At 54.8% G+C, this 131,186-nt stretch overlaps 17 protein-coding genes across 18 annotated transcripts; 9 read left to right on the plus strand and 8 right to left on the minus strand.

Annotated features, from left to right (window-relative positions):
* Positions 1-36,493: 36,493 nt before the first annotated feature.
* On the plus strand, positions 36,494-38,224 carry IUM83_06246 (HSP90 co-chaperone CPR7/Cyclophilin; the record flags this gene model as incomplete). The annotated part of the gene is made up of 5 exons (XM_067930434.1): positions 36,494-36,917; positions 36,986-37,079; positions 37,159-37,432; positions 37,521-37,693; positions 37,759-38,224. The coding sequence occupies 5 exons, from the start codon at positions 36,494-36,496 to the stop codon at positions 38,222-38,224; spliced, it is 1,431 nt and encodes a 476-aa protein (XP_067800445.1).
* A 471-nt stretch (positions 38,225-38,695) lies between these two features.
* IUM83_06247 (AGC/AKT protein kinase) lies at positions 38,696-41,511 on the minus strand (the record flags this gene model as incomplete). Its single annotated transcript, XM_067930435.1, has 5 exons — positions 38,696-38,700; positions 38,901-39,404; positions 39,552-40,656; positions 40,780-40,973; positions 41,058-41,511. The coding sequence occupies 5 exons, from the start codon at positions 41,509-41,511 to the stop codon at positions 38,696-38,698; spliced, it is 2,262 nt and encodes a 753-aa protein (XP_067800446.1).
* A 4,553-nt stretch (positions 41,512-46,064) lies between these two features.
* Positions 46,065-48,561, plus strand: IUM83_06248 (Lysosomal beta glucosidase; the record flags this gene model as incomplete). Its single annotated transcript, XM_067930436.1, has 2 exons — positions 46,065-46,274; positions 46,348-48,561. The coding sequence occupies 2 exons, from the start codon at positions 46,065-46,067 to the stop codon at positions 48,559-48,561; spliced, it is 2,424 nt and encodes an 807-aa protein (XP_067800437.1).
* A 142-nt stretch (positions 48,562-48,703) lies between these two features.
* IUM83_06249 (putative phospholipase) lies at positions 48,704-52,285 on the minus strand (the record flags this gene model as incomplete). 2 transcript variants are annotated; one of them, XM_067930437.1, is made up of 7 exons in its annotated part: positions 48,704-50,245; positions 50,317-50,509; positions 50,580-50,727; positions 50,810-50,943; positions 51,024-51,301; positions 51,366-51,418; positions 51,496-52,285. In XM_067930437.1, 7 exons carry the CDS (start codon positions 52,283-52,285, stop codon positions 48,704-48,706), a joined length of 3,138 nt encoding a protein of 1,045 aa, XP_067800438.1. The 2 variants fall into 2 exon arrangements, with proteins under 2 accessions (XP_067800438.1, XP_067800439.1); XM_067930438.1 differs by lacking the exon at positions 48,704-50,245 and having other exon boundaries at positions 50,342-50,351.
* A 202-nt stretch (positions 52,286-52,487) lies between these two features.
* IUM83_06250 (uncharacterized protein) lies at positions 52,488-53,624 on the minus strand (the record flags this gene model as incomplete). Its single annotated transcript, XM_067930439.1, has 5 exons — positions 52,488-53,035; positions 53,112-53,167; positions 53,245-53,343; positions 53,446-53,510; positions 53,622-53,624. 5 exons carry the CDS (start codon positions 53,622-53,624, stop codon positions 52,488-52,490), a joined length of 771 nt encoding a protein of 256 aa, XP_067800287.1.
* A 378-nt stretch (positions 53,625-54,002) lies between these two features.
* On the minus strand, positions 54,003-54,875 carry IUM83_06251 (CCT domain; the record flags this gene model as incomplete). Its single annotated transcript, XM_067930440.1, has 1 exon — positions 54,003-54,875. The coding sequence occupies one exon, from the start codon at positions 54,873-54,875 to the stop codon at positions 54,003-54,005; it is 873 nt and encodes a 290-aa protein (XP_067800286.1).
* A 990-nt stretch (positions 54,876-55,865) lies between these two features.
* Positions 55,866-57,060, plus strand: IUM83_06252 (CMGC/CDK/CDC2 protein kinase; the record flags this gene model as incomplete). The annotated part of the gene is made up of 5 exons (XM_067930441.1): positions 55,866-56,186; positions 56,264-56,325; positions 56,409-56,681; positions 56,756-56,897; positions 56,968-57,060. The coding sequence occupies 5 exons, from the start codon at positions 55,866-55,868 to the stop codon at positions 57,058-57,060; spliced, it is 891 nt and encodes a 296-aa protein (XP_067800289.1).
* A 187-nt stretch (positions 57,061-57,247) lies between these two features.
* On the minus strand, positions 57,248-57,837 carry IUM83_06253 (uncharacterized protein; the record flags this gene model as incomplete). Its single annotated transcript, XM_067930442.1, has 4 exons — positions 57,248-57,253; positions 57,320-57,387; positions 57,448-57,669; positions 57,735-57,837. 4 exons carry the CDS (start codon positions 57,835-57,837, stop codon positions 57,248-57,250), a joined length of 399 nt encoding a protein of 132 aa, XP_067800288.1.
* Positions 57,838-64,152: 6,315 nt separating this feature from the next.
* On the plus strand, positions 64,153-64,736 carry IUM83_06254 (Mitochondrial fission process protein 1; the record flags this gene model as incomplete). The annotated part of the gene is made up of 2 exons (XM_067930443.1): positions 64,153-64,458; positions 64,545-64,736. 2 exons carry the CDS (start codon positions 64,153-64,155, stop codon positions 64,734-64,736), a joined length of 498 nt encoding a protein of 165 aa, XP_067800283.1.
* A 68-nt stretch (positions 64,737-64,804) lies between these two features.
* Positions 64,805-65,719, minus strand: IUM83_06255 (Phosphoglycerate mutase family; the record flags this gene model as incomplete). The annotated part of the gene is made up of 1 exon (XM_067930444.1): positions 64,805-65,719. The coding sequence occupies one exon, from the start codon at positions 65,717-65,719 to the stop codon at positions 64,805-64,807; it is 915 nt and encodes a 304-aa protein (XP_067800282.1).
* A 113-nt stretch (positions 65,720-65,832) lies between these two features.
* Positions 65,833-66,295, minus strand: IUM83_06256 (uncharacterized protein; the record flags this gene model as incomplete). The annotated part of the gene is made up of 2 exons (XM_067930445.1): positions 65,833-66,178; positions 66,252-66,295. 2 exons carry the CDS (start codon positions 66,293-66,295, stop codon positions 65,833-65,835), a joined length of 390 nt encoding a protein of 129 aa, XP_067800285.1.
* Positions 66,296-70,410: 4,115 nt separating this feature from the next.
* On the plus strand, positions 70,411-71,232 carry IUM83_06257 (Phosphoglycerate mutase; the record flags this gene model as incomplete). Its single annotated transcript, XM_067930446.1, has 1 exon — positions 70,411-71,232. One exon carries the CDS (start codon positions 70,411-70,413, stop codon positions 71,230-71,232), a length of 822 nt encoding a protein of 273 aa, XP_067800284.1.
* A 413-nt stretch (positions 71,233-71,645) lies between these two features.
* IUM83_06258 (Phosphoglycerate mutase family) lies at positions 71,646-72,469 on the plus strand (the record flags this gene model as incomplete). The annotated part of the gene is made up of 3 exons (XM_067930447.1): positions 71,646-72,244; positions 72,334-72,345; positions 72,463-72,469. 3 exons carry the CDS (start codon positions 71,646-71,648, stop codon positions 72,467-72,469), a joined length of 618 nt encoding a protein of 205 aa, XP_067800291.1.
* A 396-nt stretch (positions 72,470-72,865) lies between these two features.
* On the plus strand, positions 72,866-74,407 carry IUM83_06259 (Alkaline phosphatase; the record flags this gene model as incomplete). Its single annotated transcript, XM_067930448.1, has 1 exon — positions 72,866-74,407. The coding sequence occupies one exon, from the start codon at positions 72,866-72,868 to the stop codon at positions 74,405-74,407; it is 1,542 nt and encodes a 513-aa protein (XP_067800290.1).
* A 988-nt stretch (positions 74,408-75,395) lies between these two features.
* On the plus strand, positions 75,396-76,931 carry IUM83_06260 (Alkaline phosphatase; the record flags this gene model as incomplete). Its single annotated transcript, XM_067930449.1, has 1 exon — positions 75,396-76,931. One exon carries the CDS (start codon positions 75,396-75,398, stop codon positions 76,929-76,931), a length of 1,536 nt encoding a protein of 511 aa, XP_067800428.1.
* A 1,144-nt stretch (positions 76,932-78,075) lies between these two features.
* Positions 78,076-78,366, plus strand: IUM83_06261 (trimeric autotransporter adhesin Hada; the record flags this gene model as incomplete). The annotated part of the gene is made up of 1 exon (XM_067930450.1): positions 78,076-78,366. One exon carries the CDS (start codon positions 78,076-78,078, stop codon positions 78,364-78,366), a length of 291 nt encoding a protein of 96 aa, XP_067800429.1.
* Positions 78,367-97,121: 18,755 nt separating this feature from the next.
* On the minus strand, positions 97,122-97,630 carry IUM83_06262 (Pol Polyprotein; the record flags this gene model as incomplete). The annotated part of the gene is made up of 2 exons (XM_067930451.1): positions 97,122-97,364; positions 97,448-97,630. The coding sequence occupies 2 exons, from the start codon at positions 97,628-97,630 to the stop codon at positions 97,122-97,124; spliced, it is 426 nt and encodes a 141-aa protein (XP_067800430.1).
* Positions 97,631-131,186: the final 33,556 nt, after the last annotated feature.

A 131,186-nucleotide genomic window follows, 5' to 3' on the forward strand; every position in this document is an offset into this window, starting at 1 on the left:
GATGGATCGCCAGCTCTGGAATTTGACAGCAATTGCGAAAGGGATAGGCATTGTGTTAGCGTTGATTTGTCAGTTTTCCTCCATCCATTCATTTCATATGTAGCAAGAATTGTGTGACAGTTTTGTGATCGCCCTTAATCGAGTGGTTTGCGACTTTTGGGGCCCAAGTTGGACACCATGCCTGCGCGCTTATTCGCACGCTGAAGGCCTTAGCCAGGTGCAGACAGCCAAATACGGCGTCATAGGCCAAAGGAATGTGGAGGTGTATAGATATATCGTCGGTGCTCACATAACTGAAGTAGTTGAAGCTGCCGAAATCATTTACCCAGCAACCAGAACGCAACGAGCATGATAGATGGCATGGTCATCCCACTAGTGGACACCAAGACGGACTTCACCTTGCAGCTTAAATATATATATATTACAAACGCACGATTTTTATCATAACCTCTAGCTTACGGTGTTCCAGCATGTAGCACTGGTGCAGTGGCGTGAATTAGTCCGCATTGCTTCTTGCGAATAGCAAGTTACGATCACAGGACCTTTCCACCAGTAGGAAGTGAAAATACTATCGAAATACCGTTGTACGATGATAAGATATAAGACAAACTCATAGAAGCAACCGCTGTGTCCAGCAGGCGTGCAAGATGCGTCAAAATATGGGGACAAGGCTTTCTATCAACGACGCCACGCCAAAACCATGTCAATGACGCAGGAATCAACCCCAATGGTTGAATGACCTTAATGAAATCCGAGAAAACCGTTGCAGATCACGCCAAGGCATGGTCAGTAGTAACACCAGTACATACGCAAGCAAATGTAGACTCAAGTGCACAATTAAAAACCGTGCTATTTCCACTGTAGTGTCGTTCGGTGAATGTATTAGAAGCCGTACATGCAGTCCTACTTTGGAATATTGCGATGTCGTGCAGTTTAGCGACACCGACTGGGCGCTGATGCAGCTGGTCTATTGTCCCCGCTTTAAACTCCTGCGGATAACGTACACAGTGGCCGCTAACCACCCACCTTCCTTCTGCAGCTGTGGTGGAGGTAGCCACGTACAACGAGACGCTGTCCGTGGTCCCGAATTTGGGGGGGGGGGGGGGGGGGGGTAAGTGTCTCCGCCACGCGTGGTCTCATTCCCTCTCGCGGTAGATATCTTGCTGCCCACCACCACACACACATACCACCACCACCACGTTTGTGTTGCGTTTGTAGTACTGGGTGGCATTGAGTTTCGTGTATTACGGTGGCTATCTGACGCCAACAAATTCGTGAGAAGTGGTCGGTTAAGTACGAGCTGGGCGAGTGGCTGAACCGTGGGTTTTCGAACCGAGCCAGCACGAAATCTCTACCATTCGCAGATTGGCACGCCAGAGCTCAGAGCTCCAACGACCAGGCCAAGAAGCAAAGAACATCGACCGAGACCAGGGCTCCACGAAGACGCAGCCAGGCTGCCAGTGAAGAATTTTATGGCTGTCATTTCCTCTAGTCCGTCTCCGCCAGGGCGGACCAATCCCTCTGCGGCCTCGGTTCGTCGCTACCACAGTCGCACCGTGAGGCACGAATGCCCCGACGAACTCGCAGGTGTCTGGGACGGCCCTGTGTACGCAACTTTGGGTCGTGACCCTGTCAACAAGCGTCCGGCCATCGACACGCCGTTTCTCGACCCGGACGACAGCATCCAGCGGCCAGCGATGGCAGGCCACTTTGACGATCCTCCGACATGACCAGCGACTGCAAGACTTACCTGCCCCGTTACGAGATCATGTCGACGCCGTACACTTCATCCCGCACTGGCGGTTGACCGAGCCCCAGCGCGACCTCAAGGCCGAGCTCCTGGAGCGGCCCCTGCTATCTGTCTTCCGGTTCGTCCGGTTCTCCACGTACTTCCTCGCGTCGCCGCGTTGCGACACCAAGTTCGTTCGAGTGACGTCAGACGTCTATCTCTGTGGCCAGTTATTGCCTACTCCGCCGCCTCGCGCATGAGTCTCGTGGACGACACGGACTTACTCATTGAGCCTAGCTCCGGATTCGTATGCCACGTGGCCATTCGCCACTACGCCGACGAGCTCCGCCGCGTTGTGGCAATTCCGCTTGAGGACGTGCGAGTCTGTCGTATCAGCCAGGCTGAATATCTGTTGGGATACTACCACCTACTACCCGTAGGCATGGCCCCTTCTGGTTTCGATGCTGCTTGGGCGGCAATCGACCAGCCACTCGGACAACCCGCCTCTGAGGCGGTTAAGCGCATTACGTCAGACTTGGTCGTGCCAGCCACGCCTTCCTTATCCACTGTGGACTCGAGCCCCCGGTCGGTTGCGTGTATCACCCCTCGGGGCGAGAAGACGGCATCAACGATTGTGGCTTATGTCCAGGACAAAACGCTTCCGCCGCCTATGGCTGAGGACGGCGCCGTCACCGGGATCGACTCGCCCCCTCCGGTTCTTCCGCTCCTCAGCCGCGAAGACGCCATACTTACTCCGTCAGACGTGTTTGGGGTGCTGACCAGGTCGCATCCAACTGGGCCTGCATCCCCGGCTGCGGATGCTGTTAACCTGGCGCCACCGGTTTCGGACCCTGGGTCCTTACCAGCGTCTTCTCCCACGACTTCGAGGATTCGGGCTGACGATCCTGTGATCCTGCGATTATTCGCCCAACAGGCACAGCTGCTGCAGCAAGTGAACATATTGTCAGCTTCCGTCATTCAACGTTCCAGCCAGGCTGGAAGCGCGCTACCCCTACCGCCTTGCCGGGGTACCGAGCACGTATCCGCTGCTATTCCTTCCGGCCATCCTCGTCCAAGTTCCCGGTCGCGCGACCAGTCCCGACGCTCTCGCAGTCGATCTCGTTCGGTGCGCCAGACGCACCGCTATCAATACTACGGATCTCCCCCTACGCGCCAGGCGCGCTCTCCGAGTCCATACGACCGCTTCATCCCACGCCAGGCGTGGCAGCGTTCGCGTTCTCGATCCCGTGGTCGTCGTCGCCGTTCTCGTTCTCGGAGCTCGCGTCGTCGCAACCGGTCTGGCAGCCCGCCACGTCGGTCTCGCTCGCGAAGTCCGCGCCGTCATTCCCGGTCTCGCGATAGGTCCCCACGGACCTCACGACCGACCGGCAATGCCTTGTTTCGTCCTACTGATCGTGGAACCCAAGTTCATGCCATTGCTCGCGTCGGCCCGCGGTCTGGGGGCCACCATCCAGGTAACGATGATTCCTTTGATCGGTTCGAAGCCATGAGTCCACACGACAGGGTCTGTTTCATGCTACAACATGAGCGTTCTCGGGATCGATACCGGGTGACCAAAGTCACCATCAAGATGCTGTTCGCCGTCGACTTTGCCAGTCGCCCCTTCGATCACTTCCTGTCCTCTGACGACCCGACGTCCTACCGGCAAGACCGTACCGTCCTGCATGACGACGGTAAGTGGGGTGGGCCTGAGCCTCCCCCACGCTTCCAGATCCGCCAGGCGGCTCAACTCCATTCTGTGCTGTGGTCCATCCAGGATGCCGCCACAGAGTGGTACCCTCCCGATGTCGTTGCGGTGTTTCGGGCCGTACACACCCATGCTATCTACGACGTGCCAGGCACTGCACCGCTGCAGGAAGTTCATGCCATGTGCAACTTGTACCAAGCTGTCTTCCGCCAGCTCTTTGAGGACATCCTCCACGGGACCCCGAGCCGGGACTTGGAGGACCGTGCGCGTCGCATGCTCAGCCGCGATTCCTCGGAGTATCTTCGCTTTGTTGCGCGTGTGCTCAGCGATGCAGTCCACCGCGCCCTACTTCGGCAGCCGGGGCAGGGCACGGCGACCCAGCGGACCCAGCGCCAGGCGCTACCCCGCAACCGACCGTCCACCATTCGAGCCCCAAGGAGCCAACGTGCACAGCCGTCGGTGATCCCTCTCGCGACCCGGAATCTGATTCCACTGGAGGGCGGAACCCAAGTTTGTCTGCGTTTTCAAGTCGTGAAGGGCTGCACCTTCTCTCGGTGCCCACATGTTCACCAGCTTCGGACGCTTCCTCCCGAAGTTCTGCAGTGGGTAACGGCTCATCACGGCGAACTCAAGTCGGGCCACCCCCAACATTCGTGACGGCACGGGGGCGGTCACCGAGTCGGTCTTAGTTTATCCAGTGATAATCTGAACTGCGACCTTCCGTTTTCGCCCCTGGTTGCCGACGCGTCAGACGCGTGGCTTACTGCCCCACGATCACTTACCCTGGGTGCGCCTGGCGCAATACCCCATCTGGCGTCGGACGACTCCGTTCCTGACCCTGCCGCTTTGGCCTCGCCTGCGTCTGACGCACCGCCAGTCCTTATCGGCAAGCCAAGCGTGTGTACGACGATTGCCGCAGGTGCTATTGTCTTGTCATCTGCGCCAGGCGCCTTTCCCGCGAGGTCACCGCCGTCCGACGTCTTGCGTTCTGGCACAGTCCCAATGGATGTGTGTGCGTCTGACGCACATACACCAGCCTCCCGTACGCCTGGCGTTCCTCTCATTCCGGTGCTGACGCCGGATGGTCCAAGTCCTGTAGTGCCAGAGGCACCTGGTGCTCTTCCTGTGATGTCGTCGACGTCTGACGTCCTTCGTTCTGGCACAGTCCCAATGGATGTGTGTGCGTCTGACGCACATACAGCAGCCTCCCGTACGCCTGGCGTTCCTCTCATTCCGGTGCTGACGCCGGATGGTCCAAGTCCTGTAGTGCCAGAGGCACCTGGTGCTCTTCCTGTGATGTCGTCGACGTCTGACGTCCTTCGTTCTGGCACAGTCCCAATGGATGTGTGTGCGTCTGACGCACATACACCAGCCTCCCGTACGCCTGGCGTTCCTCTCATTCCGGTGCTGACGCCGGATGGTCCAAGTCCTGTAGTGCCAGAGGCACCTGGTGCTCTTCCTGTGATGTCGTCGACGTCTGACGTCCTTCGTTCTGGCACAGTCCCAATGGATGTGTGCGTCTGACGCACATACAGCGGCCTCCCGTACGCCTGGCGTTCCTCTCATTCCGGTGCTGACGCCGGATGGTCCAAGTCCTGTAGTGCCAGAGGCACCTGGTGCTCTTCCTGTGATGTCGTCGACGTCTGACGTCCTTCGTTCTGGCACAGTCCCAATGGATGTGTGTGCGTCTGACGCACATACACCAGCCTCCCGTACGCCTGGCGTTCCTCTCATTCCGGTGCTGACGCCGGATGGTCCAAGTCCTGTAGTGCCAGAGGCACCTGGTGCTCTTCCTGTGATGTCGTCGACGTCTGACGTCCTTCGTTCTGGCACAGTCCCAATGGATGTGTGTGCGTCTGACGCACATACAGCAGCCTCCCGTACGCCTGGCGTTCCTCTCATTCCGGTGCTGACGCCGGATGGTCCGAGTCCTGTAGTGCCAGAGGCACCTGGTGCTCTTCCTGTGATGTCGTCGACGTCTGACGTCCTTCGTTCTGGCACAGTCCCAATGGATGTGTGCGTCTGACGCACATACAGCAGCCTCCCGTACGCCTGGCGTTCCTCTCATTCCGGTGCTGACGCCGGATGGTCCAAGTCCTGTAGTGCCAGAGGCACCTGGTGCTCTTCCTGTGATGTCGTCGACGTCTGACGTCCTTCGTTCTGGCACAGTCCCAATGGATGTGTGTGCGTCTGACGCACATACAGCGGCCTCCCGTACGCCTGGCGTTCCTCTCATTCCGGTGCTGACGCCGGATGGTCCAAGTCCTGTAGTGCCAGAGGCACCTGGTGCTCTTCCTGTGATGTCGTCGACGTCTGACGTCCTTCGTTCTGGCACAGTCCCAATGGATGTGTGTGCGTCTGACGCACATACAGCGGCCTCCCGTACGCCTGGCGTTCCTCTCATTCCGGTGCTGACGCCGGATGGTCCAAGTCCTGTAGTGCCAGAGGCACCTGGTGCTCTTCCTGTGATGTCGTCGACGTCTGACGTCCTTCGTTCTGGCACAGTCCCAATGGATGTGTGTGCGTCTGACGCACATACAGCGGCCTCCCGTACGCCTGGCGTTCCTCTCATTCCGGTGCTGACGCCGGATGGTCCAAGTCCTGTAGTGCCAGAGGCACCTGGTGCTCTTCCTGTGATGTCGTCGACGTCTGACGTCCTTCGTTCTGGCACAGTCCCAATGGATGTGTGTGCGTCTGACGCACATACAGCAGCCTCCCGTACGCCTGGCGTTCCTCTCATTCCGGTGCTGACGCCGGATGGTCCGAGTCCTGTAGTGCCAGAGGCACCTGGTGCTCTTCCTGTGATGTCGTCGACGTCTGACGTCCTTCGTTCTGGCACAGTCCCAATGGATGTGTGTGCGTCTGACGCACATACAGCAGCCTCCCGTACGCCTGGCGTTCCTCTCATTCCGGTGCTGACGCCGGATGGTCCGAGTCCTGTAGTGCCAGAGGCACCTGGTGCTCTTCCTGTGATGTCGTCGACGTCTGACGTCCTTCGTTCTGGCACAGTCCCAATGGATGTGTGTGCGTCTGACGCACATACAGCAGCCTCCCGTACGCCTGGCGTTCCTCTCATTCCGGTGCTGACGCCGGATGGTCCGAGTCCTGTAGTGCCAGAGGCACCTGGTGCTCTTCCTGTGATGTCGTCGACGTCTGACGTCCTTCGTTCTGGCACAGTCCCAATGGATGTGTGTGCGTCTGACGCACATACAGCGGCCTCCCGTACGCCTGGCGTTCCTCTCATTCCGGTGCTGACGCCGGATGGTCCAAGTCCTGTAGTGCCAGAGGCACCTGGTGCTCTTCCTGTGATGTCGTCGACGTCTGACGTCCTTCGTTCTGGCACAGTCCCAATGGATGTGTGTGCGTCTGACGCACATACAGCGGCCTCCCGTACGCCTGGCGTTCCTCTCATTCCGGTGCTGACGCCGGATGGTCCAAGTCCTGTAGTGCCAGAGGCACCTGGTGCTCTTCCTGTGATGTCGTCGACGTCTGACGTCCTTCGTTCTGGCACAGTCCCAATGGATGTGTGTGCGTCTGACGCACATACAGCAGCCTCCCGTACGCCTGGCGTTCCTCTCATTCCGGTGCTGACGCCGGATGGTCCAAGTCCTGTAGTGCCAGAGGCACCTGGTGCTCTTCCTGTGATGTCGTCGACGTCTGACGTCCTTCGTTCTGGCACAGTCCCAATGGATGTGTGTGCGTCTGACGCACATACAGCGGCCTCCCGTACGCCTGGCGTTCCTCTCATTCCGGTGCTGACGCCGGATGGTCCAAGTCCTGTAGTGCCAGAGGCACCTGGTGCTCTTCCTGTGATGTCGTCGACGTCTGACGTCCTTCGTTCTGGCACAGTCCCAATGGATGTGTGCGTCTGACGCACATACAGCAGCCTCCCGTACGCCTGGCGTTCCTCTCATTCCGGTGCTGACGCCGGATGGTCCAAGTCCTGTAGTGCCAGAGGCACCTGGTGCTCTTCCTGTGATGTCGTCGACGTCTGACGTCCTTCGTTCTGGCACAGTCCCAATGGATGTGTGTGCGTCTGACGCACATACAGCGGCCTCCCGTACGCCTGGCGTTCCTCTCATTCCGGTGCTGACGCCGGATGGTCCAAGTCCTGTAGTGCCAGAGGCACCTGGTGCTCTTCCTGTGATGTCGTCGACGTCTGACGTCCTTCGTTCTGGCACAGTCCCAATGGATGTGTGCGTCTGACGCACATACAGCAGCCTCCCGTACGCCTGGCGTTCCTCTCATTCCGGTGCTGACGCCGGATGGTCCGAGTCCTGTAGTGCCAGAGGCACCTGGTGCTCTTCCTGTGATGTCGTCGACGTCTGACGTCCTTCGTTCTGGCACAGTCCCAATGGATGTGTGCGTCTGACGCACATACAGCGGCCTCCCGTACGCCTGGCGTTCCTCTCATTCCGGTGCTGACGCCGGATGGTCCAAGTCCTGTAGTGCCAGAGGCACCTGGTGCTCTTCCTGTGATGTCGTCGACGTCTGACGTCCTTCGTTCTGGCACAGTCCCAATGGATGTGTGTGCGTCTGACGCACATACAGCAGCCTCCCGTACGCCTGGCGTTCCTCTCATTCCGGTGCTGACGCCGGATGGTCCGAGTCCTGTAGTGCCAGAGGCACCTGGTGCTCTTCCTGTGATGTCGTCGACGTCTGACGTCCTTCGTTCTGGCACAGTCCCAATGGATGTGTGTGCGTCTGACGCACATACAGCAGCCTCCCGTACGCCTGGCGTTCCTCTCATTCCGGTGCTGACGCCGGATGGTCCAAGTCCTGTAGTGCCAGAGGCACCTGGTGCTCTTCCTGTGATGTCGTCGACGTCTGACGTCCTTCGTTCTGGCACAGTCCCAATGGATGTGTGTGCGTCTGACGCACATACAGCGGCCTCCCGTACGCCTGGCGTTCCTCTCATTCCGGTGCTGACGCCGGATGGTCCAAGTCCTGTAGTGCCAGAGGCACCTGGTGCTCTTCCTGTGATGTCGTCGACGTCTGACGTCCTTCGTTCTGGCACAGTCCCAATGGATGTGTGCGTCTGACGCACATACAGCGGCCTCCCGTACGCCTGGCGTTCCTCTCATTCCGGTGCTGACGCCGGATGGTCCAAGTCCTGTAGTGCCAGAGGCACCTGGTGCTCTTCCTGTGATGTCGTCGACGTCTGACGTCCTTCGTTCTGGCACAGTCCCAATGGATGTGTGTGCGTCTGACGCACATACAGCGGCCTCCCGTACGCCTGGCGTTCCTCTCATTCCGGTGCTGACGCCGGATGGTCCAAGTCCTGTAGTGCCAGAGGCACCTGGTGCTCTTCCTGTGATGTCGTCGACGTCTGACGTCCTTCGTTCTGGCACAGTCCCAATGGATGTGTGTGCGTCTGACGCACATACAGCGGCCTCCCGTACGCCTGGCGTTCCTCTCATTCCGGTGCTGACGCCGGATGGTCCAAGTCCTGTAGTGCCAGAGGCACCTGGTGCTCTTCCTGTGATGTCGTCGACGTCTGACGTCCTTCGTTCTGGCACAGTCCCAATGGATGTGTGTGCGTCTGACGCACATACAGCGGCCTCCCGTACGCCTGGCGTTCCTCTCATTCCGGTGCTGACGCCGGATGGTCCAAGTCCTGTAGTGCCAGAGGCACCTGGTGCTCTTCCTGTGATGTCGTCGACGTCTGACGTCCTTCGTTCTGGCACAGTCCCAATGGATGTGTGCGTCTGACGCACATACAGCGGCCTCCCGTACGCCTGGCGTTCCTCTCATTCCGGTGCTGACGCCGGATGGTCCAAGTCCTGTAGTGCCAGAGGCACCTGGTGCTCTTCCTGTGATGTCGTCGACGTCTGACGTCCTTCGTTCTGGCACAGTCCCAATGGATGTGTGCGTCTGACGCACATACAGCGGCCTCCCGTACGCCTGGCGTTCCTCTCATTCCGGTGCTGACGCCGGATGGTCCAAGTCCTGTAGTGCCAGAGGCACCTGGTGCTCTTCCTGTGATGTCGTCGACGTCTGACGTCCTTCGTTCTGGCACAGTCCCAATGGATGTGTGCGTCTGACGCACATACAGCGGCCTCCCGTACGCCTGGCGTTCCTCTCATTCCGGTGCTGACGCCGGATGGTCCAAGTCCTGTAGTGCCAGAGGCACCTGGTGCTCTTCCTGTGATGTCGTCGACGTCTGACGTCCTTCGTTCTGGCACAGTCCCAATGGATGTGTGCGTCTGACGCACATACAGCGGCCTCCCGTACGCCTGGCGTTCCTCTCATTCCGGTGCTGACGCCGGATGGTCCAAGTCCTGTAGTGCCAGAGGCACCTGGTGCTCTTCCTGTGATGTCGTCGACGTCTGACGTCCTTCGTTCTGGCACAGTCCCAATGGATGTGTGTGCGTCTGACGCACATACAGCGGCCTCCCGTACGCCTGGCGTTCCTCTCATTCCGGTGCTGACGCCGGATGGTCCAAGTCCTGTAGTGCCAGAGGCACCTGGTGCTCTTCCTGTGATGTCGTCGACGTCTGACGTCCTTCGTTCTGGCACAGTCCCAATGGATGTGTGTGCGTCTGACGCACATACAGCGGCCTCCCGTACGCCTGGCGTTCCTCTCATTCCGGTGCTGACGCCGGATGGTCCAAGTCCTGTAGTGCCAGAGGCACCTGGTGCTCTTCCTGTGATGTCGTCGACGTCTGACGTCCTTCGTTCTGGCACAGTCCCAATGGATGTGTGTGCGTCTGACGCACATACAGCGGCCTCCCGTACGCCTGGCGTTCCTCTCATTCCGGTGCTGACGCCGGATGGTCCAAGTCCTGTAGTGCCAGAGGCACCTGGTGCTCTTCCTGTGATGTCGTCGACGTCTGACGTCCTTCGTTCTGGCACAGTCCCAATGGATGTGTGTGCGTCTGACGCACATACAGCGGCCTCCCGTACGCCTGGCGTTCCTCTCATTCCGGTGCTGACGCCGGATGGTCCAAGTCCTGTAGTGCCAGAGGCACCTGGTGCTCTTCCTGTGATGTCGTCGACGTCTGACGTCCTTCGTTCTGGCACAGTCCCAATGGATGTGTGTGCGTCTGACGCACATACAGCGGCCTCCCGTACGCCTGGCGTTCCTCTCATTCCGGTGCTGACGCCGGATGGTCCAAGTCCTGTAGTGCCAGAGGCACCTGGTGCTCTTCCTGTGATGTCGTCGACGTCTGACGTCCTTCGTTCTGGCACAGTCCCAATGGATGTGTGTGCGTCTGACGCACATACAGCGGCCTCCCGTACGCCTGGCGTTCCTCTCATTCCGGTGCTGACGCCGGATGGTCCAAGTCCTGTAGTGCCAGAGGCACCTGGTGCTCTTCCTGTGATGTCGTCGACGTCTGACGTCCTTCGTTCTGGCACAGTCCCAATGGATGTGTGTGCGTCTGACGCACATACAGCGGCCTCCCGTACGCCTGGCGTTCCTCTCATTCCGGTGCTGACGCCGGATGGTCCAAGTCCTGTAGTGCCAGAGGCACCTGGTGCTCTTCCTGTGATGTCGTCGACGTCTGACGTCCTTCGTTCTGGCACAGTCCCAATGGATGTGTGTGCGTCTGACGCACATACAGCGGCCTCCCGTACGCCTGGCGTTCCTCTCATTCCGGTGCTGACGCCGGATGGTCCAAGTCCTGTAGTGCCAGAGGCACCTGGTGCTCTTCCTGTGATGTCGTCGACGTCTGACGTCCTTCGTTCTGGCACAGTCCCAATGGATGTGTGTGCGTCTGACGCACATACAGCGGCCTCCCGTACGCCTGGCGTTCCTCTCATTCCGGTGCTGACGCCGGATGGTCCAAGTCCTGTAGTGCCAGAGGCACCTGGTGCTCTTCCTGTGATGTCGTCGACGTCTGACGTCCTTCGTTCTGGCACAGTCCCAATGGATGTGTGTGCGTCTGACGCACATACAGCGGCCTCCCGTACGCCTGGCGTTCCTCTCATTCCGGTGCTGACGCCGGATGGTCCAAGTCCTGTAGTGCCAGAGGCACCTGGTGCTCTTCCTGTGATGTCGTCGACGTCTGACGTCCTTCGTTCTGGCACAGTCCCAATGGATGTGTGTGCGTCTGACGCACATACAGCGGCCTCCCGTACGCCTGGCGTTCCTCTCATTCCGGTGCTGACGCCGGATGGTCCAAGTCCTGTAGTGCCAGAGGCACCTGGTGCTCTTCCTGTGATGTCGTCGACGTCTGACGTCCTTCGTTCTGGCACAGTCCCAATGGATGTGTGTGCGTCTGACGCACATACAGCGGCCTCCCGTACGCCTGGCGTTCCTCTCATTCCGGTGCTGACGCCGGATGGTCCAAGTCCTGTAGTGCCAGAGGCACCTGGTGCTCTTCCTGTGATGTCGTCGACGTCTGACGTCCTTCGTTCTGGCACAGTCCCAATGGATGTGTGCGTCTGACGCACATACAGCGGCCTCCCGTACGCCTGGCGTTCCTCTCATTCCGGTGCTGACGCCGGATGGTCCAAGTCCTGTAGTGCCAGAGGCACCTGGTGCTCTTCCTGTGATGTCGTCGACGTCTGACGTCCTTCGTTCTGGCACAGTCCCAATGGATGTGTGTGCGTCTGACGCACATACAGCGGCCTCCCGTACGCCTGGCGTTCCTCTCATTCCGGTGCTGACGCCGGATGGTCCAAGTCCTGTAGTGCCAGAGGCACCTGGTGCTCTTCCTGTGATGTCGTCGACGTCTGACGTCCTTCGTTCTGGCACAGTCCCAATGGATGTGTGTGCGTCTGACGCACATACAGCGGCCTCCCGTACGCCTGGCGTTCCTCTCATTCCGGTGCTGACGCCGGATGGTCCAAGTCCTGTAGTGCCAGAGGCACCTGGTGCTCTTCCTGTGATGTCGTCGACGTCTGACGTCCTTCGTTCTGGCACAGTCCCAATGGATGTGTGTGCGTCTGACGCACATACAGCGGCCTCCCGTACGCCTGGCGTTCCTCTCATTCCGGTGCTGACGCCGGATGGTCCAAGTCCTGTAGTGCCAGAGGCACCTGGTGCTCTTCCTGTGATGTCGTCGACGTCTGACGTCCTTCGTTCTGGCACAGTCCCAATGGATGTGTGTGCGTCTGACGCACATACAGCGGCCTCCCGTACGCCTGGCGTTCCTCTCATTCCGGTGCTGACGCCGGATGGTCCAAGTCCTGTAGTGCCAGAGGCACCTGGTGCTCTTCCTGTGATGTCGTCGACGTCTGACGTCCTTCGTTCTGGCACAGTCCCAATGGATGTGTGTGCGTCTGACGCACATACAGCGGCCTCCCGTACGCCTGGCGTTCCTCTCATTCCGGTGCTGACGCCGGATGGTCCAAGTCCTGTAGTGCCAGAGGCACCTGGTGCTCTTCCTGTGATGTCGTCGACGTCTGACGTCCTTCGTTCTGGCACAGTCCCAATGGATGTGTGTGCGTCTGACGCACATACAGCGGCCTCCCGTACGCCTGGCGTTCCTCTCATTCCGGTGCTGACGCCGGATGGTCCAAGTCCTGTAGTGCCAGAGGCACCTGGTGCTCTTCCTGTGATGTCGTCGACGTCTGACGTCCTTCGTTCTGGCACAGTCCCAATGGATGTGTGTGCGTCTGACGCACATACAGCAGCCTCCCGTACGCCTGGCGTTCCTCTCATTCCGGTGCTGACGCCGGATGGTCCAAGTCCTGTAGTGCCAGAGGCACCTGGTGCTCTTCCTGTGATGTCGTCGACGTCTGACGTCCTTCGTTCTGGCACAGTCCCAATGGATGTGTGTGCGTCTGACGCACATACAGCGGCCTCCCGTACGCCTGGCGTTCCTCTCATTCCGGTGCTGACGCCGGATGGTCCAAGTCCTGTAGTGCCAGAGGCACCTGGTGCTCTTCCTGTGATGTCGTCGACGTCTGACGTCCTTCGTTCAGGCACAGTCCCAATAGATGTGTGTGCGTCTGGCGCACATACAGGGTCCTCCAGTGGGTGATGCACGCTCCCTCTGAGGTTTTCGGCGTTCGACACCTCCCTGCCCAGTACGCCCACGGTAATCACGGGTGGCCACCTCGTTGCGGCCTTCGATGGGGGCTGTCGCCCACGGACGGGCAGCAGCGCCTACGCTTGGTGTGTGTGATCGGCTTCCCTTGAGCTTCTCCAGTGGGAGGCTCATACATTCGGCGACGTCCAGACCAACATCGCAATGGAGGCCCAGGGCCTCCTTTCGTGTCTCCGGTGGCTGCGACTGCACGGTCACACCGCCAACTTCCATGTGTTCGGTGATTCGGATCTCATCGTGGGCCAGGCCCTCATGCAGTCTGACTGCAAGGCTTTGCACCTCCGGCCGTACATCGCTGCTATCCGATCCTTGGGGGCGGTATTGCCCCTCACTTACCTGCGGCACGTACGGCGGGAGTTCAACGCCGCGGCTGACGCTCTGTGTAACTGGATCATGGATACCGTCCCCCCTGGGGTGGACGACCACATCCGCGGCGAGGTCTGGCCTGACCAGCTTCAGCCCATCCTGGCTCAGAGCCCGGCTACCCTCTGCTCCCTTACGGTTGGGACCGTGACCGACTGTCGTGCTCACTCGCTCGCGGGCGACCTGGTCGCTGGTGAATTTCGAGCTCCATTCGCTCAGACACCTCATTCGAAGACGATTTGTCCCACGGTGGCCTGATCGTCCAGTACACGACCCAGGGTGTGATCGACCAGCGCCGAGCCACATCTACACCTCCGCCCGGGACCTGAAGTCCGTGTTCGATGTGAGATTGGGTTTTGACTGCGGAGTGGAGTCACCGGACCGAGGTCTAACGGCATCGAGGCTTTGAGAGGAGAAGACCGAGGTCTCCTATTGGCTACTCACATTTACCGCGCCAGAGTGACAGAAAGCTACTTAGTGACTGTGGGGCACGGCGGGTCCTAATAAATTCCCGCCGAGCCCTCCAGGTAGTCATAGTGGATACCCTTTTTGCCTCCTATTAGGAATCCGGACTTAAGACGAAGGCTCGTCCGGTTGTAGGATTAGACGAAGGCTCGGTCCATATTAGATATTTGTATAGACATTAGGGATTAGTTATAGTCGAGGCCTCACCGCCTCTAACTATTAAATCAGAGCAGAATATTCCCCCCAAGCCATCAGGGTCAAGTCCGTCTACGGTAAGTCTAGCTAGCTTCGCTGTAGGGTCAGGATACGCTCGGCCGACGCGGGGTATGTCTGCCGGTGAGCTTAAGGTACATTGACCGAGAGTTCGCCCTGGTAAGGCCAAGAGTGGATAGTGGCCGAGTGTTGGGAGGTAGAGAGTCCTCCCTGTACGTTTATACGTTGTCCTGGGGGCGTGGCGTGGCTCCCCAGTGTATTTGACTCCTTGGTCGAGGTTTCACCTCGGCGCCCCTGTCAAAGGCCTTGACCGGCCCGGTACCCTTCCTTTCTAAGGGACCACAGTGGGTTTAGCGCGAAAGCGTTTATATTTACGCACCCCAGCCGTTGCTCGTGGCTGGCGGTGCCTGTGTGTGGGCTCTACCTTCCTGACCGATACTTCAACACAAGGCATATTTCCAGCCCGGTGTAAGGGATCGGACCTGGTCTTCAGGTTTAATCCCAACAATCTTCGCCGACCTTTCGAGGGAAGCGTGTGTTGTTGGTAGGACTCGTCCCATTTGTCGAGGCTGAGGGACGAGGACTCGTAAAATCGTGAATTCCTACACGACAACTGGTGCCGCGACCCGGGAGTGGTGTGACCGAGTGTTTGTTGTTACGGTCTGTGTAGGTATTGCCCCTTAACGAGCATTGAGGAGAGAAGGAAGAAGAAGAGAGAAGAGAACAAGAACAAGAAGAACAAGATGGCGAACGGATCCAAGTCAGCGGTACCAGCAACGCCGGCAAAGTCGACGCGCGGACCCACCGAGTACTCGTCAACCCTCGCTAGCGACTTGACGTCTCGGTTGTCGGTGATCACCGAACGGGCGGTCAGCTTCGAAGAGTCGGTGGATGAAGATTCCGACGCCAAAGATGAAATGATGGACTATGATGACCTGGAAGAGAAGTCATCTGCAGCGATGCAGGAGACGGACGACCAGGAAGACGCGATGTTGTCCGCGGGACACAGCGGGGTTACCCGCTCGCTCTCGCGAAACCTCGTCGAAGAATTTGATGAAGTGGCGGAGCCGGACCACGCCTACGACGACTATGAGGACGGCACCGAGGGCTCGAAAGCCCTGGTGCAGGTTACTAAGGGTCCTCAAGTTGCCCAAGGCAACCGACCGCCGATGAATGGCAGCACTCCAGCTGCAAACAAGGTGCTTGGATGAGTGTTCAAGCAAATGATGGAAGAAAGCGAGTGGATGCAGCAATTCTCGCCCAAGTCAATCCGACAAACCATCTGGGTGGAGTTGAAGGGCGAGCTGGCCTGGCCAGTAAACTCTATCAATACCACTCAGGTGGCTGATGACACGGTCTCGCTCATTCGGGCTATGGGGTGTGAGCCGCAAACTCACCCCTCGGATGCTGCAATCCGTAACTGGCCCCCTGCCATAGCTGGCCGTGAGCTCCAGAAGTGGAAGCGCAAGCTCCGTCTGAGCTTTGGCACCACAGACATCGGCCTGGCTGGCCAAACCAAGGCCTCGGCGGAGCAGGAGGAGGACGACCCGTCGAAAGTCCCACTCCCACAGACACCTCAGAAGAAACCAGAGAGCTCGACCAGACGGCAGACTACTGATGGTGTGTTTTCGGTCCGTACCGAGGGTACGCCGTACTTCCAAGATTCGCACATGGTGACTCCCCGGTCGACGAGCCGCGCGGAACGCATTACGCGCACCGAGGGGTCGAAGCCCACTCGCAGTACACAACGCGGGAAAACAGACCGACGGTTCACCCCTCGATCGGCCTCCTCTGACGAGGATGATGACGAGGATGATTACCTGGACCACGTTGACGGCCGCGACAGTCCTAGTGACAAATTGGCCCGCCAGGTCCGGGAGGTGAGCGAGATGGAGCGCTTGAGCTCGACGCCGAGACTTGAGCTCGCGACCCACCGACCCCTCGCTCAGATCAAATATTTTTGCGGAGCCCGCAACAAGAGTGAAAACTCGATGCAGTGGCTCCGAGCTTTCGTATACGAGATGAAAGGCACTCACACATCGCCCAACGAGTGGTGCATGGCGTTTGAGTTAAGCCTTCGGGATGGTGCCCTTCACTGGTACCGTCAACTTCCGAGGAAAACCAAACGTCAGTGGAAGTTGCTCAGCGACGCCTTCATTAAGTACTACTGCTCGCAATTCAAGCAGTCTGCTAAGGCTCGGTACTACTCGGCGAAGAGGGATGGTGCCGAGCACATTTGCGACTACCTAAATCGACTGAATGGCTACGCTCGCAACGCTGGCCTCCAGTTCGAGAAGGGTGGTCTCGATGCAAAAGACCATGTGCACCGATTCCTCGAGTCGTGTGGGGACCGAGGGCTCGAACGGCGACTCTGCCACGTTCGAGTGAAGGACATTCACGAGTTGGAAGACATGATTAATGACATCTTGAAGTTGGAAGAGCGTGGACAGTCCCGCGAGACTTCGGCTTACCCACCGAGAAGCCGTGAGAGTACTCGCAGACGCGATGACAAACGCCCCGAGGCTTCGCGGGACAGTTACCGACGCGATGACCGACGCACCGACTCTTCGCGTGACGGTTACCGTCGCGACCGATACGATCGTCGGGGCCGAGACTTTGACCGCCGTCGCGATGACTCGAGCCATGTGCCGTGAATCTCGTTGGCAGAGGCTTCGCTCGCCGACATGATGACCGAACTCCAAGTCCGAGGGTCTAGGGGTGGCCGTACCGAGCGTTCGTCACCACGCCGACACTCGTACAGCAGTAGCGAGAGCGAAGCTGGCAACGGCCTCTACTCTGAGGACGATCAAAGTGGCGGCGACTATAGTGATGACTACGACTCCGAAGGTGAAGGTGGGCACGTAGTCGCTGCGAATGACCATGAAAGACGTGCAGCGGCAGACGGGACCTATGCCCGCTCCGACCACCATCAGCGCAAGAATGGCGACTTCGGTCGAAACGTCGACCGAGGAAATCGAAACCTCGGCCGCGATAACCGAGAGGGTCGCCCCCGTCAATATGGACCGTGCGCTGCATGCGGAGGGCTAGGTCACTCGACCACTACTGCTACCGTCGCTGCAAGCTATGTCAGCAAGTGCATGATGTCGGAAAATGTGAAGCTCTGCAAGCGCTCACTTCTCTCCTTCGAACGAAGGTTGAGAAGAAGGACCTCACCCCCGAGCTCCAAGGCCTAGTCTTCGGTGGCCATTTAAACTAGGCAGCCCGCCAACTGAAACTGTGTTGGTCCCAATCGGGCTGCCACAGTTAGCCGAACCCGCGATCGACGCAGACTGTGTCTACGCGTTCGTGTGGAAGTGCAAATGGCCGAACCATGACAAGGAATGTATGAACCCGATGGAAAATGAAAAGGAGAGAGGTGGAAACCTCGGTGGAGGTGAAATGAGCGACGCGAATGATGAAGATGAAGATGAAAGTGGCACAGAGGCTTGGGTTTCAAGCGCGGTGCCGGTAGGACGCACCAGCCCAAAGCTCGGTGGAGTGCTGAAGCTACTCCCGGGCGAGAGGCTGGGGTGGTGGTCCGCGTGGAAATTCGACCAGAGGGCTCGGATGAGAGATCTGGCCCGAGGCGCGGTAAATGATGTGCGCACCCGAGTCCTTTTGGACACAGGAGCGAATGTGAGTGTGATCTCGGAGAGATTTGCAAAGAAGTTGCGGCTGCGTGAAATTCAGGGTCACGGCCGCTGTATGGAAATACAAGGGTTTACCAAAGGAACGATGGCTACAGAGCGCCGAGCCTTGGTCAAAGTGACGCTCGGCTGGGAACGAGTGTACGAGTTTGAATTGTGGATTATGGATCATGGCGCCGGTGTGGACGTAGTCCTAGGCACCGACTTTATGATTCCGGCTGGAGTGCGCCTGGACATGTTCCACGCGACTGCCAAACTGCCGGGCGAGGTGAGCATTCCGCCCATCAATACGAAGAACATGCTCGATGAATGAAGTCTCGGTCCGCACATCAACAGCGGACCCGCCGAGGATTTACTTATCCCCGGTCACGAGTGGGTTGACTATCGACCACCGAAGCGCCAACCCTCGGAGGAGACCCACGAGCTGTGGATACGCCGGACCGAGACGTTGGTGTCCACGGTGAAAGCGTTTAGACGGGGCAAGGTCTCTCGAGTACGAGTGACAAATGTGAGCGACCGGCTGTTGTCTTGCCGAGCTCACACGCCCCTGCTCCTGTGGGTCCCAATTGGGGACCTCCCGTATGATGAGGGGTACACTCGGCTGGAGTCGACCAAGTACCGAGAGTGGCAGGTGGCCGCATTTGAGGAATCTAGCGACGAGGATTTGCTCCAGCGCGAGTACGAACTCTACCAGAAGTGGCTAGCCGCGAAACCACCGGCGGTTGATCGGCCGAGTTATCCAACCCCGGCCGGAATAAAACCTCGGCCGCTTGATGACTCGCCGGGCCAGGCATGCCGTTTAAGCTGCGCCAAGCTTTGGGAACGGGAACTCGCGAGGCGCGAGGAGATGGAGCAACTTGCCGCCGACGGCTCACCAGTGGGTGATGATCCGGCGGCGCTCCCTACTCAGCGCGCCGAGCTTGAGTACACTAGTACCGAGACCTCGGCGAAAGTTACGAACGAGGTCACGTTCGACCAGCCCAGCGACGATGGCTCCGACGTGAGCTCGGAACTAAGCGTGTCTACCGATGAGGCCCCAGAGGCGGCGGAATCCACTTATTACCAGCGTAAGCCTGGGCTGTCTGAAGACTCGGCCGAGGAGTCGGCGGGGGAAGACTCGACGGATACCCTAGAAGCGACGTACCTGGCTGTAGCTACTGCGTTGGCGACGGAAGAGGGCGCAGATGACGGGGGTGATCAACCCTCGTCGGAGCATATGCCCAATAAAATCAACTTAGAGGACTACGCTCACGAACTGGCGTTCCTTCCCGACCTAACGGAGATCTCGGTGACAGACCTCGACTACTCGGCGCCGAATGTGCGTCTCCCAGGAGTGAGTGCGGAACGCCAGGATCGCGTTGTGGAAGTGCTCAAGAAGCACGAGAAGATCATGATCTCTAGTGGAAATTGTTTGCCTCCACCCGCTTATGGGGTGGTGTGTGATATCGATGTGAACGAACACTCGCCCATCAAACAGAGAGCTCGGCGAGTGCCCCTTCGGCACCTACGGAAGTTGTACGAACTACTACGAGGCCTGCTTAAGGAGGGCCTGATAGCGTTTTCGAACAGCCCGTGGGCTTCGCCAATCGTGATTGTGTTGAAAAAGAACGGCGAGGACATCCGGCTATGCATTGATTACAAGATGGTGAATGCTATCACCGCAACCATGGAATATGCAATGCCTCTGGTCGATGACCTTCTCACAGACCTCGAGAAGTATCTGTGGTACAGCTCGTTGGATGCGGCAAGTGGATTTTGGGCGATTATGATGACAACGAGGGCTCGCCAAATCTCGGCTTTCGTGTGTGCCCTCGGTCATTTTGAGTGGCTCAGGATGCCTTTTGGACTAAAGAATGCACCGATGATTTACCAACGCATGCTCGATAATGCACTGTGGGGGTTTGTACAACCGAAAGGTGGATGGAAACACTACGCAGAGTTAATGCGGTGTGCGGAGGAGAGTGACCGAGACCTTGGTCGAACCCTCGGACGGACCCTGGCTGAACCCTCGGACGATCCGTCACCTGATCCAAACCAAACACCCACGAAGTTTGAAGCAAGCTGCGACAGCACTCGGGCCGAAGACTCGGTCGCGGAACTCATTAATAGCCGGGAAGCCGACATGTTCGCAACTGGAGAACCCGATGAGTCCTCGCTAGTCCCGGTGTTTGAGCGTCGATCATTTGTGGACGATATTTGCTTCGGGGGTGAGTCGTTTGATGACTGCCTCGAGACTTTGGACCGACTGCTCGCCCGCTTCGAAGAGTGCCGTATTAGTGTGAGCTTCACTAAGAGCATCTTTGTGCAGCCCAAGGTTGATTTTTTTGTCGCATGAGGTGACGCGAGAAGGCATTAGAGCTGACCCCAAAAAGCTCAAGGCCGTAGCCGAGCTTTCATTTCCCCGGTCGAAAAAAGGGGTACGAGCATTCCTCGGTGCGCTAAATTACTACAGCCGGTTCATCCAAGACTTTGCAGTATATGGAGCGACACTATACCAGCTGAAGGACGAAGATTTCACAGACGGGGGTGACCTCAGTGCCGCCAAGCGAAGCTTTGCTGCGTTACAACGAAAGGTCGGTGAGGCACCGATCCTCCGACACTTCGACCGTGACCGAGCAGTCTACGTAACACTCTTTGCCAATGAGTGGGCGCTCAGTACAACGCTGATGCAAGAACACGGTGGCAAAATGCACCCAGTACGATTCTGCGGCCGAGTCCTCAAGGACGCAGAGATGAATTATCACCCGGCCGAAAAGGAGGTCCTGGCCCTGCTCCAAATGTTGAAGGTGGGTTACACCCAACTCGCAGGCCGGACCATCCATGTCTACACGCGATTTTCAACACTCGACTGGGTTCACAAGTCGAAGACTCTGTTTGGACGAGCTACCCAATTTGCGGTATTACTGTCGCCGTAGCACCTGGTGGTGCAGCGAGTTAAGGAGAAAGATTGCGCTTTTGCGCAACTTTTGCAGTCGACCATTACTAGTTTCGTCGACCTCGAAGACTCGCTGGTCCCGGTAGCCCCACCGACATGTGGTTCTTCCATTGTTCGTATGGACCCCCAGTTGCTATATGCGCGACTACCCCGTGCACACCGAGGTTTTGTACTCTCGTTCGATGGATCAGCCAAACCGAAAAACACGGTGGCTATGGCAGTTGTGCCTGGATTTTGTGGAAACTCCCGGAATGGAATATAGTGATCGCTGCGAGTGCTTTTCTCGGGACCACGACGGTAAACCTCGCCGAGTACACCGGCATGAATAACGGCGTCTCGGCGGCCCTAGAACATGGGGCCGAGGACTTAGTTATCGTGGGAGACTCGAGACTCGCAAACCAGCAATCCCTAGGGGTGATCGCTTGTCGTAAGGAGTCGTTAATGGCACAACTGAACAAGCACAAGGAACTCACGGCGAGACTTCGCTCGGTGAAATACTTGCATGCAATACGTGAATTCAATGTGGCCGCTGATTCGCTCGCGAGCGAAACATTGGAAAAGAAAGCCTCGGTGGTAGTGGACAGTGACGAAAGGGAGCAAGAATTGATGGAGTTGAATCGAATCCGAGAAGTTATCTACGAAGGCTCGGCGGACGCTTCGGAAAACTCGGCGGAAGAGACTACAGTTCTGTCAACTCAGTCCAAGTACTGACACCGCACGACCAAAACCGTGGTCGAACTTTTTTCGATTTTGTACGGGAATCGGGATATGTAGCCGCGGTGACCAGACGCCAAGCAAAAGAGCGGCGGAAACACGTCCGCTTTGCGAAGGAAGTCTCGGTTATCGATCCAGGCCGCGTAGAACACGCGTCAGGCCCAACTAGGGCCAACACCGAGGGTTTAAACGACGAACAGGCCCAACCGAGGCTTGATGCAACAGCGGTGCACGAACCGAGTGCTGACGACATCGACCCCACGGTGGTGCAGGAAGAGCGCCGCCGACGCATAAGCGACGCCCAAGATGAAGAATTACGCTGGTCGAACCTAAAGATGGTGCTGAAAGGAGAAGAGGCAAATCTGAGTTACAAAGCCGCTCGCGAAGCCTGGAAAATGGCCGACAAGTTTGCACTGAGTGAAGATGGATTGCTTTATTTCCTTGGAGTGAACCGTCGGTGGGGAAAGGAACGGACCGACGAGACTACATTTAGGATGGTGGTGCCGACAACGATGGTCCAGGAGGTCCTACAGAGCTGCCATGACTCACTGGAGGCGGACATCAAGGTATCGTCCGCACCTACCACCGAGTTAAGGCGGACTATTACTGGATCGGCCTGTTCGCTGATGTGGAGCGGCACGTGCTCTCGTGCCCGGACTGTAGCTCAAGTAAAAGCGTCCCACTATTCCGTGGGTACTCACCAGGGAACATCCTAGCCGAGCGACCGATGCAAATAGTATCGATGGACTTCGTTATACCTCTGCCGAGGTCTCGGCGAGGGAACACCGCACTGTTGCTATTTCAGTGCGCATTCACGGGTTTTGTCATGGGCAAAGCCATGGCCGACACTTCAGCCCTCTGTGTGGCACAAGCGTTCGAGGAATGCGTCTACCGAAGGTTCGGTGCGTCGTCGTTGATACGTCACGACCGAGATCCTCGTTTCATGAGCGAGGTCTTCCAAGCATTCACCGAGATGATGCAATCGAGGTCTCGGGCTACACTAAGCTATCGTCCACAAGCAAATGGCCAGCAGGAACGCTCGGTTAAGACCGTAATGCAGTCTGTGCGAGTGTATGCGGAGGACCCGCTCCAGCAAGATTGGGATGAGATTGTGGAAAAGCTCATCTTCGCTATCAACAATTCGCATGATGCTACAAGGAAGGACACCCCATTCTATCTCGTACATGGTTGGGACGCTTGATCGAGTCTTCGAGCGATGTCTTCGTCTCTTAAGCGAGGGCTCGGCCGGCAGTCCAACGCCTTAGTGTGGCGACGTGAAGTCAACCGACAACAAGAGATCGCCCTGGCTATGGCTAAAGAGTATCAGGCGACCGAGAAGCCCCGGCGTGCTGAGAAGCATAACGCCACGTTGAGCGGACTGGAGAGGCAGCCATGCCTGGGTCAGTACAACCCGACGTTTCCGACGGTGAACGAGGAGTCGGCAGAACCGATGGAACCGACGAAGAGTCGGTGGCGAACTCTCTGTTCAAACCTGGAGATCGAGTGTGGTTATACATGGAGCGCGTGAAACCTGGGCTGACAAAGAAACTTGCACATCGCTGGCATGGACCTTTCCGTGTCAAGAAAAAGATCGACGAGTATGCATATGAGTTGGAGCTGCCTGATCGAAGTGGATACCGGTTCTACCCGGTGGTACATGTGTCGCGATTAAAAGCTGTGAGCGAATTCGGCGATCGACTGAGAACTCGGCTGACCCCAGAGGTCACCGAGGGATCGAGACTTGACTTTGACGAGGAGCCGCTGCCCGAGGACAGCTGGGAGCCAGACCAGCTCGCTGGCGAGTACGAGGTGGAGGCGATCTTAGACGATCGAGTTCCACTCTCGAAAAGCACCGAGCGCTCGGTCAGAGAGTTCCTGGTGAAGTGGGCCGGTTACGACGAGCCCTCGTGGGAGCCAGCCGCCAACTTGTCTTGCGGCGGCCTGCTGTATGACTACTTGCGCGAGAAACGCGCGACCGACGGTTGCAAATGGTCTAAGTCGCTGACGAGGACTAGCTGCAACCTGTCGCGAATGATGAACTGCCGGTGGGGCGATGCAGCCCACCCAAGCAGACGAAAACGACTACTGCACCAAAAAATGATTGTATATTTGCATGTAATTGGAACGAGCTTACGAGTGGAGATTACGATTGGAGAAAGGTGATGAGATACGCAAAGATGATGAAAAGACGATTAGCGGAAACCTGAGAGCTAGCTACCCTTACGCTACAATCACTGAGTGACCCTGAGCTAACTACAGCTGCAAACATGAAAGCGGAAACAAGAGACCGAGGGTTCAAGAGTCCGAGTTAGAAGCGACCCGAGCCAGTACTGTGAGGCGCGCCTCTTGGGGCTCCCTGGTTCTGGGTCGAGCCTCCGACCCTCCAGCTTCCGGAGCAGAGCCACCGACCGCGCGCTCGTCGTCGAAGTCTTCGTCGCTCGAGTGATCGGCCGGAGGAACTGCACGTGCTCCCGAGCGAGGAGTGGCAGTTTGAGCCTCATCCACGTGACCGTCGTGAGCGTCCGCAGCCTCTTCAACCGAGCCTTGGGCCGACCGCTCTGTCGACACTCCGCCGCGGGAACGCGCAGACTTCCCCTCCTCAGCCTCCGAGCCCTCGGCTGCCGAGTCTCCAGCCTCAGCAGGGGTCCTAGTATCCGGCGAAGCGTGGAAGCGGGTGAACTTGCGAACCCACGGCGCGGTGACCAGCTTGGGGTCCAGCGAGGGATCGACAGTGATAGCCGACGCAACTTGCTGTAGGGTCATCCCACGAGGAACGAAGACCGGGACCGCTGGGTTGCAGGGGGCGAAGATGGTGTTGTAAGGATGCGCCGCAGGCACATCCACCCAACAGTTCCGCCAGGGCTCGTGACCATCCAGCTCCGTCACCTCGGTGCACCAGTCCGCAGTCATAGGGGTCCACAGCAAATTATCCACGGAGTAAATGGGAACCGAGGGCTCGAACATGACTTCCGGGGTGCAGTGGATGCGCCCGTGCGAATCCGGGTAACACCGAGGCCACAGACGGTAGGGGGTCCGGAGGCGGAGACGATCGGCACGCCCATTCCGGTTGGAATGGTAGTCTGTCCAAGCCTCGAGCGCCTCGACGTAAGCGGGAGAACCCTCACCGAGCTCTTCGGCAAGTTGCTGGAGCCATCGCTCGACAGCAGCCGGGGAAATCCAATGCGAGCGCTCGTACAAGGCGAAACCCAAGTCGTTCTTCTCGGTGGGGCCGACCGCTCGGCCGTTGAACTGTCGCCAGAACTTGACCACCAACGGGAGACCATCTGCCCGTATCGAGATGCGCTCGTCCGGCATGAATTCGGCGGCGCTGAACAAACAAGGATCAGCAGGGAGGCTCGCCAAGAATTGCTGGTATGGATGGGCCGACCTTTCCCAATCCGCGAAGGCAGCAATGCCCTCGGCCGAGTACTCCACCGCGACTTCCCTGTCAGCAGACCGAGGCACCCGAACTTCCAATATTCTCTGCCAGCAGGCTCGAGCACTCGGGGCCGTGAAAGGAGGCTCGAGAAGATCCAACGCGTCGTCCGGCGAGGTTTTCGTGGAGCGACCAGAGGTTTTCTTGGACGAAGCCAAGGTGTCGGTCCTCCGAGCTGGCCCAGTCGTGGCATCCTTAGAAGTAGTTTGCCGGCTTTTCGTAGGCTCGCCACGTTCACGCCGGAGACTCGGTGGCGGCGATGTCTTGCGCTGCCGACGTTTCTTGGAAGGAGCTTTTGAGGGAGGAGCAGCAGGCTTCTTCGCCTTGCCCGGCTTCTGCTGCTGGGGAAACCTCTTTGACAGACTCTCCCTCCAGAAGTTCTCGGACGGCTTCCCAAACTGAAACCCATCTCCAGCATCACGTCCAGTAAGGTCCATGACCTCGGGCTCCGCCTCCGAGGGTCCATCGAGGCCCAAGACGAAGTCATCGGGAGCATTTTCCTGCTCGACCGATGATTTCGACTGGAGTGAGGCCACGGTAGAAGCAGGACGAACCGGACGGCCGTCCCGACGAGGCTTGATCACCACCCACTCCTTGAATGGAGAATCCCGGTCGACAGGGGCCGGCGCCTTCTCTTCGAGATCTCGGCCAGCTTCCGACTCGTCGTCCGGAGGCTCCGGTGGGGCCGGAGTCGAAGTCGGAACCTCTGCGTCCTCAGGCCTAGCTGGCGAGTCGGGCAGTGAGTTTGTCGAAGAATCGGACGGATGCGGCGATGGAGGCGCGTGGACCGAAGTGTCGGCGTCGACCTCCAAGATTTCCAGTGGTGACTGAGAAAGAGAACCACTACTCGCCGTTGAAGGCCTGTCGGCCGGCCGAGTCCTCGTGCTGCCAGTCCCGCCTCCACGCGGAGGAGACGACCCGTGCGGTGGCGATGACGAGTCCTGGGCCATGGGTCGCGGAATAGCACCAGAATCTGGCCGAGACTTGGCTGCTTTCGCTGCTTCTTTGGCCCTTAGATCCACCGACGGCTTACCAAGGCGAGAGGTACGTCTGACTTGAACTTGGGACTTCGTTGCCGCAAGCGTCGGCGAAAGTTTGGTATGATACGACGGCTTTGCCGAGACCTTGGCTGAACGCTTCAGACGCTTGGCTGGCGGGGCAGTAATGGTCTCGTCGTCCGACAGCTCGTCCGAGGAGTCAGGTGGAATGCTGATGCGAGCCGCCTGTGATGGTCCGGAGACCTTTTGGGAGCTGGTCGTCGAGGCCGAGGAGATCGGGTGAGGACGCTTGGAGCCCACCGCGACCTCGGACAATCGCAAGCCCAGCTCGTCGAGCTCTCCGAGCAACGAGGAAACCACAGGCGGAAGCGACGGGTCATCGGGGAGGTCGAGGCCACACAAACTGGATCGTTGAGCATCTTGCTGGCGGAGGAAGGTGTTAAACCTCTCCACTGCCTTCGTGTACGAAATTAGCCCCGACTTGAACCCCTCTCGGTCCTTCTTGATGACCGCCCGAAGTTCCCTGATCGAGCTCTCATACTTGGAGCATCGAACCTTCAAGTTGTCAGACATCTCAGCGCTCTGCCGGAGTGCATTCACCGCGATGTCCATCTTGCGAGAAAGGAAGTCTCGCTCCTCCCGAGTGACTCGAAACTTTTCAGCGAGCTGGTTGCGCTCGAACGAGGCTTGGTTGCAGAGGACCTCGAACTTGCGACGCTCATCAACTTCTCGGCGTAGCAACGCATCACTGTACGTGAGCTGATCTTGGTAGTAACGAACCTCCGCCCGAAGGTAAGCCATCTCTGCGTCCCAGCCGGGGGCAGGCGACGGCGCATCTGGAGCCAATGCACGGATCACCGCGCCGAGAGTTTGGGCGTCCTCCAGGCGCTGGTCGAGATCAGAGTCGAGGCGGAGCGGAGGATGACGCACCAAGCCGACCATGAGGTGACCGAGGTCTGCGAAACGCTGCTCGGTGTGATCCTGCAGCTCTCGGACCATATCCTCGGCGGCGTCCCGGACAGCGTCTTCAAGAACATCACGACGAGGGTTCGGAGGGCGCCGAGAAGGTGCCTCCGAGACCTCACCCTCCTCGAGCCGGCAGTACTGAGTCGGGTTGGATGAAGTGCCGCCAGGCTCGTCCAACCGAGGGCTCCGCGGAGAGCAGGGAGGCGAACCGTTGACGCGGCCCGAATCCGCGGCCTCAGAGCTCGTTACCACCCCGCTGTGCGAATCAGAGGTGGGAGTTGGTGGCGAACGAGCCGAGGCACTGGGGTTGGACACAGCGTCACCTCTCGGTGGAAGGTCGCGCGCAGGAAATGACGGGAGACCTCGGGGTGCCCCGCTGTCCGAGTCAGAGGCGGAAGTTGGCCCCGCCGAGGCCTCGACCAACCTAGCCGTGAACTCAGGAGGGAAGGGCACGATGAAGGCATTTGGATCATACTGTGGCATGCAAAGAAGACATGGAGGATTAGCATGAGGAAACCAGCGAAGCTTCGAAGACACTACATAGCTTACCCTGAGAGCGCGGCCGAGAGCTTCCGACGTGAAGACCCGCAGCCCTTGCCGAGGGCTCGGGGGAGCAGACATGCTGGCAGCAATGACGTGCACCACGACGCTCACCACCTGGCAGGTTCGCGTCGAGGTGGGGGCCGTTGTGAGATTGGGTTTTGACTGCGGAGTGGAGTCACCGGACCGAGGTCTAACGGCATCGAGGCTTTGAGAGGAGAAGACCGAGGTCTCCTATTGGCTACTCATATTTACCGCGCCAGAGTGACAGAAAGCTACTTAGTGACTGTGGGGCACGGCGGGTCCTAATAAATTCCCGCCGAGCCCTCCAGGTAGTCATAGTGGATACCCTTTTTGCCTCCTATTAGGAATCCGGACTTAAGACGAAGGCTCGTCCGGTTGTAGGATTAGACCGAAGGCTCGGTCCATATTAGATATTTGTATAGACATTAGGGATTAGTTATAGTCGAGGTCTCACCGCCTCTAACTATTAAATCAGAGCAGAATATTCCCCCCAAGCCATCAGGGTCAAGTCCGTCTACGGTAAGTCTAGCTAGCTTCGCTGTAGGGTCAGGATACGCTCGGCCGACGCGGGGTATGTCTGCCGGTGAGCTTAAGGTACATTGACCGAGAGTTCGCCCTGGTAAGGCCAAGAGTGGATAGTGGCCGAGTGTTGGGAGGTAGAGAGTCCTCCCTGTACGTTTGTACGTTGACCTGGGTGCGTGGCGTGACCCCCCAGTGTGTTTGACTCTTTGGCCGAGGTTTCACCTCGGCGCCCCTGTTAAAGGCCTTGACCGGCCCGGTACCCTTCCTTTCTAAGGGACCACAGTGGGTTTAGCGCGAAAGCGTTTATATTTACGCACCCCAGCCGTTGCTCGTGGCTGGTGGTGCCTGTGTGTGGGTTCTACCTTCCTGACCGATACTTCAACACAAGGCATATTTCCAGCCCGGTGTAAGGGATCGGACCTGGTCTTCAGGTTTAATCCCAACAATCTTCGCCGACCTTTCGAGGGAAGCGTGTGTTGTTGGTAGGACTCGTCCCATTTGTCGAGGCTGAGGGACGAGGACTCGTAAAATCGTGAATTCCTACACGACATCGATCTCGACATCTCTCGCTCTTGTGTCGTGAACGGAGTGCCCCGATGCGTCCCAGCGGATGTTTTCGACACATTGCGATCTACCGCCAGGCGGTTTAACATCCCGTTTCCTATGGATTCGGCGTTCTTGGCAGCTGGTTCTTCGCCGTTGTCTATCCCTCTCGCTGATGCCGGTATCCTGGATGCCCTCATCGCGGTTCCCCAGTTGGGAATTACTGGGACATTGCGCGTATTTAGAGGTCAGACCTCCGACGACCCTCGACCGAACAAAGCGCTCCGCCCATGGCTCTATCAAGTCCACTTGGCCACGTATCCTCAGCTCCGGTTCCTATGTGCCATCGCCACCGATGGCGTCGTTCCTCCATGGACCAACTCCACTGCACGGCGTGGGGTGCGACCCCTTCCGGATAACTATAGAGGTACCGAGGCCGGTGCGGAAGTGGTCGTCGACAAGCTCCTCGCTGACTACTACAAGGGACGTTGCTTGGTCACCACTCTATCGGCGATTCAGTTGGACCCAGGGTTCCATTCCATCTCGTTTGCTCTCGTGCCCAAGAAGGACATACCTCTCCACCTCGACGGTCGTATCATCCATGACTTATCGGCGCCGCCTGGCGGCTCGGTCAATGACCAGACCAATTCCGCAGCATCCCCTGGATCCATTTGATTCTATCGCTCAACGTGTGCGCGATCTTCATCGCCGGTACCCTGGGTACGCTATCTACGCCATGGTCGCGGATATCGCCGACGCATTCCACCATGTCCCCGTTCATGCTGATCACGCGTCCGCCTTTGGGGGAAGAATGCCGCGTTCCAACCATGGCATAGTATCGGGCATGGCCGTCTTCGGATGGACGTCATCCCCGGGCTTCTTCGCGGTGTTTGGCAAAGCTGTCAGACACTACCAGCGCACTGGCACATCAAGCGTTCTCGGTTACTCGGAACCGTTTTGGATATTCCAGTGCGTGGACGACATCGTCCTCATCGAAGTCGACATCGGCAACCGCCTTCAGAAGGCAGAACAACGTCTCCGAGACGGTGTCAAACTCGTGTTCGGATCAGCAGGCTGGCATGAAAGGAAGTTCACGACCTGGTCGCGATGCTTCCACGCAGTCGGCATTGACTGGGACATTCCCAACGAGCTCATCTCGGTTCCTCAGAGGAAGATCCAGAAAATGCGCAGGACATTGGACGACATCGCCAGGCGAAAGTTCGTGACAATGAAACAACTGGACAGCCTGGTTGGAGTCCTGCGGCATGTCATCAGTTTCATCCCGATCACAAAGCCTTTCATCCAGCGTTTGGTGGCCATCCAAACAAGATGCCGGAGACGCCACAAGGCCGGAGTACCAATGCTGGAGACCCTTCAGAAGGACATCCAGTGGTGGAGAGAGCTAGCCTTCCAAAACGAGTTCGCCGGGATCCCCATGGAACTGTTCGAACGCAGAGCGCACATCAACGACGTCTGGCTGGTGCAGGTACATCAAAACGGCCTAGCGATCTCAAGTATGGTTCTCAGAGAACGTCTCCTGATCACCTGTACCGATACCGTAGTGGACGACGTTGAAGTATCCCGTGCGATCACAAGGGTAACCAAGGAATGGGGACCAGGTCTCACCACCAAGGACGCCTGGCGGCATGTTACTATCCACAGCGAGTCCCGCTGGGTCACACGACTCATCGACAGGATGAACTGTCGTTCACCTGAAGGGCAGAAACATTTGCGCCAGTGCGCCCTGAGCCAGGCTCGTTATCGGATTCACCTTTCGACTCACACGTTCTGCAGAACCATGGAGCAGACCCCAAAGTGTGATGTACATACTAGTACTAACCAATGTTACTACGATGAACAGATCGCGAGCGCCGGCGAAGGATCGAGGACAAGACAACACAGCTCAAGGAGGCTGCAATTGCCAAAGACCCTCGGACGATACAGCAAGAACTTCAAGTTTTGGGAGTCGTTCTGCAACGACTTCGGTTTTCCTGTGTGGATCGACGAGCTGCCCAGGGCACAACAAGCCAGGATGGTCGGACTGTTCGCCGGGTTGTGCGCCTCAGAGGGGCACAACAAGTCCAGGACAGGCAACAAGTACCAGACCTTCGACGGAAAAATGGCAGCGGTGGCATTCGCGCACAAGGCAGTCCGGAACGCTAGACTCGATTACCGTGATCCGGCATTTGAGCTCATCGCTCAAGGGTACAAACGCTCAAACAGTCAAGTGGAGCGGAAGCAGCCAGTTACTACACCAATGCTGCTCGAGATGCGAAATCGACTAGGGTCTTTGGACGAACAAGGGCGCCTCCTGTGGGGATCAATCGTGCTAGCGTTCTTCTTCCTCGATAGAAGCTCAGAGCTTTGGGGACCAGTATCAGTGGACAACTCAACAGGCAACAACAGAACACACTGCGTCAAGGCTGACAACGTGATCCTTCGAAACAGACAAGGTGACCAAGTAAGCCCCAGGGGCGACGACATCCATTCGGTGGAGGTTCTCTTCGAATCTCACAAAGGCGACCGGGCTGCTCAAGGAGTGGTCGTACGACATTACCGCTCAGAGCACCAGGTGCTGTGCCTAGTGGTAGCGGCGCAAGCGTGCCTCCAGATACGAGAGAACCGGATTGCAGCAAGCGTGGCCCTGGGCCCATATCTCACATCCACCTCACGGCGAGGGACCATCAAGAAGACGACCGTGGCGAACCTCATCAAGGAAGCGGCAAGAGGCTTAGGCTTATCACCTCAAGACTACACATGTCATTCATTGCGAATAGGAGGTGCATGCGCACTTCTGGCGGCAGGGAAGAGTGATCTGGCCATTCGACTAATGTGAAGGTGGTCCAGCTGGTGCTTCAGTGTACACCCGTTTACAACCTGGCATGCTCCGAGATGCGGCAAGAAGCATGATCACGGCCTCGACATGGGAACACAACGAGACCAATCACGATGCGCTCGAGGGGGAACTCCAGCGAGCCTAACTCTCCAAGCTAATCAAGTCTACTTGCCCCATGAAGTGATGATCGAAGGAGGAAACTCTGGATTGTCGTTCAGAATAACAGTGGTTGTATCGAAAAGTCGCCAGGGGAAAACGAATTCGTGTGCGCACAAACGCACAAGAAACGCAAAAGTTTTCATACAAAATGGAAGTCAGACGCCAACGAATTCAAGAGAATCAACGAAAGCCGTCACAACACTCTTCGAGTAAGGCAGCTACTCGAAGTTTCTCGAAGTAAGACCCAGGCAAATCAACGAATGTTAAGCTTCGTGATTAGCTAAAACAACGAGTTACGACCTGGTCTAGCCACAATACACGCAAAGCACAACACAAGAGAACAAGTATCATGTGCAACATGGGGTCTACTAGTTTGCTCCTTGAAAAAGCAGGCGATTCGTCTATACCAAAATTAAAAATATAAAGTATTGTGAAAACCGGCGATTTTGTCATTCCGTATAGCTCTGTAAATCAGGGCTGTGAGCAAAAACGATACGTGGTAATTTGTACTGAATAGGAAGTTAATGTGGGTACTAATCTGAGTAAGTCGGCTTAAATAGGAGTTGGGAACTGGGCTCTAAAGCCATCTTATCAGAACAGTGGTGAGGGAGAGAGACAGCGGAGACACGATGTATGCCGCAGAATTTCAATGGAGAGCTGTGGTTTAATCCACCCAGCCCTGCTGAGTGGCGCCTTGACTTGGCTTAGCGTAGAGATTAGTATCAGGGCGCAACGTTCTAATATCGAAAGCAACTAGCGCGGCCACGATGCGCTCTTCCGCTCTCGCGTAAAGGTCATCAAAGCTGCCCTCTGGATCGAAGCGAAACTCCGCGTCCTCGACACGGACGCTGGTTCTGCTCGTCCTGTTTATTCCTCCTATTTTGACTGATATATTGGCTAGTGTTTGCATAGCCGCTTGCTCGGTGGATTTATTTGTGCGGACTTCCTCGGAATGCCGAGGTTGGAGCTGACATTTCAGCCTATTTAGAGACCAAATCGATTCCGACTCTAAAATAGCTTTGACGCGATGCTGCATAAGACCGATTATAATTAGGGATACCCAATTCTAAATAAGGGATGGATAGAAATAAATAAGGGTTCCTGTTTCAAAATAAGACACTAAATCAGCCGATTTACTATCCGATTAGACATTCTGAGTGCTTTTCACAATAAATCATACACTTCCTGCACACTCACGTCAGAAGATATTTATTGAAGCAGTGTGCATGTAGTTATGGTAGCCGTACTATTACGAAGTTGGCTGTTTGATAACTTTTGAGCGATTCCTACCAACTAGTCAGTTTCAATGTTATAGAGACGATCGAACAGTTCGGCGGGGAAACCGGCCACAGTACTTCCTGAATCAAAACATTCCACCGGTGGGCTGGCTGAATTTGTTTTCGACGCTCTGCAAAATGGAGTATCAAACGCCCATACGACACTCGTCTGAGACTGCACCCACGCCGGAAAACTCGAAAGCTCTGTATCTTGGACGTCAAGCGACACAATGAACGAGTTCGATGCCTTCAATTCGGCAGGGAGCTCTTGAAGTGGGTTGCCCGTCAGTCGCACTACGGGGATGACAGTACCTGGAGGCATATTCGCCAGCGCTGGAATTGCTTTAATCTGGTTCCCTGCGATCGAAATTATGTAAGGATTTAGGGAGAAGAAGCTTTCCGGGATCTCCGTTAAAGCCCCATCATCGAAAGTCACCACTTCGAGTGCATTCCATCGTGTGCTCAAGTCCTCGGGTAGCGCAGATAAGTTCGTTTCTGACATCCGAATGCTTTTCAAAGAGACGGGCAACGGTTGCATCATCCCTGCCGGAAGCTCGACCATCTGTGCCTTCCTCATAAAAACTGCCATCAAGCGTGTGTGCTTAGACGCCGAGATAGAACTATCGACATCCCAGTTCACTATTGTCGAGTTGTAGACGTGGATCATCATGAGACTGGTGAAAACTTGAAAATTGGTGGGCATGCTCAATGCAGGACAGTGGACAATTGCCAATCCCACAAGCGTTTTGGGATCCAAAGAATTGAGCGATTCGTCGTCCAGTGACGTAGTGTTTCTGGCGTAGCAATCGTATACCAAGCTGGAGCATGGTACCTTCCCATTCGAGAACCAGGGTCGAGTGACGGTTCGACAGCCCGCAACATCATAGCTTGTAGCCCGCTGGGCCGCAGCAATGTGCAGTGCTAGGATCATGAGCCCCCACAAGAAAAATACTACTCCTGCAATCACGTGCTCCCATTGGTAGAGCGTACGTAACCTTCTTAAGCATCCGTGCATTTTTGAACATGTTGGTGGTCCGTCTACGATTGTGCTCGATGCCTTCAGGAGTGTCTTGATTCCGTCATTTTCGAGTTTTGCAGTTAGTTCGACTGCTTCGTCGACGCTATCTTCGCATGGAGACACTTTTGGTTCGTTGATACCGATCAGCTCAGTTACTGCGGCAAGGGACAAGAAGATACCCATGTGCGGAATAATCTTTGACACGAAATCACCCAAACTTGCTACAAAGATCAACTGATTCTCTTGTGAAAATAATGCCAGTGAAGTTGTGTCATCCAGAACGTTCTGGTTCTTGAATTCAGAATGCTGGAAACTGAACGAGTTCACAAATGGAATGAAGATGTTCAGCGGTATAAGAACCACCATGAAGAAGCTGATGAGCGCGTCAGAAAGAAGTGTTATAACCCGTTGTAGTGCTGGCGACTTCCGGAGAAAATATTGGATCACTGCAGTCGACCAGCAGTCCACGACCAGCAAGGCGACGTTGAAATCGTTTAACTTAACGCTCGGTAGCAGATTACTTGTTCGGAACGCTTGATAAGTTTGCGAGCTGACGTCCAGCACCTCACGCAGTGCAAATACCGAGGAGAAATGTTCGCTCTCGACGCCAAAAAGCCCTTGACGAGAAAAAAACATGTTCCAGTAGTGTACCAAAGCCTCTTGCAGCCGTGATGAAGGTACAACTAACCCCGAGATCCCATCAAGGTAGCGGTTCATGCGGTTTGTCCTCGCTAGGGGAAAGGATTGAAGCATTTTGGTGCCCGACGAGAGTACTAGCCGTCGAGATCGGATTGACAAGAAGATGATGCGTAGGATTTGAACACCATGCACACCGCCGATCATACCGAATACGAACCCGTAAAGATGATAGTGCTCGGTGCCCGACCGTGACCAAATTGAAGCGTAAAACTGCATTGTATCCGTCGAAATGAACCAGTAGGTCATGGCGACACAGATGAGGTAGGTTCCACAAACCGCGTGCAATGCCATGATAAAAAGCCATGCGGCTCCGAACGCGACGCGCGAGATGTCAAGCTTCAGAGGTGGAGGACCCCGAAGAATGGAACTTTTCTGCCGGAGAACCATTGCTTCGTGGTTCATTTTGCTGCTAATCGAGGAAATACTCTACGTGAAGCCTACGGGCGCAAAGAACAGATATCAAAGTGCGAGCAACGAAAGCCTAGGCCCGAGTTGTTCTTACCACCCGCCAAGTCACACGGTAGTCATCTTAGGACCACAAATACTACTAGCCGAACTAGTGTAGCCAACACCCCACCGGATGCATCATAAGAAGGTGTTGTCCTTGGAAGTATTTTTGTGTGGTTTCATGGGAACGGTACGATGTTATTTCACCAGTCGCTGGCGCGACTCTGCATGGAACTAACCGTAAGCTTACAAGAAGTACGGGAACGCACCGACAATCATCCAGGCAATACTGCGGCCCTGGGCCAAGTGGTCAATCTGTGCGATCATGTACATCAGTTATTATAGCGAGAATGCGGATCATCGGGGTCAACGGCACCAGCGGAGCGGCGAACAGACCTGGTGAATTAGCGGTCTGCGGGCATTTGACATACAGCACCACTGCGATACCCACGGTGATGGCTAAGAAAATAACGGCAAGAACCAGGCACGCCGTGGACGAACTCTTCTCGTAGCCGTCCTGGTACAGGAAACAGGAAGGCGGTGCATCTGGCCGCCAGAAACCGCGTATAGGGGCCAAGCTGGGCGACTGCGGCTTCATGCGCGCCAACGTCAGCGAAATATTGGCAATACTGAACGACATCATGACGCCAAAGTTCACGATATCCCACAGCGTGTCGAAGGGCACCACGATGGCGATCGCTATGAAGAAGAGACCCGCGATGTTCACACGACTAAATAAAGCGTTTCGGCTGAGATTTTCTATTCGTACACTACTGAAAATGAATTTATCGAGGGTTTGTCAATAGAAATCATACCTGAATAGATAATTTATTGAGCGCACTTGCCACTGCCCAAGGTCCCATTGCAGAACATCCCGGGGCTGGCAATCAAACACAAAGATCACACGCGCAAGACGGAGCACATTACAGTATCCAGTATTTTTAGCAGCCATATTGGAGAAATTGTTGTGTATCCCCACGAACATTGATGTGGGAAACTTTCTTTTGCATCAGGGAGAGATAAGAGTGAAACGACGTACCCCTTGGATTTAAGGCCCTCGTTAACGCTCTGATACAGTATTGGTGTGGTCGTGAACATGCAATTTAATATATACTTTTCAATAAAACTACTAACGCACTCCTTTAGCATACCGTGGCCGACCGTTTGGGGCTCGAGCATTCTCGAACTTGCGCCCCTTCACTTACAAACGACAACGGAAGCGGAGTGCTACGTAGCGGTGTTAGTCGATCATCAAGATGGACATGTCGGCCGAGAACCCGTTCGCGGACCTCATGACCAAAGCCGTGAAGCTGAAAGGCGCCCAGCAGGCTCAGCTTCGCACCCAGTTCGATTCGTGGCCGCAGTACTTCCAGCACTCGCTGTTCATGCAGGAATCCGTGGTGACCGTTCGCACCCAGCCTTTTCCTGAACGGATCGCCGCTGCGGAGGACATGAAGGCGGTGGGGAATGCGCATTTCAATGGCGAAGCGTACGAAGAAGCCGTCGCAGAATACGAGAAAGCGTTGGCGGTGTTCAAGTACCTGGAAAACAAGGACCCTGGCTGGAAGAAGAAGGGAATCGAGGATGGGGACATGTTGATCACCGATTTTAAGTGCGACGACCCCGAAGAGCAAAAGAGACTCGATGCGCTCAAGATATCGTGCTACTTGAACATTGCAGGTTGGTCGTATTATCCTGACGGTGACTTTGGGTATTCTCTTATATTCGTTGGATCTGGATCTGTGTAGTGGCCAAGTTCAAATTGAAGGAGTACTCAGTCTGCATCAGAGCATGCGATGACACACTCGAATTGGATCCGAAGAACGTGAAAGCGTACTACAGGTGCCGAAGACCAAAACAAAAAATATCAATGTTGTATTTGGATGTGTTGGTTCTGATGCATTTTGCGATGTTTTTGCAGACGAGCACAGGCATTGATCACCCCTGCATCATCTGGAGCTCTCGAGTTTGACCGAGCTATCACTGATCTCCAGAAGGCGTACGCGGTAGACCCCGAGAGTCGAGAAGTGCGGAAGATGCTCCGCGAACTCATGGAGCAGCGCACGAAACAGCGAGCTCTTGATAAAGAGACTTTTAGCGGGATGTTTAACAGAGGCCAAGTATACGACGAGGCTTCGCTAGCGAAGGACCCCCAGCTCGATGAAGAGTCTCGCGAAGAAAAATTCCAGCAGGAGGTACGTACTATCTAGCACACTGTTCACTCAACCCGTAATGTTGGAGCTCGTCCTTCTCATAACTCGTCAATACTGAACCGAACATTAGGTGGAAGAAGCTGAAGCTCTCGCTCGGGGATTCGAGGCTAAAGGGAAGGCCGAGTACGCCTCTGAAATCAGAGAGAAGATCGCTCAAGCACAAGATATTCGCAACCGCCGGCTGAAATGCGTCGACTTTTTCAACCCTACGCCCGAAATGATCAAGAACGCGAAGGAAAGCGGGTAAGACGCTGCAAGTGCATTTGGGCGTTGAACTTTTTGTCTGATATTTGTTGTGCGTACGGTAGGATTGATCTGACCGATCGGAATGTCCAGCAAATGCTGCATGATCTTCAAGAGGACGAGCGGAACAAGAAATCATCGTCATCAGGGAAGCAGGACAGTGCAAAAGATTCCTCGCCAAGTGCTGTGGACTCTGTGGATTCTTTGCTCAAATCGATGACCAACACTGAGATCGCTCAGCTGCTAAGTCGTGAGGGTATCGACTATCACAAAATCTCGGATCGCGAGGAGTTTCTCGAGACTGCACGGCAGGTGCTGCTGTCCAAGCTCGACGACAAGAAGGAGCCCCCTAAATCCTCGTACGCCCGAACAATTGTTTTGCTTGCGATTGCGTGGACCTTGTTACGGCTGTACACCTCTGGAGGCCTCTCAATTCTCCGCCGCGTAGTCTCAAATGCTATCACTGGCGGCTCCGATAACACTGATGTAAGCCAAGCAACTAAAGTCATGGACATCTTTGATGAGGACTAACGCCGCAGCACCGGGGAGTTGGACGGTAAATTTGCACATCGCTCAGTAAAGACGACACGAATTCTTGGCTTCTTTGATTATTTTCTTCTTGTTTGTCAGTCTAACATGCACAGCATCGCGAAAGGAAACATTGAGACGCTATATCCATAACACGCACCTCATTTTCGTGCATGTTTGTCTTCCTCCCGCTGGACACCATCCCTGAATATATGGCCACGGCTTTGCTAAAATTCCGCCTCCACTATAGGCCGATGGTCAGCCGCTGCAGCAGACTGACCTCGGCTTGAGGCCGAGTGGCCACGCGAATTTGTCTCTTGGCTTCCAAAATCGCTCGAACCTGATAAACCCCGCGAATTGGCTACCGGACTGATGCTCTGGCTCGCAGTCGACCCTGCCGAATACACCGTTGTGCCTGTGGCATCAATAGGAATAGGTGGGTGTGAAATCACCAACTTCTCGACGTGAACACGGTCACGCTCCTGCTCATCGCTGCTAGAGCTCGAGCTTTCAGTGGGTTTCTTCACCGGCGGTCGCTCACGGGAGATGGTTACCTCCACGCGTTCGAACTGCTCTGTCATCGTGGCTTCCAACTTTTTCAGGCCCTCGTGGAACTGCTTGGGTGAGATTGGCATCGGGTTCAAGTGTCCATTCTCCACAAACGATGAGAGGGGCGTACCCTCGCATTCGGAGGGCATCGAGTTGTCATGCTCCACCAGGCGATCAGATTCGTCCGAGTCTTCTCCGTCCCTGCTAGGACTAGGCGGTGGAGGCGGAGGCCGCAACTCGGACACCAAATTGGTCACTTCCACCAACGCATCCGGGTCCTCGCAAAAGTAGGTAAAATCCTTGAAGGTCGGATCCTGAACTGGGGGAGCTGCCTTTTCGCGGCTGCCGCGGCTGGACACGAGCGACAGGAACCCCTTCGACTTGGCTGCTGACTTGTCCGTGGGCGACTGCACCTCGTTGTGCACGTCCAGGTCGGTGAACTCAGTGTCCACATAATCGACATCCAAAGGTGATGCAAGCTTGGGCTTCCATGGAGGCGTGATCTGCTTTTTCAGCAACAAGTCCCAATCGATTCCGCGGAAGAACGGGTGCTCAAGAATGTCGCTGATGTTGGTACCAAGGCGCTTCGTGGGGTCTTTCTGAAGGAAGCCTCGGAGAATTGATTTAAGCTCGTCTGTAAGCACCGGCTTGGATGGGAAAACCAGTGGGTCGTTCTGGATTTTGTGGTACATCTTTTCAATGTTGTTGTCGTAAAAGGGAGACTTGCCAACGCTCATCTCGTAAAGCAAAATGCCCAGGCTCCACCAATCAGCAGCCTTACCGTAAGACCGCTTTGCCTTGGGAAGTAGCAGTTCTGGCGCTGTGTACTGAGGAGAACCAGCCATGGTCTTCGCACCCTTGTATTCCGAGACGTGCAGCTTCGCGAGACCGAAATCCACAAGGGCAACGTGACCATCAGCGTCAATCATCACGTTTTCGGGCTTAATATCGCGGTAGAGAATATCATGTTGGTGCAAATGATGGATACCCAGCACCAGCTCGGCGGTGTAAAAGTGTGCACGGTCCGACGGTATCCGGCAGCTAGAGCCCTTGCTCATGTGGTGGAAAAGGTCACCGCCAGCATAGTAGTTCATACCTAGGAACAACTTCGTCCTGCTCTGGAATGCGATGCGAAGTCCCGCAATAAACGGGTGGTGAATGTTCTGCGCTACACGCATCTCCGTAAACGAGCTCTCCACGTCGTACTTTGTCATCTTGCCCTTCTCGAGAATTTTAAGGGCGTAAATCTGTCCGTCGCTCTTCTTTACAGCGTTCACCACCGTTCCGAAACCGCCCTTGCCAATCACGTTGTACACTGTAAAATCCTTCATCGAGATACTCAGCGACCGGTTGGATCGGATGGACGCATCCGACATTTCCGAGTACGGATTCTTCACGCCGAACGACTTCCAGTTACCTGTGGCGCTTTTCAGATCCACATCCATGCGCAGGCGTAAAATCCGTCCGTTCGGACCGAATCGCACGCGGTGTGACCACGACTGCGTAATAACCGCGCCCGAGTGCTTGCTCTTGAGTGTCTCCGAGCCCTTAACGGTCAGACTCCTGCCACCGGCATCCAGCTCGCAGTCCTCCACCTTCATCTCGATCAGGTCCACGTTGCTCTGGAACGCGCCCAGGAAGTGCAGCAGCCCCTCGCGTCCGAAGTAGTCGCCGCTGAAGGGCGTGCTCTTCGGGTACGAGGACGAGAACACGAGGTCCTTGTTGAAGTACGACAGCAGCTCCGTCACGACGGCCGGCTCGCCGCCCAGCATGCGTCTGTAGGCCTCGTAGGCCTTCTCCGTGTGCATGTCGGGCAGCGCGCCGTGGCGGTACGTGTTGTACACGGGGCGGTTGTTCTGCCGCATGCTGATGCAGTCCACGCCGGCCTGAACGTAAAAAAAATCACATCACGAAAAAAAAATATAAACACGCGCCGTCAGAAATCCACCAGCTCAACTCCAACTGCAACGTTCTCCTCTCCTCTCTTCTCTCTCAACCCACCCACCCACCTCGAGGAAGTAGACCCAGGCCAGCTGGTCGAAGTGCGTGGGCACGCTGCAGTAGAAGACCTTGCCCTCCGTCGTCTCGAAGGAGAAGTCGAAGCCGTGGCCGTTCTTGGCCACCTTGTCCATCTTGACGGACGCCACATTCACGCGGCCCTTCAGGTGGCTGCGGTTGCGCGCGTCCACCTTGTTCTCGTAGTCTGCAGCAGAGCATACCCCATCACATCCAATAAAATAAATAAAATAAAATAAAATAAAAAAAAACAATCAAAAGCAGGACGTACACGAGACGAGGTTCCCCTCGAGCGTGAAGAAGCGCATCTTCCAGTTGCGCACGAGGTGGCCGCGCTTGGTGACGTAGCCCTCCCACTCGACGATGGGCAGGTCCAGGCTCTCCACGGCGTGGTCGCCGCCCGCGCTCATGGCGTCCAGCGACGGGTTGGAGCCACTTCCGCCGCCGCTGCTCGGGTGCGCGCCGGCGCGGCTGTTGTTGCGGCTGCGGCGGATGCTGGAGAAGAGGCCGCTCTCCAGCAGCTTGGACTTGGCGTTGGCGCTGCTGCTGCGGCTGCTGCCGCCCATGGAGGACAGCGACGTGGTGCTGGCGGACGTGGGGAAGCCCGAGGACGCCGCGCGCCGCTGGCTGTCCAGCGCGCTGCTGCTGCCCACGCGGCGGCGCGCCGCGTCCTCCATGAGGTTGGTGATGTCCGAGCCCGCGGGGCGGCTCAGCTCTGCGCCCATGACGAGGGGGGAGGCGGTCGTGCAGTCGCTGGACGCGAGGGCCGCAGGGAGTGCGTGAGGAAATGGAACGGATGATCCGGCCTGCCGAAAATCAGCGAGGTCGTACCGTGCCGTGAGGAAGATGCAACGACGGTCAAACTTGATACCCTGTGGAAGATGATTAAGGAGAGGATCGAGTTTGGGTACTGAGACTGAGGACTTATGCCGTCTGATGCGGACGTATTGATTGATGTGTGGCGCTGCGATTTGACAGGGGGACAGTACTGCGCGAGAGCGGGGTTGTGCTTTTGAGAGAGGGTTCAGGATGACCATGGCCGGGCCAGACTCGAGCCCGCTGAAATACTGCGACGCTGCTTCTGATGGACGAACACTGGTGACGAGAGGTCTGTTGGTCAGGGCGGGCCGCCGTTGCTGCGATCGACCGTAGGTTCAGTGTGCACTGTACCAGCCGTGAGCGCCATTGTACCATTGCGGGCTTGCAATGCCGCGAAGGCTTCAGTCGCCACGGCGCAGAGCCGTGCGACGACGCCTTTTCCGCCAATTGCGCGCGTCCGCGAAGATGGAATAAGCAAGCGTCGGAACTTGGAGCAAGTTGCCTTTTCACCTTGTTGTTTTGCATCTTGGTGCGGCGCGCCTTTGCTGTTCTCCTTAGCTTACGGCAGTGTGCGCGACAACAAGGGTATGCCTCAATTTTTGATAATCGGCGTGCGACACGCTTGTCCAGAAAGGCACTGCAACCCGCAACAGCCTGTCGCTAGAAAGAGCTGGCCGCGAATTGACAGTGATGTCTTATTATCAATGCTTAGATATATCTGTACGTCGAACGTGGCGTCGTGGGGAAGCTAACTTATTAACAGGGAGTCTCTCTAAGAACTGGGCACGCCTTGGGGGCTTTTGCAAAATGAGAAAATCCGGAAAATGCCCAATCGATGCCAAACCTTCACCACACACTCTCTCATACGTTTTAAGCATCTTCGCAAAATGAATTCTCCCAAACATGTTTTGTTCATCTTCGTATCGCCTTCCACATAGACTATAGTGTTTTCCATATTAAGCGCAGCGATTCCAAAGGCCTTGTCCAAATTGGTGTGTCGTTCGTGTGGTAGAAAAAGACAATTTCCAAATTAGTGTTTATTTGGAGTGGCACGCAAGAGTGAGCTCAACATCAGCACAGGCAACAAGAGGGACCTCGTTGCTTATATGAACAATTCAACGCGAGCATCATGACCAACCGTTCCTCCTCAGCTCATGAAAGAACTAGGCGGTGGCAAAACACGGTATGCAGAGAAAATTTGATTCCTACGTCGCGCAGTACGTTCAACACCCGAAAATAATCTAATAGCTCATGCAAAACGTAGCCTCCTTGATATGAAGCTTGCTGGGGAACTGGCTGTTATCGAAGTTTCAGCTGTGCCGACGAAAATGATTGAGCTTCTATTTCGTCTTTGACTTCTTGTTGGCGTTTTCCTATTACGCACTATAACTATTTTTAGATCGAACTCCATCACGCCCTGACACTCAATCTGAAGTCGATAAGTGATTTTGCTGCTGCAGCAGCGTGAAGGCTAGTTATCGCGCGAGGATGCAACCTTCGTTATGTCATCATAAGTGCCAAATAAGGCATATGTGGCAATTTGACTGCTATAATGTTTTTTCCGGATTTAATGAGATTTGGCTCATGCTTTTCCCCAAAATCGGCGGTTTCAGCCCAGTTCTTACAGAGACTCCCTGTTAAAAGTTACTATAAGCTATTTATACAGTATCTTAAAACATTAAAGGCTCTCTAATATTTGCACTTTTCGTTGTGCTTGGCCCGGTCCAAATGTCTGAACGCTAAGAAAAAGTACCGTTGACGGACAAGAGCAACAGTTGAAAGTGTTAGTAGTTTTATATTAATGGAGGCTGCCAGTCTAGATTTACACTCGAGGCGCGAATTTTATTCCTTGAGCAGAGGGGGATCGACATGCTCCCATTTTGGGCCCAGCCTAGAGCAATCTAAAAGGAGGCTGAAGCACAACACCGTGATTTCCTTAGTGTCCAATTTGGCAACCCACCGGCGAGCTTCAACGCCAGCGCCACCATTATCGAGTACTGTGAGGATAACCCGACCATTTCCGTGAAGAATGAGCTCCACAGCAGTTCTCCAGCAGAAGAGCGCCACCCCGCGTCAACGCGCACCACAGCTCACGCTGGAGCTTTCGCCAGCGTCCTACTCCGCAGCATGGTTCTTCATCGTGATAACCCACGCAGCCTGTGGAACCTTCCTCATCTGCGTCGCCATAACGTACTGGTTCCTCACCACCTCGATCATGCCGTCCTTCGTCTCGATGTGGTCGCTCAGGGGGGTCCAGAACTACCGGCTCTACGGCGTCGTGTTCGGCATCGTCGGCGCGGTGCACGGCATCCGGGTGCTAAATCTTGTGCTGATGTCGATCAGAGCCAGACAACTTACTTTGCGGTCGAGCATGATTCGGACACTCATGTCGAGTCGGATACTGTCGAATCGCTTGGGCTGGTTGGGCAAGAACATGGCAAAAGACCCACAATCGGCCAGTCAACTGAGGTCTCGACCAGCACTGCTACGTCGTTTGGTGACGGGTCCCCTTGCTCAAGTGTGGAACAGTGTTTTCTCTCGTCGTGGCATCTTCGGCGTCGAGAGTGAACATTTCTCCACTGTGTTTGCGCTCCAAAAGTTTCTCGAAGCAAGTTCGCAGACATACCAAGCATACCGAGGTAGCAACTTGCTCCCTCGATCCGAGCTCAACATCGTGATGGTTGCGCTTCTGGTTACAAACTGCTGGACTACTGCTGTCATCGAGCTTTTCCTCCGAAAATCACCAGCCGTCGAACGAGTGCTTACTTTAACATACGACGCAACGATCAGTTTCGCCATGGTCATTATCGTACCGCTGACCATTTTCCTCCCGTACATTGAGGAATTCAACATCCAGTACAAGAGCTTCACCAACCCCAACTTCCTGTTTGACCCCGTTCCAATCGTCACCATGGTTCTGGAGAATCGATTAATTTTTACAGCGAGCCTGTTCGACTTTACCACAAAACTCATACCGCAACTCAGCATAATGTTATCGCTGTTCACCGTGAGCGAGTTGCTGGGGCGTGGTGACGTGAAGGTGATCCCAATGGCTGAGGGTCCGAGCACGAATTACATCGAGGTAAAGCCACAAACAAGCGGCGCTAACGCCAGCAAGCCTACCGAGTCACATCCCCCAACCAGAGACTCCCAGAATCCGAGCCGATGGGGGGACTTTCGTGCCCTCCAGGGGTGGAAACATGTGACAACAGTCGTCGGGTTTGTTCTGTGGGGGATAATCGTCTTGACCCTGCACTCTCTCGCAGCACAGCGTGCAGCAACGCACGAGATTCTCGGCTGCTGGGCTGTAACAAGACCGTGGTTTTCAAACGGCAAAGAGCCATGTGCAAGTTTGGTTTACGATTGTCAAGCTCAAAACACCACGTCGCCAGATCAGATGTCCTTCGACAAACTGGACCACGTTGTACTCGCTACGCTTACAATTGCTCACTGCCCTGGCTTCAAGATGCCAACTGACTTTCAACGTCTTGAGAATTTGTTGTCGCTTCATATTTACAACTCGACCATCGTGAACTGGGATGCCGACAGTTCCGTCTCCGCCTCCGTTCATACGCGGTTACTCTCGGTGATTGTGGCGAGGTCGCAAACGGATGCAGTTCCTGAAGGTATTTTGCAGCCTTTGCCAGCATCAGTCATGGGGGTAATATTCTCACACACCACCCTGAAGACGCTCCCCAATGATCTGTATCAGCGATGGCACCCAATAGGAGCGATAGCCTTCGAGTACAGTGAGTTGACAGAAATCCCGTATCAAATGTTCTTCTCGCCGGTGTTCACCCTGTCATTGGCGGGGAATGAGATCAAAACAATCCCGACTTTAGAAATGCTGCCCGCTGGAATGATGATTTCAGAGCTGAAGCTAACAGACAACCCTTTGAAAGAGTTGCCATCTACACTCACGGAACCCAGCGCGTTCATCATGTCGATAGATGTACAAAACACGTCGCTGACGGAAATGCCAGCATGGGTGAAGACCAATACGAAAGTCGTCTGGGCCTACGACACTCCTTTCTGTGCTACACCGATGGCCGATCCAACACTTGCGTACCAAGTCATGTGCTTCAAGCGCCCCGCAGGACAAGATGTATCCTTTCCGATGTATTTGTTTGACGCACTCTACGCGTATAAGGAATAGCTACAGACCGGTATATGTATTTGATTTTGAAATGACAAGTTAGGTTTTGCTGGTTTTGAGTCCCTTTGAAACGAGAACGCACACAAGTGCTTGCATCCTCATGCTGAGTCAGCTTGTTGTCTAGTTAAACCACCCGTGCTTTGTTCAAATTCTCAGAGCAAGCGTGTGTTGAAGTAAATAGCATCAGATTTTGCTAGCAGCGTGCAATTAGCGCTTTCGGTGGTGGCGAAGTCAATATGTGTCACGCGGACATACATCTGCGCCTCAGATCGGTCAGACAAAAAGCGAGCGGCGTTCCCGACGATGGCGTCTGAAGACGCGCAGCTCAACTCATTTTCAAACTCACTTCGCAACCGCAAGGAACGGCGCAAGGAGCCTTACAAAGGGAGGATGCCAAGGCTCGGGCTCTTCATGCTGGCTACGTTCGCTTCGGTTGCTGTGTTTTCAGCTGCGAACGAAACGATGACCGACCAACACGTCCAGGATCGCGTTGAAGAGCTGATGTCGTCAATGGTACGTACTCTGACAAAATGTTTGTCTTCCGGCCGAGTGTTTCTCAACATTCCCAATCGATTTTGCTGTACAGGACTTGGACACTATGCTCGGTCAAATGACGCAGTTAGATATCAGCACGATTATGCATCCGAATCGCACGCTAAACCGGGCCATCGTGCACGAACACGCGAGACTCAGCGTCGGGTCGTACCTCAACACCCCTGGGGCCGCGCTGAACGATTCTAACTCCAACTCCACCCACAACTTCTCTCCGAAAGAATGGCGTGACCTGGTCAGAGATATCCAAGACATCTATGCTTCCCACGGCAGTCACCCGGTCCTGTATGGACTCGACTCGGTGCATGGTGCCGATTACGTTCGTGGAGCGGTACTCTTCGGTCAGCAGCTCAATGCTGCTGCAACATTCAACCCCAACTTGGTGTACGATATGGGCAGAATCACAGCGCGAGACACTGCCGCGGCCGGGATCCCTTGGCTGTTTGCTCCAATCCTCGAGATCTCGCAGAATCCACTTTGGGCGAGAACGTTCGAGACCTTCGGCGAAGACCCTCACTTGGTATCCGTCATGGCCGATGCTATCGTACGTGGTATCCAGAGTAATGGCACCACGGCAGCATGCATGAAGCACATCATCGGCTACTCGAAGACGCCAACGGGGCACGACCGCGCTGGTGTCACTGTTTCCGACTTCGATCTCCTCAACCATTTCGCGCCTTCGTTCCTGGCTGCCATTAAGGCAGGAGCCATGACCGCCATGGAGAGCTACATCTCCATCAACGGTGTCCCAGTCGTCGCCAACACGAAAATTCTTCGGGACTTGGTACGCCACGACATGGGTTTCCAAGGCCTCATCGTCACCGACTACTCCGAGATCCACAATCTCCACGTGTGGCACCGAGTTGCCTCCACCGACCAGGACGCGGTTCGAATGGCATTGACAAATGCCCCGCTGGACATGAGCATGGTGTCGTACAACACCACCTTCATCGACATGGCTCGCTTGACCGTCCAAGAGAACCCGGAGCTGCTGGATCGAGTGAAGGCCTCCGCCCGTCGGATTATCACGACCAAAGTGAAGCTTGATCTCTACGAGAACGCTCTCCCTGGAACCGCAAGTGACATCTCTCTGGTCGGGCAAAACGAGAGTCGCCAGGCTGCACTGGAGCTTGCTCGTGAGTCCATCGTTCTCCTTAAAAACGAAGATGGACTTCTTCCCCTCAGCCCAGACAGCGACATCTTTCTGACAGGGCATGCCGCAGACAACGTGGGTCTTCTGTGCGGCGGTTGGTCTCTTCGTTGGCAGGGTGTTTCCGGCAACAGCCTCTTCCCGAACGGAATCTCGCTCCGTCAAGGCATCGCAAACGTGCTGAATACGAGCTCGGGATCATTCCAATACGCTAACGATCTCCATCCGAACGGCTCCTACTCATCCGTTGCTCTCCAGTTCATCACGAACAGAGCAGCACAGTCCAAGTACACGGTCATTGCCATTGGAGAAGGAGCGTACGCAGAGAAACCCGGTGATCTGGATGACTTAAATCTGCCGCGTGGTCAAGTCGACTATGTTCGCGAAGTCGCTGCCACTGGGACGAAGGTGATCCTCGTTCTGGCTCAAGGTCGCCCCCGCCTACTTCAGGGTCTCGCCGAACTCGCTCACGCTGTGGTTTACGCAATGCTTCCTGGTGAGCTTGGCGGCCAGGCCCTCGCTGAAATTCTCTTCGGTCGAGTCAACCCGAGTGGGCGACTTCCCATCACCTACCCGAAGACACCTGCAAACATCGCAATCCCTTACAACCATCTTGTGAGTACGCGCTGCCGTGACGAAGGACCGTGCGAGATGGAGTGGCATTTCGGCCATGGTTTGAGCTATTCCGTGTTTGAGTACGGGAGCGTATCGCTCAGCAAGAATTCCATCTGCGGTAGCGATGATGCCTCGCTTGAGGTGAGCGTCACCGTCACGAACGCTGGATCGATGACAGGCAAGGAGACGGTGATGCTGTTCCTCATCCAGCCTTTCCGCGCAATCTCAGTTCCGGAAGTCAAACAACTGAAGAAGTTCGCCAAGATCCACCTTCAGCCAGGAGAGACCCAAGTCGTCTCATTCACGCTCACACGTGAGGACTGGGGAGTATTTGACCCGCAGATTGGTTCCGGATTCCGCCGTATCGTTGAACCTGGCAGGTACTTCGTCGCTGTGAAGCCCGAGACGGACTGCAACGTCTACAACGAAGGCGACGCGAAGTCTAGCGGTCTGTGTGCGCAGTTCACGATCCAAGACAACTAGCAAAGAGTTTGATTGATCATGTTGATCTGGTGCTTTACGGAGCCGATTCAAAAAGTCTGAATACAATCACTGCGTTGATTCTACATGTATTCGCCACCCCGCTTTGTGCCATGATCACCAACAAGTCTCTATCAGTCTCCCATTAACTGTTTTCGCTCTTTTCCTCCTCTGGCGACTTCTTCGGCTCTGTTGGGGTCGGTGGTGCGAGCACTAGGAACTCCAGTAGTATAGGCTGAGCACGCGTGTTGGCACAGCGTTTGCACACTTCATTTAGGTAGCCGTGAAGCCCGATAGCCTTTTGTTTCAAATAATTCGGCTCGAACTTGTTCCACATCCGAGTACCAGGCAGCGCTGGAATCTGCTCGTGTTGGAACATCTTACGCAACTGGCGATGGAGCTGTGCGAACTCCGAGTAGCGGCGTTGAACGATGGTTGTGCCTGCTGTTGAGGACGCCACCTGGATAACAAAAGCGACATACTCTTGGTCGTTCTCATCCAGCTTAATCTGGTGACCTTCGATCTTCGTTTGAAGCCATTCACCAGCCTCATTGGCCTTATTAGCCGCACCAAAACTTCCCCTTGAGCTCTCTGTCATGATCAGTACCGACGAGGGACTGTTCTCTAATAAATCCTCGTGACGGAAGATCTCGACTGAAGGAATCCTTTCGAAAACTTCCACCCAGCGGTTAAAGGATTCCTGATTCTGCACTCGCATCTCGCAAGCTGCACCACGGCGTGCTACCACTCGGATGAGATACTCTCGTTCGAAGCAAAACGCTTTCGTTCTGTGGAGTGGGAACTGCCCCACAAAATCGAGCCGCGGCGAATTTTCGTAGCAAGAAAGGTGATCGTCTTGAAGAACGAGCCATCGGTCGTTCCACGAATCGTACCACCCGTTAGCGGTTTTCTCCTTGAGGAAACCCGCCTTGATGGCATTGAAATAATCAATACTCTTTCCAGTCGGGAGATCGACGAGATTCGCAGTGTCTCTAGGGACCTCGTCAGCGGGTAATTCCTCTGCATAAGTACTGCTGAGCTTGAAAATGGCCTGGTTGATGGCCTTCATCCACGCATTGCGAATTGGTGTCGATGGGGCCTTAAAAATATGCACCCCTGGCTGAATGGCATTGTTTGACGTTGGGGGTGCACCAGGTTCTCCTGCGGCAGCTTCACTTGGCACGATTTTCATCATAAAGGAGTCGTCACCGTACACAGCTTTTGTAGTCGCAGTCAGTTTAATTCGCCATTTTCGGCGGCAAGCCACTTCGCTTAGTCGTGACAAGAAATAAAGGCGGTCCTTGTCAATGAGTACGATCTGCTCTCGCGAAAGGCCTGTGCATCGGTCGCGAACCAGTGCTGTCGCAGACAACAGCACCTTTGTATGCGGCGTGAGTTCTACAATGCTTCTCATGAGCTTCGGTAAAGGGACTCGAGCACTCATGTATCGGTGCAGCGTATCAACCACGGGTTGGCACAACTGCATAACAGTAAACAGGACAACGTCGTCGCTCATCCAGTACGACGAGTGGGAGGCGGCAGCAAATGCCACTTCCATCATGCCTTGTTCGCGTTTTCGACGCCGCATAACGTAGTCATGGCGATACTGGAACCCGTGCACTGGACCAGTCAAGCCTTCCCATGCCTCCTGCAATTGACCGAAGGTTTGTTCCTTGACGGCGCTGAACTGTGTGCACCAAATATGCACAATCCACTTAGTAAACGATAGGTTTCTTCACCACAGGAAACAACCCATACCTGCATCAACTGTACTGGTTCCTTGTCATGCATTTCTTGCTTGATCAAGGGTTCAATGCGGTACGCAATGGGGTCGATTGGATGGTAAACATTGAAATACCGGCGGCACTTCGGGATTTTGATGCCCGGAGTGAACTCGCCGTCGTCGATATTGAGGTCTCCTCTTGCCAAAATCATCACTCCGACCGGGGAACTATCGCAATACCACAATTATGTGAGCCACCACATGCAACACTTTCAAAACTTATAGACAAGCAACGTACCCGACACCAAAAAAGTTGTCGATCTCAAAATCAAGACCGGGAAAACGGACGCCATTGCTGGCTACCTCGCCCGGCTTATGCGTCAGGATATCGTAGGAAATCATCGAGCCCAGCGAGTGAGCGAAAATGGATACCTTGCCGTCCCAGCCTGAGCACGATAATTATTAGTAAGCGGGTATCATAGAAGGAGAAACTTCCAACGCTGTAGCCGCCTGCCATCGCTAACGCACCTGGGTGCTCATTCATGAAGACGCGATACTTATCATTGAGCTGCTGAGTGACCGAATCCACGATCAGCTGACCGTATCGCGGCGATAGATAATAGAGAACGTCCATGAAGGTCTCCTTGTTGAACTCGCGGATTCTATCCAAACGCAGGTGCAACCATATTAGTTTCGGACTCCCCCCAGAAGCAAGAAAAAAAGAGAGAAAAACTCCACATACGCTGAGGATCCTTCCGGAGAGATCAGGTCGAAGATGTTGTCCACGCCAGTCGGTTCGTGGAGGTCTTCGTGCCACTCGATGGACTGCATTTCCAGCGCCAGCGGGATGTCTTGGAAGGTTGTCTCCAACATGGAGCGGAACATGTCTCGGAAGGCGTGGTTGCCGCCCTCAACCCCCGTCTCTCCGTTCCACGACTTGAACTCACCATCGCGGAAGTCGATGTGCTGCCCGATGCCATGAATGACAAAGACAAGGTGGTTGAACGCACGCAGCCGGATCTAACAGCACCCTTCAGTGTTAGTCCAGTATCCACACACCAGGCACCATCCCCACAAGCCTTACCGTCGACGGGTACTCCTCGTCCTCCTCATCGCTGCTGCCAGCTTCGTCAATGCCTGCAGCAACACCAACAACCAAGCAAGAATCAGGACCAACGCCCACTTCCCATCTCTCCATTCAGCCGCAGACGCACTGGACGACGTGGACGAGCGCGACGTGATGGCCGTGCTGTAGCTCTTGTTCCGGAACTGCGCCATGCTGGGTCTCTCCAGCTCGTCCCGCATGTGCTCGTAGTGCGCCTTGAGCAGCGGCACGCGCAGCGCCGCCTGCGGCAGCAGCCTGGCGAAGTCCACGACGATCGAGTCCAGCACGGGCGCCGGGATGTGCTGCGCCAGGTAGTCGTAGAAGCGCTCGGCCGCCTCGTTGCCCATGCCGAACTGCAGCGCGTTGGCCTTGAAGCGCTCGAACTCGGCCTCGTCGCGCAGCGCCCGCTGCACGCGCGCGGTCACGTCGTTGTTGAGCGCCACGGCGGCCTTGCGGCCCCTCACGGGCTCCACGTCCTGGAACTCGTCGAACTCGTCGTCCTCCAGCGCGTCGTCCGAACTGTCCTCGGACGCGGGCATGGACGTGCTGCTGTGCGTGCGCTCGAGCGCCAGCTGCGGCTCGGCGGCCACGAGCGCGGCGCTCTCGCGGATCTGGTGCGCGAACTGCGCCGCCGCGTCGTCCAGCAGCACGCGGCAGTCCTGCAGCGCGCGCAGGTTGTGCCAGACCGTCAGGCCGGGCAGCGCCGCCAGCTGCGCGCCGTTCCACTCGAGCTCGGCGGCGTCCGAGTCCGTCTCCAGGTTGTCTTCCTCCTCGACCAGGCGCTGCATGCGCTTGATGAGCTCGTGCAGCTGCCGCCGGTACTGCTGCAGGTACGCGCGCGGGAAGAAGGCACGCTCGGGCAGCGCCTCGGGCGACGGGAAGTCCTCGGGCTCCGTCATGGCCACGCTGGGACGCCGAGAGGTGATGACGACACGGCTACAGCTATATGGATGGGGTGCCTAGATGCGCAGGAGATGATAATGGCAGTGATTGGTGTGTGCCACACCACGCATGCATCTCAGGGCGCGTTTTGTCTTGGCGTTTGTATGGCTCAAGTTGCAGTGATAGGGACAAAGCTTAGCTGGTACTATATGTAGCTAGCTACTGCTTCTTGCTGTCTATCCAGACCATGTAGTCGTCGATGAGCACGGGCCAGGCCTCGTTCTCGTCGTAGTTGTCGTACGACTCGCGCACCTTGACGAAGAAGTCGAAGAGTAGGTCCCAGGTGTCGCGCGTCACGCCCTTGACGGGCTTCTTCTCGGCCAGGAAGGCCAGCCAGCTCGCCGTCAGCGCCTCGAAGCGCGCCGGCAGCAGCAGCTCCCACATGGCCACGGCGATGTCTATGCTCAGGCTCTTCTGGCCGGGCTCCTTGGAGAAGCCGAAGCAGAAGCAGTAGAACTTCTTGAAATCGGCCTCGTCGGCGATGGCCTCGCGCAGCTGCGGGATCTTGGCCTCCAGCTTGTCGGCAGAGTCGCAGTCCATCTCCTTCATGCCCTTCTGCCACTCCTTGCGCGTGAACGCGCACATGTAGGCCGCCCCCATCTTCCACGCGATCACGAGCACCACGACGTCTTGCGGGTCCACGCCGATGTCCTCGCAGAACTTGAGGATGCCCTCCTCGTTGATGGCCTCCTCGTCGTCATCAGGGTCTGCGGCAGCAGGAGCAGCGACCAGTATCAGTAAACACTCACTGTAGCAGCCCAAACCAGTGCAGCCCCTCCACACCTATGTAGCTGTCGAACCACGCGTTCACCGCGTCCATGGAGATCGTCGACTTTTTGCTATTACCGCAAGCAACACAGCATTAGCCACAACAACTCAAAGATGACCAGACTGCTCGCTTGGGGTCGGAACTCACACGGGCGTCAGGCTCTCGCCCCCGTTGGCGTAGAACTCGTCGACCGCGCGCATCAGGTCCCAGCTGAACTTCTCAAGGTACGACTTGGCCATCGAGTCACTGCGCCACCACACCAGCAGCAAGGCAGAGTCAGTGCCGCCACCCTCTAGTAGAGGGCCTCTACACCTCTATCAGCAACAGACGCAACTTCGGGGAACGTACTTGGCGTTGGTCGTGTTCTTGAACGCCTGCAGCTTCTTCTTCTTGTCGTTCAGGAATTTGCTCGACTGCATGCGGGGAGGGGGCACAGCGGCAAAAGGCACACACGGAGGTCAGCGAAGCTCTCTGCAGCGAGTGGGCCAGTCGCCCCGGCCGAGCGGAGCTCTTGATGGTCTCACCATTGTACGTGGCGCGCTCTCTTGTGGTCGGTCAATCGACCAGCGGGTTGAGAAAAGGCCAGTGGTGTGCGCCACACCAAGGATACAAAGAACCGGCACGTTAAAGAACGAGCAAGTTCCTGAAGATCGCGACGCCTTGTGCTCTGGTTTGCTTGATGGCCATCGCCAAAGTATCACGCTCGTGTGACCAAGAGGATGTCAAAGCCAGCAAAAAGAAGCAGAAGAGTTGATGTTTGAAAATGATGCCAATGCATTACTTGCATTAAAAAGGAAAGGTAAAACCAACAAAATAGAAAAACTGCGTGGAGAGAAGCTCCAGGTAAAAGAAAAGCTAAAAAAAATCAAACCAAATCAAACCAGCCCGCAGGCAAAAGAAGAGAATCAGATCCACCGTGTCGTGCAGATGAACCGTCCGCCGTTGCGCACACGCGACGTCGCGACGTTGCTGCGACCAGTGTACCGAGGTCCCCGCTTCCAGTTGCGGCGTGTCCGCTTCTCGTGGTAGCGGTGCAGCGCACGCTTCTTCTCGGGGGTCTTGGAACTCTTGCAGATCCAGCACGTCTTCGGGTCGTGGTGGTACTTGGCGACCTTGGCCTTCTCGCTCTTGGGCGACATGGACTGCGGCGGGCGGCTGGCGCAGGGAGCACCAGCAACCTTCGCAGCCGCGCCGTTGGGCGAGAACGACAGGTCCATACGAGGCACCGAGACGCGCGGGATGCGCGAGTCCAGGTTCTTGAACACCGGCGTGCGGATGCACGAGCGAGGGTCCAGCGGGGCCAAGGAGGCCCACACGGGGGCCGACGGGATGATCTTGACGTTGGGGCTGACCTCATCGTCACTGCCAGCCTCCTCCATCTCCTCGTCCTCGTCGTCCTCCGACGTCGACTCCACCTCCACCGCCTTCTCCTGCTCATCCACCAGCATGTCGAACGCGGCCGAGAGCTCGTTCACGTTCACCACGTCGCTGTCCAGGCTGTCGATCCACGCGTCCTCGCTGGGGGCGGTCTGCTGCTCGAGGTCATCGCAGGGGAGCGGGATGTCCGCTCCGTCCACGAGGCCCTCGAAGATCGCCGACAGGTCGTCCACATCGTGGGCCAGCTTGCCGTCGTCCGCCTTCTCCACGAGTTCCAGAGTCTGAATGGCACCGGTGCCCAACAAGCTCGGCTTGTCGAACGCCAGCGGCCAGTCGCTCCAGTTCTTCACGGGGTCGGCCATGCGCAGCCATGCCGTCGCTTCTTCCGAGTCGCGCAACATGCTGCCACTTGTCTTTGTTGATTTCTTCTTCTTGTTGTTGTTGTTCTTGTAGTTTCGAGCTGCTCGTCTCGACTTGATCCTTGTTTACGTCTTGTTCTTTGTTGCTTCTTCTTCTCTTGTCTTCAATTCTTCATTCCGGGGAACCATCCTTCTAACTCCGTGCTACGTCGCCATCATTTCTAACCTTCCGTTTGTTCTTCAAACGCTGTTGCCATCTTCTCTTAGTCCATATTCATGTTGAGTACGGACGGAGGAGCTGAAACCGATCTTCAAGACATCATCTTGACCACCACGCGAAAAACACACCGACTTAGAAAGACATAGTCTCCCTGATCGTTTGCTTTTCTTAAGCTGCTTCCTTGGTAAAGGGCGGGGGGAGGGGGCCAATTGCGGCTTTTTGGGTAATGGCGGCGGAAGCGCCGCGCCGGCGCAGAGGCGCACGCCAGCATCGGCCGTCAACGCGACGATCCGCGATCGGAAACGTCGGGGTATGGTTCCACGCAGGTGTTAAACCGAGCCATGCGCTGTTTGAGCCGCGGCGCGACAAGAGGTTCAGACGCCGAATATAAGCTGCGCACAGGTTCAGAGCCGCCGCTGACCTACACTCAGCTGCCACTTCAATACCTCTCCGAACTTCCGTTCCGATCCTGTCTCGTGTTGCGGGATTTCTGCTTCTAAGTAACACTTTACAAACCTCGTATTTGTATGCAGCGAGGCACCACGCTGATTATCGCAGACCAGTCATTGCCACGCAGCTTCTTTGTTCACCGACCCCTACAATCTGCTCTCATCATCCCAGTGAGATTGGACGAGCGTCTCCTCAGAAAAGTGCCCCATACAACTCGCACGAGAGATTCCAATTCCAGAAGAGTGACATCGTGCTACTTACCCGCCACTTCACGTCGCTACTCCAGCGCGTCCACCTCTTCCGCCCTGCCTGAAAAAAAAAGCGCGGGAGTCGAGCGCAAAAGTTCAATTTTGTATCTGACCATGGAGCGGTACCAGCGCATCGAGAAGGGCGGGTCCATCGGCGAGGGCACGTACGGCGTCGTGTACAAGTCGCTGGACCTCAAGACCAAGCAGGTGGTGGCGCTCAAGCGCATCCGCCTCGAGACCGAGGACGACGGCATCCCCAGCACGGCGCTGCGCGAGATCTCGGTGCTGCGCGAGCTCGAGCACCCCAACATCGTGAGCCTGCGCGACTGCCTGCAGGAGGACGGCAAGCTCTTCCTCGTCTTCGAGTTCATGGACAAGGATCTCAAGCGCTTCATGGAGCACAAGCTCGGCAAGCTCGAGCCCGCGCAGATCAAGGTACGGTGCATGCACCTAGGTGGCACAGCTGCAGAACTAGATAGAGGACTGACGCTGTGCAATGCAATGCAATGCAGAGCTTTCTGTACCAGCTGCTCAAGGGTCTCGCCTTCTCGCACTCGCGCGGCATCATGCATCGGTACCGGAGCTGCAAGAAGATGAAGTTCATCGGGTATCTAACTTTTGTTATGTGTTGATTTGGTTTTAATCTGTTGCGAGCAGTGACTTGAAGCCGCAGAACCTGCTGGTGAACATGACGGGCGAGCTCAAGATCGCTGACTTTGGACTCGCGCGCGCCTTCAGCCTCCCTATCAAGAAGTACACGCACGAGGTGGTCACGCTCTGGTACCGCGCGCCCGAGATCCTGCTTGGCCAGGAGGTGTACTCGCCCCCCGTGGACATCTGGTCCGTCGGCGTCATCTTCGCGGAGATGGTCTCCAAGAAGGCGCTCTTTCCCGGTGACTCAGAGATCGACCAGCTCTACCGTATCTTTAGGTGAGTTGAGTGCCTGTGGATTGCGTGGTGATTCCTGTGAGTCTGACTGTGCCGTGGCGAACGACTATTCCCAGGACTTTTGGCACACCGAACGAGACGTTGTGGCCTGGCGTCACCAAGCTGCGAGACTACGCGCCGACGTTCCCCAAGTGGAAGCCGAAGGACTTGCGAGAACTCTTCCCGCACCTAGAGGAGAGTGGGTTGAACTTGCTAGAGGTACGCTCAGGCACCTCTGCGTCAGTGTGTATCTGAGAGCTAACATTTTATGTTGATGTTATCTCGCCAGTCCATGCTGCGATACGATCCTGGAACGAGAATCAGTGCGAAAGAGGCACTGCGCCACCCGTACTTCGACGACGTGGATTCCACGTATTTGTAGCTGCTGGGGGAAGCGCAACCCGTGCCAACCTCCGCCGCTTTCCAATTTCGTCATGAATAAGTCCACTTACTTTATCGTAGTAGTTCCAAAATTTCAATTGTCGTTTGCGGGTGAAGGGGATGAACTGTTTGCCGTGACTTCTACGGCCGGTCGTGTTTCTTGAGGGACCCAATCTGAGCTGCAATCGCTAGACCTGAAAATGCCCAGACATCCGAGTTTAGCAGGTGAAGAACGCCTTAAAAACGGCATTAGAACACACCTGTGATGGCTGCTTTTGCTCGAACGGAAGCCCTGACAGATCTGCAATAGCAACCTGGCTCGTTTTATCTGCATGTACGATTGTTAGCTTTTAGTACACTCCCTGACAAGCTCACTATTGAGCTGTACCTGAGCTTTCTGTAAAGCGTTCGACATCTGTTAAGTAGTTCAGCATCGAATCCCGAACTGATACTTCAGAGTCCACATCACCCCTGCCGCCGCAACGGTACAAAAGGCTTTCTACAGCTAGGTCGTTAAGAGATGGAATGCCATCCTCCGATCCAGCTTGCTTTCTGCTGAACGTCGAAATCATTGGTTCATTTGCAGTTGTTCCTTGCTGGAAGCGTTTACCTGAAAACATGAACATAATCGATGAATACATATACTGCGTTGCAGTGAACGCAAATTCAACTTACCGAGTTTTGAGTAGTTGCTGCCAACAAATCTTGGCTGATTGAGCACCACTTCAACATCCCCTATGCTATTCAGAATTTCGCGGAGAAAATCGTCCTTCTCCATGGGCTCCACCAATCCAGGCGGATGGACAGAGGTTATCGAGTGATACTCGTGGTCATCATCTGTGGTACCTCCAACTCTACCTACTGAGTTTACATTGCTGGCATGGTCGGTAAACGATAAGCCTTCGTTCTGATCACGGTGAAGCGCACAGCTAACATCGCTCTCGGCTAGTGTAGTGCTAGTCGATTCGTGCTGTGTCGATGTAGCCTTGCCTGCATACGGTAATGGAGATACCCCAGTTTGCTCTGATAGGCTAGAAACACCACTAGCGACGCTATCGCTGTTCAAGCTGCGTGCATCTTGCACACATCCTGTCGCACCGAAATGATCCTGTTCATCGTAGTATTTGCTACTTTTTGATTTAAGACTTGGTGCAGGCGATGCATCAAGTTCAAACGGCTGGTTGGTTTGTGCGTCGAATACAAAAGGCTCAGTCGATGTACGCCCAGGAGAGCCACCGTCCCATGACTCAGTTAACTCGTCAAATGTGTCGTGTGATCTAGTGGGGGATCTCGTTGGAGAGGTTCGAGGAGAGAACTGAAGGCGCACCTGGTTCCATACGGAAGGAATTTGGTGTTTCCTTGACGCTCGAACTCGTCGCTTGTTATCCAGTAGCATCTTGCGGAAGCGAAACATTTTTTCGGCTTGCTTCTTCTTCTGTTGCTCTCCTAAGAAGCCCAAGATTGAATTAACATCCTCGTTTCGCTTCTTCAGCACCGTTCCCTGACCTTCCATAGCAAATATCAGCATCACAAACTTGATTACAACCACAGTGCCTTCCACATGTGCAGCATGTTTGCCTCTGTCGAGCTCACCCCATCGGAGACTACAAGAACAGCGTACTAGAGCTTCGATGAATTCTGGGAAATTCAATTCTTCGCTCTCTGGGGAGGAACAACTTGACAATCTTACAGCATTTTCCAGCTCACGACGATGAAACAGCTGCGGAAACACTCGGACCTGTTTCATGAGGTTGATAAACGACATGCTGCTCATTCGATAGTCCTGGGGCTTATCTGTAGTCGAAGTACTTTGAACGGCCTGCCGAAGAAAGAACTGCCCAAGCACGCGTATATATTTTGCAATTGCAGGAAGTAACTTGTCCAGTGCCATATCCATATCGTCTGGCATTTGCTCCCAGATCCAATAGTCTTTTGACTTTCGTAATCGGATCTTTGCTTTTTTCTGGAGTAGAAAGTGTGGTCGCAAATGACATTGAGCAAGCCAGTTCAACGCGCCTAGCGGATAAGTAGAGCGCAACTTTCGCCTGAGCGTGAGATTGACATACTGTCGATAAGCTGGATGGTTTTCAACAACTTGCTCAAGAAACAGCTCAAGCCGTGACTGCTCTTCGCGTTTATCAACAAAGGCGTAGCGTGTCAAATCTGTGAACCCCCAGTTAAAGTTAGCGTCGTAAACCTTTTGCATTTCATCGAGGTAGAAGTCATTTTGAAACAATGCCAGGTCACGGACCATTCGAAAGCACACTCGCGGTCTTGTCTGTATATGTTTCACCCTGCCATCGTTACTGGTACCAGTATCTGCATCTTCCATGACAGAGTCGACGTAAAAGCCCACAATTTCTTGAATCACCGAACTATCCCACTCAGCCTCGCTTTCCACGCACATATCTGCATCCGCAGAGCCTTTTTCAGCTATAGGCTTAGTTCCGTTGCTACCGGGCAAAGCCAGAATGTCAGCCAGAGGTCTTACTTCCGTTTTGGTCGAATGCACAGCCTTAATTCGCGGTTTGTGTGGCGCGGACCGATTTCTAACGACGCCGAATTTGTGTTGTCGACCTCTGTGACTGCTTGCCATGCTTGGCGCCAAGCTCTGACACGGTTCAAATACTGTTGGGACTCTTTCGATTGCATCGCACTCGCTCTGCCGAAGTTCATGCAACATAGTGAGCTGTGGGGGGTCGAGTGTGTTTGCGATTCGATTGACCCATTCCCTGTGCTGGACATCGTTCTTCAAATTCACAGGTTGCTCGTGTCGAACATCTAAGGTAAGGTCTAATGATTCTTCTGGGACAGCACCAAGGTCTGCCTGGTCCACTCTGGTCTTGGGGTCAGCAATAGCGAGTTCCTGTTCCTCGTCATCGAACAAGGGAAGCTCAGTTTCGGCCGTTTTTGTCTGGCTTTGAAGTGAGTTGTTTTCGAGCCCACAGGCTGTCACACGATTCTGCTGGGATTTATCGTGTATCCCTTGACACAAGCAGTTGAGCTGAGTATGTTCTAGCTGTTTTTGATTGCTCCACATCGTTTCCGACTCATGGGATGTTGGCGGTGGTAGTGGAATAGTACAAAAATTGCGGTCTGTGAAGATAATCTTGGGAGTCCCGTGGTTTAAGCGACGAAGGTCTGACTTCAGCAATGCCCCCTCTTGCGCCGTATATTTGCTATGGCAGAGATTCGAAGCAGGCATATGGCGGGCGGAAGCAAAGCTACCGGTAGGCGCATGTTGTGGAATGTCAATATCCCGATTACTAGGCTCTGTAGGTGAGATTTCTCGGCCACTCTCCTGATGAAGTTTTGTGTAGCTTTGACTTTCAGTGGGGTCTAGCATTCGCCGCATATTTCGCATAGATTCTGCTTTTTCGTTCCAAGTATTCTTCGGAGCCGTCACTTTCGATGTTCTCTTCGGCGGCTTCCTCAACTGCGCTTGGTTATCGGTTCGGCAAACTTGGGCCAAATAAGCTTGCTGTTGCGGGTGGTAGTACGAAAGTTTGCCAATTGTTTGTTGCGCCTCTAGTAGAACCCGTTCTTGCTTAGAATGAATGGTAGTTTTCCACCACAGCCGAACGACCACTCGAAGCAGTCGCGTGCGATAATGACCCATGGCAAGATTGGTGTCCTTGTTGACAGCAGCGCACCACCTTCGAAACAAACTGCTCAGATGAAACTGAATTGCTTTTTGTAAGTTCCAGTGCGCTCCTTCTAACTCGCGATTTAGTTTATGCTTGCAAAGAGATTGCCGATCCTGAAGATTCCTTCTCTGTTGAATCATGCCCTTCCACTCGTCAAGCATACGTCTTTGAAGAGCACAATGTCGGGATTCTCGCAAACGACGTATACGCATCCCAAGCCTGTTGTTACTGCTTGACATCGTTGCTGCTACGTGTCTCCAGACTCCAAGAGCGCGGTAAGCAGCACGGAAAATTTTCCAATGGAACCAGCACCGACGAGCTTGTCTAAGTAAATATTTCCTGTGCAGTAGTTTGGTATGCCTACTTTGGGTCGTTGCGTGTTTCCAACGGTCCCACACGCGCGCCACAATCGACGAGACAGGGTAAACTCCATACACCTGTTTAAAGTGTATAAGTTTGCGGGTGAATGCTTTCTGCTTCGAAAAGTAGGCATGCCAGCAATGAAAGCATGCGCGAATTTGACGCTGTAGTCGGCCGCGGCGTAGCTTGGCAAAACATTTTTTCACTTGAAATTTCTCATGCCATGCGATAAACGCATTCGATTGTAGCTTCGACTCGAGCCGCCGTTGTATAGAATGACCACAAAGACGAACACGATGATAATGACTGGACCAGCACCGCCAATCTCGCATGACTCGAGTGCATAGCCTTCGCTCATACACCCGCTCAGCCAGTTCATGAATCGCACACACTTTCCTCCACTTCTCCACTCGAGATTTCCAACACGCAAGTATGTTCTTTACCGCTTTCATACTTTTTCGTAAAGCAATCGCACGACACCGGGCCTCCAATTTTGCTTGTCGATGCCAATCAAACAATACGCGACGCTTAACATGCAATCGAAAATGCTGGTCACAACGATGACGCTGCTTACGCAAAGAAACAAAAGTTGTCCACCGATCCCACGACCGTCTAGACGGATTACAGATCGATCTCTGGTACGCAGAGCACTGCTGTAGACTATACACTCGCTCTGCATTTCTTCTCTTCGTCTGCACTAAAATCTGCCACACGTGAAAATGACGCTTCTTAGTTGAGTGACGCAGTTTTTGCCGGAGATGGTGGCTCCGCAGTGAGTTCTGAGCATTTCGGTACACTGCACTCCACAAAATGACTACTCCCCGTTGAAGCAAGCGTTTCTGGTAATACTCCTGCGCCTTAGCGAGTTTTCGCCTATGTTCTAACCGCAGTCCCAGGTAGACTTTCCATCTCATGAGAGTTCGTTGGCAACAAAACTTGTTATGCAGCTCTCCAGCACGCGCTTCGTGAAGGTAAAACTCTTGGTGTGCGCGATGAAACCGCTTCCAGGCATTAAAATGACGGACTTCAAGGGTACGGCAGGCATGATTAATCGCTCGTCTTTTGTGGTGGAGTCTATACCAGCCTTCAAACCAAGCGCATCGCAAAAGACGTGCTTGCCACATGTGTCGTATCTGACGAATTCCTTCATTCCTGTTTTTTCTCTCGACAGTCCATGCATGAAGATAAGCAACGATTTTTGATAAACGGAGGTGGGTCATTGCGATCTGTACATGTTTGCAATGAGCGCTGAACTTGGCCTGGTCCTTGAAGGCGCGGAAGTAAACCTCTCGGGTGTTCTTTTCCCTAAGGCTCCTCACTTGATCACCAAGATTAATTGCTTTTGCTAACTTTTCCCACGCGAAAAAGTGTTGGCAAAGGGTTCGTGAAGAAATTTTCTTTCGTAAATTTGCGATACGATCAGAAGTACAAGCAGCTTGACACCACAGCGAGAAATACCTTCTCCGGCAAACATCGAATTGCACCCTCAACGCAAGCCTTTTGTTGCGACCAGATCTCTGAGCGAAAGCTCGCCATCGACGGAGCAGCACTCGTTTCCGCTCTAGATTAACCTTTACCTGGTATTGCGAGCACATTAAACGCTGTCGTTCTTGGATAGACTGCAGTTTACGCATGCTTTGAAAATATCTACCAAGCGCTTCTCGAGTTTTTCGCGCGCGAAAAGCGTGAATTCGAAGCTCAGTCCATACAGCTCGAATGAGCCTACAATGAATGTAGCGCGTTCGCTCACTCAAAACATTACTCACGTACATACTCCGCTTGGAAAAATGAATCCATTGTCGCCATATTCTCTGCTGCATTAATCTGCCCATGAAGGAACTCCGACCTCCGTTTAACAATCGTCGCACCGCTCGACACCGTTGTTTCCATTGGGCCCAATGTAATATTGCCCGAGATAATTTCCAAGAATCAAGAAGGCGTTTCTTATCGTGCTCATACCGTCTTTGCCTCAGAAAGCACGTCCACTTGGTGATAACACTCTGCTTCAAGAACACACCCACTGCTGATCGAAGTCGCGCTTTCTCTCGACGACCTTGAACAAAAACTCTCCATTGCCGAAACCACATCTGAAGCATCCGATTGTCTCGCTTGATTGTCTGAGGTGCCACTGAATCAAAAGACGACATCAATGACCCTGAAGATCTCAAGCATCTACCTCGTCGAGGCATGTGGTTGTGTAAGTGGTGTCTGGAGACCCTAGGCAGCTTTTCACCACTACTTTCAGAGTAGTAATCACCACTTCTGTTATCACTGGCAACTAGACTTGCTGAACTCGAATCGTTTGCAAAAAGTGGCAAAGGTCTTGTGTGCATCGAATGTATCTGTGTTGGAGGGGGTAGAGCTGCCAGGAAGGCCTCGTGGCTCTGATTCAGTCGACTGTCTTCACTCTCGAGCTCTCCATCCTCAGGGCTCCGCTCCAAGATCCCCAATCGGTACAAAATCTCGAGCTGCGACCTCGCGAGCGCCTCCGTCGAGTCCTCCGCCATAGTTCAAGCAAGTCTCACAAGCGGCAAAATCTCACGTTGCGATCGTTACATATAATGACCACCGAAAGGTCACTTTGACTTCTGTTCCACATGAAAATTCAGTATTCGGCTGTAAGCTGTGAACTACTACATCTAGTACGTGTCAGATTCAAGTTCTGCTGGCAGCATCTGAAAGCTCACGCCTGCGCGCTTTTTGCTAATTTTTGTTACCTAGATCGCAGTAGATTCAGCTCTCACATCACGACTCTTGGCCCCATTTGACGCCTCAATCGAATACATGTATTACTCTGTCTGGGATCAGAAAAAACATCGTTGGATAGATTTGCCGGAGTCTGGTCTGTCTGCTCAACTCGTTTTTATCAGGAATAGGGTTCTTTTACGTCAAGTTTTGTGAGCATATTACAATTTTCACCCAATCATCTGGCGTCTTCGTGGCAAATCGTCGGAATAGGCAGTTTTATGACCAATCATATTGTGTATATGGACTACATACATTTCCTGGAGGAGGATTTATTAATACTGTAGTGTACAGTACAGCACTACTGCATTTTAGTTAGTTACGAGTCGTAACTTACGGCCATGGCGCAGTCCAAGGACAAGGACATTTGGCGCGAGTCGCTGGTGCGCTACCTGGGCTACGCCAATGAGCTGGGCGAGTCGTTCCGGCCCATCGTGCCCCGGTTGGTAGTGCCGTCCTACCTCTTCGCCTTTGGCTACGTGCTGGGGGACACGGTCGACAAGGCCAGCAAGGCGCACAAGAAAGCTCTGGCGGAGGGCATCTCCACCCTCAAGCGCAATGCCGTAGTGGTCGACGCTACCATCGACACGCTGGCGTGGCAGACCATGGCCAGCGTCGTCATCCCCGGTTTCACGATCAACCGAGTGGTACGTCGGCGGGTTGGCTGTCAATCTATGGACGGAATTGAGCTCGACTATCGGAGACCTTACTTTACGCATTGATTGACCTGTAGGTGGCGATGAGCTCGATTGCGGTGCAACGGGCGGTCAAGAGCTCGCCGACAGTGCGGCGCTGGGCCCCGACGGCCATTGGACTGGGCGTGATCCCGCTGATTATCCACCCGATCGACAGCTTCGTCGACGTCGCCATGGACAACACACTGCGCAAGTGGTCCAAAGCGTTCGTCGACGGTATCGGCAAGTGACTCCAACAGAAAAAAAAAACGATTTTGTTGGCAATGGAAACGTATACGAGGCTGGCCTTTAGTTGCTTCTACTTGCGCGTCTTGTTGCCTTTGCCCGACAGGACGGACGGGATCGCGTTCACGCTGCGGGTGTCTTCCAGGAGGAACGGGACCACTTCGGCCGTGGCGACACTGTACTCGCGGTGGCCGATGACGCGCATGGCGGCGTGCGTCATGCCGCTGTGCGTGACCACGCCGACGTGCGAGGCCCTGTCACCGTAGAAGACGCGGTTCAGGAAGACGCGCGCGCGGTCGTCGATGTGCGCGTCGGTCTCGCGGTGGTCGGGCGTCCACCACGGGTCCGCGTCGCTCCAGACGTCGCTGAAGTCAACGCGCGGGTACTGCAGCGCCTTGGACGAGATGGTGCCGCGCAGGTCACACGTGCAGACGCCGATGGTCTCGCGGGGCCACTCCATCGAGCGCTTGGGGATCTCGTCGTGGTGCTGGTACGCGATCATGGACGTGTGCAGCGTGCGCTCCAAGGGAGACACCACGACCTCCTCGATGATCAAACCTCTCCCCAGCTCCTCATCCAGTCTCTCCGACGCCCTCGCGGCCTGTTGCTCGCCCAAGTCCGTCAGCTTGGCGTCCGTGTACTCGACCAGTTTGCGGTAGTATCGCTCCCATTCCGCCGTGCCGTACTTGGCCTCCGCGACGTTGTGGATGCCCTCTCCGTGACGCAAGAAGAGCAAAAGCTTCACTGCGACGCCTTGCGTCGCTCGTTCATCGATGTAGGCGTCGACGTCTCTCCACGTGACGTTGTCCAGCAGTCCGAGGTGCTCCGGGTTCGAGTCGGGGACCTCCACCGACGGGGTGCCCTGCTTGAAGAAGCCTGGGACGTAGCGGAGCGTGAACGGCACGTCGGACTCGTCGCGGCCATTTAGAGCGAGCGACGGAGCGACGAACAGCTCGAGGAGCACCAGCAGCGGCGTGAAGAAGAGCATCGTTCTTGCGGCTTCAACTACGCTTGGAATCTTTGTCTTTGTGCAGATCATGCGCAAGAGAACCCCGCCCTGATGAGACACTGCGTAGCGGGCGTTGAGGTGGTCGTGCGCGGCTAATTCGAGCTGCTGCACACGTGGTTACGAGCGTCTTGGGCTGCGTCTATTGCTGACGTGATGGCACCCCGCCACTTTTCGCGCTCGGCGGCGCTGGACGCGCACATCACGATGCTCTGGGTTTGTTCCTCAACGGTGCTGTCATACTGCAGCCGGATGGTGTTGCGGTCTGCGTCGGTACCGAAGCACGGCAGAAGCTTCACGGTCGAGTCGAGGGGGATCGTCAGGAAGCCACCGGCTATGCGAGGACGCTGGATTACAAGGGTGAAGACTGCTGGGCTGGGGCGTCGAGTGCTGCTTGGTGCGGGCACTGCGATGTGCACCAGGTACACTGGACAGAGGAACCTTTGCATGTGACGACATTGAACTGGAGTGAGCGGCGTGAAGAAGGCAGCCAGACGAGGCTACCTGGACGTACCAGAAGATGCCGTGCGATTGAATTTGAAACTTGCAGCAAGGCATTGGCAGGGATAGCGGTACTTTCGAGTGAGTTGGCAAGTGAAGTAGGGACTGGCGGACGCGAGAGTCGCAGAAGAATTATCCTCCGCGTGACAAACACAAATTTGGTTCGTTCAAGGTGGCGGGACAATACAATATCCAGCGTTAACCCACGATGCTATCAGCATAGCGCGAACAGCTTACCCGTCACGCATTTGCAGGACTGCTGTGCTGCTGGTAAATATGTAGTGCCCAGTGGAATGACAACACTTGAATCAAGTGGCACGGCATATGCTATTTCCATGACTTACGATGGTCGCAGATTCTTGCAAGGAATTCACCCCACCAACCTCTTAACTTTCGTGCACCAAGTTATTACTAAACTTATTGGCGATGATCACTGCAGTAGGAGCCTACTATGGTGTTCACCCCCAAGCGTGGTTCGAGATCAGTTGAGTTCTCACGATGTTGGAAAATCCAGACAAGTCTAACATTGATATCGGCTCTGTGTTGTTGAACATCAAGGAGATACATCAACTAGAAACACCTACGTTGGGATTTCGGTTGTAGGATATGGTCAGTGGAATATGTTCTCGCTCTGAAATTGAAATGTTATGAAGCTCCATCAACACCTGTCGTCACGCATACTAGAGCTATTGTCGGAAGCAGCCTTTGCGTCGAGCGTATCTCATCTTGAGATGGTATTGCTAGTAGCCTGAAAGGAACAGGAGAAGGTATGCACCACTACAGCAGCTTAGGTAGCAGCTGCGACGATCTGGCCGACGGTAGTGAAAAATTGAATGGCGTCCGGAATGTTTTGTCGAAGCATTCGTCGGAGAGAATAGCTTGAGCTGGTTGGAGCTACCTGGGAGTGATGGGAATGCGGTGCATGTCGAGCGGTCTTGGGCGTTGACCTGGATATACCAGTCTTCCCACATGCCGAGAACGAACGAGTTGATGCGAGGTTGGCATCGCGTTGCATCGCGGTGGCATTAGTCGCGCTGGTACTTGTTGAGTGGGCTTGAAGTGGCTGAGTCGATCGACTTGGTTGTGAGTTCTTGGTACGGTTGGCCAACTGGGGCGCTTGTCGGGATTTGGACGTACTAGTCGAGTTGCAAGTTGCAGTTGACGACGGCACGAGCTCTACTAACTGTTGTAATACTGTCAGGATAGCATTAAGCCATCGACCACGCTGGAGTGGACTTGATGCGCGCATGATAAGACGCTTGGACTTCAATCCGTACTCAAGACGAATTAAGTTGTGGGCGGCATCGCTACTAAAATCTTTTACGACCTTCACGGTGCAGTCGAGCGGAATTATCAAAGTGCCGCCGGCGACGCGTGGGCGCTGTATCACGAGGTTAAAAGCTGCCTTCGTACTCGTCGTGGCGGGTAGTTTTGGGGTTGCAGCGCGAACCAGGTAGATGGTGCTTAGGAACCTGTAAACACAGCATTCCGACATAAATCCGATCAGTACGTGGCAGTTTTCAATTTTGCGTGAAGGTTAGTTTTCGTGTGAAGTTTACCAAATGAGGCTGTACGATTGAACGTGGAATTTACCGCACGCCATTGCAGTGGTGAGAAGTAGTAGCTTGTGGTGAAGCTAGTAAGAGACTTGGCCAGTGTTTTCTCGAGGAAGCAAATTGGAAAATAATAACTGAAAGTGAACTCGCGGAGTAGAGCTGCAGAAATCAAGTATCTGGCACGCAGAAGACGGACGTGAAGGCAGATAAAATTCACCAGGATCGGATAATTATCACAGCAAGTAGGGCGTTCGAATCCAGTTGCTGATGGTCAAGTCGGTTCTTGGAGTCAGCAACTACTGGCTCAGATACCAGGCGAAATGATCTCTGCTGTCCATTTTAGTGGTCTTGTGACGGCATTGGATCCAATCTGATAGGACCCTGAATCTCGTGAGTGGAGCACCACTGATTTGAGCTGGCTTTAAAATAATTACTCACGTGCCTCGCAGAATCACCGGGAAGGTGTATTGCGTTGCAGTAAAGTCATACAGCGAAACGGTGAGGGTTCTGTCGATGGTATTTAATTGAAAGCCAGCTCTCGGATGGTGCTAGGTGTACTTACTTGTAAGCGACACGAAAGTAAGACAGTCCTGCGTGAGGTGGGGTCTCATCCGGATGTGGGCGGCTAAAATCTGCCACTAAATAATCACTTGGCCGACTGCAAGCGAGGAAATCAGGAAATGCCCTAGAAAAATTCTTTGCGATCGCTACGAGTGTAGTACATCGATTCGTTCAACCTTTGGTGGGGTGGGTCTGATTGTTTCTGAACGCAAGTTGAAGCGTTCGTCACATGGTTTGGTTACTTCTGTGTTGCTACTGTACTCGATCCGCTGAAGTGAAGAGGGTAAACGCTACTGAACGCTTATCAGTGAACATAGATGTATTGGTGACTGCAGGGCTATGGTGAGATGAATGGCAGCCGTTTGATGATGATACGGTCGAGACTGGACATGCGCGTTGGAGTGGTTGAACGAGACTGGTTGAATGCAACCAAGTTGGCTGCTTCTGGATCTCAGCTAACATGCTGGTGAGTTGATACGAGTGGGACTCGTTGCTGCTAGGATGATGACAACCTAACTAGTAGGAGGTCAACTTGGTCGAGCACCGCGCGGGATCGAACGATGCGATTGAAGGTTAGCGATTTCCGCGCTAAACTGTCGCGTCTCCGTCGCCACTTGAGCCCATTGGACTGCGAGGTTATCATAACCGTCAGCTAGCCGTTTGATGGCGTCAAGTGACTGTGACAGCCGTAGAGGAATACTTGTCACGGGCAGGTTATCAACGCTTGTCGCCTTCGAGGCTTGGGGGAAACGCGGTTGATCAGTGATAGAGTTTCTGCTCATGACTTCCGACGTTTGGAATGTTGCCATGGAATATGTGATCTCTGTGATCCATTCTTTGTGCTTGACAGTGTTGGCCGCGCGCATGATGAGGTGTCTGCCGCGCCGACCGTACTGGAGGCGGATGATGTTGCGTTCGACGTCTTTCGAGGAGCATTGGAGGAGTCGGACTGTACGATCGAGTGGGATGGCTAAAAGACCACCATAGATGCGTGGGCGTTGTATGATCAAGGAGACGTTTGCTGCCTCGGAACGTTTGGTGCGGACGATATACACGCTTGCGAGAAGCCTGGATCCATCCAATTAAGTCAAAGAGAGGGCTGATTAGCGAAAGTGTAGACCACCTAGGCTTTGCCGGACGTACCAGAGGAGGCCGCAATACTGGATCTGCAAATTACCCGAAGTCATATCGGCAGCTGCAGAAAGCGGGGTTGTGAAGTTGAAAATCTGGTAGGCTGGGGCTGATTTGATCTTGGTCGGAGAAATCAGGAAATGACCGATACAACTTCGTGTCGGGGGAGGGGGGTTGCGATGGTACGTGTCGAGGCCCAACACGAAGAAATCAAGTGGTATGCAAGCAAGTACTGTCGAGTTTCAACTTGAGCAATTGCTGAGGCTCAATACGGTTCGTAATAACTGGCCTGCGCGTTGACAGCTACGTGTGATCGCGTGTACAGTCGCAACTAATATCTTGACTTGATTGGCAGGCAAGAAAGAGCAAGTTGTTTGAATTGCCTTTGTGGGCGAATCAAGTGTGGAAATCTTTCTGGCAGGGGACACAGCAACACCCCAATTGCTTGTCCTTTGGATCTTTGGCTCCTGTCCTGATGCCACATGGTGCTTGGGTCCGCTAACTCACCGCCCACGAAAGTAACTTACGTTGCCTCTTTGTGGTGGCGGGGGATCGTTCACTGCTCCGAGACCAAACTGGTCGATGTTCACAGGCTGCCAACGACTATCAGCTTTCCGCGCATAATTAAGTAAGGTCCGGCGCTGCCGTCCACCACTACTATTAGTTGCCAACGCCGCATCACCCGCCAAGCTGCTGTCGTCACCGGACAGAGTGCCGCGTGTTGAGTTTGGCTTTCTCTGCGGCGACCTCACTCGGCCGTCGTCATCAACGCGCCATACTAATCCGTGGCACATAATCGTCCCGCTTAAGTCCGAGACTCCCATCCCTGCGAAAAAAACAGAACGTCTGAACCGCAGTGTCCGTTACACCTTCTCGTCCCCACGTAGCGCCACCCTACCCAAGCGCCAAAAGCTCTGACCGACCATGCCGCAGCAGCAGCTCCGTTGCGTGCCCGGCTTCTTCCTCATGGGCATGTCGGACGAGCCCGTGGACGAGATGGGCGACCCGCCCATGCGCATGGGCCTCGTGGACGGCAAGGCCTGGCCGGACGTCTACGCATTCATGCGCAAGTTCGAGCGGGCGCACCCGGAGCGCCGCATCAAGTTGGTGATCCTGCTGCGCCACGGGGAGGCCACGCACAACGCCACCAAGGCGCGCGTGGGCGACAAGATCTGGGAGCAGCAGTACGAGATGCGCCCCGAGTTCATCGACGCGCCGCTCACGGCGCACGGCCGCGCGCAGGCCGACGCCGCCGCGCTCATGCTCGAGCGCCAGGTCGCCAAGTGCGGCCTCGAGCTGCAGCGCGTGTTCGTGTCCCCGCTGGACCGCACGCTGCAGACGTACGACCGCGTGTTCGCGCGCCTGCGGGACGTGCCCGTGTCGGTCGTAGAGCTTGCGCGCGAGACGCTGGGCGTCGTCAACTGCGACCGCCGCAAGCTGATGACCCCCAAGCAGGTGGCCTACCCGCGCCTGGACTTCGGCCACGTGGCCAGTGAGAGCGACACGTGGTGGCAGCCCGACCACCGCGAGACCAACGAGGAGATCGCCGCGCGCGCCGCCGAGTTCCTGGACGAGGTCTTCTACGAGGCCCCCGAGAGCTGCGTGCTCGTGGTCTCGCACAGCGGCTTCAGCCGCGGCTGCTTCGCCGCGGTCGGACACCGCTACTACCGGCCGAGGAACGCCGAGTTCATCCCGCTACTCATCACGGATGCCACGGAGGAGGAACTGCAACAGGACGCCGTATAGATCGCGGGAGTTTGCATTGCATTGCTTTAGCTTAGGTCGCTTTTGGGGTTTTGCTTGTTTTCTTTTTGTCGGCCGTCAATGACTGACGCTTGCGTGTGTAAATGACTTAGATACAACTTGTTCACAGCCACGGTCTCTTCGTGTGATGGAGCTATGATGGAGCCTACCTGACATTGGAAACCCATCTATCGACACGGTCTCACCATATCAGAACCGGCCACTTCTTATTTCTAGTTCTATCTCGACTTTGACGGAGAGGAGTAATGCCCCGAGTGTTGGTGTCGGTCTTTGCGGCTGTATTCGCGCTGCTTGCGGTAGGAAAAGCGGTGGCGGCGGGGCGTTTGCGCTATAGCCCAGGGTTCTTCGTCCAAGGCGACCCAACTCAACCTCTTCCGGCATCAAACCCTCCTCGCATGGGCCTCGTGGAAGGGAAGACGTGGGGAGACGTGCAGACTGCAATTGATGCAAGACGCCGCAACGGGGTTCGTTTGAAGCTCGTTGTCTTTTTGCGCCATGGTGAAGGCACACACAACGTGGCTATCGAGAAGTACGGCAGCGACGCGTGGAACAACTATTACTGCATGCTACCGGAGTTTCTTGATGCACCGTTGACTTCCAGAGGCACCCAACAAGCGAACGAAGCGTCCGTGAGGCTCAACACCGAGATCAGCCGTGGTTTACAGCTTGAACACGTGCTGATCTCCCCCCTTGAGCGTGCGCTGAAAACTTTCACCATCGTCTACCAGAGTCAGACCAACATTAGCAGCAAGCCATCAGAGCTACCTCGCGAAATCTTGGGTGTGGACACTTGTGACGAGCGCCGCAACATTTCGGAGAAGAAACTGCAATACCCAGCGCTGGACTTCAGCGGTTTTGAATCGGATGCGGATCCGTGGTGGACTTCGGGCCATCGAGAGACGGACTCGGAGCTGGAGACTCGCGCCAACAAGTTTCTGGAGGTGGTGTTTTCCAACATGTCGACGCAAGGAGTGGGTGTTATCTCGCACAGTGTGTTTGGCGCAGCACTTCTTCGCGTGATCGGTCACCGTGAATACAGCCTTAGTACAGCGGAATTCCTACCGCTACTCATTGAGGAGGCAGCGATCCCTTAAGGTAGTGTCATCGAAGGGCAACACAAATTTGGATTAGCTGTCCCGTCAAATACTCCAAGTCGTTGCCATCCTCACGTACTATTAATACGATGTGTGCTCGGCACTGCAATTTGAGTAGGCCTTGAGTCAACAGCGAAATCCCATCCTAAGTTTGATCTTGTTGCGCAAAAACGTCGACAGCAAGATCTTAGCCAAGTCTATTGCGTTGAAGTGGCAGCTCTATCGTATACACGGTGATAGGATGCAGCCTGGCGTCAACCCGCAGTGTCCCTACTTTGTCGCTCTCGCTTAACAAATTAATCGCTGATGGGGATTTTAATTTTGAAGTTCGCAACAACGAGTGGCGTGCAGCTTCCAACTTGGAACACGCCAAGTCAAATTTGTATCCGTACTTCTGCGACGCCGTAGCCGTTGATAGGTGCAGATCTCCGTATAAATTGCGGAGGATAGTTCACCTAAACTGCGCAAGCTTGTAGCTTCGCCACTCTACCTTTTGCTCTGAATTGCGCACTCGCGTTTTCATGACGACCTGCATCTCGCGCGTTGTGGCTTTGTGCGCCGCAGTCTCGACACTCGCCAGCGCCGCTAATACCCGCTACGAGTACAAGACCGTCGATGTGGACTACAACTTCGATGAGAATGAAGAAGACCCGCGCAGTGTCATCATGATGATTCCTGACGGCACGGGACCTAACGTGTTCACCCTTGCGCGCACTGTGCTCGACCCGACCCTGAAGACTCGACTGCACATTGACCCACATCTCATGGGAACCGTCCAAACTCACTCGTCCACCAGTTACATCACGGACTCAGCGGCATCCGCGACGGCCTACTCGACGGGTTACAAGACGTACGATTCCGCCATCGCTGTGGACACGTACGAGCAGCCGTTGGGCACTGTGCTCGAGGCTGCCAAGGCGAGAGGCATGGTGACTGGTATGATCGTCACCTGTCGTGTGACCCACGCAACTCCTGCATCGTTCGCTTCTCATGTTGTTGACCGTGATTCCGAAGACGATATCGCTACCCAGTACGTTGCTAACAAGAACTTGGACTTCTTGCTGGGCGGTGGCAAGAGGCACTTCAACGACTCGATGCTCGCCGACTTGGAGGCTAACGGATACACGCTAGCGAACAACTACCAGGACCTACTTGACTACCAATCCGCCAACGAGGAATCTGGCGCTCTTCGTCTTTTTGGCCTTTTCAAGGACAGCCACATGACGTACGAGGTTGATCGTCTTCGTGAGTTGGCTGCTAATGACTCGACGGCTCGCGAACCCAGCCTTCCTGAAATGGTCGAGATCGTCTTGGGTCTGCTGCGCAAGAATGAGCAGGCCAAGAAGCACGGCTCTTTCATCATGATCGAGGGTTCTCGTGTAGACCATGCTGGACACTCGAACGACCCTGGCACAATGGCGAAGGAGGCAATTGCATTTGATGGGACTGTTGCCGTCGTGCTGAATCATATCGAGCAGTCACCGAACACCGCCATGCTGTCTGCGGCCGATCACGGAACTGGAGGACTCACGCTCGGACGCAGTGGGATGGAATACCCTTACGCGTGGTACCCGACCGAGCTGCAACTGCAGAACATGTCGACCGAGGTCATGCAGGAGCGCTTGGATTCCATTTTGGCTAGCGACGAGTGCGCAGTGGGAGCAAACGAAACGTGCAAGACCGTTCTGCTCGAGTCAGCGAAGTCGATGTTGGCAAACTACACCAACGTGACGTCTGTCACTGACGATGAAGTGGCGAAGCTCACGTCTGAAATCGCCACCGCAGTTGACGAAACGCGTGATCTATACTTCGTTCTGGTAGAGCTGGGCCACGTGATTAGCGCGCCAGCTTGGATCGACTGGACCACCGTGGGTCACGTGGGCACGGATGTCAATCTGTACTGCAAGGGTCCGTTAATCTTTGAGCGCATGTGCAAGGGTGTGCACGAGAACGTGTACTTGAACAAGCTGATGACGTCCTTCTTAGGCCTGGAGCATCAGCAAGAGTTAGAGACGATGAAGCACCGCAACATCTCCGTGCTTGAAGAACCGCTGGCGTTCTGATCCATTGACGCAAGGCGCGAGTTGTGACTTGCAACTTCAAGTGCTACCGAAGAGGAATACTATTGGCGTAATAGCTGGCACTTAAATTAAATGCTGTTGCCGTCCGCCAAAGACCAGGATCGAGTTGTGACGCCAGCCTCAGTACACAATGCCACCAACATCCGGTTTATTTGCCGTAGGTTCTTGAATTAGTTGGTCCATTCCGCATTCGGAGTTTCAACATCAACTCACGGAATGATGCTTTCTACTGATGTGGTGGTAGCCTCAAGCCGACATATAATGTAAGCCTCATTGACATGTAGCGATGGAGACCATTGCTCCTGCCCGTTTGACCCGGCAACACACTTCGATGTGTGAAATCCATTCGTCCAGCGATGACCAAGACGCACACGATACACTATGAAAGAAAAGCTATGCAGATACATGTAGCAGCTAGAATTGTACTACTGTAGTATTTATTAGCGGTATTACATGTACACCGGGGCGATAGGCAAGAGCCAACGAACTCAGGTGGGGGCCCCACCTGCCCCACCTTGGGGCCCACGGTCTCACAGAGGTTCAATCACGATGCGCTCCCCGTGCCGCCGATCTGTTGAGTAAGCTATCATGTCACAGTCTACACAGTCCGTGACAGAGGCCTCGGGGGCCCCGAGTCGGGGCCGTTGCAGTTGACCTCACGGCACGGGATCATGTCCCTCCTTTGCCCAGGAAAGGCCCGATTAAAATTAATCTCGAGCTTCATCAAGATTCGCTGCAACACTCGATGGGAATCCGCCACTCCACAGCTGTTGATAAATCTCTGCATGAGCACGACCCAACCATCGCCACTGTTCCCGCAGCAACGCCTGACAGATGAAGGGCTCCGTATCAATGGCAGCCTACCGTCACGGTAGTACCGTGCGGTCAGCGGAGTTTTCACTTGACTACATCTTCGACATTCTTCATTTTGCCTCGGCTCATTCACATCGATTGCCAAACTGCCTCTGCGATGATCAACATCACTCGCGTTGTGGTTTTGTGCGCGACAGTCTCGACACTCGCCAGCGCCGCTAATACCCGCTACGAGTACAAGACCGTCGATGTGGACTACAACTTCGATGAGAATGAAGAAGACCCGCGCAGTGTCATCATGATGATTCCTGACGGCACGGGACCTAACGTGTTCACCCTTGCGCGCACCGTGCTTGACCCGACCCTGAAGACTCGACTGCACATTGACCCGCACCTCATGGGAACCGTCCAAACCCACTCGTCCACCAGTTATATCACGGACTCAGCGGCATCCGCGACGGCCTACTCGACGGGTTACAAGACGTACGATTCCGCCATCGCTGTGGACACGTACGAGCAGCCGTTGGGCACTGTGCTCGAGGCTGCCAAGGCGAGAGGCATGGTGACTGGTATGATCGTCACCTGTCGTGTGACCCACGCAACTCCTGCATCGTTCGCTTCTCATGTTGTTGACCGTGATTCCGAAGACGATATCGCTACCCAGTACGTTGCTAACAAGAACTTGGACTTCTTGCTGGGCGGTGGCAAGAGGCACTTCAACGACTCGATGCTCGCCGACTTGGAGGCTAACGGATACACGCTAGCGAACAACTACCAGGATCTGGTCGACTACCAGTCGGCAAACCAGGAGTCGGGCGCGCTGCGCTTGTTCGGCCTTTTCCACGAGAACCACATGTCGTACGAGGTCGACCGTCTCCGCGAATTGGCGAGTAACCAAACGACTGCCCGTGAGCCCAGTCTGCCGGAGATGGTGGACATCGTGCTGAGCATTCTGCGCAACAATGAGCAGGCCAAGAAGCACGGCTCTTTCATCATGATCGAGGGTTCTCGTGTGGATCATGCAGGACACTCGAACGACCCTGGCACAATGGCGAAGGAAGCAATCGCTTTTGATGAGACCGTCGCAGTCGTTCTCAACCACGTCGAGCAGTCCCCCAATACCGCGATGCTATCGGCTGCCGATCACGGCACTGGCGGCCTGACGCTCGGGCGCGGCCCTGCATATCCGTACGCGTGGTACCCGACCGAGCTGCAACTGCAGAACATGTCGACGGAGGCTATGCAGGAGCAACTGGAAGGTGTTCTTGAGGGTGGAGACTGTGCTGCTGGTGCCAATGAGACGTGCAAAACAGCTTTGCTTACTTCGTCCAAGATGCTTTTTGCCAACTACACCAACGTCACCACGGTCATGGACGAAGAGGTGGTCGAGCTCGTCACTGAAATTGCGACGGCGGTCGACGAAACACGTGACTTGGAAAACGTTATGATTGAACTGGGTCACGTTATTAGTTTGCGCGCTGCCATTGACTGGACCACGATTGGTCACGTGGGCACTGACGTGAACTTGTACTGCAAGGGCCCACTACTATTCGAGCGCATGTGCAAGGGCGTGCACGAAAACACGTACCTGAACAAGCTAATGACGACTTTCCTGGGGCTGGAGCACCAGCAAGAACTGGAGACGATGAAGCACCGCAACGTCACGGTGCTTGAAGATCCCCTCGTCATCTAGGACGTGCAGCCAGAACCTTCTTCATGGCAATTATTTGTTCAAGTTTCTGGCAAAGTTGCTCGTAAACTAACATATTATTTCCATTTACTTGCAGCTCTACAGTAGCTTAGGATCGATATGGGGGTTAGCAGGGAAGATAACTAAACTATGAGTGTGTCTTCTTCCGAGCTCACAATTGGGTACCCAAACCCGCGTAAAATACTTACCTGACGGGGTACCCGAAATACCGGAGTCTATCTATAATGTTGCATACAGTATAACCGCTTGCCTGTCTATTGTAGATTCTCCTGAATTTGTAAGCGCGGCTCGCTGTTTTTGTATCAAACCTTCTGCGTTATTTTCTGCGTTCGGCGCGTATAAGTTCGAATATCCAGTTGAGTGGTCGCCATTCACTTATCTAGGAAAAACGTAGGAATTCTCGCGGGCAACAAAGTCTCTCTTATTATTGGTGGAGATACACTGAATTTTGTCCAATTATGGCAAGCTCTGCGAGCGCTTAGAAGGCGGAACGTAGTTCCGAGGGATATCCCGGATGCTCTGCGCTTGCGAGTCGAAGCTAGGAGAGGCAAGTTCTCCATTCCTACCCTCAATATTTTTTTGTGCCTGCTTTTGAGTAATGTCTAATCGAGTTTTGTAGCCGAAGAAAACAATGTAGCCATTCCCTTCTCGTAATGTGCAGGAAGAGGTATTTCTCGACGTCGATAGAGATCCCTTATTGCGCTGCGATCCCCACTTAGCGTCCCCACACTGACACTTTTGCGATTCTCCTACAGGAACGCCTCAAAATCACTCGGCGTAAAGTATGTGAGGTCGAGCTGACTAGGGCTTGTAAAATACATCGGTGCCTCGTCACCTTTAGTTGATCGAATCCGTCGAGATATAAGCGCCAAGCTACCTCGATACGCGCGCTGTGTTTTGGAAGACACGCATGCATCCCTTACATCTTGCACAATGACTTCTCTTGTTTCACTCCCATTTTTCGCAGCAGCCCAAGGCGACGGTGAGCTGGCCGATTGAGGGGGAGGGGGACGCCACCAAGCTAGTGGCTGAAGGGAACACGTCACCGTTGCACGTCGAAGGTGCTGAAAATAGACTGCTCGACGGTGGGGTACGAGGCGAGACAGACTCAACGGAGACCGGGGCCATGATGACGTTCGAGGCCAAACTGGACTTGGTGGCACTCGAGGCCGAGCTGCGGTTGGTGGCGCTCGAGGCCAAGCTGGGCTCGGTGGCGTTCGAGGTCGAGCTGGACTCGGTGGTGCTCGAGGCCGAGCTGCAGTTGGTGGCGCTCGAGGTCAAACTGCAGTTGGTGGCGTTCGTGGCCAAGCTTGGCTCGGTGGCGCTCGAGGCCAAGCTGGGCTCGGTGGCGTTCTCGAGGTCCCGCTGGACTCGGTGGTGCTCGAGGCGCTCGAGGCCAAGCTGGGCTCAGTGGTGAGCGGAGCCGAGCCGCGCTTAGAGGTAGACAGCGGCTAGCTAGGTGTACTCGACTACAGGTTCTCCTTAACTTGCTTGGTCGCACTGCGGGTCTTCATGATGCAGGAGGTATCGACTTGACGGTGTGAATTGTTTTCTACCAATCCTAGCGCGTCGGATGTGTCACCTACGAAACACGTGCCATTCGTTCGCCTTTGTGAGTGTATACAATTTCCTATATGTTCATTTGTTCTATCGCTCACATTTTTGCCGATTTGTCCGCGATATTTCCTACGATTACATACAAAGTGCCAAATACGGCCTACATTTCACCGACAATCTGTGGTGGAGTCGGAAAGTTTCGAAGTGGCGGCTCCATGGGGTCTATGGCCTCCCACAGATCCCATCTTATTCCGAGAGCCGATACATCCCGGTATTACCAGTTCCAATGGGGATACCGATAGATACCGGTCATTGATAACATTCACCGGTGTAACCGGATCTAACGGGGTTACACACACAAGTGACAACAGTCACTTGTGGATGACAACGGTCACAAGTGACAACTGTCACTTGTGCATGACATTTGTCACTTATGGTTTAACAGATACATATCTGTTAAAGGTTTTAGATACTTCCTCACATTGGTGTAAGTCACACCAATGGATACATTGAAGTGGGCCACCACAATGAGTGGTCCACACATACCCAAAGATCCTATTGGTAGAAAGCAGCATTTTTCTACCAATCAGAGACATGCATATTAGCGGGGCTCTGACAGCCAGCCGCCGTCAACCCCTTTCATAGATGATAAACAGTTTTAGCAGATTTTAGAGGAAGATCAATTTACAAACAATACAGTTCTCATTTTACCTTAAACTAGCTACTTGGAGTCTTGTCTAAGTTAACTTATATTTGTGTATTCAAATATAATTAACCTAAGTAATTACTAAGTACTCACGCTTCCTCATACACGTTGCGCAACGTGTAAGCTAAAATAGTGAGTCAAGTTAGACCCACTACACCTGGTAGCACTTTGTAGTCCGTCCAACGACCGACTGCTTGACGTTCGTACGGGGTGTACGAACGCGTAGCCGAGAACCACATGAGCACGGAGGTGCCCATGGAGAGCTCCAACACGCCTGCAACGCATGTTGCACGCGCTGACTGCCCCCACCTGTCTGACCCAGAGTGGGAAGCCCTCCAACGACTGTCAACAGTCATTGGAGAAGCGGCGATAGCTACAATGCTGCGTACGCTATCGCCGACGGAGCAACATGGTGTTGCTCTGGGTTTCATCATGAAGGAGCAGCATGATGCTGCTTCCTCAGTGACGGCGTCGTCAGGGACGACACCGCGTGCTCAACCATTAAAGTTGAGCGTAAGCAATTACGTGGGAAGAGAGGGCGAGCCTCTCCTCCGATGGCTTGTCGAGCTCGACACAGCCATAGCGGCTCGACGCATCGTCGACCCGCTGTCGAAGGTCGCGTTCGCCATGTCCTGCCTTGGCGGACGCGCAAGGAGTTGGGCGTATGGACGCCGACTCTCCGATCCTACGTGCTTCAGCACGTACGAAGTGTTCAAAGAGGAACTCAAACAAGCGTTTGAGCCCCCGCAAAACGAGTTCCGGTCGAGGGCGGAGTTCCTCGACCTGCAGCAGGGTAAGCATGACGTCCATGCTTACGCGCAGCGCGCACGATATTTGGTATCAAATATCGTGACTAACCCGATTGACGAGGCGACCAAGGTCGTCACGTTCATGAAGGGGCTTAGAGATGGGCCTGTGAAGACCTATCCCTTCCGAGAGTACCCGAGTACTCTCGAAGCTGCAATTACTCTTGCCATGTAGGAAGAGTTTAGCCTGCGGCAGGTTAAACTCCATGCAAACGTGCCGAGGCCGCAACCGCGCCCGGTAGCGAGGACGGGAGGCCCAGAACCAATGGACCTCTCGAACGCAACAACTGCTGGTTACCAGCAGCAGGGAGGCAACGTGCGATGCTTCCGTTGCGGAAGGATTGGTCACTTTGCACGGGAGTGCACAGCTCCCACGCCCCCTGGAGGTGGCCGTCGTGGCGATGCTAGGCATCGCCGCGGACCAACAAAAAAACGCGAACATCCAGTAGGCGCGGGGCGCCCTACTGGTAATGCAGTCGCGCGTGCCGACATCGGACACGCGACACTGAGGACTGCAGCCCCCAGTGAGGCCAGCTCTCACTGCAAGAAACAAGATGACAGGCCGAACCTAGTCATCTTGAAGGTTTACTCGAAGAGAGCGAGTGACTCTCTTCGAGCTTTGGTAGATTCAGGCGCGTCGAACAATTTTTTCGACTACGAAGCCTGTCAAGACTTGACTTCGAGGAGGTAGATACACCTCGAAATCTTCTGGAGGTACGACTGGCAACAGGTGCCATCGTGAAGACCGAGAAGCGCGTCGTGAACGTGCGCTTCTCGTACAAACAACAAGTGTTTGTCGAACACTTTATCGTCCTGGTCCTGGACGATAAGTTCGACGTAGTAATGGGCATATCGTGGCTTGCACGGCATGATCCGGTGATAGACTGGAAGAAGCGCACGCTCGTGCGCTTCAGCCGCGACAACGGAACAGAGAGCGATGGCCCTGTTACCGCAGCGCACGCACCTGCTGGTGCGTGCGGCTCACCAGTCGAGACAGCGCTTAATGCTGCTGTCCCGGAGTGCCCAGAAAGTGCGCGAGGACGCGCACAAGTGAGGCCAACGTCGGCAAGGCTGCCGACGTCAGGAGAAAAAGACGTACTGGTTCCGGGAACCAATACACACATTCAAGCGTGTAAGGGACAGTCCCTGACCCGAAGACGTCAGGTCGACAACGACGCGTCGGCTCTGGGAGCCGACGCACCCTCGGTCATGAGGGGCTCCGCCAATAAATGGCGTCGAGGTGACGAAGGCGTGTCAACTCCGGGAGTTGACGCTGCAAACAGTGCGGACGGTTGCAAACGTACCGCACTGACGCAATTTGCATGCTGTCGTGCAGCCGAGCTGCACGACGAAGCGCCGTGCGATCAAGCCGGGCTTGATATCGCGCGCCCGCAGACAGGGTCTGCCGGCGAAAGGACACAATACCGTGCAGCCGGGCTGCACGAAGGAAAATGCGGTCAAGCCGGGCTTGATACCGTGCGCCCGCGGACAGGGTCCGCCGGCGAACAACTGTCCACGGCCGGGCCTGGACCAGAAAAATCAAATGTGCGGAGCCCGGCTCCGCACAACAAGAAGACGGCGCAAGCGGAGAACGCTGCGCAAGTCTCGGTCCGGGACCGAGACGCAACAAGAGCAGTCTGCTGGGCAGACTGCGGCGGTGACGCCGGATGTCGAGACGCTAAGCGTCTTGACGCGCACCGATACTGGATTCCAGTATCGTGACTTGGAACTCGCTAATCCTCCGACGACGGCGTCGGAGTTGACTTCGCTTCCAGCCATGAGCTGGAAGCGCTCACACGCGACTTGCACGATGGACGCATCGAGCAGGTCTGCGTTCTTTCGAACAGCGAAAGAACGGCGAGCGAGAGCGAAGAGCTGAGGCAGCTCTTCATGGGAAGTACCACTGAGAGTGAAGACACTCTCAATGCGAAGACGAAGCGAGAGCGCTTCGAGGAACAAGGTTGGGACTCGCTGAAGTCGAGTCCCTATTACGAATTGTTGAGGGAGTACAAAGACGTACTCCCGGAAGAAATTCCTGCGGAGCTTCCGCAGGATAAGGGCATTCAGCACGAGATTGATCTCGTGCCGGGCACGAAGTACTGTGTCACGCGGCAGTGGCCACTGCCGCGAGATCAAGTGGAGGCGATCGACGACTTCTTTGAAAGTCGTCGCAAAGCAGGACAAGTGCGGGAATCAAAGTCCCCGCACAGTGCCCCGACGTTCTGTGTCAAAAAGCCACAGGGCGGATGGCGCATCGTTCATGCGTATAACAAGCTGAACGATGCGACGGTACCGGCGCAGACACCGATACCGCGAAAAGATGTTATCATCGATTCGATGGCCGGGAGCACCGTTTACAGTGCTCTCGACTTGCGAGACGGATTCTATCAAATCCTAATGCGTGAGAGCGATATCCGTCTCACGGCAGTGAGCACGCCAAGCGGCATGCTCTGGGAATGGTTAGTAATGCCGCAGGGGCTCAAGAACGCCCCTGCGACTTTCAACAGGTGCGTGACGCACTTGTTGCGCTCGGTGCTCGATTTCGCACCGAGCTACTTCGATGATGTATTCATCCACAGCCGGGCTGTGAACGGGAGGACCGACGTATAGATGCACAGGGTGCATCTCCGGAAGCTTCTTGAGCTTATGCGAAAGCATAAGCTCCACGCGAACCTGAAGAAGTGTATCTTCGGAGCGAGCGAGATACCCGTCCTCGGGTGTCTCGTAGGGAAAAATGGCGTTCGCCCTGACCCGGAAAAGGTCAGAGTGATCAATGAATGGCCAACGCCATCCAGTGTCAAGAAACTGAGGCAGTTCCTTGGCTTGGCCACGTACTTGTGCAAGTACGTGGAGGATTATGCGGGCAAGATTCGCCCGCTGTCACAGCTTCTTAAGAAAGAAGCTGTGTGGAATTGGACATCCGATTGCCAAAAGGCATTCGATGCAGTCAAGCGGGGCTTGACTGAGGCACCGTCTTGGCAGTGGCTGACCAAGATCGACCATTTCACGTATTGTGCGACGCATCCGACTTCGCGATCGGATGCGGGTTGATGCAGCACGATCACGAGGGCCGTGATTGTGTCGTCTACTACCAATCGCGTCAGCTGAAGCCATCTGAGCGCAACTATCCGGTGCATGACAAGGAACTCCTTGCCATGAAGTACGCACTCGCAAGTTCCGAGTGTATTTGCTTGGAAGTAGACCATTTGTGGTCTACACCGACCATGCTTCACTGCGCACCGCAGTGAAGTCGCCACACATATCACAAAGAATGGCGAGATGGCTCTCATTCTTTGCGGAGTATAACTTCCGGGTCGAATACAAACCCGGAAGATTGAATGTAGTGGCCGACGCGTTATCACGTCGGCCGGACTACGCAGAAGCTGCTGACGTCAATGCCATTGACGTCATGCGATCGAACAAACCCACATCGTCTCTGTTGGATGATGTGAAGGCCGCGTACGCGCACGACGCGGACGCGAAACTCTTGCTGGTCTATGGCACAGCACCTTCTGACAAGGCTCGTCAGAAGTTGCCCAAGCACCTTCGTGCGCGTGCACACCGATATCGGGTGCACGACGGACTGCTTCTTTACAATGCAGTCAACGACAACGCGGACCGCGTTGTCGTGCCGAATGACCATGACCTGCGACTCAGGATCATGTACGAGTATCATGATGCCCCGACTGCGGGACATCTCGGACGTGAGAAGACTTACGTCCTTCTCACGCGCGACTTCTACTGGCACCACCAGTATAAGTGGGTGCGCAAGTACATCCGTGCTTGCGAGGTATGCCAACGCGTAAAGCCTGCGCCATTCGCGCAGGCTCCTTTACAATCACTACCGACTCCGTCGGAGTGTTGGAAGTCCATGTCTTTGGACTTAATCTTTGGTCTTCCCCCGGATAGCGGAGGGAACACCGGTGTTGTGGTCTTCGTAACCGCTTCAGCAAGATGGTACATCTTGCTGCGGTGCCGGCAGAGGTAACCGCGAAGCAGACGGCCCGTCTGCTCGTCGACATGGTGTTCAAACACCATGGCATGCCGTCCGACATTGTGTCGGACAGAGACCCGCGCTTCACAGCGCATCTGTGGCAAGAAGTGTTTACACTTCTTGGGAGCCAGCTTTCCATGTCGACTGCGGATCATCCGCAGACGGACGGTCAAACCGAGCGCGTGAATCGCGTGCTCGTCGATATGTTGAAGAGCTACGCTCACTCGTTCCAATACTGGAGCGAGTGCTTATCGATGGCAGAGTTTGCCATCAATAACTCAGTGCATGCCTCGACCGGGCATACACCGTTCTACGTGAATGCCATGCGGCATCCACGTCTACCGAGTTTACTCGGAGTGATGGCTCCCACTTTAAGTGGGGGAGGATCTACGACTGCAACACAGCTGTCGCAAAAAGCCGCTGACACTTGCACAGTGTCAGCCGCGACAACAAGGAACAAGACAACCAGGTCTGCGCGGGGCGCAGACCTTGGCAGGAAGAACCAAGGGTCAGCGCAGGGCGCTGACCCCCAGAACAAGGAAAACGAGTCTGTGCAGAACACAGACTCCACAAAGAACAAGGACCACGGGTCTGCGCAGGGCGCAGACAGCGCGAAGAACCACGCAGAGGCAGGGCCTCTAGCGGAGAGCGAGCTGAATGACTTCAGCTCGGATGCGATTGACTTTGTCAATAAAAGACAAGCCGTAATTCGGTTTGTCCAGGACACGATAGCAGCTTCTGTAGATAAACAGAAGCTGAACGCCGATAATATTGGCAGGGGCAACACAAATGAATTCAACGTGGATTCATTGGTTTTGTTATCTACTCAAAACCTGCCCAAACATGCAGTTTCGGATTTCGGAGCAAGCTTGCTTGCTCCGCGCTTCATCGGGCCATTCACGGTGATGGCACGCCACGGTAACGCATACACGCTAGACATACCGTCTAGCATGCGGCTCCACCCGACATTTGATGTCGGGCGGTTAAAGCCATACCTCCAGCACGAGCCAAGTGGCTCGTCTGACCCGAAGAGACAGACTCGGCAGGGGAACCCCTCCTCTCCAGCGCGACAACGCGCTGGAGCAGTTAATACAGTCGGGCCTACAACCCGACCGGCACGTTCAAGGCGGTCTGGGAGACCGCCACAGCCGGGACACGAAGGAACAGAGCGGCAACCGCCGCGCTCTGAAGGTACTCCACGACCGTCACTTGGTCGTGGAGCAACACGAGATGAAGGTCAACACGGCGTTGACCATCGGGGCGTGTTTCCACCACCTCCGCCACCGCTGCGAGACGCACGCGGAGAAATTCGCTGGATCGTCCAGCGAATTGTTGATCATAGGAAAACAATCCGAGGTCCGGATTTTTTCGCATTCGCTGGAGAGGTTTCCCTCCCCAACGCGACACGTGGGAACCACGGAACGTCCTGATGGAAGACGTTCCGGACATGGTGAAGGAGTACGAAACCCAACACGCACTACCAGCAAGAAGGTAGTGCGAGCGCTGTAATAATCTACAACGCCTGACGACTCGCGTGCTAGATAATTAGCACGGAGATCATTGAAGCTCTCAGGTATACATATAGTATACCTGTTGTGGTCGCGGTTGCTAATACACACCGTCACCTGGACGGACAGTTCGCACGGCGCACGGACACCAGCCTCCACCGCAACAGCGTGGAGTTGCTAATACTTGCCTCACTTCGAGAAGGACTCAAAGTGCTTTGGCGCTTGCTTACCCGATCACGGTAAGCAACAGAAATTCGCTTAGAGATGTCGACGCATAGACGCGGTCGACATCGAAGAATCGTACACAGACACTGTGTTGTCTGTCCCCGTGGTAGCGGCGCACCTCGCGCTACCGCGCATGGTACTCGGCAACAGAGAATTTACACTCTGCTGCAATGGCAGTCTTCAGCTTGGTCGTGCTCATTGCTCATGAGCACGGAAATCCCCAACACAAACAATTGACAAGCAGTCAATATTAATTGACGTGTCGAGACCGACACGTCTAAGCTTAACGGGGGGATGGTGTAACGGGGTTACACACACAAGTGACAACAGTCACTTGTGCATGACAACGGTCACAAGTGACAACTGTCACTTGTGCATGGCAATTGTCACTTATAGTTTCCCAGATAAATATCTGTTAATGGTTTTAGATACTTCCTCACCTTGATGTAAGTCACACCAATGGATACATTGAAGTTGGCCACCACAATGAGTGGTCCACACATACCCAAAGATCCTATTGGTAGAAAGCAGCATCTTTCTACCAATTAGAGACGTGCATATTAGCGGGGCTCTGACAGCCAGCCGCCGTCAACCCCTTTCATAGATGATAAACAGTTTTAGCAGATTTTAGAGGAAGATCAATTTACAAACAATACAGTTCTCATTTTACCTAATCTAAGTCACTTGGAATCCTATCTTACTTAACTTATATTTGTGTATTCAAATATAATTAACCTAAGTAATTACTAAGTACTCACGCTTCCTCATACACGTTGCGCAACGTGTAAGCTAAAGTAGTGAGTCAAGTTAGACCCACTACACGGGATCCCGGTCCGTAGAACCGGTTAACCCGAACCGTCGCGCCGGCTAAAGTGCGAATACTGAGGGGCCGCATCGGGTATACTGAAACCAAGACGAGGCTATCTCCGGATGGGCATCGTTAATTCGCTCTGCTACGACGCCTCGACAAGATACGTGGAGGGCCCAACGAAAGAGTTCGTGGTAGGTAGGATAGCTCAGTCCGGAATTTACACACAAGCGCGCAAGCATATCAGCCTAGGAGTAATACACGCTTTCTGCTACGCCTGCCTGTTTACGAACTCAACACCCTCGCGTGTAGAAGAATCGATCTCGGCCTAAAACGCGCGCGGGGCGCTACATCGTGTCGGCTGCGTGTACTCAACCTACCAACCAGTGTCTGAAAGGAAGGCACTTTAAATAAGTCACGGAGGGGCGGAGCAAGCGAAAGTGCCGAGCTACCGACGGAAGAGAAGGAGATGAGAGACACGACGGCAAACGATAGGGCCGGAAGAGCTGCCGACGGAAGAGAAGGAGAGGAGAGGAGGCGCACGACGGTAAACGATAGGGCCGGACGAGCGACCAAGGACAGAACGTAAGACGGGTCACCGGAGCAGACCAGCAACGCGCAGCAACAAGCGATAGGCTCGAGCGCGTACAAATCCGGCGGAGAACGGATCGCGGCCGCTGAAAGACGGACCGGAACCGACCAGAAGAACGGAGCGGATAAAACCAAAAGGGCGAACCGTAGAGGCAAACATAGGGCCCTACGGAAGAGAAGAAGGACAAAAGAAGACAACTAGGCGGTGTGAGACGCTCATCCCCGCACCTGCCAACAACTACAATATGCCTCAGAGTGACGCGAATGTCACCTGCGATAACAACAGCTACCATCGTCCCCTGGAATTACGTTAGCCAAGTTCTGGGAATCACGTGGCGTCTACTCCCGATAACAGTGACGTCGCGTTTGTGAGTCGAAGTGTGAGCTGAGAAGGCCGTCACGCGGTGTTTTTAGAAGCTGGCTTCGCCACAATACAAACTGCTGTTATACTATGGGGGGGGCAGTCCCAATGGATTAATTGCGTACGCGTAACTCGACTTGGCGCAACCTTCGCGCCACATCAGCCTGATCACGATAGATAACTTCTGTTGTCATGGCAAAAACACAAACTGTACCAATGCCAGCACTAACCCTTTACCACACTGGTGTTCCTAGCCAAGTCGCAGACGACATAGTTTCTGGAAAATGCACCGGAATTGTCTGCAGCTGGCGCAGAACAATAGTACCGTAAAAATCGCAGTTTTGACTGTAGGACATCATCAGAGCGAGTGGCATGTTATGCGGTCCTAAAGCTGTGCAACGACATTCTTATTACCGAAGAGTCCGTTCTGATGAAGAGGATGGTTTGAATGTAATGTGCGCGATAGAAAATCATGGTGATAAACAAGTGATGCCAGCAAAAAGCTTCAGGGCGTAACAATTGTGTCGTTAAAGAAGAAAAACAAAGCGAAATTGCATTTTGAATAGTATCTTCGACCTTGGAAATAATGGAGGTAGCATAGCGAAACCGGTTTCTTCAAATGGTAATCCGGCAACGTATCGGCCCACAATCATATCACCGGTAGCTTCATACCGAATGCATCTATCCTGAACGCCTGTAAGAGTCCACCCAGCTCTCTTATGCATATTGCCACTTCGGAAACCCCTCCGCTGGAAGAAGAAGAAACGCATGTGGTAGAACCTTTGCGAGCCGAGTGTGTACCAATATCTATGTAGCAACATAGATGGCTAATGAAAGTATAGGACAAATTTCTGGTAGAAATGGATTAGCGTGGACGTGTCGGGCGTCGCGAGGCCGCGAATCATCTTGGTCATTATTGAGGTGCCCACAACGAATGGCTAAAGAGTCTCCTTCCTAACCCTATATGTGGCGGGGCCACACGAACACCTTGCACAGAGGAAGTGTGCTAACGAGAGTATACAAGCTCTCAGTGAACGGCAGTTCACGTGTCCCTGGCCGAAGGGGACGGAATCAGGGTTCGGTAGTAAACCACAGAATAGTAGCGACAGTAGTACTATATTTCTACTAAATAGTAATGCTATGCTATACAACTGGTGGTTTGACCGATTAGTAGTTCTACTTGAATAGTAGAGAGAAAAAATGTCATTAGTATTGTGCCTTGCATGCTTTCTGTCTAAACAACGACGTAATTCGTTGTTTTAGCCAATCATGGCGATAAGCCCATCATTGAGTTAGGAGGCTAACACGTCGATTTCAGATATAATAGCTGCTAAGACAACGAGTTAACGTTGAGTTATGCCTACTTTCGTTGAATTGCTGGAGTAAATCCGACAATACTACGGTCCTGACATTCTAACTCGCTCGCTTCGTCTGATTGCTTTTCAGTCGATCATGATATCGATTGACATGCGCTGGCGATCTATCGTACTAACCTACCTCTACGATATTGATCTAACGGTTGTGGCTTCAGTGATGGGAGTGTCAACGCGGTCCATCTCTCGCTGGGGATATCTGTTCCGTCGGCATGGTAACGTCATTCCAAACCCTCGAACCGAACGGAAGATGCGCTGGCCTCCAGAGACTATCAAGTTTGTGAAGGGCTTCGTCGAAGAACATCCCTGTTTTTATATCGAGGAGCTGCAAGCAGCTTCAAAGCCAGCATTTTCTGCACTACCAAACATTTTTACTGCTACTGTAGTGGGTCTAACTTGACTCACTATTTTTGCTTACACGTTGCGCAACGTGTATGAGGAAGCGTGAGTACTTAGTAATTACTTAGGTTAATTATATTTGAATACACAAATATAAGTTAACTTAGACAAGACTCCAAGTAGCTAGTTTAAGGTAAAATGAGAACTGTATTGTTTGTAAATTGATCTTATTCTAAAATCTGCTAAAACTGTTTATCATCTATGAAAGGGGTTGACAGCGGCTGGCTGTCAGAGCCCCGCTAATATGCACGTCTCTAATTGGTAGAAAAATGCTGCTTTCTACCAATAGGATCTTTGGGTATGTGTGGACCACTCATTGTGGTGGTTCACTTCAATGTATCCATTGGTGTGACTTACACCAATGTGAGGAAGTATCTAAAACTTTTAATAGATAACCTATCTGTTAAATTCACAAGTGGCTTGTAGCCACTTGTGCGTGTACCCCGTTACACCATCCCCCCCTTAAGGTTAGACGCGCGGGGTCTCCGCGCGTCAATCTTTTGGAATTGACCATTCGTCAATTCTCCGCGTTTGGAGAAGAAACCCGCGCTCATTCAACGATGAGCGCGCCTCAGAAGAAGTCTTCTAAGTCGGTGGGGAGTCATCGCTCCATCGACGACTACTTCGAACGCCAGAAGGCGAAGTACGGCGACGTCGTCGACTTCGATGACGACAATGAAGATATGGAGGGCGAGGAGGACTCGCCCTCAAAGCACAAAGACTCAGTGTCGAGCGAATCGCTCGACCCTCTTGCCAAGAACATTCGCCCGCGTGAAAGGGACGAATCGGACGCTTCGAGTTCGAAGCGTTCGCGTACTGAGAGCGATACCCCACTCGCTTCCACTGGGGCTCTCAGTACTCCGCGCGCTGCTGCTGCAGCGCGTGATATCAAAGCTCAAGGCTCTCCGCGCGCTGCGCCTGCAGCGCGCTCGCGATCCGTGGATGCCGTCCGCGTCCGAGATTACGGACCGATATAGAACTCGGTACCTCCGAATGAGGTACCGCTGTACGTATGCAGCGCCATCAAAGATGACGCTGTGGTTGCCGAGCTGCACTTTGATGCGGAAATGCATCAAAGGCGCGATTACTACATCGGACTCTTTCATGAGCTCCGATGGTTTCAAAGGAAGAAGACATCTTCTCGCAGCAAAGTGCCCGAGTGGCAGGCACTTTGTCAAAATTGGAACGCCTTTGTTGAGAACTTCAACAAGAAGCCGAGTGCTTACCGTGATCGGATTACGCAAGCGCGTGATCGCTTCGAGACATACGTGAAGCGTGGAAAGTTGGAGCACCTCCACGTTGCTGCTGAGGAGGCAAATGTGCCGTGCGCTGTGCCCGAGGGCTTTCAATGCGCGAAGTGCTTCCCAGGCGCGGTCCGCTTGAGCGACCGCGACCTGAACGGGTACACGTCATTCCGTGTGCCCGAGAGTCTCAAAGAGCTCCGTGATAAGTTCTTAGCACGTGAGGGTTCGGGCGCTGGCGATGATCGCAGCGCTCGTACTACTTCCGCTGCACCAGCGCGTACTGCTCTTCGTACGCCCTCACCATTTTCTGAACGTCCTCCAGCAAGACGTTCCGCGGCTCCCATGTATCTCGATGGGGAGGAAATCCTCTCCAACGAATACGATAAGTTCGACGTAGTAATGGGCATGCCGTGGCTTGCACGGGATGATCCTGTGATAGACTGGAAGAAGCGCACGCTCGTGTGCTTCGGACGCGACAGCGGAACAGAGAGCGATGGCCCTGTTACAGCAGCGCACGCACCAGCAGGTGCGCGCGGCTCACCAGAGGGGACAGCGCTTAATGCTGCTGTCCCGGAGTGCCCAGAAAGTGCGCGAGGACGCGCACAAGTGAGGCCAACGTCGGCAAGGCTGCCGACGTCAGGAGAAAAAGACGTACTGGTTCCGGGAACCAATACACACATTCAAGCGTGTAAGGGACAGTCCCTGACCCGAAGACGTCAGGTCGACAACGACGCGTCGGCTCTGGGAGCCGACGCACCCTCGGTCATGAGGGGCTCCGCCAATAAATGGCGTCGAGGTGACGAAGGCGTGTCAACTCCGGGAGTTGACGCTGCAAACAGTGCGGACGGTTGCAAACGTACCGCACTGACGCAATTTGCATGCTGTCGTGCAGCCGAGCTGCACGACGAAGCGCCGTGCGATCAAGCCGGGCTTGATATCGCGCGCCCGCAGACAGGGTCTGCCGGCGAAAGGACACAATACCGTGCAGCCGGGCTGCACGAAGGAAAATGCGGTCAAGCCGGGCTTGATACCGTGCGCCCGCGGACAGGGTCCGCCGGCGAACAACTGTCCACGGCCGGGCCTGGACCAGAAAAAACAAATGTGCGGAGCCCGGCTCCGCACAACAAGAAGACGGCGCAAGCGGAGAACGCTGCGCAAGTCTCGGTCCGGGACCGAGACGCAACAAGAGCAGTCTGCTGGGCAGACTGCGGCGGTGACGCCGGATGTCGAGACGCTAAGCGTCTTGACGCGCACCGATACTGGATTCCAGTATCGTGACTTGGAACTCGCTAATCCTCCGACGACGGCGTCGGAGTTGACTTCGCTTCCAGCCATGAGCTGGAAGCGCTTCACACGCGACTTGCACGATGGACGCATCGAGCAGGTCTGCGTTCTTTCGAACAGCGAAAGAACGGCGAGCGAGAGCGAAGAGCTGAGGCAGCTCTTCATGGGAAGTACCACTGAGAGTGAAGACACTCTCAGTGCGAAGACGAAGCGAGAGCGCTTCGAGGAACAAGGTTGGGACTCGCTGAAGTCGAGTCCCTATTACGAATTGTTGAGGGAGTACAAAGACGTACTCCCGGAAGAAATTCCTGCGGAGCTTCCGCAGGATAAGGGCATTCAGCACGAGATTGATCTCGTGCCGGGCACGAAGTACTGTGTCACGCGGCAGTGGCCACTGCCGCGAGAACAAGTAAAAGCAATCGACGACTTCTTTGAAAGTCGTCGCAAAGCAGGACAAGTGCGGGAATCAAAGTCCCCGCACAGTGCCCCGACGTTCTGTGTCAAAAAGCCACAGGGCGGATGGCGCATCGTTCATGCGTATAACAAGCTGAACGATGCGACGGTACCGGCGCAGACACCGATACCGCGAAAAGATGTTATCATCGATTCGATGGCCGGGAGCACCGTTTACAGTGCTCTCGACTTGCGAGACGGATTCTATCAAATCCTAATGCGTGAGAGCGATATCCGTCTCACGGCAGTGAGCACGCCAAGCGGCATGCTCTGGGAATGGTTAGTAATGCCGCAGGGGCTCAAGAACGCCCCTGCGACTTTCAACAGGTGCGTGACGCACTTGTTGCGCTCGGTGCTCGATTTCGCACCGAGCTACTTCGATGATGTATTCATCCACAGCCGGGCTGTGAACGGGAGGACCGACGTATAGATGCACAGGGTGCATCTCCGGAAGCTACTTGAGCTTATGCGAAAGCATAAGCTCCACGCGAACCTGAAGAAGTGTATCTTCGGGGCGAGCGAGATACCCGTCCTCGGGTGTCTCGTAGGGAAAAATGGCGTTCGCCCTGACCCGGAAAAGGTCAGAGTGATCAATGAATGGCCAACGCCATCCAGTGTCAAGAAACTGAGGCAGTTCCTTGGCTTGGCCACGTACTTGTGCAAGTACGTGGAGGATTATGCGGGCAAGATTCGCCCGCTGTCACAGCTTCTTAAGAAAGAAGCTGTGTGGAATTGGACATCCGATTGCCAAAAGGCATTCGATGCAGTCAAGCGGGGCTTGACTGAGGCACCGTCTTGGCAGTGGCTGACCAAGATCGACCATTTCACGTATTGTGCGACGCATCCGACTTCGCGATCGGATGCGGGTTGATGCAGCACGATCACGAGGGCCGTGATTGTGTCGTCTACTACCAATCGCGTCAGCTGAAGCCATCTGAGCGCAACTATCCGGTGCATGACAAGGAACTCCTTGCCATGAAGTACGCACTCGCAAGTTCCGAGTGTATTTGCTTGGAAGTAGACCATTTGTGGTCTACACCGACCATGCTTCACTGCGCACCGCAGTGAAGTCGCCACACATTTCACAAAGAATGGCGAGATGGCTCTCATTCTTTGCGGAGTATAACTTCCGGGTCGAATACAAACCCGGAAGATTGAATGTAGTGGCCGACGCGTTATCACGTCGGCCGGACTACGCAGAAGCTGCTGACGTCAATGCCATTGACGTCATGCGATCGAGCAAACCCACATCGTCTCTGTTGGATGATGTGAAGGCCGCGTACGCGCACGACGCGGACGCGAAACTCTTGCTGGTCTATGGCACAGCACCTTCTGACAAGGCTCGTCAGAAGTTGCCCAAGCACCTTCGTGCGCGTGCACACCGATATCGGGTGCACGACGGACTGCTTCTTTACAATGCAGTCAACGACAACGCGGACCGCGTTGTCGTGCCGAATGACCATGACCTGCGACTCAGGATCATGTACGAGTATCATGATGCCCCGACTGCGGGATCATCTCGGACGTGAGAAGACTTACGTCCTTCTCACGCGCGACTTCTACTGGCACCACCAGTATAAGTGGGTGCGCAAGTACATCCGTGCTTGCGAGGTATGCCAACGCGTAAAGCCTGCGCCATTCGCGCAGGCTCCTTTACAATCACTACCGACTCCGTCGGAGTGTTGGAAGTCCATGTCTTTGGACTTCATCTTTGGTCTTCCCCCGGATAGCGGAGGGAACACCGGTGTTGTGGTCTTCGTAGACCGCTTCAGCAAGATGGTACATCTTGCTGCGGTGCCGGCAGAGGTAACCGCGAAGAAGACGGCCCGTCTGTTCGTCGACATGGTGTTCAAACACCGTCCGACATCGTGTCGGACAGAGACCCGCGCTTCACAGCGCACCTGTGGCAAGAAGTGTTTACACTTCTGGGGCGCCAACTTTCAATGTCGACTGCGGATCATCCGCAGACGGACGGTCAAACCGAGCGCGTGAATCGCGTGCTCGTCGATATGTTGAAGAGCTACGCTCACTCGTTCCAATACTGGAGCGAGTGCTTATCGATGGCAGAGTTTGCCATCAATAACTCAGTGCATGCCTCGACCGGGCATACACCGTTCTACGTGAATGCCATGCGGCATCCACGTCTACCGAGTTTACTCGGAGTGATGGCTCCCACTTTAAGTGGGGGAGGATCTACGACTGCAACACAGCTGTCGCAAAAAGCCGCTGACACTTGCACAGTGTCAGCCGCGACAACAAGGAACAAGACAACCAGGTCTGCGCGGGGCGCAGACCTTGGCAGGAGGAACCAAGGGTCAGCGCCCTGCGCTGACCCCCAGAACAAGGAAAACGAGTCTGTGCAGAACACAGACTCCACAAAGAACAAGGACCACGGGTCTGCGCAGGGCGCAGACAGCGCGAAGAACCACGCAGAGGCAGGGCCTCTAGCGGAGAGCGAGCTGAATGACTTCAGCTCGGATGCGATTGACTTTGTCAATAAAAGACAAGCCGTAATTCGGTTTGTCCAGGACACGATAGCAGCTTCTGTAGATAAACAGAAGCTGAACGCCGATAATATTGGCAGGGGCAACACAAATGAATTCAAAGTTGGTTCATTAGTTTTGTTAGCTACTCAAAACCTGCCTAAACATGCAGTTTCGGATTTCGGAGCAAGCTTGCTTGCTCCGCGCTTCATCGGGCCATTCACTGTGTTGGCACGGCACGGCAACGCATACACGCTAGACATACCGTCCAGCATGCGCCTCCATCCGACCTTTTACGTCGGACGGCTGAAGCCATACCTGCGCACGAGCCATCTAGCTCGGCTGACCCGAAGCCTCGGCAGGAGCCGAGGCAGAAGCGGAAGCCTTGGCCTCGGCGACGAGCAGCCTCTCCTCCAGCGCGCGGACGCGCTGGAGCAACCCCTTCATCTGGGTCCCCAACTCGACCTGGATGTTTGAGGCGGTCTGCGAGACCGCCGCGACCTGTGCCTTCTGGTTCGCCAGCTCCTGCTTCAGGGCGGCGAACTCAGCGCCCTGCAGACGCTCCACGGCGGTCACCCGGTCGTGGAGAGGCGCATACTGACCAGCCCGGGGCTGATCATACCCGGGGCGTGTTTCCACTCCCGCCACCGCCGATCCATGACGCCCGCGGCTCAACCCGCTGGATTGTTGAGCGGATTGTTGACCATAGTATCCCGAAAACGAACCCTCAAGGGGCTCGTTTTCGTATTCGTTGGAGAGGATTTCCTCCCCATCGAGATACATGGGAGCCGCGGAACGTCTTGCTGGAGGACGTTCAGAAAATGGTGAGGGCGTACGAAGAGCAGTACGCGCTGGTGCAGCGGAAGTAGTACGAGCGCTGCGATCATCGCCAGCGCCCGAACCCTCACGTGCTAAGAACTTATCACGGAGCTCTTTGAGACTCTCGGGCACACGGAATGACGTGTACCCGTTCAGGTCGCGGTCGCTCAAGCGGACCGCGCCTGGGAAGCACTTCGCGCATTGAAAGCCCTCGGGCACAGCGCACGGCACATTTGCCTCCTCAGCAGCAACGTGGAGGTGCTCCAACTTTCCACGCTTCACGTATGTCTCGAAGCGATCACGCGCTTGCTTAATCCGATCACGGTAAGCACTCGGCTTCTTGTTGAAGTTCTCAACAAAGGCGTTCCAATTTTGACAAAGTGCCTGCCACTCGGGCACTTTGCTGCGAGAAGATGTCTTCTTCCTTTGAAACCATCGGAGCTCATGAAAGAGTCCGATGTAGTAATCGCGCCTTTGATGCATTTCCGCATCAAAGTGCAGCTCGGCAGCCACAGCGTCATCTTTGATGGCGCTGCATACGTACAGCGGTACCTCATTCGGAGGTACCGAGTTCCCATATCGGTCCGTAATCTCGGACGCGGACGGCATCCACGGATCGCGAGCGCGCTGCAGGCGCAGCGCGCGGAGAGCCTTGAGCTTTGATATCACGCGCTGCAGCAGCAGCGCGCGGAGTACTGAGAGCCCCAGTGGAAGCGAGTGGGGTATCGCTCTCAGTACGCGAACGCTTCGAACTCGAAGCGTCCGATTCGTCCCTTTCACGCGGGCGAATGTTCTTGGCAAGAGGGTCGAGCGATTCGCTCGACACTGAGTCTTTGTGCTTTGAGGGCGAGTCCTCCTCGCCCTCCATATCTTCATTGTCGTCATCGAAGTCGACGACGTCGCCGTACTTCGCCTTCTGGCGTTCGAAGTAGTCGTCGATGGAGCGATGACTCCCCACCGACTTAGAAGACTTCTTCTGAGGCGCGCTCATCGTTGAATGAGCGCGGGTTTCTTCTCCAAACGCGGAGAATTGACGAATGGTCAATTCCAAAAGATTGACGCGCGGAGACCCCGCGCGTCTAACCTTAAGGGGGGGATGGTGTAACGGGGTACACGCACAAGTGGCTACAAGCCACTTGTGAATTTAACAGATAGGTTATCTATTAAAAGTTTTAGATACTTCCTCACATTGGTGTAAGTCACACCAATGGATACATTGAAGTGGACCACCACAGTGAGTGGTCCACACATACCCAAAGATCCTATTGGTAGAAAGCAGCATTTTTCTACCAATTAGAGACGTGCATATTAGCGGGGCTCTGACAGCCAGCCGCTGTCAACCCCTTTCATAGATGATAAACAGTTTTAGCAGATTTTAGAGGAAGATCAATTTACAAACAATACAGTTCTCATTTTTACCTAATCTAAGTCACTTGGAATCCTATCTTAACTTATATTTGTGTATTCAACTATAATTAACCTAAGTAATTACTAAGTACTTACGCTTCCTCATACACGTTCCGCAACGTGTAAGCTAAAGTAGTGAGTCAAGTTAGACCCACTACATCTCGAGCTTAACGTAGCTGCGTGTCCGAGGCTTGAGGCCGTTCGCGTAGCACAGGGCCTGGTCGAGTACGCTCATGCCTTCAACCCGAAAGATAAGAGCAGAGTACTCGCCGTTGTAGGTCTCGATATCCGCCGTCTGCTTGAGCCGCTGAAGCTTCTCACGCAAGACGGCCTGGTAGTTCGACGCTTCGAAGTGTTGGAGCACATGCTCACGGAAAATCCCCACGTGTGCTCCTCGCTTCTCGTCGTCGAAGACCAGTGCAAGAACCACCCGGAAGCCGGCTTCTCCATAGCCGACCCGGCGATTCCTAGCAGACGCACGCTTGCGTCGTCGATCTGGATGCCGTTGATGCGGCAGGCGTTCTCGATCTGGAACAGCCATTCGCGGACGTCCTCTCCCCTCTTGCTGGTGAACTTGGGCAGATTGCTCGGCACTCGCGTGCGCTCTTCCATGGCTTGATTCAACCGGTCGATCTCGGCCAGTAGCTGGGCGTTCGTCAGCATGGGCTCTTTGTGGTCAGGTTGCTGGGACCAACAAATGCTACCAGTTTAACAGGAAGAAGCTTGACTTGGGGGAGGGCGCGCTGTGGTATCAGGAAATGAAGCCGAAGCCAAAACCCAATGGCGGGACGAGGGACGAAGAAGACTCGAGGCGCCGGCGTTAACTGGCAAGTCACAACCCATCGCCAGTCATTGGACTAAACTCCCTGATCGCTGATTGGCCTAAATAGGCCGGTGACGGTGACTCGTCGACGGTCCCAAGTCAAGAGCGGGCGGTTGCAGCTCGCTAAGTGCGGGGCGAACCTACTGGCAAGATCCGAACTTATGAGTCATCGGCGCCTGTACCGAGTCGTCGGTGGCGTTTCAGCGGCCGTTTGAGTCGTCGGTAACGCTGCCACGTCGCAGAGAAAGCGCCGAAGAGTCGTGAGTTACAACTGGCGGTCCAAAACGGACGCGTTTATACTTGATATTTGTATTGATCGATCGGAAACTTAAGAGAAGACAAGATAAGCTTTCGGGCAACAATAACAGAACAGCTTTTCCTCCCAACCACGCAAGGGCGACACCGGTGCCTGCAGTGAACGACCTGCAGCTCAAGGTAAACCTGGTAGGTAGGATTATGACTGTCGGTGTGCACATCTACTAGTGTAGCGTGTGTTCATCCCTGGCAGGGCCAAGAGTTAGTGGCCGGTGTATTGGTAGCGACGAGTCGTCGCCAGGAACTGGAGGAGCGAGAGCGCACTCCATTTATTTCTTCCCGCCGGAGTATAGCTCCGGCACCCTCGTATCACGCCGTAAAAGGCCGGGACCCTTCCTTCTGAGGGCCTGCGAGGTATATTTTGTGTGTGAGAGCGTGCTAGCCTTTGCTCGTGGCTAGTGACGCTGAGTCTTCCGTCGGTCGACTAGCGGAAGCTCGGTACACAGGGGAAACATCAACCCGGTGCAAGGGAAAGTTCCTGGGCCTTCCGGTTCTAACCCTAACAAGCCCATTGAGTCTTCGGTGACTCGGTGGGTGTTGTTGGTGGGGAAAGTGTGCCATATATAAATTAGCGCGTGTTCCTACACGACAACTGGTGCCGCGACCCGGGATTGGTGCGACCTTCTGTGTTTCGTGCTACTGCAGGTCGATCGACTTTACGAGCAACCAAGAAGAAGAACAAGAACAAGAAAAAAAAAAGAAAAAAAAAGACGAAGAAAGAAGAAAATGGCGAAAGGATCACGTTCAGCGGTACCAGCAACTCCAATGAAGACTGGCGGAACGCGTGGCAACGACTTGACTGCGGCCCTGATCACGCCGCACCTCGACCCGATTGCTGAGCGGACCGTCAGCTTCGACGACTCGATGACTGGATCCGACGCCAAGGACGTGGATGAAGACTACGACGGTTACCTGGAGGAGAAGGCGCCTGCGCTAGCGGTGGTGACACCCGAGACTCCGGAAGATGCAGTGCTGTCTGCGGGACGCAGCGCGGACACGCGTTCGTTGTCGCGAAACCTCGCGGTTGAGCTTGACGATGACACGCGCTCTGTGACGCGCAACCTCGCGGATGAACTGGATGGTGTGGATGGCCCAGGGCCAGCGTATGACGACTTGGAAGACTTTGAAGACGCCGCCGACGACTCGAGGTCACCGGTCCTGACGACTCAAGTGACCGAGCAAACCTCCGGTAACCGACCACCACTCAACGGTGACACGCCGGCGACCAACAAGGTTCTCGGTCGACTGTACGAAGAGATAAAAAAGAGCGACTGGGGTGAGCTATTCGAGCCAACGATGACTCGCCAAGCGGTTTGGGCCAATTTGTGTCACGAGTTGGCTCGCCCAGTGAGTTCCATAACAATCGAACAAGTGGTGAAGGAAACCGAACGATTTCTGAAAGCATTGGGGCTTCAGCCTCTGGAGCACCCCTCGCCGTTGACTCTGGAGTGCTGGGTGCCGGCTGAAGCGGGCGCGGAGCTCTGGAAATGGAAGAAATGACTCCGCACAGCCTTCGGCGTGAACTCGTTCACTCTGGACGACTCGCGGAAGACTCGTGCGGCTCGCGAAGTGGTCGACCCGGCTTGCGTGCCGCTGCCGACGACTCCGAAGAGGGCAATCCGCGAAAACCTCAACCGAAAACCCACCGGAGGGGTGTTTAGCGCGTCAGGAGAGCGATCCCAGTACTTTCAAGACTCCCACATGGTAACTCCACCAACTACGGGCTACTCAGACCGCGCTGGACGCATCACAGATGACTCAAAACCGGCCAGGGGCACGAAAAGCAGATCAGGACGGAGCAGGATCCGCCGCAGCGGGCCCACCGACGACTCGCCGGACGAAGAAGCGGACTGTACCGGTGATGGAGGAGCGCAGATGGGCGAATACCTGCGCCAAATCCGTGAGGTGACCGAATCCGAGTTGCTTAACGCGACTCCGAGGATCGAGGTGGCAACGCATCGCCCACTGGGACAGATCAAGGCGTTCTCGGGCACCAGGAACAAGAGCGAGAACTCGATGCAATGGCTTCGCGCCTTTGTCTACGAGATGAAAGGAACGCGAGCATCGCCCAATGAATGGTGCATGCCTTTCGAGCTGAGTCTTCGAGACGGTGCTCTACATTGGTACCGACAACTGCCCAAGAAGACCAAGCGGACGTGGAGCCTCTTAAGCGAAGCTTTCATCAAATACTATTGCTCCCAGTTCAGCCAGTCAGCGGAGACTCGCTACTACTCAGCCAAGCGCGAAGACAAGGAACATGTTTGCGACTACCTAAACCGGCTCAATGGCTATGCCAGGAACGCCGGGATTCGGTTTGAGAGCAACGGCCGCAAAGCACGCGCCCACGTCAAGCGGTTCCTCGAGACTTGCGGCGACCGAGGACTCGAACAACGCCTGTGCCACCTGCGCATCTCAGACATACATGAGTTGGAAGAGATGATCCAAGAGATACTGAAGATTGACGAGCGCAGTTCGTCCCGCGAGTCATCGTTGCCTCACTCTCGAGCTCGGGATGTCTCCCGACGACGTGATGACAGACGTCGCGATGACTCGCGCCGCCACGAGCGCTTGGAAGACGCTCGCCAACGTGATGACCGCCGCCGCGACGACTCGCGGGATGCTTACAACCGTCGCGACCGACGCGAACGAGATTATGAGCGTCGTCGCGACGACTCACGCAATATGCCTCTCGTGAGCTTAGCTGAAGCATCTGTCGCCGGCATCGTCGCCGAACTTCATGGACGGGACACGCGGAACACGCGGAGCGAGCTGCAGCAACAACGCCACAGATATGATGGCGACAACAACAGCGAAGATGGAAGTGAACACGGCAGCGACGACTCACAACGTTGCGGCGAAGACAGGGGTGATAGCTATTCGTCAGACGGAAGCGACCACTACCTTGCGGCAGCCAATGACAACGAACGACGAGTCGCCGCTGAAGGCACGTACGCCCGGTCCGCCAACCGACAACCCTGGGGTGACTCAGCAGGGCGCAGCCAAGGCCGGGACAATCGGCTCCAGAACCGCGGTTACCGCGACGAGAAACCTCGCCAGTATGGGCCGTGCGCAGCCTGCGGGGGCCTCTATCACTCGGCGCACTACTGCCGACGTCGGTGCAAGCTGTGCAAACAAGTGCACGACGCCGGAAAATGTGAAGTGTTCCAAGAAATCACCAAGATCATCAAGTCCAAGGTGGACAAGAACGACCTCACACCCGAGCTCCAAGAACCCCTGTTTTCGGACCATTTAAACTAGGCAGCCCGCCAACTACGGCTGGGTTGGTCCCAATCGGGCTGCCACAGTTAGCCGAGCCCGCAATTGAAGCTGAGTGCATCTTTGCATTGTGGGCGAATGCGAATGGACGAAGACTGAACAAGACAACGACAGGAAAACGACGGAATTGGAAAAGGAGAGAGGCGATTGCCTCGGTGGAGGTGTATGGTGTGAAGAAGACGATAACGAAGAAGTGGGAGATACCGCCGAAGACTGGCTGACAAGCGCAATACTAGAAGACTCGCGCCGACGACTCGCTCCAGAAGTGCGACTCTTAGCTGGAGAACGGATGGGATGGTGGTCGGCGCAGAAGTTTGACAAGTACGTAAGGATGCGGACACTGGTGAACGGAGCCGTGAACGACTCGGGCACGAGGATATTGCTGGACACAGGAGCAAACGTCAGTGTCATCTCGGAGAAAATTGCCAAGCGACTGAAACTCCGCGAAGTAGTGGGGCATGGACGTTGCAAGGATGTACAAGGGATCACCAAGGGCAAGATGATGACGACTCGCCGAGCGAAGGTGAAAGTCACCCTTGGATGGGAACGCGTTTATGTTTTTGAAGTCTGGATAATGGATCACTGCGCCGGGGTAGAAGTGGTGCTTGGCACCGACTTTATGATCCCGGCCGGTATCCGACTGGACCTCCTAAACGCAACGGCCAAGCTCCCCGACGAGGTAATGATCCCGCTGATCAAGACACAAAACATGATGGACGAGGCCGAAGGAAGCCACGTCGCGTACGGTCCGACGGAACCAATGCAAATACCGGGCCATGAATGGGACGAGTTCAAACTACAGCGGCGACAACCCGAGCCGACGACTCACGTGCCTTGGATTCGCCGAACTGAGACGTTCATCCCGACTGTCACCAGGTTCTACAAAGGACGTCCAGTCAGGATTCGACTTACCAACGCCACGGACAGGCTGGCGAGTTGTCCGGTGCACTTCCCGGTGTTAGTCTGGGTTCCGATTGGGTCGTTACCGAAGACTGAAGGCTACGTGCGGCTAGATTCCGCAAAGTACAAGGAGTGGCAGGTACTCGCATACGCTGCCGCACGAGACAAGGCACTACTCAAGTGGGAAGCTGAACTCTACCAACAATGGTTGGCCAAGCAGCCTGCAGCGGTGGAACAAGTGAGCTACCCGACACCCAGAGGTATCTTGCAGCGACCTGACGAAGACTCGGCCGAGGAACCACCCGTCAACAGTGAACGTGACAGTGCCGACGACTCGTCGGTGACGGATGACTCAGAATGGATAGCGGAGGAACATCACCGACGACTCGATGCTACTGCCGGCGACTCGACGGGGGTGACGACGACTGACGATGAAACCAAGACTCCAGAAGCAGCTGGATCAGGACTGGAGACTGCTGAGTCGACGGTACACCGCGACAAGGACCAAGGACTAGAGTGCAGTCCGAAGAGGCATCCACCGATGACTCAGACTGCTCCCAGCCGAGAAGTCGGAGACATCTCAACGACTCTCGGCCAGACGTTCATAGCAGTAATGCGCGTACTGGCCACGGAAGGTACCGTCGACAGAAGCGACGAGACGGCTGAGCACCCGGCGGCGGACATCGAACTGGAGGACTACGCGCATGAATTAGCGTCCCTCCCCGATCTATCAGAAACGACGCCGACAACACTCGACTACTCGGCGGTGAACGTCAAGAATCCCGGGTTGTCGGCAGACCAACAAGGGAGGCTAATCGAAGTACTCCGACGCCATGAAAGTATCATGATTGAAAGCGGGAATGCACTCCCACCGCCAGCATATGGCGTTGTCTGCGACATAGATGTGCAGGGGCACGCGCCGATCAAACAACGGGCCCGACGGATCCCGTTCAAGCATTTCAAGAAATTGTACGAACGGCTCAAGGGACTGCTCAAGGCAGGGCTCATCGCGTTCTCAGACAGCCCGTGGGCCTCGCCAATCGTCATTGTCCTCAAGAAGAATGGCCAAGATATCCGCCTCTGCATCGACTACAAGATGGTCAACGCGGTCACAGCGATCCTGGAGTACGCCATGCCACTCGTCGACGACTTGCTCACGGACCTAGAGACTTACCTGTGGTTCTGCTCGCTCGACGCGGCCAGCGGATTCTGGGCCATCCTGATGACTCTACGTGCGCGCAAGATTTCGGCATTTGTGTGTCCTCTGGGGCACTTCGAGTGGCTACGAATGCCTTTCGGCCTCAAAAACGCGCCGATGATCTACCAACGGATGATAGACAACGCGTTGTGGGGATTTGTGCAACCGAAGGGCGACTGGAACGACTTTGCAGCAAAAATGAAGGCCGCCGAAGACTCGGCAGAACACTGCCGACGACTCGAGTCGTCACCTCGCCTACCAGGCACTACAGCGACGACTCGAACCAAGTTTGCAGCCGCCCGCGATGACTCGAAGACGGCTGAACCCATTGTTCAACCCATTAACAGCCTAGAAGCCGATATGTTTACGACCAACGAAGCCGACGAGTCGTCGCTGGTGCCTGTGTTCGACCGGCGATCCTTCGTGGATGATATCTGTTTCGGTGGCGTAGACTTCGACAGTTGTTTGGCGACGCTGGATCGGCTCCTCAGTCGTTTTGAAGAGTGCCGGATCAGCGTCAGCTTCACCAAGAGTATTTTCGTGCAAGGACGCGTTGACTTCCTGTCCCATGAAGTGTCAAAAGACGGCATTCGGCCCGATCCGAAGAAGCTGGACGCGATCACTAAGCTGTCTTTCCCGCGAACGAAGAAGGGAATGCAGTCTTTCCTAGGTGCGCTGAATTACTACAGCCGCTTCATCCAAGACTTCGCTGGCTACGGCGCGGCGCTGTACCAGCTCAAAGAAGACGATTTCGCGCCAGGGGGTGACCTCACAGTTGCCCGCCGGAGTTTCCAAGCTCTTCAAGACAAGGTTGCGGCAGCGCCGATACTCCGCCACTTCGATCGCACCAAGGAAGTGCACGTCATGCTGTTCGCAAATGAGTGGGCATTGAGCTCCACGCTGCTACAGTTGCATGATGACAAGTTGCACCCTGTTCGCTTCTGCGGACGTGTATTGAAGGATGCCGAAATGAACTATCATGCGGCGGAGAAAGAGGTGCTAGCACTGTTGCTACTACTGAAGACTTGCTACACCCAGTTGGCGGGACGGACAATACGAGTCTACACTCGCTTCTCCACATTGGAATGGATTACCAAGTCGAAGTCACTCTTTGGGAGAGCTGTACAATTCGCGGTATTGCTCTCCCCGTGGCACCTGATCGTCCAACGAGTCAAGGAGAAGGACTGTGCCTTCACCCAGCTGCTCCAGTCGACGGTGACCAACTTCGTGGATCTCGATGACTCACTGGAACTGGTTGCCCCGCCGACTAAGGGCTCACCGACGACTCGCATGGACCCAAACTTGCTCTATGCACGCCTACCGACGACTCATACAGGTTTCGTGGTCTCTTTCGATGGGTCAGCGAAGACTGAGAAGTACGGTGGTCACGGCAGTTGCTCATGGATCGGGTGGAGCCTTCCGGACTGGAGAATAGTTATTGCAGCGAACGCTTATCTCGAGGAAACCACGGTCAACATCGTCGAGTACACCGGCATGAACAACGGCGTTCTCGCCGCGATCAAACTCGGCGCCGAAGACTTAGTGGTCGTGGGAGACTCGAGACTCGCGATCCAGCAATCCCTAGGGGTGATAGCTTGCCGGAAGGAATCACTGATGGCACAGCTTAATCATCACAAGGAGATCACGGCACGATTGCGGTCAGTCAAATACCTGCACGTGGTACGCGAATACAATGTTGCCGCGGACTCGTTGGCAACAGAAGCCTTGGAGTCAAAAGTTTCCAAGGTCATTCTGAGTGAAACCCGGAAAGCAGAGTTGACAGGACTCAATCGGATACAAGAAGTGATCTACGAGTCGCCGCCGCAAGGATCAGAAGCACAAAACCTGGTTCCAGGAGGCTCTATTCAAACTCTGAGCGGCGTCTCGACCGTGAAACGCAAGACATTTGCTGATTTCGTACGTCCAGGACCTGGAATGCTACTGGCGATGACTCGGGCGCAGACCAAGAGCAAGAAAAAACATGTTCGATTCACACATGACAAGCCGAAGCCACCACCGAAGACTCGCCCTAACCGGAAACCTCCTGATATTCAACCCCCAGAAACGACTCAAGCTCCACCAGCAGCTCCTAACGCACAAGACATTGATCCCGTAGAAGTCCAAGAAGAGAGACGACGACGCATAGCAGCCGCACAAGACGAAGAATTGCGATGGGCTAACCTGAAGACCTTGTTACGTGGAGATGTCGAGAAACTTGGATACCGAGCCGCCAGAGATGCATGGAAAATCGCAGATAAGTTCGTGTTGTCGGAGGACAATTTGCTACACTACATGGGAACGAGTCGTCGGCGTGACGCTGAGTCGCAAGAGGAGATATCGCTGCGTCTGGTGGTACCCACCACGATGATTCAAGAAGTACTCCAGAATTGTCATGACTCGCTGGAAGGAGGCCATCAGGGTGTGGTGAGAACCTACCAGCGGATCAAGCGAGATTACTACTGGTTGGGACTCTATACCGACGTGGAGAAGCACGTGAAATCGTGCCCCAATTGCAGCACCAGCAAGAGCCGCCCCCAACTTAAAGGATACTCTCTTGGTAACGTGCTGGCGGAACGGCCTTTCCAGATAGTGTCTATGGACTTTGTGATACCACTGCCGAAGACTCGGAGGGGCAACACAGCCCTGCTGCTCTTCCAATGTTCTTTCACGGGTTTCATCATTGCGAAAGCCACGGCGGATACGAGCGCACTCAAGGTGGCACAAGCATTCGAAGAATGCATATACCGACGATTCGGTGCGCCATCACTCATCCGCCATGACCGCGACCCACGGTTCATGAGCGAAGTGTTCCAAGCGTTTGCAGAAATGATGCGGTCAAGGTCCCGAGCAACGCTGAGTTACCGGCCGCAAGCAAACGGACAGCAAGAACGGTCAGTCAAAACTGTAATGCAATCCGTCAAGGTATACGCCGAAGACCCGCTCCAACAAGACTGGGACGAGATCGTGGAGCGCTTAGTCTTCGCCATCAACAACTCACAAGACACGACTCGGAAGGAAACACCATTCTACTTGGTGCACGGGTGGGATGCCCAGTCAACGCTGAAAGCCATGTCATCCTCGCTCCGACGCGGCACGCCGAAGCAGTTAGACGCACTGGCGTGGCGCCGCGAAGTCAACAGACAACAGCAGATTGCTATGGAGATGGCCAGGGAATACCAAGCCACCGAGAAGACTCGCAGAGCCCGGGAACATAACGCCACACTCAGTAGGAAAGAGAAGACAATACTGGCGAAGACTCGGGATCACGAGTCGTCGGCGGCGGCACAAGACCAACCGTCTACGGGACAAGACAACCCCGTCCCAAGTCACCTGTCGCTCAAACCAAGTACGCATGTGCCACCGACGAGTCGCGAGTCGTCGGCGAGTGCCCCAAACCAACCGTTTGTGGGACGGGGGGACATGTCTCTCGGGACAGGGTGGATCCACCGAAGACTGGCGGAATTGAGCCGATTGCAGGCCGAAAATCAATGCTGCCGGTCCCGTTCGATGTCGGCAGCAGGGTCTGGTTGTACATGAAGAGAGTCAAGCCCGGCCTTACCAAGAAACTGACACACCGGTGGCATGGACCCTTCCGGATAAAAAAGAAGATCGAAGCCTATGCCTTCGAACTCGAGTTACCGGACCGCAGTGGATACCGATTCTACCCAGTCGTCCATATCTCCCGACTAAAGCTGATTGATGAGTTTGGAGATCGACCGAAGACTCGTCTCGCGCCCGGACTCGTCGACGACACGCGACTAGACTTTGACGAAGAACTGCTCCCTGAAGATAGTTGGGAGTCAGATCATGTGGCAGGAGAATATGAAGTTGAAGCCATCCTCGACGACCGTGTGCCGTTGTCTACGGGAACTGAAATAGCAGTGCACGAGTTTAGAGTCAAATGGGTCGGCTACGATGAACCATCGTGGGAGCCAGCCGCTAACCTTTCTTGTGGAGGGCTCCTCTATGATTACCTGCGGCGAAAACGAAGTGAACAGCGCCTGCAGATGGTTCAAGTCGCCGACGAAGACTAGGTGGCTATGAGTCACCGCCATGACGACCTGTACTTGGGGCAACGCAGCCCAAGACCACAGACGAAAACAGCTACTGCAGTACTACCTTTTTGCATTTGAAAATTAAACGCTACCAAGACGGACAGCTAAACTCAACGGCAACTCAGAAGCGGAATTGGAAACGAAAACCAAATGCATAGAAGACGCTGCCGACGACTCGCTTGAACCCGACTTCAACTCAATCAGGATCGGAGGCAACAGCTGCCCGAGCCAAGACACCAAGCAAGCTCGAGTCATCGGAGCCACCAGCAGCATCCAGAGCTTGTCCTCCCGGAACAGACGCAGCAGTCGTCGAAGACTCAGACGCTGCAGGAACGCGAGCATCACCAAACTCGGCCACCCATTCTGAGCTCAATTCACCAGGCTGCAGCGACGAACTTGGAACAACTCGACGACCAACATCGGCGCGCGAAGAACCAGCCGGGGCAAATAGCGGAGCCGACGGGTTGCACGGGACGAACGTGATGTTGTAGGGGTGCTGCTCCGGCACATCGATCCAGCCGTTCCGCCAAGGCTCCGCAGCATCCAGGGCCGCGACCTCGCTCAACCAGTCGACAGTCTTGGGCTCCCAAGGCAAGTACTCCAGAGAATATCCGGGCATGGTCGGCTCGAGCATGAACTCGGGTTTCACCTCCGAGAAAGCCGGATCCTGGCTGCTGCCCCACTTCCAGATGTACGGGACCACCTTGGCGCGGAGACGGTCGCTGCGTTTGTTGCGCTCGACCACGTACCTCGACCAGGCAGCGTTCAAAGCATCTAAGTCCTTCCTCGTCCGAGTCTTCCGCGCGGCAGTCCAGTCCATCATATCCAAGTCAGCAGTAACTGCGGAGAACGTAGTCTCCACGGCCTCCGGAAGGATCCAGTGATCGCGCTCCCAAAGCGAGAAACCAAGGTCAACGTTGTCCGAGTCGCCACTCCCACGAAAATTGCTCCAATATCCCATCACCCGAGTCATCGGCGAAGCCCGCTGGGACACCTTGGAGTCGGGATCAAACTCTGAAGTGTCAAAAAGACACGCTTGAGACGGGAGTCGCCGGCAAAGCTTCTGCCACGGATGATCAGGGTTTTTGTAATCCGCGAACGCCGCGATGCCTTCAGGACTGGAAATAATTCGGAGATCCCGGGGCACCGGTGCAGGCAACCGAGCATTCAGCATCTGGGTCCAGCACTTGAGAGCCCCAGGACGCGTAAAAGGCGGCTCGGTGTACGGCACAGCCCACTTGGCCACTTGCTTGGAAAATCGGACGAGGGGTAACTGGCCCCGCGCCGGCGACGGTACCACAGGAAGACGCCGGGGGCTGGAATCTGACCCAGGGGTGGACGACGAAGTGGCGACGACTCGGCCGCTTCCGGAAGACGCAGACTGGCGTGGAACGGAAGAACGACGGTGTTGCCGACGGTGACTCGTGTGAGTCTTCGGTGGAACAGGAGGTGTCTTCTTAGGCTCCACACCAGCACCTGAGATAGCTCCCGACGACTCGGGACCTGGGAGCTCCAAGAGAGAAGAGGATTGAGGGACGCCCACCGATAACTCAATCACTGATCCAACGACCAAATTCTCCGCCTCCGAAACAGTGTCTGGGAGCCATTCGAGAGCAGCGCCAGAATCAACGTGAACTTGCTCGGAAGGAGGGGAAATAGTGCTCGACGAGACAGCATCTTCATCCGATGACTCCACCACACGAGACGGCTTGCGGGAAGGAACAACGGGTGAGCTGTCCGACGAAGATTTGGCAGCGGCCCCGGAGAAGACGGCGCGAGCGGGCGGACCAGTAGATCGCTGAGAACGAGCCCATCGCCCCTTGGGTTTCCTCCTCGACTTGCCCTTGGACGACGAAGCCCCGGAAGCACTCGGGGCTTGCGCTGCCAACGCGGACGGAGACTCTGCAGCCGCAGGAACACTTCCGGAAGACTCGACAACCTCCACCTCCAATTCCAAGCGCTCACCATCTTGAGAAGAAGTCCGAGAATCACCAGGAGGTGTCACCGAAGACTCACGGCTACCACCTCGACGAGAAGAAGACGTACGAGAGCCACGGACAGCAGAAGCTGAGTCTTCGGCGGGGCGGCGAAGTCTCTTGCCCGAGCGACTGGCGGACGGACTGCGACGGAGTGACGAGGAACGGACCCGCTTTTGCGACGCCGAATGAGAAACAGAGCTTGACCGACCACGAACATGATGAGAACCGGCTTCCCTTTGCGAGGAACGCTTGCGTGAGCAACCAAACTGCGCAGCGCGTAAAGCCCGGTCCGCTTCGATATCGGCAGTACGAGTCCCCGGCGTTGTCTTGTTCGCCTCAACCGACCGCTCCTCCGACGACAACTCAACATGAGAGTCCGACTCCAGGAAAGCAGCGTGGGCCAAGTCAACGGCAATGGCATCCTCGGTTCGAGACGGATCCGCATTAGCCAGCATGTCCTTGAGGACCCGCCGAGTCTCGTGGCTAATGTCCAGCAGGTTCCAGTTCAACTCGCCAGTCGACAAACCTGTAAGGCATGAGTCATCACCCAGAATCAGAACACAAGCCAGCACATGCAGCAACTCAACAACCAGTACGAACCTTCGGAGATAAGTACAAGGACGTCTGGGTCCATGTCTTCAACTTGACATGCGCCCGAAGAGTCCGGTTGGCGCGCGTGAACCGCTTCACCTGCTCTTGAAGGTCTTCATTTCGGCGCTGGAGGCGAGTCGACGACGAGTCATCGCCGGCATCCAAGCGAGCCAGAAGATCGTGAAGACGCTTGCTCTGTGCAGTCGACGACGCCACGGCAGCCTTGAATGCCGTCTGCTCGCGAGTGAGCTGGAGAGCCAGACGCTTGCACTCGTCGTCAGCGGCTCTAACGCGGTTCTCCAAGCGGGCGGCTATCTCGGTGTGCGCATTCACGGCTCCACGAAGACCCTCCATCTCCTGGTGGTAGTGAGCCTCCAAGACCCGCAGACGCTTGATCTCCTTCTTGGAGTGCTCGAGCTCCGCGCTTGCTTGCTTGAGGAACACCATGGTGTTCTCGTGCTTGAACGATTCCTTCATCGCCGAGTTTTCGGCGGCAGCACGCGCAGCTTCAGCGGAGTGCAACTGGCCTCGCATCACAGCCATGTCCAGGTTGATGTCATCGTGGACTCCCATGTTGGGCTGAGCCGCCGCCACCACGTCTTCCAGCGAGCGAGCAGCGGCCAAGCGAGAGCCCACGTGGCGGTCCCCACGAATGTTGGGACCCTGGTGCAGGGTGGCATTGAGACGACCGATGAGATCCAGCCGAGGACCCAACACCGCGATCACGCGCTCCGACGTCTCAGCACTGGCTTCCATCACGATTTGCTCAAGGGCCTCACGCGACACCGTGATCAGCGAGTCGTCGGTGGTGGAACGACTGGCCTCAGCGCTCGAAGTAGAGCACCGAGCAGCTAGCTGCGACGACTGGATCGCAACTGAGTCGCCGGCAGCACTACCAACGGGCACATCAACCAGAGAAGTGTCCTGAATGACAAGAAACGAAGGCGATAACCGTGAAGGTAAGCGAGAGCAGCTCAAGATCAAGGTGCCAGTCAACGAGACGTACCGAAGGAGCAGTAGGAGAGGTGGCCAGAGACGCGGACGACTCAGTGGAAGCCTCCAGCGAAGCTTGGTTCGGCGTATCGCCAACAGCGAGTGAGCCCAACTCCGGAGATGATAGGACGACCTGGGAAGCAGACGCACAAAGCCGCCAAGCATCAGCATCTCACGTGAAGCTGATAGAAAGCGAGAAGACGGCAGGAAACTCACCGTGGCCGAACTGGCCGTCGACTCAGCAGCGCTCTCATCCTTAGACACCGCCGACTGCGAGGGAGCAGGAGCAGCAGGCGAACTACCAGCACCAAGCGAGCTTCCTCGACCTGGCGAAGACTGACCAAGATACCAAGATCCGGGTTAGAAGTGAAGACGGCAAGAGAACAAGAAGAAGACGGCTTACCTGGAGCGAAGACCGAGACACACCGAGAGCCCTGAGGGCCGAGTTCACGGCGGACTGGGCAGCACGCGAAGAACCAACCATGGCACAGGAGCACCCCGATGCTCACCAGCACGCGGCTCGAGTCGCGGTGGGGGCAGTTGTGGTATCGGGAAATGAAGCCGAAGCCAAAACCCAAAGGCGGGACGAGGGACGAAGAAGACTCGAGGCGCCGGCGTTAACTGGCAAGTCACAACCCATCGCCAGTCATTGGACTAAACTCCCTGATCGCTGATTGGCCTAAATAGGCCGGTGACGGTGACTCGTCGACGGTCCCAAGTCAAGAGCGGGCGGTTGCAGCTCGCTAAGTGCGGGGCGAACCTACTGGCAAGATCCGAACTTATGAGTCATCGGCGCCTGTACCGAGTCGTCGGTGGCGTTTCAGCGGCCGTTTGAGTCGTCGGTAACGCTGCCACGTCGCAGAGAAAGCGCCGAAGAGTCGTGAGTTACAACTGGCGGTCCAAAACGGACGCGTTTATACTTGATATTTGTATTGATCGATCGGAAACTTAAGAGAAGACAAGATAAGCCTTCGGGCAACAATAACAGAACAGCTTTTCCTCCCAACCACGCAAGGGCGACACCGGTGCCTGCAGTGAACGACCTGCAGCTCAAGGTAAACCTGGTAGGTAGGATTATGACTGTCGGTGTGCACATCTACTAGTGTAGCGTGTGTTCATCCCTGGCAGGGCCAAGAGTTAGTGGCCGGTGTATTGGTAGCGACGAGTCGTCGCCAGGAACTGGAGGAGCGAGAGCGCACTCCATTTATTTCTTCCCGCCGGAGTATAGCTCCGGCACCCTCGTATCACGCCGTAAAAGGCCGGGACCCTTCCTTCTGAGGGCCTGCGAGGTATATTTTGTGTGTGAGAGCGTGCTAGCCTTTGCTCGTGGTTAGTGACGCTGAGTCTTCCGTCGGTCGACTAGCGGAAGCTCGGTACACAGGGGAAACATCAACCCGGTGCAAGGGAAAGTTCCTGGGCCTTCAGGTTCTAACCCTAACAAGCCCATTGAGTCTTCGGTGACTCGGTGGGTGTTGTTGGCGGGGAAAGTGTGCCATATATAATTTAGCACGTGTTCCTACACGACAGATCTTGCCGCAGCTATCGTCGACGCGTCCTCCGCGACGGCAACTGTTCAGACGGATGGAAGCTTCTAGAAGCTTCCACAGCCGTCCTACATCTGCCGTATGTATTTTAACCTGGCTTCACTATACCTACCGTAAAGGTGAGTCATTCCTATATCTACCTCCTATTGGCTACCATTTCTACCAATCCGATACAGTAACCGATGGGGCTTCCAAAACCCATATGAAACCGTTTTATCGCTAGGAGTGGTGAAGATTAAAGGGCCATCAAACCTTGATCACTCGTTTGTCATAGTTAGCCAGCCCCTCAACTCGCAACTAAATTAAAAAAAAACTTACCTTCACTATATGATCAAAGGAACCCCCGTGTTGCATTATTTTTTAAATTTTTGATCCTCAAGGGAAGCAGCTGACTTTCGCGCGCAGCGCTCTGTGTTTCGCGCATAAAGCTTTCATTTCAAGATTTACCTGGCCGTGCTCAAGCCGTTCAAGTTGAGCCCCCACGCGTCAGCGCGCGTTGGGTACGCTTTTAGTTATCCACTGTGGTAGTAATAAAGCATGCCGATCCGTTAGAACCTCGCAGCACACTAACGTGTTATCTGTTGTGCACCTCTATTTCCTTTAGACATAAGCATATCAACTTCTGTGGCTGCGTAAGTCAACTACTCACGATGACGACCAACAGTTGATCCACGTCCCAATCCGCGCCGACGAACACAACGGCACCAGACGGAGGCGCAATAGGCGTCTGGGCCCTCCGAGCGAGCGCAGCCGCATGCTGTGGGCCACCGACGAGCACGACCGCTTCCTCGAGGCGCTGGAGCTCTATCCTTCTGGGCCCTGGAGAGTCATCGTCGACCACGTCGGAACGCGAGCCACCAGACAGACGATGACGCACGCTCAGAAGTAGCGACAGAAGATTGCATTTACTTCTGCTGCAGAAGACCTGACGAGTACACGTGCGACATCTGTTTGTTGGCTATATTCGTACTACCATCGTGACACGAAGCGACTGTGAACATTAGTGTTAGTATGTCTTTGGCACACAGTTCGCGGCTGCCTGGTGGCAGCACAAAACAAGGAGAGGTCTCAGACATGGCACTTTAGTGGCGAAATCGAGGAAATGATACCATGTATAGTGAAACCCATATAATTTACCAACTCAGTTTATCAATCGTTGGATGAATGTGCACAACAGTCGTATTATACAGTCAAACCTGTTTATATGATCCTCCCTATTTGAGCCTTGCCATTTATTTGATGCAAGCTTTGTTGCTACCAAATGTTTTACTTAGTTTTTGTATAACCGCTGTTTATATGTATACAAGGTATATGAGTCACATTTTGGAGGACCAAATTAGGTCTAACCTGTTTATTTGATTTACACTGTTCACGACCACACACTCTTCAAAGCCCCCACTGCTCAACGCCCAACGCCCAACGCCCAACGCAAGCCCCCTTCCCTCGCAATGTCTCCTCGCACCTGTCTGACGCTAGAACAAAAGCTCCAAGTGCACCTAAAGCTCAAGCAGAATCCTGGGATGAACAACCCCATGCTCGCTGAGTGGATTTGACAGCGATTTTATCGAAGTGGGAGGGCGCTGTGAGCGCTAGTGAGTATCTGGCAGTGGACGAGGACGTGCCTGCGCACGAGCCAGATGTGATAGTGGACGAAGCAGGAGGAAGTGATGCAGTTTCGCAGGACGAGCAGGAGGAGGAGGAGGAAGACCAGGAACCCACAATTCAACCTGCCATCGCTCTGAGACACTGCATGGAGCTGTCTGCATTTCTGCTTCAATGCGGAGAGCTGACTGATAGAGAACGAAGAGCTTTACAGACCGTGACCGCTTTGGTTCGGGAGACTACGGTGAAGGCAAAGCGGACTCTGGATAAAATCCTGAGAGTTACTATAGTACTGGGTTTGATGTCACTATTAGTGGCAATTCAATAGTAGCCAATAAATCGTAAATACTAGTGCTATTATCACTACTATTATACGCATACTAATGCTCGTGGTCTACGCTGCTGTTAGGATGTTCAGTGTCCTCTTTCATTCTCTTTTTTCTCTTTCATTCATTTTTCCAGCAGTTTGCTTCAACTGTTCGAAACATGTTTGCTTCCGCTGTTCAAAACAATTCTTCCGCTGTTCAAAACGGTCCCATGAAATACGAATGAGACCAGAAAGAAAATTGAACAGCTGAAGATCAATTTTCTTTCTGGGCTGTTCACAACGGTCACGTGAATTGAATTGAATGGTCAAAACGGTAACATGAATTGAATTTTGAATGTGAAATACGTAATGAGACCAAAAAAGTTCAGTTCAGAAAAGAAGGCCAAAGCTCAGGAAGCTTCGGTTCAGAAAACAAAGCCAAAGATCAGGAAAACAAAGCTCAGGATCGCAGTCCTAACGAACTGTGTCCACCCCCGGTCGCGCCCGCTCGGGCGAGCAGTATTGTCACCCCATTTGAGCCGAACAAGTAAATTGTCGCGTAACCCGGGGTGAACTCGAAGAGGTAAGTTGATTAAGGAGAAAGTTGAAACGATATGCAAACTACGTTTCGAAGCTCTCTGCTCTAGCTCCTCCTGTAGTGTCCTTCACGTAATAGTGGATGCGTGCCAGCGTCCACTGCCTGGTCAAGCTGCGTGCCGTAGGCGAACGGCGATCGAGGTGCGTGCTTACACTGTCACCTACTGGCCTTGAGCGACCCGCAGCCATTGTCATTGGCTCGTGTCATCAAGCCGGGGAGGAGTGAAGCTCGGGGACAACGGTGGCTTGAGCGTAATCAGCCGACACCGCCCCCAAAGCTCACAGGTGTCTCGAGCACTACTCAACTTGCTGAAGGAGGTCATCGTCCTCGCAGGCAATGGCGTACTCGCGAACTTTGCTGGGGACGTCTTGGAGGAGGGTCATGAGAGGCTCCCATGAATTCTCGATGGCCTGCAGCCCCATCCACGACACCAGAAGTTCCCATCGTTCCAGAGGGTGATTGAAGCGATGATCACATATTGCCTCCACTCCTAGCATCATTCCTTGACTCGAGACCAGTTCGAGCAGCTCATCCGTCTGGTTTAGTTCCGCATCCGCGTAAAACTTTAGTCGAGATGCATGCACGTCATACTCCCGCCCAGATATCAGGTGTTGAATAACGAAGGAGTGCGGTTTGGCTTCGATCACCTTGAACGGGCCAACCCATTGCCCAAGCAGCTTGTTATTGGGCAGGCGCTGATCGATCCGTGACCACAGCACAAAATCTCCAACATCGAAATTCACCACTGAACCCTTATGAGCCGCCATGTCCTGAAGCCGCTTGCGCTCCTTGGTGTCCAGAACTTCTTTGTGCATCTCGTGCAACGAGTAGCGTAGCGACTCAAGCTGGTCACCCACGCAAGCGAAGTCAACAACCAGCAGTGGATCTGCATCTGCGCGGTGACTGACGACCGTGTCCAGTGGCGATGAAGCTGGGAGCCCTGTGAAAAGCTCTACCGGCGAGTGGCCTCCTAGAGACTGGACTGGCGTATGGTTCAGGTTGGCTTGTAGGGCTGGCAGGAGGTAGGGCCATTCATGTGTGTCGAGGCCGTACTCCATCAAAAGAGCCCGCATCACCTGTAGAACGTCCTTGTTGAGCCTTTCGACGGTTCCGTTGAGCCACGGAGTATACACTGGCGAGAACACTTGCTCCACCTTGAGCCGTGCTCGCAGATGTTTCACCACTTCATTGCGGAAATGCGCTCCTTGGTCAGACATTAGCATCTCGGGAATCCCATAGCGAGCGCACCACATTGAGAGAGCTTCTGCTGCGACGAATGAGGTTGGTACGGAGCACGGAAATAACTCACAATAGTGGGTCAGTGCGTCCTTAGCAACCAGTAAATAGGCAGTATCACCATAACCATTGCCAAGGAAAAGGAAATCCCAGTGAAGGGCTTCATTCCTTCGCTGCGCCGTGAGTGTCGGTCCATATGGTCGCGAGATGATGTGTGGCCCCTTCACATGCTTACAGAGCAGGCAGCCACTGACAAACTTCGACACCTTCGCATGCAGACGGCCAATGAAGAAACGCTGTTGCAGCACTGACACCATAGGTTCCTGACCACGGTGACCATGTAGTCCAGTGTGTGCCACCGCGAATAGGCGTGCGAGGAGATCTGTCGCTGCATTTGGGATCCAAGGGCGACCCTCAACCATGGCCAACCCACCTTCCTCCTCTAGAGTGACTCGCAGCCTTGAGCGCTCCCGGCCCGCAGCCTGCTGCGCTTCCCGAATCTCATCCACGGTCGGGAATACGAACTGCTCGTCAGAGAGCGGGCGTAGCTGGGAGAGAGCAGTAGCCGGCACGGTACGGCGGCTGCGCGTCTGCACTGCTGCGACGTTCACTGCCTCGCGAGTGTGCCAACGGGACACAATGTCCGCCCACAGATTGTCTTCACCGGCAATGTGCTCAATCACATAGTGAAGCCCACAAAGTCGCATAGCCCACTTCTGGAGCCGGTCTCGAACGTGCTTCTTGAGAGCGTCATGAGGTGCGAAAATGTAAACCAAATTTGCATGGTCACAGTACAGCGTGAATCCTTTGGGTCGAAGCAGCAAATACTCGAGGTCGTGACAGGCTTTCACGATAGGATATGCCTCTTTTTCCACAATCGTCCAGTTTAACTCGTTCTTCTTGAAAGTGCCGCCCTTGCAGATGATCATTTCATGGCGCTGCTTCACAACCGGTAGTGTCGGGTCCCAGTCCACTACTTGTGTCACCACGATAGAGTAGCCGTTCAAGCTCGCGTCTGTGAACACTAGCAGCTCTGCGTCTGGATCGGGCGAGGCCATCAGCGCCGAGGCACGTACGAGAGATAGCACGGCCTCATAGGCTGCCTTCTCAGGCTCTGTTCATACTGTAGCCACGGCGAGTGCATTGCGGCCGCGTCCGCCGACTCGCTTCTTCTCCGCCGCTAATTTAGTCTGGAGGGGGGCTATCTTCCGCGCATAATCCGGAAGAGAGTCTTGAAGCCAATTAGTGGCGCAGACGAAATACTGGAGATCAGCAACTGTAGCAGGTAAAGGGAGTGTGGAGAGCGCGTCTACTCGTGCGGGGTCATGACGGACACCAGCACTGGAGATAAGTCGACCACACCAGAGCACCTCGACTTCAAATAGTTTGGACTTTGCCATATTCAGCTTCAGCCGAGCCCCCGCAACCAACGAAAAGAATTGCCCGAGGACGCGCACAAACTCTTCCACTGTTGGAGCGAAGAGGATCACGTCGTCGACCCATACCAATGCGGAGTGCGGGATCAGCGGGGCGAGCACCTTCTGCATCTCACCTTGGAAGTGTAGAGCAGAATCAGTGGCTCCTTGAGGCGCTCGGTTCGGCGTAAATACGCCGTCCTCCGTAATAAACGAAAACATCTCGCGACTGTCCTCGTGCAAAGGCAATTGCCAAAAGCCTTGGGTAAAGTCAAATGATGCAAAGTATTTCTTGCCCGCGAAAGCATCCGTCGTCGTAGCTGATGTGGGCATCGAGCCTGCAATTGGCACCGTCACACGGTTCACGAGTCTGTAGTCAATAGTCAGGCGGAATTGGTCTCGTGATCCTGGTTTGCTTACTGGCACCACAGCACTCGCCCAGCGCGAGGCGTTATTCTTCTCAACAAGGCCATTAGCAACCAGCAGTCCCACATACTCACGAACAAATTGAGCTTGAAGGGGAGCATACCGACGTGGTGCGCTCCGGTGCGGGACAGCATCAGCTTGTATCGTCACGCGCAGAGGCTCAACTCGTGCGGGAGGATCCGGGCCAATCGTGGCGCGCCAGACGTCGTGAAATTCTGTCAATATCCGCCGAACTGCCGCCACATACTGGGCAGGCATCCCATTGGCTACTGCCTGCGCCACTAAATGCTCAACAGCATCATCGATTGCAGGCGCTTCTTGAACCTCTGGAATGGCATCACCAACCGGGAACTCATCTGCTTCATCCGTGAGGGTTGGTTGTCCTGCTAGCTGAGCAAGTTGGTGCTCCACGTCGATGCCAAGCGCCTTCAGAGCATCTCGCCCTAGCAGGAACTCGTCGCCTTCGCCTGGCAGAATCAGGCAAGGGACCGACCGCATAGAGACTAGCCCGGCAATTGTAGACAACTCCAAGTCCAGAAGAATTTCCTTGTCGCACAACGTCAGCCGTCCATCTGCCATTCTCGCCTCCACAGGCGCACTTAGCGGGGTGACCATTAGTGTAGGCTGCACCGCCAGGAGAGATTCCACAATGTCATGTGGAACTATACTCTTGTCAGCACCAGTATCAGGTGTGTAGGGGACCTCCAGCAGTCCGTTGATGCGGACGTCTCCTGCAGGCGTGGCGTACCGGGCAGCCTTGGACCGAAGGGCACCAGAGCGCTGCTCCTTGGCCTCACGGAACTTCCGCCGTGCCTCCTCGCGCTGCACGTCCGTGGTGTTTGGGCAATCTTTGAGCCAATGTGGCCCCTTACAAACCAGACAGCCGTCATGTGGCGGAGGGCGGGCTTGTTGCTGGGTCCGGGCGGGCTGCGAAGTCCGCGGAGGAGACGACGTTGAGGCAGCAGATGGTGCCGGACGCGGCGACCGCCCATTCCTGCTGGTGTCGGATCGCTGTCGCTTCTGGTCTGGCTTTATCAATTTTGAATCCCCTCTTGCAGCATGATCCTGCGACATTCGATGAAATCGTTGTTGAACTTTTGCATGCTCCAGTATCAGATCAAAGAGGGCAACATCATCGGATTTGCAATCCCGCCTCTCTAAGTCGATAAGCCTGCTGATTTGAGCCTTGAGCACTGGGGGCTGCAGGTTGTCGACCAGCAAGCGACAACGTGCCTTCAACCTGCTCTTGTAGCCTGCCTCAGGCTCGTTCCCATTTCCAATCAACCGTTGGAGACCGTTGTTGTAGTGGGTCTAACTTGACTCACTACTTTAGCTTACACGTTGCGCAACGTGTATGAGGAAGCGTAAGTACTTAGTAGTTACTTAGGTTAATTATATTTGAATACACAAATATAAGTTAAGTAACAAAAGGATTCCAAGTGACTTAGATTAGGTAAAATGAGAACTGTATTGTTTGTAAATTGATCTTCCTCTAAAATCTGCTAAAAACTGTTTATCATCTATGAAAGGGTTGGCAGCGGCTGGCTGTCAGGGCCCCGCTAATATGCATGTCTCTGATTGGTAGAAAGATGCTGCTTTCTACCAATAGGATCTTTAGTATGTGTGGACCACTCACTGTGGTGGTCCACTTCAATGTATCCATCGGTGTGTCTTACACCAATGTGAGGAAGTATCCAAAACGTTTAACAGATAACCTATCTGTTAAATTCACAAGTGGCTTGCAGCCACTTGTACGTGTAACCCCGTTACACCATCCCCCCTTATAAGGTTAGACGCGCGGGGTCCCCGCACGTCAATCTTTGGAATTGACCATTCGTCAATTCTCCGCGTTTGGAGAAGAAATCCGCGCTCATTCAACGATGAGCGCGCCTCAGAAGAAGTCTGCTAAGTCGATGGGGAGTCATCTCTCCATCGACGACTACTTCGAACGCCAGAAGGCGAAGTACGGTGACGTCGTCGACTTCGACGACGACGATGAAGACATGGAGGGCGAGGAGGACTCGCCCTCAAAGCGTAAAGACTCAGTGTCGAGCGAATCGCTCGACCCTCACGCCAAGAACGTTCGCCCGCGTGAAGGGGACGAATCGGACGCTTCGAGTTCGAAGCGTTCGCGTACTGAGAGTGATACCCCACTCGCTTCGGCTGGGGCTCTCAGTACTCCGCGCGCTGCTGCTGCAGCGCGTGATATCAAAGCTCAAGGCTCTCCGCGCGCTGCGCCTGCAGCGCGCGATCCGTGGATGCCGTCCGCGTCCGAGATTGCGGACCGGTTTGGGAACTCGGTACCTCCGAATGAGGTGCCGCTGTACGTATGCAGCGCCATCAAAGATGACGCTGTGGCTGCCGAGCTGCACTTTGATGCGGAAACGCATCAAAGGCGCGATTACTACATCGGACTCTTTCATGAGCTCCGATGGTTTCAAAGCAAGAAGACCTCTTCTCGCAGCAAAGTGCCCGAATGGCAGGCACTTTGTCAAAGCTGGAACGCCTTTGTTGAGAACTTCAACAAGAGGCCGAGTGCTTACCGTGATCGGATTAAGCAAGCGCGTGATCGCTTCGAGACGTACTCGAAGCGTGGAAAGCTGGAGCAACTTCATGTTGCTGCTGAGGAGGCGAATGTGCCGTGCGCTGTGCCCGAGGGCTTTCAGTGCACGAAGTGCTTTCCGGTCCGCTTGAGCGACCGCGACCTGAACGGGTACACGTCGTTCCGTGTGCCCGAGAGTCTCAAGAGCTCCGTGCTAAGTTCTTAGCACGTGAGGGTTCGGGCGCTGGCGATGATCGCAGCGCTCGTGTTACTTCCGCTGCGCCAGCGCGTACTGCTCTTCGTACGCCCTCACCATTTCCGGAACGTCCTCCAGCAAGACGTTCCGCGGCTCCCATGTATCTCGATGGGGAGGAAATCCTCTCCAACGAATACGAAAACGAGCCCCTTGAGGGTTCGTTTTCGGGATACTATGGTCAACAATCCGCTCAACAATCCAGCGGGTTGAGCCGCGGGCGTCACGGATCGGCGGTGGCGGGGGTGGGAACACGCCCCGGGTATGATCAGCCCCGGGCTGATCAGTATGCGCCTCTCCACGACCGGGTGGCCGTCGTGGAGCGTCTGCAGGGCGCTGAGTTCGCCGCCCTAAAACAGGAGCTGGCGAACCGGAAGGCCCAAGTCGCGGCGGTCTCGCAGACCGCCTCGAATATCCAGGTCGAGCTGGGGACCCAGATTAAGGGGTTGCTCCAGCGCGTCCGCGCGCTGGAGGAGAGGTTGCTCGTCGCCGAGGCCAAGGCTTCCGCTTCTGCCTCGGCTCCTGCCGAGGCTTCGGGTCAGCCGAGCTAGATGGCTCGTGCTGCCGGTATGGCTTCAGCCGTCCGACGTAAAAGGTCGGATGGAGGCGCATGCTAGACGGTATGTCTACCGTGTATGCGTTGCCGTGCCGTGTCAACACCGTGAACGGCCCGATGAAGCGCGGAGCAAGCTTGCTTGCTCTGAAATCCGAAACTGCATGTCTAGGCAGGTTTTGTGTAGCTAACAAAACTAATGAACCAACTTTGAATTCATTTGTGTTGCCTCTGCCCGCATTGTCTGCGTTCAGCTTCTGTTGATCAACAGAAGCTGCTATAGTGTCTTGGACAAACCGAATCACGGCTTGTCTTTTGGTGATGAAACTGATTGCATCCGAGCTGAAGTCATTCAGCTCGCTCTCCGCTAGAGGCCCGGCCTCTGCGTGGTTCTTTGCGGTGTCTGTGCCCTGCGCAGACCCGTGGTAGTTGGCCTTGTTGTTGGGGGAGTCTGCGCCCTGCGCAGACTCATCTGGTTTGTCCATTGTTGCAGCTGACACTGTGCAAGTGTCAGCGGTTTTCTGCGGCTGCTGTATTGCAGTCGTAGATCCTCCCCCACTTAAAGTGGGAGCCATCACTCCGAGTAAACTCGGTAGGCGTGGATGCCGCATGGCATTCACGTAGAACGGTGTATGCCCGGTCGAGGCATGCACTGAGTTGTTGATGGCAAACTCTGCCATCGATAAGCACTCGCTCCAGTATTGGAACGAGTGAGCGTAGCTCTTCAACATATCGACGAGCACGCGATTCACGCGCTCGGTTTGACCGTCCGTCTGCGGATGATCCGCAGTCGACATGGAAAGCTGGCTCCCAAGAAGTGTAAACACTTCTTGCCACAGATGCGCTGTGAAGCGCGGGTCTCTGTCCGACACAATGTCGGACGGCATGCCATGGTGTTTGAACACCATGTCGACGAGCAGACGGGCCGTCTGCTTCGCGGTCACCTCTGCTGGCACCGCAGCAAGATGTACCATCTTGCTGAAACGGTCTACAAAGACCACAACACCGGTGTTCCCTCCGCTGTCCGGGGGAAGACCAAAGATGAAGTCCAAAGACATGGACTTCCAACACTCCGACGGAGTCGGTAGTGATTGCAGTGGAGCCTGCGCGAATGGCGCAGGCTTTACGCGTTGGCATACCTCGCAAGCACGGATGTACTTGCGCACCCACTCTATACTGGTGGTGCCAGTAGAAGTCGCGCGTGAGAAGGACGTAAGTCTTCTCACGTCCGAGATGTCCCGCAGTCGGGGCATCATGATACTCGTGCATGATCCTGAGTCGCAGGTCATGGTCATTTGGCACGACAACGCGATCCGCGTTGTCGTCGACTGCGTTGTAGAGTAGCAGTCCGTCGTGCACACGAAAGCGGTGTGCACGCGCTCGAAGGTGCTTGGGCAGCTTCTGACGGGACTTGTCAGAAGGCGCTGTGCCATAGGCCAGCAAGAGCTTCGCGTCCGCGTCGTGCGCGTACGCGGCCTTCACATCATCCAACAGAGATGATGTGGGTTTGCTCGATCGCATGGCGTCAATGGCATTGACGTCAACAGCTTCTGCATAGTCCGGCCGACGTGATAATGCGTCGGCCACCACGTTCAATCTTCCGGGTTTGTATTCGACCCGGAAGTTATACTCCGCAAAGAATGAGAGCCATCTCGCCATTCTTTGTGAAATGTGGCGACTTCACTGCGGTGCGCAGTGAAGCATGGTCGGTATAGACCACAAATGGTCTACTCCCAAGCAAGTACACTCGGAACTTTGCGAGTGCATACTTCATGGCAAGGAGTTCCTTGTCATGCACCGGATAGTTGCGCTCAGCTGGCTTCAGCTGACGCGATTGGTAGTAGACGACACGATCACGGCCCTCGTGATCGTGCTGCATAACGCGCATCCGATCGCGAAATCGGATGCGTCACACACTACGTGAAATGGGCGATCTTGGTCAGCCACTGCCAAGATCGGCGCCTCAGTCAAGCCCCGCTTGACTGTATCGAATGCCTTTTGGCAATCGGGTGTCCAATTCCACACAGCTTCTTTCTTAAGAAGCTGTGACAGCGGGCGGATCTTGCCCGCATAGTCCTCCACGTACTTGCACAAGTACGTGGCCAAGGAACTGCCTCAGTTCCTTGACACTTGAAGGCGTTGGCCATTCGTTAATCACTCTGACCTTTTCTGGGTCAGGGCGGACACCATTCTTCCCTACGAGACACCCGAGGACGGGTATCTCGCTCGCCCCGAAGATACACTTCTTCAGGTTCGCGTGGAGCTTATGCTTTCGCATAAGCTCAAGTAGCTGCCGGAGATGCACCCTGTGCATCTCTACGTCGGTCTTCCCGTCCATAGCCCGGCTGTGGATGAATACATCATCGAAGTAGCTCGGTGCGAAGTCGCGCACCGAGCGCAATAAGTGCGTCACGCACCTGTTGAAAGTCGCAGGGGCATTCTTAAGCCCCTGTGGCATTACTAGCCATTCCCAGAGCATGCCGCTTGGTGTGCTCACTGCCGTGAGAGGGATATCGCTCTCACGCATTAGGATTTGATAAAATCCATCTCGCAAGTCGAGAGCACTGTAAACGGTGCTCCCGGCCATCGAATCGATGATAACATCTTTTCGTGGTATCGGCGTCTGCGCCGGTACCGTCGCATCGTTCAGCTTGTTGTAGGCATGAACGATGCGCCATCCGCCCTGTGGCTTCTTGACACAGAACGTCGGAGCACTGTGCGGGGACTTTGATTCCCGCACTTGTCCTGCTTTACGACGACTTTCAAAGAAGTCGTCGATCGCTTTCACTTGATCTCGCGGCAGTGGCCACTGCCGCGTGACACAGTATTTCGTGCCCGGCACGAGATCAATCTCGTGCTGAATGCCCTTATCCTGCGGAAGCTCCGCAGGAATGTCTTCCGGGAGTACGTCTTTGTACTCCCTCAACAATTCGTAATAGGGACTCGACTTCAGCGAGTCCCAACCTTGTTCCTCGAAGCGCTCTCGCTTCGTCTTCGCACTGAGAGTGTCTTCACTCTCAGTGGTACTTCCCATGAAGAGCTGCCTCAGCTCTTCGCTCTCGATCGCCGTTCTTTCGCTGTCCGAAAGAACGCAGACTTGCTCGATGCGTCCATCGTGCAAGTCGCGCGTGAAGCGCTTCCAGCTCATGGCTGGAAGCGAAGTCAACTCCGACGCCGTCGTCGGAGGATTAGCGAGTTCCATGTCACGATACTGGAATCCAGTATCGGTGCGCGTCAAGACGCTTAGCGTCTTGACATTCGGCGTCACCGCCGCAGTCTGCCCAGCAGACTGCTCTTGTTGCGTCTCGGTCCCGGACCGAGACTTGCGCAGCGTTTTCCGCTTGCGCCGTCTTCTTGTTGTGCGGAGCCCGGCTCCGCACAGTTGTTCTTCTTGTCCAGGCCCGGCCGTGGACAGTCGTTCGCCGGCGGACCCCGTCCGCGGGCGCGCGGTATCAAGCCCGGCTTGACCGCATTTTCCTTCGTGCAGCCCGGCTGCACGGTAATGTGTCCCTTCGCCGGCAGACCCTGTCTGCGGGCGCGCGATATCAAGCCCGGCTTGATCGCATGGCGCTTCGTCGTGCAGCCCTGCTGCACGACAGCATGTAATTGCGTCAGTGCGGTACGTTTGCAACCGTCCGCACTGTTTGCAGCGTCAACTCCCGGAGTTGACACGCCTTCGTCACCTCGACGCCATTCATTGGCGGAGCCCCTCATGACCGAGGGTGCGTCGGCTCCCGGAGCCGACGCGTCGTTGTCGACCTGACCGCTTCGGGTCAGGGACTGTCCCTTACACGCTTGAACGTGGGTGTTGGTTCCCGGAACCAACACATCTTTTTCTTCCGACGTCGGCAGCATTGTCGACGTGGGTCTCACTTGTGCGCGCCCTCGCGCACTTCTTGGGCACTCCGGGACAGCAGCATTAAGCGCTGTCTCGACTGGTGAGCCGCGCGCACCTGCTGGTGCGCGCGCTGCGGTAACAGGGCCATCGCTCTCTGTTCCGCTGTCGCGTCCGAAGCGCACGAGCGTGCGCTTCTTCCAGTCTATCACCGGATCATGCCGTGCAAGCCACGGCATGCCCATTACCACGTCGAACTTATCGTCCAGGTCCAGGACAATAAAGTGTTCGACAAACACTCGTTGTTTGTACGAGAAGCGCACGTTCACGACGCGCTTCTCGGTCTTCACGATGGCACCTTTTGCCAGTCGTACCTCCAGAAGACTTCGAGGTGTATCTACCTCCTCGAAGTCAAGTCTTGACAGGCTTCGTAGTCGAACAAAGTTGTTCGACGCGCCTGAGTCTACCAATGCTCGAAGAGAGTCACTCGCTCTCTTCGAGTAAACCTCAAGATGACTAGGTTTGGCCTGTCATCTTGTTTCTTGCAGTGAGAGCTGGTCTCACTAGGGGCTGCAGTCCTCAGTGTCGCGTGCCCGATGTCGGCACGCGCGACTGCATTACCAGTAGGGCGCCCCGCGCCTACTGGATGTTCGCGTTTTTTGTTGGTCCGCGGCGATGCCTAGCATCGCCACGACGGCCACCTCCAGGGGGCATGGGAGCTGTACACTCCCGTGCAAAGTGACCGATCCTTCCGCAGCGGAAGCATCGCACGTTACCTCCCTGCTGCTGGTAACCAGCAGTTGTTGCATTCGAGAGGTCCATTGGTTCTGGACCTCCCGTCCTCGCTACCGGGCGCGGTTGCGGCCTCGGTACGTTTACATGGAGTTTAGCCTGCCGCAGCCTAAACTCTTCTTGCATGGCAAGAGTCATTGCAGCTTCGAGAGTACTCGGGTACTCTCGGAAGAGATAGGTCTTCACAGGCCCATCTCTAAGCCCCTTCATGAACGTGACGACCTTGGTCGCCTCGTCAATCGGGTTAGTCACGATATTTGATACCAAATATCGTGCGCGCTGCGCGTAAGCATGGACGTCATGCTTACCCTGCTGAAGGTCGAGGAACTCCGCCCTCGACCGGAACTCGTTTTGCGGGGGCTCAAACGCTTGTTTGAGCTCCTCTTTGAACACTTCGTACGTGCTGAAGCACGTAGGATCGGAGAGTCGGCGTCCATACGCCCAACTCCTTGCGCGTCCGCCAAGGCAGGACATGGCGAACGCGACCTTCGACAGCGGGTCGACGATGCGTCGAGCCGCTATGGCTGTGTCGAGTTCGACAAGCCATCGGAGGAGAGGCTCGCCCTCTCTTCCCACGTAATTGCTTACGCTCAACTTTAATGGTTGAGCACGCGGTGTCGTCCCTGACGACGCCGTCACTGAGGAAGCAGCGTCACGCTGCTCCTTCATGATGAATCCCAGAGCAACACCATGTTGCTCCGTCGGCGATAGCGTACGCAGCATTGTAGCTATCGCCGCTTCTCCAATGACTGTTGACAGTCGTTGGAGGGCCTCCCACTCTGGGTCAGACAGGTGGGGGCAGTCAGCGCGTGCAACATGCGTTGCAGGCGTGTTGGAGCTCTCCATGGGCACCTCCGTGCTCATGTGGTTCTCGGCTCCGCGTTCGTACACCGCGTACGAACGTCAAGCAGTCGGTCGTTGGACGGACTACAAAGTGCTACCAGGTGTAGTGGGTCTAACTTGACTCACTATTTTAGCTTACACGTTGCGCAACGTGTATGAGGAAGCGTAAGTACTTAGTAGTTACTTAGGTTAATTATATTTGAATACACAAATATAAGTTAAGTAACAAAAGAATTCCAAGTGACTTAGATTAGGTAAAATGAGAACTGTATTGTTTGTAAATTGATCTTCCTCTAAAATCTGCTAAAAACTGTTTATCATCTATGAAAGGGTTGGCAGCGGCTGGCTGTCAGGGCCCCGCTAATATGCATGTCTCTGATTGGTAGAAAGATGCTGCTTTCTACCAATAGGATCTTTGGGTATGTGTGGACCACTCACTGTGGTGGTCCACTTCAATGTATCCATCGGTGTGTCTTACACCAATGTGAGGAAGTATCCAAAACGTTTAACAGATAACCTATCTGTTAAATTCACAAGTGGCTTGCAGCCACTTGTACGTGTAACCCCGTTACAGTTGTCCTCCACGATGCCATTAAAGTCCTCGTAGTAGCGGAAGATTCGCGCGTCGCAGTCATCAATTGACAAGTCCATTTTGAGTTGTTGGCGGAACAGAGAAGTGACATCGGGCACAAACTCGTTTTTGAGTGTGCGGCAGCGCGCCTGCACAGCCGTCATGATGTCATCATCGGTCACCGAAGCCACCGGCTTCTTCAACACGTAGGTAGCCATGTTCTTCAATGTCTTAGGCTTCACCGAGCCCTTGACAGTGGCCACGACGTTCTCGAACGTCTCACCGGTGGTGCTACAGCGGTGGCGAATCTTCTCCACGTAGCGCTCCCACTCACGATACCACTCGATTAGAGCAGCATGCTCCCAGCTAGAAAGCTCGGGAGGGCGGATGACCTCAAAGATAGGCTGAGGGATCGACATCTCGACATCCCCGTCGGGGTCTACCGCATAGCGCACCGACATGTAGAAGCTTGACGCACGTACTCACTTCAACCGAACTTAAGGCGAACTTAGTCGGTATCGCACTTAGTCGACGCGGAACAGTACTGCCTTCAACCCACGACGACACAAAGTCTTCGTCCGACACGTGCACCGAAGAAACGAAGTACCGGACGATCTGCGATGTCCGGGATCAATACACTCGACACTTCGAAGAGCGCAAAGCCAGCTTTGTCGCGTAACCCGGGGTGAACTCGAAGAGGTAAGTTGATTAAGGAGAAAGTTGAAACGATATGCAAACTACGTTTCGAAGCTCTCTGCTCTAGCTCCTCCTGTAGTGTCCTTCACGTAATAGTGGATGCGTGCCAGCGTCCACTGCCTGGTCAAGCTGCGTGCCGTAGGCGAACGGCGATCGAGGTGCGTGCTTACACTGTCACCTACTGGCCTTGAGCGACCCGCAGCCATTGTCATTGGCTCGTGTCATCAAGCCGGGGAGGAGTGAAGCTCGGGGACAACGGTGGCTTGAGCGTAATCAGCCGACATAAATACCGGTATTGTAGCTGATGTAACAATAGTCGCAGTCTCCACACCAGGACAAGATCTATGAATTATTGTCGCCACTTCACCACGTCTAGAAAATGAACTCCGCTGTGATGATCCATTCTTATCGGATATGAAGACCCGACCACCATAGCACTGGTTTACAAGATAACTGAACCGTTTGGCTTGTGCTCGGTCTCGAGAGCGGGTTTCTTGAATACATGAAAAACATAATAATACTTCTGTACTGCGTAATAAGAGGATGACCACCCTCGTTTACATTCCAGGTCAAAATTTTACAAGATTGACCGACATCCATGGTCGAAATCATTCTAGTTACAGACAGCAGCTTCTATTTCAGACCGCAAACCTTCCAACGTAATGACAGGTAGAGCTTCTTCCGATAGTTCCCCGTTCTTCAAAGCATTTATTCCCATGAGAGGCTTACTTTCCGGCAGCTTTTCGGTCAATGTGGTCATCATTTGGATACCAAGGTTCGATCTCAGCAGTTGCAGCAGAGCTGCATCCGACAGGAAGTTCCCGTTGTTTCAAGTCAAATCAGTGGTTGACGGGGGGAGAAGAGAGCGAAGCCAATCATCCGATCTTGAAAGGAATGGGCAGATCATCATGGTCATTAACTCGAAAGAGCTAAGCAAACGCAGCGTCCCCAATTCTTGCTGAAACTGTGTAGGCAGCTGTCTGATCTCTCGAGATAAAAATTGAGCGTAGGATTTCTGGGACTTTCCAAGAGGAAGGTGGGAAGCAATCGCGAGTTTGTTGAACGATTCAATGCGGTCCGGTTCACCACTACCCAGAAGGATACGATTCAGGGTATGGATCGAGACAATCTCGTCCATGGTACCACCTTCTGTAGCCACTGCAGACAACTGTTGACCATGCCGTTGGCATTGATTTCATGGATACGATAATTTTGTCCATGTTTTTGGAGTCATCGGAGAGTGGTTTTACATCATCGAGGTGTTGCATGTTCTGAGTAACACGATCATCAAGAGCCTCTAGGTTCGTTTCTTCCGCTGAAGTTATGACTGCTTCAGTAGCTGTCAACTTGACGCTGGCAGGCTTGCTCAAATTTGTTGAACGTCGCTTTATAGGTAGAGGTTCGTTCGTTGATGTAGCCCAACTTAGGCGTGGAGTCAGGAGCATACCTGGAACTACTTCATCTGAGGCTTGAGGTTCAAACTCTTCAAAGTCGCAATCAAGGGTTTCAAGAACGGCGTAGGGGTTTTCGTCCACAAAGGACGCATCAGTATGATCCACTCGCTTAAACCCAGTTTCCATGTTGATCGTCATATCAACATCGTAGACATTAGCGACTTCCGTTTCCATGTCGCTAGGTGCAGAATGCATTTCCTCATCAAGCTGGTCGGCTCCAGGCTATGTATGGATTTCCACATCTTGAGCAGCCATAGGGCGTGACGCAACATTCCTGCGGATGTTGCTGTTTCCTCTTGACGCAGTTGAGTTCGCTTCCACCAACGAAGAGGTCTCATTCCAATCACGTTCCAAACGCGTATTACTCCTGGAAGCGATTTGGTTGTGGCTTCATCTTCAAGAGGCAGACTCACTGCGTAGGTTAATGTTCTGAAGGCCACCGCGCGTTCCGGTGGAGCTTGAGAGCGTTTTCCTTTCGCACTAAAGCGCTTGCGATCACAGATCAATTGATAGGTAACGAAGCCATGGACTTTGAGGCATGTCGGGGCATCCTCCTGGCCAAAATAGAAACGCCACGTTGGCGTCGTAACATGAGCTTCCATGTTGACATCTCCTGGCGTCATGAAGTAGGGTCTTGCTTCAATTGCAGCCAGTCCGAGGAAGCGTTTGTTGGCGGCTTGTACAGAGCGCACGCCAAACAGGTTCATATAGAACTTGTTGTCAAAAGGAGACTGGTTCTTGATGAGGAACTTGCGGCCAAGAAGCTTACCACAAGTTTCTTTGCAGCGTCGCTGGAGCGTACGTGAACGAGAATTCTGCCCGACGGGGCTTTCTCGACCAGAGCCACTTTATGGCACGATAGAAGCTCTTCCACAACGGGGTTTCCATGATCTTAAAGAAACGAGTTGAATACGACAGGCATCGCCGTCGTAGAACAGTATGTTCCAGAGTCAATAATCACAGCGTAGCTCGTCGATGAGGGCGTAAAAGGTCGGTTCTTCGTCACCATCTCGAGATATTCCGCCGCCGTAGTGTCACTACGCTCGTAGGCTTCCAGAAGACACTGTGCATCTTCATCACTCACGCGCGGTTCAGCGAGCACCGACTTCGACCGACGAATGCGCTCATATTCGTGCGAGCGGAGGTGATCGGTTATCGACGTCATCGTTCTCACATTAGTACAGGCTCGCCAAGCGGCCGCTTTCGCCATCCCAAATGAAGCGCACGAACCACGCACAACGAGCATCTTCCCAAGCAGCTTGAAGCCCAGAAAATCCCACATTTCTGGATCTGTCACAAAATCCGGGAATGCCGTTCGAAGCGTGTACTCGGAATACGTTACCCTCACTGTAGTGATCGCGATAAACGTAATTCCAGTGCTGTTCTTCAAACTCACAGAACATCAAAGTCCGGGAAGTAGAG

Source organism: Phytophthora cinnamomi (genome assembly GCF_018691715.1).
Source record: "Phytophthora cinnamomi strain GKB4 chromosome Unknown Contig1, whole genome shotgun sequence".
Classification (NCBI taxonomy): Eukaryota; Oomycota; class Peronosporomycetes; order Peronosporales; family Peronosporaceae; genus Phytophthora; species Phytophthora cinnamomi.